The sequence below is a fragment of the Amblyomma maculatum genome, chromosome 1 (genome assembly GCF_055883805.1).
Source record: "Amblyomma maculatum isolate TAMU_Amacu chromosome 1, ASM5588380v1, whole genome shotgun sequence".
Lineage (NCBI taxonomy): Eukaryota > Metazoa > Arthropoda > Arachnida > Ixodida > Ixodidae > Amblyomma > Amblyomma maculatum.
Genome location: NC_139344.1, coordinates 309,901,799 through 310,023,694, shown reverse-complemented (window position 1 = coordinate 310,023,694; position 121,896 = coordinate 309,901,799). Strand labels below are relative to the sequence as shown.

At 45.5% G+C, this 121,896-nt stretch overlaps 1 protein-coding gene, 1 long non-coding RNA gene and 1 pseudogene across 4 annotated transcripts; 2 read left to right on the top strand and 1 right to left on the bottom strand.

The window, feature by feature from the left end:
• Positions 1–476: 476 nt before the first annotated feature.
• sp3 (phosphatidylinositide phosphatase spermathreecae) lies at positions 477–102,030 on the top strand. 2 transcript variants are annotated; one of them, XM_084595569.1, is made up of 17 exons: positions 479–829; positions 1,521–1,601; positions 8,453–8,589; positions 11,019–11,132; positions 59,459–59,689; positions 60,123–60,423; positions 61,818–62,010; positions 62,075–62,152; positions 64,477–64,597; positions 73,630–73,758; positions 74,984–75,054; positions 83,849–84,085; positions 86,852–86,923; positions 94,011–94,084; positions 94,141–94,622; positions 96,449–96,730; positions 98,539–102,030. In XM_084595569.1, exons 1-17 carry the CDS (start codon positions 715–717, stop codon positions 98,938–98,940), a joined length of 3,120 nt encoding a protein of 1,039 aa, XP_084451695.1. In that variant the 5' UTR covers positions 479–714; the 3' UTR covers positions 98,941–102,030. The 2 variants fall into 2 exon arrangements, with proteins under 2 accessions (XP_084451738.1, XP_084451695.1); XM_084595612.1 differs by lacking the exon at positions 73,630–73,758 and having other exon boundaries at positions 477–829.
• Positions 47,683–48,535, bottom strand: LOC146207059 (uncharacterized). The gene is made up of 2 exons (XR_014705229.1): positions 48,273–48,535; positions 47,683–47,825 (listed from the first exon to the last, which is right to left on the bottom strand). It is a non-coding gene; the product is annotated as an uncharacterized LOC146207059 (long non-coding RNA).
• Positions 102,031–102,510: 480 nt separating the features above from the next.
• LOC146207057 (uncharacterized) lies at positions 102,511–108,153 on the top strand (annotated as a pseudogene). The gene is made up of 2 exons (XR_014705198.1): positions 102,511–107,184; positions 107,373–108,153. The product of XR_014705198.1 is annotated as an uncharacterized LOC146207057 (transcript).
• Positions 108,154–121,896: the final 13,743 nt, after the last annotated feature.

Sequence of the window (121,896 nt, the reverse complement as noted above, 5' to 3'; positions counted from 1 at the left end):
CATGCACTCACATTAGGTAGCGCTATACCTGTTTAAAACATTCAAAGGCACATTGCATAGCCTGGCAAATTTATTTTTGTACAAAACTTAGGGGTAAAAAATGTTGGAGTGTACCCAAAGCTTCATTCGACCGTGCACGGCCGCACTGACGAAGGAGCGCGCGCGTGAGCAGATTGTTGACTGTATTTTATTCCTCGTACACGATAAATGTTCGATGTTTATTACGGACTTTGTATAAACCATAAGGGGCGAAATGTCAGGACCCGCTGGTTGCAACTGACGCGGGCGAAGCTAAAAGCGAGCGGGCGTCTCCCTTGCGCGTGAACGGCTGTAGCGGAGGAGCAGCAGTGGGGCGGTGGCGACCCTACCGAGGCGCGGCGGGCGGTGGAAACAGACCCTATTGGAGAAGCCGTAAGAGAAGAGAAGAGCTCTCTCCCTCGAGACCGGCCGTGGCACAGTATGCAGGCATGTTCTTTAGGAGGCATTGGGCAATCGGCTCTTCCGCGTTTTCACTGGCACTACTTACTCCGTCTGCTGTGGTAGTGCTAGGTAGGGCCGAGCCGAGCGGGCCGTGCTAGGGGTGGTTATGGGGCTCAGTTTCGCGATCGTCATAGTCGGCGACATGTGATGGAAAGTCTGAATTGCTAAACCGCAAAATCATGACAATCTGTGTTAGGATAAATTAATATTCGCCTTTGATCCCTCTTGTTGTGGATGGTTTTCGGCGCCACCATGGAAATTCTGATGACACCCGAGTATTACGTGATCGTCGATGGTGAAGAAACTTTGTGGTGCAGCCGTATTGATGGAAAGTTGGAACCGAGAAAACGTACGCCTTTGCATGGGTATTGGCTTCTGGCCGTGTGAAATGTGTGTTATATGTGTAATATTCTCAGTGGTCATTGCGTACAGCTTCGCAAAGGAACGGTTTAGATTTTACGGTTGTGCCGCCATACTTACAGTACCTAATGCTCGCAGAAAAGTTTGTTTCCTCGGTCAAACGTGGTATTAAAACCTTAGAGCACGTCTCGCCTATTCCCGTTCATTCCCGTTCTTATGAAGTCTGTTTTGAAAGTATCGATCGGCGAATTTGCAGACCATTGGAGCATGTCATTTCGTTTTGTGGCCGCCTTTATTTACTGCCTGCAGGTTTCAACCGGGAAAGTATCCATTTTTATGTATTATTTTACCTACGGTGCATTTTACGGCTACGCCAGCTAGTGCAACTAGTAGACAATATACATGTGCGAGAATTAAAGTTTTTGTATAGTTTCAGTTATCCAGTAGCACAGGAGCGTGTCATTTTGCTGCGGCTACAGCTCATACATTGACAATTTCAAACCAAGTTTTCCCGGTCTAGTCATTCTTATGGCAGATTTCAGTGAGCACTGTGTAATTGTAATAAATACAGCTTTGGAAACTCTCGCGTATACATTAGTTGACAGACGCTGCGCAAAATTCAGCCCAACTACAATATGAGCGAAGTGTCGTCACTTTCGGGGGCTTTTATTTCTCTGCAGGGTCTGCATTGGAGCAGCTTAGTGATGCCATTTGTTTGGGTGCAGTGTACGGAGTCATTGGAAAATTCCAGCCGCATCCAGGTTCGTTTGCCTGCAGTTTCTAATATCCGCTAAACGAACACAAGCAAGACAGTAATATTTGTGCATCATGTCAATTGTGTGCATGGTCATTGCAGTCATGATGAAAACGTGCCATTATCATCCCTAATTACATGCAGCTCTCTGAATTGATGTTGCAAAACTACGTCTACCGCATATATTTTGGTGACAGGCTGACATATGTTCTAATTTTGTTGACTAATGTGCCCATAAAATAGACTGTCATTTAACTAGAATGCATTTAAAAAAAAAATACAGACAGGACGAAATAAGGAGACAGACAAGGGACGAACGTTCGTCCCTTCATTCGTCCATTGTCTGTCTCCTTGTTTCATCCTGTCTGTATATTTTGTGCTGAGAAAATATGCATTCTACATATAAAGATCGACTAGCCTGTCTTTCTACGTTAAAATGTCAGTTAACGCTAAGAGGGCGTATATATTAGACTTCTCAATACATTGTCTTAGTTTGATAACTGAAGTTTCCTGCGATTGCCAATTCTCTTTATGTTAATTTTAAAGGCAAGTATATCCTTCAGTTTTCTTTCATGGGATCCTACTTTTAAACATTCTACCTTTAAAATCGACAGAAGTATATGTCCGTAAACTCATGAATATCATCCACACGACAGATAAAAGCAAGTGTCTCTCAGGTAGGTATTCTTAGTCCTTTTCTCTTTAACTTATACATTAATGATATTGTTCTCATCCAGCAAGAAGCAAAATTCATAAACTATGCAGATGATACCAGTATTTTCCTATTGTTAAATTCTTATATAGGCCTTATTAGCGCAGCAAACAATTCCATAAACCATCTCTCAAAATGGAGCCAGGATAATGATTTGAAGGTAAACTCCAAAAAGACAAGCTGTCATCTTCAAAACAAGAGGTACTTGTATCCCAATGACACATAATATAACTCGGAGAATACAGAAGTTGTCAGCTCAGTAAAAGTGCTTGGCATATACTTCACAGACACATAGCAATGAGACACTCACATGGATTTTATACTTCAGAAACTAAGTCGCGTAACAAGCATACTAATTCGAAACCACTGCATCTTACCAACGTCAGCTAAACTGATCATTTACGATTCACCCTTTGCATCACATGTAAACTACTCCCATCTTGTTTGGGGTACAACATCAGCCTCCAATCTGTCCTGCCTTACAACTCACACACTGAAAGCCTCTTCACCAGGGATGGTTTGCTGACGCACAGTCTTATTTTGTTTTCTCACTTGGTAAGCCTCGATGATTTCCCTGGTCATCTGGTCAGGGTGTCATACGTAGCATCAAATATACATAAGTCAAACGGGTCAGAGAACATCTCAACTCATTAGACTCTACCCACTTCACTAATCTAGTTGATCATTGCCAAAAGTGTCAATCCTGTTTTTATCAAGTACAACATTCCGAAAGTCGTCAGTTGTACAATCGAAATCTCTTACGTGCCTACTTTTTTTTTCCCTAAAACAATATGCAAATAATTTATTAACAAATATAGCAAGCTTATCCCCTTCATGAATCACTGCCTTGTCGCGGCGGAGGGGCTTGCGAAACTCGATGAAGTCGTGAGCTCTGCTCTGTAGGGCCACCCAAGATAGACAGGTCACGGCAGAGAGTTCTGACAAAATGTGATTCACTGGAGAAGGTAATGGCAACCCACTCCAGTATTTCCTGCCAAGAAAACCCTATGGCCAGTCACAATACCATTAATGATATGGCGCCGGAAGATGAGCCCCCCAGGTTGGAAGGCGTCCCACATGCTACTGAGGATGAACAAAGGGCAATTCCTAGTAGCTCCAGGACGAATGAAGCGGCTGGGCTAAAGCCAAAAGGACGCTCAGTTGTGGATGTGTCGGGAAGCGACCGGAAAGTCCGATGTTGTAAGGAGATATATCACATAGCAACATGGAATGTAAGGTCTATGACGCAAGGTAAACTGGTAAACTGGATGTCGGCAAGCGAGAAATGGACAGATTGAACATTGATATCTTGGGTATCAGCGAGCTCAAGTGGACCGGAATGGGAGAATTTAATTCCAGCAATCATTATGTCTTTTATTGTGGGCACGAATCCAGGAGAAGGAACGGGGTCGCTCTCATAGTAAACAGAAGAATGGGCAAAGCAGTGCTAGGGTACAACCCCAAAAACGACCGAATGATTTCACTTCGGATCCAAGGTCACCCTTTCAACATAACAGTTATCCAAGTCTATGCACCGACCACTACTGCTGAAGAAGCTGACGTTGAGAGATTTTATGCTGACCTGCAATGCCTTTTAGACCGCACTCTATCATCAGATGTCCTTTTTCTCATAGGAGGCTGGAATGCTAAGGTGGGGAGTGAAGAAATATCCGGAATTACAGGCAAGTTCGGTCTTGGTGAGCCAAATGAAGCTGGGCAGAGGCTAGTAGAGTTTTGTCAAGAAAACAACCTGACCATAGCGAATACTCATTTTCAACAGCACAAGAGGCGCCTGTACACATGGACTTCACCGGACGGTCTGTACAGGAATCAGATCGATTATATTCTTTGCCGGCAGAGATGGAGAAGAAGGCCTGGGGCCGATTGTGGCACCGATCATCAGCTTCTTGTTGCCAAAATTAAGCTTCGATTGAGGAAAACGCAGAAAACTAGAAGGCCTTTCAGGTATGATCTGGATCAAATTCCATTAGAATATGCTGTGGAAGTGAGGAATCGATTTCAAGAATTAGATCTAGAAGACAGAGAGCCTGAAGAGATGTGGACTGATGTTCGTGATATAATACAAGATGTTGCTACTAAGGTAGTTCCAAAGCAAAAGAAATTCAAGAAAGCAAACTGGTTATCTGAAGAGGCTTTGCAAATAGCTGAGGAAAGGAGGATGGCAAAAGTTATGGGGGAAAGAGAAAGATACAAGGTTCTCAATGCGGATTTTCAGAAACTAGCAAGTAGAGATAAGAATGCCTTCCTGAACATACAGTGCCAAGCAGTTGAGGACAACAGCCAATTAAGGAACACAAGAGCTCTGTATAAGACAATCAAAGATATCAAAGGAAGCTTCTGTGCTAAGCTGGGCGTGATAAAGGACAAACGAGGCAAGGACCTCACTGAAGCCTCAGAGATAAAGAAGAGGTGGCAGGAATACACAGAAGAACTGTACAAGAAGGACCCGAATGTGCAACCCCAACATAAGACGGTTGTGATTAGTGATCTCGAGCCGGGCATCCTGAAGAGTGAAGTTGAATGGGCCTTAGCCAGCCTTGCTAAGAACAAAGCTAGCGGAATTGATGGCATTCCAGCTGAGTTGCTTCAAAACCTCAACCATGACGACGCTGTTAACATTATGTATACATTATGTCAGCAAATTTGGACAACCCTGCAGTGGCCACAGGATTGGAGGAGGTCAGTTTACATCCCCATTCCAAAGAAAGGCAGTGCCAAAGATTGTTCCAACTACCGCACGATCGCGCTTATTTCGCATGCTAGCAAGGTGATGTTGAAAATCCTCCAAGGTAGGCTGCAGCAGTATGTGGCTCGGGAGCTTCCGGACGTGCAAGTTGGGTTTCGCAAGGGCAGAGGAACTAGAGACCAGATTGCCAACCTTCGCTGGATCATGGAAAAAGCAAGAGGGTTCCAGAAACCCATCTACTTCTGCTTTATTGATTATGCGAAAGCGTTTGACTGCGTAGATCACAGCAGATTGTGGCTAGCTCCCCAAGAGATGGGAGTTCCAATTCACCTCATCTGTCTCCTCAGGAACCTGTATGAAGGGCAAGAGGCCACAGTCAGAACTGAGCATGGTCTTACTGATTGGTTTTCGATTGAGAAAGGAGTGAGGCAAGGCTGCATACTGTTGCCCTGCCTATTTAACCTATATGCAGAGTGCATCATGAGGAAGGCCGGTCTGGACGAGTCTTCAGCTGGAATGAAGATTGCTGGAAAACGTATCAACAACCTCAGATATGCGGACGATACCACTTTAATGGCAGAAAGGGAAGTGGAACTCAAGAGACTTCTGATGAGCCTACAAGAGAAGAGTGAGAAAAAGACAAAGATCATGGCGTCTTGCCCTATTAATTCCTGGAGCATCAAGGGACAAGAAGTGGAAGCTGTGACAGATTTTCTCTTCTTGGGCTCCAAGATTACCCCGGAAGCAGACCGTAGCCATGAAATTAGGAGACGCCTGCTTCTGGGAAAGAGAGCCATGGCTAGCCTTGACCGCCTAGTAAAGAGCAGAGACATTACACTGCCAACCAAGATCCGTATAACTCGTGCTATGGTCTTTCCAATTGCGATGTATGGATGCGAGAGTTGGACTGTGAAGAAGACTGACCACTGAAGAATTGACGCGTTTGAATTGTGGTGCTGGCGGAGACTCTCGAGAGTTCCTTGGACGGCCAGAAGACCAAATTAGTCGATACTGTCGACCATAAACCCTGACTGCTGATTGGAGGGTCAAATTCTAAAGTTAAAGCTCAGCTACTTTGGTCATCTGATGAGAAGAGAGGAGTCGCTGGAGAAAGATTTGATGTTGGGAAAGGTTGAGGATCACCGGAGAAGAGGTAGGCAGCGAACGCGATGGTTAGATGGCATCCTCGAGGCGCTGCAGATGAAGTTATGTGATGTTAGGAAGATAGTGAGAGACCGGAAAGCGTGGCGTGATATGGTCCATAGGGTCACGAAGAGTCTGACACGACTGAACTGAGCAAGCTTATGTCAGACTACTCAAAATATAATACGCAAAGCCACGAAAAATGGTTCATCCCTGTTTTGAGGACCAATTACGGCCATAAAATGATTGCAAACACCTTACTGTGACTACTAAATTCCTACCTAGGGACCAGCATAGACATTTATACATTAATACCATAGGAGCTCATCTGCCTTGTGAAATCTATTGCTTAAATTTTAATGTTACAGTATAAATATGTCTTTCTTTTTTGTTTTGTCTAATTCGTTTTTCTGCTGTCTGTCCGCCAATTTGTAAAGGAAGCCAAGGATCCCTCAAGCTGTAGCTTTTACCTTGGCCCCCTCCATTTACTTGTAAATGGGCTCAAATAAATGAAAGGAAATGGTTAACAGTAGAATCGGTTGTCATGATTTTACAGAATCATTTCTAGCCCTGGTTAAAGCACAAGTTCTAGTGCTTTTCTCTGGCAAGGACGTGATTTTAAACTGATGCTAAGGGACTTGTAAACACGAATACTAATTGTGTAAATTTTGTGCCGGCTTCAGAACCAGCAATTTTAATGCATTGTAATTATTTTAACTTCACCTGTTCCTTAATGATTGGTGGACATGTTTGTTGCAGTGATACTCTTATTTTTCTTTACTTTTGTTTGCTTGTTGACTTACTTTCTTAATCTCCTAGCGGAATTGGACTAGCCAGGCTTGTCATAAGCATACTGTCATTTTTGGCTCGTGATGAGTCCAGCTCGTCGTGCGGGTTCTAGCACCCGGATTACAGTTTAAGATGAGTGATTGCAGACAGGGCAGATTGCTTCTGCTTGCCCCGACCGAAGAAACGGGTAACTGCAACTGCACAAATGAACATGACGGAGCAGCGATGCTTGAATGATACTCAAGACTGCAATTATATTCTTGAAGTGAGGACGAGGATAGCGAGGGCCTTGCTTGTAATGAAACAAAAAAACATGGTAGACTTGCACCTGCTGCAGGAGGTGCAAGAAAGCACTGTGTCAGATTCCATGCTTTGAACACTGAAACACTTGTGAAAGCCTTAAATAGGAAGGAAAATTGGAGTGATTTTGTGGGTGTGACAAAACTATTAGGCCTTTTTACGTACCTTCACATAGCCACATTCCTACACAGTACAAATAGACGTAATAAGGATTGCTGTGTAAAAAAAAAAAAAAAAAAAAAAGATACCTTAAGCGCTAACCGCGTGAGGCGGACGACGGGCTGAGGGCCGCCAAAGCATTGCCGCTCGTCGCTGTCGCTCAGTTTCTGGGTTTTTAGAAAACTTCGCATGTCGCCCGGAAGTTGCTCGCGAGGAAGCCAATCGCAGAAGGCTTTGCGGTGCTCAACTTCCGCTCTGGCTTTTTGTTTTGCTTTTGCGTGAGAAGTTTGTTTTCCTAGTCCGGTTTGGGCAAAGAACCTGGTGCCTGCACGCGCTCATTTTGTCTGATCCGTGTATATATGAGTGCATTGAGACAATTCAGTAAAAGCTTGGAACAGTAGTAAAAAAAAAAAAAGGCTAGTGTGGTTAGATATTGTTAATTTTCGAAAGGAGCAGGAAAAAGTCACTGCTTGCAATGCATGTCGGCATTGCAGTGTAGTAGCGCACTGCTGCGCTGTGACCCTTTAAAATGTGATGCGTTACAAAAAATTTCATCAGTGTTTTATCATACTTTTGTGCTGTTTAGTGTTAGAAACGGTATATATAGCGTAATTGCGCTCCCCTTGACCGAATGACGAGGCGGCACTAACAAAGCAACGCTGAAAACGCACCTCTGTCGCTGAGCCCCGTTGCTCCGTGTGGTATACATCCGCGACAATGACAGGCATTGGCGGCGGCGGCGTGCGATAGATCGCTAGGGCCTGCCGTCTCATGCGGTTACCGCTTTATGTTGGTTTTTAAACTGTAAGCCAACCAAAATACAATTTTCTTAAATAAAAGAAATGTGTCATTTAGGGGGTCACATATGACAATAAATATGCTGTATCACTTCTTTAATTAATCAGTCTCAGTATTGTTTGCTGGCACTGCATATTGTAGATTTTCAAATGCCTTCAGTGAGGGAAGCACATCTAAAGGCTGCCTCTTCTAAGCCTTAGTTTGTACAAGTTGGCTATTTCATAGTTTGTCAATGGCTGGCTAATTTCAGACTCAGACCAGCGGCTGGTGCTCGTACGGCAGATGAGTCTCATTGGGTCTATGCCTGGAAATCACCAAGTGTTTAAGGTTAACAAGGTTGTCTTGGTGCCGCTTTCAATTCACGATGCCCCAGAGCTGGAGATGGAGGCAAGTTCTGGCTTCATTATATTATTCTCACATTTGCTGCCAATTTAGTATGTAACTAGGTTGTCTGATGTCTAGTGCCTTTGTTGAGAAGCCTCAGGCATTTGTGTACATTAACAGAACTGTTGTTGGTATACGGCCGATGAAATAGCTAAGTGCTTTCTTCTTCATTGTAAATAGTGCTGAAAAGTGTAGCAACAATGTGTCCTGGTTTCGAAACTTTTTTGTAACTCTTGCCATTGTGGACAAGTCATAAATAATTTTGCATGCCTGGTCATTATGTATAATAATGATGTAGTTATCCTATGCTATATAAATCACATGATGACCATGGGAATGTGTGTTTACTGAAGTGGACTGGATATTGTAAATATTGAAAGTCAGTATTGCAAATAGTTGGTGGGTTTTTCTATTTTTGTCCTGATTGAAATTACACCAGTTGGAATTTGGAAAACTGAGATTTAGAGGACCGTGAAAACCTACCGACTAAGGGCAGAAAATGTGCGCAAACGTGTTGTCTAATGTGTTGTCTTAAGCTTACGCCGAATATATAGATCAGCAATGCTCCTGTTTTGCCCCCCTCAACTGAGCACCAGCTGGTGCTCAAGAACAGTCTCACTGTGGTGGTGAAGAGCGGTTTTTAAAAATTTCTTGTAAATTATGGGGACCATGCAGAGCCAAGTTTAACTCAAAAACTCAGAGATGTCACCTCTACAAAGCTGTTGCATTAGAATACGACCATAGTTACCTTTCCAGGGTTCTGTTTGGTGAGTATTCTGATTGAACAACAGCTTGGGACAAGCAGTAACATTTGAGAGGCTTTATTTGATTAAAACATTTGTAAGAGAGTAGATCTTGATGATTGTTGCAACACAAAAAAAGGGGGAGATGATAGCGTTAGAAGCTGTTTTTGCCTCAAGTTTTGTGCCATGGTTTGATGGTTGTGTTTGTGGAGATGTTTCACTAAAGATGTCTGTAGAGGTGAAAAATGGAGTTGTCACTTTCGGTCTGGTAACGTCATTTTTCTTTCAGCCAATCAATGGAACTCTCTCACATGGCACCACTGAAGTATCACTATGACGTGAAATTCTTCTCAACAAGTTTGCTTGCAGTTTTAACTTTTGTCAAAAAAAAAAAAAAGATGATTGTTTTAGTGGCCCCTTATGCGAGTTTATCTCATTACCTGTTACTGCTTTCTATTTCCAAGGTTACATGTGTCTGATATGAAGGTCAAATAGGCAAAAAAGCAATAAACTAGACATCACGTGATCATACTAAAGTGCACAGCAAACGTGAGTGCAGTGCTTCGACTGATAACCACACCTTTGATTCTTTATATATGTGTCAGTATATTGGCCATCCAAGTGGGACCACCCCCAGGACCACCGTTTGGGTAAAATTTGGACCTGTTTGACCCAGAATATTCAAGTTGGTGTCAAATGATTTAGCACCTTCTAAAGAATAAATTGCTAATTAAATGGAAGTCTAAAGTATGTGTAAGAGTCGCACTGATGACCCTTCTGCCTCGCAACCGTGAATATGACGGATCTTTGGGCGGCCTTACGGCCAAACTCTTTGTCACATAGTGTTTTGGATGGTGTCAAATGATTTCTCGTTGAGATGCACATGTTTATACGATGTGATATCTGATATAACAAATAAATGTTTCGGATATAGTGAATGAGTTTGTAAATCGCAGTATTAGTACTCAATCCACATAATATAGATGGTGCTGCATGTGTATTAGAAAGAGCATTTTCTGTTTGACTCAGTTTGCTTGAAGTGGTGTCAAATGACCTGGCATGTTCCAAAGCATAAATTTCTAACTCAGATAAAGCCCAAAATGTATGCGAGATTCGCACCGACGACCTTTCCGCCCTCAAACCGTGTAGTCCGAGGAGCTTCAGATGGCCATTACGGCTGAACCGTTTATCGCAGGGAGTTCTGGTCGATGTCAAATGATTTGTTGTGTTTTGATGCCAGCATATATGAAATTTAATAACTGATGTGACTAAGAAATGTACCAGATATAGCGAAGGTGGCTGTAATTCGCAATAGTAGTGCAAAATCTATGAACTGCTGCTTGAAGCTCCCGTAGCTGATGGTTTTAAGATCTTTCCCAAGTATGTACCAACCAGGCCGCCACATGGTCTGCACTGTCAGTGGCCATTCCCTTTTCACTGGTCCTTCCTAGGAAAAGGACAGAAGGACATGTGTACTGAGAGTATTTTGTATCGTTATCCTGCACAATGTGATACCATTTCTCGCTTGTTTTTGCAAGTGCAGTTTATTTTCACATGGAGCTTGACCATGCTATGTATGAAGTATAGTAGTGCTTCCAGTGTAATGTTATGCTTGGCATGAACATTGCAAAGTTTTAATCGAGTTATTGGTACAACTCATGCGTTGCCCCCTGGGATTTGCATCAGTAGCCATGCGCCAAACACCAATCCAGCTGGAGAAGACCTGAGCGGAGTCCTGCTTCAGAGCTGCAGAAAACATGGCAGACCATTAAAACTGCCACGGCTCAAGTCAAGCCACGCAGGGTATGTCTCGTCTGTTCATCCCACTGGTACTGTGAAACCTCGTTAATATGTACCCGCTTACCAAGTAGTTGCGATTAAAACGTAGTTGTGAAGATTCCCCGGCTGATCCGCTATTGAAACCCATGTATTGGTTGACCTCGTAAGGCGTAGTGGCTCGTGAAGTGCCTACCTATTAATACGCACTTTTCATTGCAATTCGGCTGATGCCGTGCTGCGACGCAAAACGTTTTCACCTTTCCAAAAAGCGTTATGAGCGTGCGGACTGCCGGTGATACAACTATAGTGTACTAGAAAGCATTCTAGAGAAAGTATGCAGTTATTTTGACCATGTTTCAAAGAACACTGTTCGCTGCGGTGATGTCCATGTCAATAGCAGCCCGTGAATTGTCGGCCGCTTCGATATCGTTGGAATTAATTGATTTATAGGAAGGGAAAGGCGCGGTAACTGTCTCACTTGTTTTCTATGGACACCTCAACCGCGCCGTAAGGGAAGGGAGGAAGGTGGGAGTGAAAGTGGAAAGAGCGAAAGAGGCACCGTGGTGCAAAGCTACAAATTAATTTCGACCACCTAGGGATCTTTAACATGCGCTGACATCGCACAGCCCACGGACGCCACTTCGTTTCGCCTCCATCGAAATGCAGCCGCCGAGGTCGGGTTCGAACGCGGGTACTCCGGCACTGTAGTCGGGCCTCTTACCACTGCACCACCCCAGCGGGGCACGATATCGTTGGCGGCCCTATTGCAGTAACTATCGCAGTCACCCCAACAAATCCCCTTGACTTGGTGCTACGCGTGCAGTTGTGTCATAGCCCATCTTCCTTATTTTCTTTGCTTTGTGGATGTGGTGCGCAACAGGTGCATTGTCTATATTGAGCTGTGGTGCTTTGCAAAGTGGTTGTTGCGTAAGTGTGTGTGTGAACAGGCGGCACTATGCCCCTCCCCAAAGCGATGAGGATATCGAGAATAAGGACAGCGGCGATGAATTGGAAAGAGCCAATTCAGGCCCTAACATGACAGAAGCCGCTCAGGCATTAACTGTTATGAGAGCGTTTGCTGAGAAGATGGGCCTTATGGACAAGCTTGCTCACGGTCTCGCTGATTTTGAGACTACTGTTGTCGCCGCGCGACTGCCACGGCGGCAACTGAAAATGACCGACTTCTGGTCAGCAGGACGGGAATAAAGTGCACGTAAGTATATTCACGGGAAATTTACAGCGCCTGGTTTTTTTTTAACTTTTGGAGGGTGAGTAATGGCAAATTTGTTGTAATTGGTTAAGGTGCACTGCCGGATAGTACATACTTTTGCCGTGTCCCTGCCAACTACGTATTAATGAGGTTTTACTGTATATCTAGAGCATGGTGTCTTGATATTCCAAGGCAGAACGTTTTGAGATGTGAAGCGGAAGTGTGAACTGAATAATGACCAACAGCACAGGTAGCTGCGCAGTGCTTTTCATCCAGTAAAATCTCACTGATTTAGCCTTGAGGAAAAATGTCTATTGAATAGCCCTAAAAACCATTTGCGTCACAGCAGTATTATTTATGGACGATTTTTCTGAGTGCTTTGTTTTGTGCTCACTGTCTGGGAAGAATTGCTCCATTGGTGCCTCATTACAAGCGTTGCATCCTACTTGAAACCACTGCTGAGATGCCATTGTCATCAGGGGCCTCCATTGCCAGGCTGGTTCTATTCAAGATTTACCCTCAAGCACAAAGTTTGTCTTTGCGTTGGTGTAGATAGAAGAAACATTTCATAAAAGAAATTTAACACGGCCAAATTTCAAAAAGAAACAAGTAGGGTTCCAGGAGTGCAACTAATCAAGCAGGGTCAAAATATATGAAATACAGTCGAACCCAAAGGGGATCGCGAAATAGTTCGATATATCGATAGTTCGATATACAGAAATCGGCTTGAGACGCTGCCTGCGATTGTGAAAAACCACACCAAATTTGTCGCGATTGAGCGAACTCAGTAACGAGTGTCAGCAACAGAGCAAAAATTTTCCAACTTGTTGGAACTGTGTTGCTCGAGCCAATGCGACAGTTTAAAAGTTTTTTGCTGCATCACGGCAGTAATTGCGAGCTTTTTCTCTTGCATGTCGTTGGCACATCTCTCTCTTTAGGCCCATTGCATCTGCAGCTTATTTATTGGCAGCGCGCCAAGATGCTGCGCAGCGATAACGTCATGGCGTGTTTATCTTTTGATAGCTTTTGCAGTGGCGGGGAGCAAATTTGGCAGAGTGCTCGTGATGGCTTTATTGCTCAAGCTTGGTTCGATTTATCACCCCACGCTTGGGATGGGCGCAGTCCACTGCCACAAAATGATTGGAAAGCGTGATAGCTGCCAATGCCGTTTGAAGCGAACAATGCTAAAAGCTGGTGTCATGATATCAGCTGACTGCATGCTTTCGTTGATTCATGAATGCAAGGATGGACGACTCTCGCAAAAAAAGAAAAAGGAAAAAAATCTGCCACTTCTTAATGTCGGCAGCTGCCATAGCTTACGCTACGCAGAACGTTCAGCACAATAAAAATGGATGCCTCTCGCAAAAAAAAAGAAAACCATTTGCCATTTCTTAACGTTCATAGCCGCCATAGCTTACGCACGTACAGCATGACGTCACGAGACGCGCACAGCACGTCTGCCGCCGCACGCAGAGGGCTCACAACACACGCTGGAGAAAGCGCTCAACGTTCTGTCTGCCATGGGCCGAGCTGGCTTGGTGCATGCGTAGCGTGTGCTGCTGCAAACGTAGACTGAGAAAGAGAGAGGAAGGAGAGAGAAAGCTCGACTCTCCAACGAACAATTCGACAAGGACTTTATGGAAGCGGAGATGTGGTACGCGATAGGACAACTCGGGACGAACTCGGCGGCGGGACCAGACGGCGTCTCAAACAAAATCCTCAGGAACCTAGACATCGGCTCAGTTTTGGCCCTAACTGATCTCATGAACACCTACTGGAGGAAAGGAGAGGTACCACAGGAATGGAAACTTGCCAAAGTGACATTCATACTGAAACCAGAACCTTCACATAGAAAACCTAAGACCCATTTCGTTAATGTCGTGTCTCAACAAACAGGCTGCAGGGTTATGTAGAGGACTATGACCTCGTCCCCTCAATCATGATAGGATTCAGACCCAACCTCTCCATGCAGGATGTCATGATCCAGCTGTCGAGGGATGTTTTGAATTGCAGGTACTGTCATGGAACGAGGGCAATACTGGGGCTTGATCTCCAGGGTGTCTAGCAATCTGGAAAACCGGGAATTAGCAGGGAAATTTCATGCACCGGGGAAAATCGGCGAAATATCAGGGAAACCATAAAAAATTTCGCCAAGTCAGGGAAATTGACACAATATATTTTGCAGTGCATTTTCATTTTAAGCTGGCGCACAGAAAGTATGTTATTTATGCAGATATTAATATTCTTTTTTTTTTGTGCTAAGCGCGCGACCTCCACTGCGGCCGCGCCGCAAGGCGAGGCGCGATTTATTAATTTGACGCCAGTGCATGCATGGCCGAGCTGCCACAATAGAAGAACCAATAAACCGAGTGTGGTTTACTGTTACAACTGGTTCCGGGCAGGGCACATGTGCAAATCTTGCCCTTTTGCTACTGCCGATGAAAGTGCGTCTGAAGGAAAAGTTACGTACCGATGCGGCCTCTGCAAATCGGAGATTACATCTCCAAGTTGTCCGACAAAGCAAAAGGCAACGCAGAAGGCTCGTCTTCAGAACGCTGAGTGTTGGCCAATAGAAGACATGACACCAGTGCAGACATGTAATCGCTTTGCAGCTCTCCAGTGGGATGATGACGAGTGGCCAGAGCTTCCTGAGCCCGCTTCGAATGCACCTCCAGCTAAGACAAAGTCTAACGATACGGTGCTCAAGAAACGCCGTCGACAGCAGCCAATACAGCAGCGTACTGATCTACCAGACGACGATATGGCTGTAGTGGATGAGCAAATCAATCTTCTCTTAGCAGAGGTCTCTAAGCTCCGACAACACCGCGAAATGCTTGCTCGATGTCGGCGAGCTGCAGAAGTAACCGCCAAATCTAATAATTGCCCAACACCGCCACCTTCATCCCGTGCAACAGGGCCATTTGCTGCCTCTTCCCAGTATACCACATTGCCCAATGATAACACTGCAACATTGCTGCTCCGCTATATGGTCAACCAATTGTCCAACCTGACATCTGTGATACTGCAGCGCTTGGACTAGCACACGAAAATGGTGAAATCCGGTCGTCCTGGTGTACTACAGTGGAACTGTAGAGGCATTTCCACGAAGGTGGCCAAGCTCAAGACCCGACTGCGATTTAACAAGCTTCGGGTGTGGGCTATGTTACTTCAGGAAACGAACGCCTTGTCATCAATTCCGGGCTTCAGCGGCTACGTGTCTCCTTCAATGACCGACCGTCGCGTGCAGACTGCTTCTCCCCCGGGAAAGGCGGTGGTATATGTTGAAACGCGTATTCCTCATGTGCGCCTTTCTCTCTCAAAAACTGGTGCACATCATACCAAGAGGTAGTAGCAGTTGCTGCGAAATTTCTGAAAGGAACCGTTGTTCTTGTTTCATTTTACGTTCAACCAGCTGGAGGCGCCTCTTCCCGTATTAACCTTGGTTGGTTATTAAGTATTCGTCGGCAATACCCCGGGTGTCCAATTTTAGTCGAAGGCGACTTTAACGCCCCTCACCCGGATTGGGGGTATCTGACTGCAAGCCCTCGTGGTAGGCGTGTGCGGGACGCCTTCACTGATGCCCTGTTTGTTCTGCTTAATCACCCTGGGATAGCAACACGGCCTATGCGTCACATACGTAGTGCTGCCTATGCTCCAGACTTGACGTGGTGGTTGGGCACGGGAACTCCCTCATGGCACATGGAGCCAGACTGCTGGGGAAGTGATCACCACCCTATCATTATTGGTCTCCATCCCTCCCGTCTCCGCCCTTTACGCCGCAAATGTTCTTTGATCAACCGGGACAGCTTTCGCTCATGTCTCGACAGTACGTCTTCAGATTCGCCGTTACCCCTTGTTGACCGCATACAGAGAGCACTAAACAGCGCTACGACTACTACCTGGATTGATGTAGGTCGATCGGCACCAGATCTCGGCCTGCTTAACTTGGGGGCAGCCCGCCGTCAAGCTGAGCTGGCTGCTATGCGAGGCCCTATTTCGGGGCAGGCACGTACACGACTGAATTATCTTACCGCGAAGGCTCGGAGATATGAACGCGATCTCTCGCGACGCCAGTGGCATGCATGGTGTGAACAATTTTCTGATAAATCATCAAATGCCTCACTCTGGCAAACGTTTCGTGCAATGGAACACAGTCGTCGTTCTACTGACGCAGCAGCAACAGCATGCTTTGCGGCTGTCGCTGGGCGATTTCGTCAAAGAAGCTGCTCGAAAATTTTTCCCAAAATACGATATACTGCCTCCTTCAGTGGTAAGTCTTAATTTGGCAGGTATCCCTGCAGACGCATGTAAACTACCATCTGCTGCCGACGCAGATGGAATTGCGAGCCCCTTTTCGATGCTGCTGGCTGCAATTGACGATGCGAAACGGAAAACAGCCTGGACAAAATTCAGTATGAGGTTTACAAGAACCTCAGTACTGCTGCACTTGCTCAACTACTAGACACCATAAACAAAGTGTGCCTTGATGGTGTTGTACCCGAGAGCTGGAAAACCGCTGTCGTGATCCCTATTCCCAAACCTGGGAAGCCTCCAACAGACCTCGCCAACTTACGACCAATCTCCTTAACATCAACGCTTTGCAAGCTTGCAGAGAAAATGCTAGCCACACGACTTTCTTGGTGGCTTGAACAGCACGGTTTTTATCACCCTGCTTAAATTGGATTTCGTCCATACATAGGTACAGAGGACGGGTTGGCTGTCTTGGCATCAGCAGTTCTATCATCTACCTGCAGCCGCAATGTACGTACCATATTAGCAATGGACGTTGAAAAGGCATATGACAACATCAGTCATGCTGCAATCCTGAATGCCATTGACATGCTTCATCTCCCTCCGAGAGTACGCACTTTTGTCGCATCATTTTTGGACGGAAGAAAATTTGCAATACGCCTCAGCGGTGACACTGTTAATTCATTCATTTCACTACGTGGCGTGCCCCAGGGATCAGCATTGTCTCCGACATTGTTCAATATTACTTTCATCCCATTGGCATGGCGCTTACATGATATCCCTGAAATCAAGTTTTTGCAATACGCAGATGATATCACGGTATGGAGCACTCACCATGATCTTCTCACTCAAGAGGCTGCCCTTCAGTCAGCATTAGACGTAACCTGATTATGCATCTTCCATTGGCCTTCAACTTTCTGTGTGTAAAACTTCATACACGTCAGTCGCCAACCGCTGGGGGCGGCATAAACTTACCGCAAATCCAATTCGTCTCTCTCTATCAGGCACCCCAATACAAGAAAGTTCGAGCCTGAAAATTCTGGGCTTAACAATTCACCAATCAGGATCAGCGACTGCTTGGCTTTCTCAGGCAAAAAAAGCAAGCACTTCAAACTATGAGTTTAAGAAGAATTGCACCTAAAACGGGTGGCGCTGGCTCGTCTGTTGCACGCCAGTTAGTGAGGGCGGTTCTGCAGCCACATATTGTTTATCAGGCCCAGTTTCAGCATCTGAGCACAATGGGATCACCTTGAAGCCGTAAATCGAGAAGCTATGAGAACTATAACATGCCTTCCACGACTCACACCGGTCGTAGCGTTACAGGAGAATGCGCAGCTCAACACCATCGATGAACTGGTGCAGCAGCGCCGTGATGCTCGCAGACTCAAGGCCACTTTGTCACATTCCATGCAAGCACTGAGGGCGTATGCAACGTCACACATTATTCTTCAGCCACCTGCGCCAGTTCTCCCTCCCTGGAAATTTATACAGTTAGGAGATAACAAGCCAACTGATATCCGCAGACCAATGTCGGCCAACTCGGCATCGTTGCTTCGCCAGAAATTTGAAGAGCAAGATACTCACCTGCCTCAAGATTCCATAGTAGCGTACATGGATGGAAGCCTGCAAGGTTGTGAAGCCAAAACGGCAATCTACTGTCCACGGAGACCTAGCCTGAATCGGACCACTACGTTTCAGCTTTCGGAACCACTTGCATCTTTCTGCTCTGAGCTCGTGGCAGTTCAGGAGGCACTCTGCTCCGTGGCTTCCATAACCATGCTCCCTACAGCCCACGTTGTCATCCGCACTGACGCACTTCAAGCAGTACGTCTGCTCCGATGCGTCAGCGGCTGCCCAAAAATTTGCCAAGACATCTACCAGCTTGCGGCGCGCATCCCACAATCAATACGCATTGAGTAGGTCCCACGGGATCTGCTGCCTTCCCAAAGTCAAGCTGATGTAGCAACCCGCCTCGTGAACCAAGACTCATCAATCCCACGGCTTCTCGAAGTGGACGACGCTATCCTCCCTTTGTCAAGAAAGGAGCACCTCCGGCGCCGCACACGTGCACTTATCCCTCTGTGTGCGATATCCCTTCCCCGCGGTCTCACCCGTGCAGAGGATGTTGCGCTTAGGAGGATCCGGATCGGTGTTGCCCTTACACCAGCTGTCACTAGGACGTGGTCATACTTCCAACACTTATATCCTCGCCCAGGATGCCCGATCTGTAAAAACGAAGATGTCGAGGCCGACATCCACCACTTGCTGTGGGACTGCCCAGCACTCAAACCAACACGAATCCAGCACCTGAGCATAGCTGGCCTTTCAGCAACCAATCCTGCCTCATACATCACTTGGACGCAGGGACCTCATCATCGCTCACTTCTGGACTTCATAAAATCAGCCAACCTTTTTCCATTCATTTAATCATTTATTCATCCTTCAACTCATACCCTACTGATGCCCTGTGGCAATAAATATCGACTAAAAAAAAAAAAAAAAGAGAACCAATACACACGTGAGTTGGATACTCAATAAATATGCCAAAGCGCTGCATGAGAGTAGTACACGACAAAAAGCAGGAATAATCGAGCTGGCAGCGGCCAGCGCGAAAGCGATCATCGAGCTGAGCTACAGATGAGGTCCGTTGTGACACTCGAGCGGTTGACCGTTCACGTCTTCGCGATCTCGCCGCAGGTTCCTCACTTCGTGTGCGCGATAAAACTGCTTAACACTTCCATGTCCAGAATCACGAACTCGGTACCAGCATCGCATTCCGCGCTAACGCCGAGGTGAAACTCGCGTTGGATCGCGGACTTTCTCGACAGTACGGACTTCCACCGTATAATAGTATGCGGCAGCGGCATCAACTCAGTGTACCGGGATTCAAGATGCAATTCGCGCTGTAATTTGAGCTCGTGGTGTCGTCATCGGGCAGCGTCGTTAATGTTACCTGCACATCTAAGAAGTCTGGCACCGGCTGCAACTCAGGTCCCGACGGCGCGCTTGTGGCTGGTGTCTTCTGGTTTTTGTTCCACGCCCGTTTCTTACAGCTTCCAAAGGCTCGTTGCGTGCACGGTTACAATCGACTGTTTCCCGGCATCTTGATCGCAAGGAAAAACTGCTAAAATCTGTGCTTCGAGAAACACTGGCGCCAACGGGACGTGCATGAAGTGGCGACCACGGCGGCGAACGCAAAACAGAAAAAAAGAAAAAAAAGACGTGCCCATTACGACTGCCAATGGGAGACGCGGAACGACACGCTTGAAAAGCGCGCCGCATGAAGAGTTAATCAAAGACTAAGCGGCCTTCAGAGAACCGGCGCGCGCATGCCCACAGCCAGTCCACTTGAGCGTAGCCATTTTTTCTGATAGCACAAATTGTGCACAAAGAAAACAGTTTTAAACCAAGCCCAAGATGGGTGGCGATCGGCCTGCTGCAACGCCTGTGGCGTGCTCGGGAATTTTGAACAAATTTTTCGAATTTCGAACACCGTTTTGAAAGCCGATTTTATCGCATTTCCTGACGGAATGCAGCGCTAATAATTTGAGTGCAGGTGCTCGAAAAGATATATGTTCCGAAAATGTGTTTTTCTCGAAATCGATTTTTTCCATTTTAGACCGTTCTAAGACTCGTATTTCCCCTTAATTAACTCTACGGCTGTAATATTTAAGAATTTTCACTACTGCAAGTCTTCAACTAATTTTATTTTCCAGTTGACTGCCCATTTATCAAAAATCTGAAAGTTTGCAACTTAGACGCAGTTTCCTTTAATGGCCGTGAGCGCCGCCACTATACACCTAAACATGGCCAGTATCGAGGGAGAGCGAGCTCTCCTTCGAGTCCGGTCGTGACCTAGGGTGCCTCGATGCGAGGCACCCTATATACACCCGAATTTTGACCACTCAAAAGCGGCCTAAGGAAATTTCGTAACTGGTAGTGTCAAAGAACTCTGCTTAGGCTGGCATCAGTGCGCTTTTAATTTTCAGCAAACTTGCGACATTTTTACCCGCCATTAACACTAATAACAGCCTTTCACTATTGTACATTAGAGAATATGAATAATAAGTAGATTTTTATTGGGAATTATTCATCTATGCTCATCAGCAGCTACATTTCTGAGCCTCTTCACTCATCAAGGATTTTGAAAATAGGGGTTTGCTAGACACCCTGATCTGAAAACCTTCGATAACGTCTCGCACGAGGCGATATTATAAAACCTCTCGCTTTTGAACCCCGGAGAAAGAGGCTTCGGGTATGTCCGGTCCTTCCTTTCGAACAGGACAGTCGAGCTCACTCTCAGCGCGATCAAATCAGACCCCATATCTCTGGGCGGAAAGGGAACAGGCTCTGTGATGTCGCCGTTCCTCTTCAACATTGCACTGATAACACTGCCCCCCAGACTCGCTGTCATCGAGGGGCTACAGCATACATTTTATGCGGACAGGTGAAGTGATGCCCAAATAAAAAGTGTGCTTCAGGAAGCTGTCGACACCATCGAGACTTATGCTCTAAGGGCGGGTCTTGAATGTTCACACTCTAAGTCCGAACTCCTTGTAGTCCGAGAAGGCCCCAATCAAAAGAGCAGACCCCCGCCTCCTGCAATCAGGTTAGAGCTCAAAGGACTACCAATCAAACAAGTAGACACCATCTGAATCCTATTGATGTTCATTCAGAGCAACCACAGAAATTTAGCAACATTAGATAAACTGACTACAACAGTCATCCAAACAGCTGGACTAATCAAGCGAATGGCGAACAAGAGGAGGGGCATGAAAGAATGCGACACCTGTCGACTCATTCAGGCTTTCGTCATCACCAGGCTAGTCTACACCCTGCCCTATCTGCACCTTTACCGAGACGAAAAGCTGAGTGTCTTATCCAGCAAGCTTACAAGACAGCACTAGGACTATCAAGAAACACCAATGGGCTTCTAGCTCTTGGAATGCACAACATACTTGATGAACTCAAGGAAGCGCATTTAATATCGCAGTACTCCAGACTGGCGTGCATCAAAGCCAGGAGGCTTGTCTTGCTGGGGCTAGGCATCAATGCCGAACCCATGGTGGACGATCCCAGGCAAATACCCACAGCAATCAGGTAGGAGCTTGTTATCAAGCCCCTCCCTAAGAATATTGACCCCATTCACCACGAAGGCAGGCGACTAGTTTGTGCACGTGCACTGCACACTAAATACAAAGGAAGCCAGTTGGTTGCTTACGTAGATGCGGCCGAATTTGAAGAGGCGGACCGAGGTTTCACGATTTGTGCGGTGACTAGGGCCCGTGAGTCCATGCCTTCCAAAATCTTAGCTTCAGCTGCTGTATGCACCAGAGCATCCGAGGCTGCAGAGGAAGCTACCATTGCACTTGCCGTCGCTTTTACCAAAGCAGATGTTATAGTCAGTGACTCCAAAACAGCCATACGAAATTTCGGGAGGGGCCGTCTGTCGGCTGCCGCCAGGAATATTCTTAAAAGGTACCGTCCAATCCCTGGCAGGACGATAGAACTGGTAGGGGTTCCGGCTCACTCGGGCAATCCCGAGAACGAGAAGGCTCATGAATATGCCCGAGGTTTCGTCGGCCGGGCAATGAGTACCTCGTTTCCCGCGGGCGTGAGGGAGGGCTTGCTCTCGTTCCATGATATAACTCGCCATTTTAGCCTGGGAAGGCGCATCTTTCCTCCCCTACATAATTCATTAAGCAAGGTCCAGGAGATACTCTGGCGCCAGCTACAAACACGCTCTTTCCCCTGCCCCAAAGTATATTCGTATACATTCAAAGAGCAGGTTAACCCAAAATGCAAAGAGTGTGGCGTCGACGTCACTTTAGAGTACATTACATGGAGGTGAGCGGCTTATCTGTGACCCTCCGATTTGCTGCCAGCTCCATCTCTGGAAGAGTGGGAGGTTGTGCTTCGCTGCTCGGACCCGGCCATCCAGGCTCGGGTCACTGAGTGGGCCGAAGAGATCGCCGACAGGACGCAACTGGCGGCCATCTGGCGCGGCCAACAATCAAACTGAACATTCACCTCTTAAAGCGATGAAAATAAATGTTTTCCCATCCATCCATTGGCAGAATAATTGGCACACCCTTGCTCTTCGCTCTATCGCATTTTTCCCCTCTGCCGAACACCATGGCAGCATTGATTCTCTCTCGTTCCTTCACGCACATGGCTTGGAAACGTCACGTGCTGGCACGCGGCAAACGATCACCGCAGATGCGCTCACATTTGGGGAAAGGGCGCGGTGCTGCTCTAGACGAGCCGTCGCCGAACTGTGCCCTCTCATTCCTTCCGCACGTGGCTTGAAAACGTCATGAGGCAAACGGCCGAGGGTGATGCGATTGTCTTTGGGGAAGGCACACTGTCCAATGCGTGGTGCGGATTTCGGTATATCAAACAACCAGTGAAATTGAGTTCGATATACTATGCAGCTTTCCTATACTTTTACATGGGAATTTCAAAAGGATATTGTGTAAGTTCGATATAACCAAAATTCGAATTATCCAGGTTCAATATGTCCGGGTTCGACTGTAGTCTGGAAGAAATCTCCTTGACAAAGGGATTGACAGAAAATCGGAAAAGGGAAAACCACAAGTGCTTCTCTGATAGCCAGAGCCAGTACAGGTCATGAAACAATTTAATATTAGAGTACCTTCCTGTGGATTTGAGCAGGGAAACTTTAGGGGCGGGGTGCCACATACAAATATTAAAAGATAATTTGTTTTAGGGGCTGCTTTTCGTAATGTGAAAGCTGCAGCCCCCCAACTCCCTACGTACCAGTTTTGTAGCATCTATTTATTATTTGTGACTAGAAAAACTATGGTAGTTACATTGGTACATGGCACATCAAATTGAAGCTATATATATACTCTTTGATAGCACGCATTACAAGTATCCGACAGTAATGTGAAATTTTATTTCTTAAATTCAACTTTGGTGAAAAATATGTATATGTTTTTGTAAGGTTAGATTTATAATGCAGAAAGAGACGTTTTCAAAATTCAGGAATATACTAACTTTGCTTGTTTTATTGCATAAGCATCTGAAAATTTCAGTGCTTTTACTGACAAATAACGTATGCAGAGACTTGGAATGAGAGCAGTTAGGGATAAGGGTAGATGGAGAATACAGTCGAACCTCGCTATAACGAACGTGGATATAGCGAATTATAGGATAAAACGAACTAAAATCGAAGTTTGGTTGGTCTATGATTTATTTTCTATAGGAGTTCTTTCTGTATAAACAAATTTCAAAATTGTGACACTAGATCTGTTATAACGAAGCAGATCTTTTTCATTAAAACGGCAAAAAATGCATAAAGGAGCCAGACAAAATGATAAAAAAACGCAATTTTTCAGTCAATCAAATCGCCCTCCGCAGAAGTGTGTTTAAATCGCCAGTGTGTTTGCGTACCGTGCCATTTAGCAGTGGCAACAAAAACTAGCACCAACGGCCCATGGCCTCCGAGATCTACACACGTGATCTCGGAGGTCATGAAAGGCCATGGCCAGACTTAAGCGTCGCCGCTGCTTGGGTCCGACCATGCAACAACTGACAGGCATGCCTCATCATGGCGTGAGCCCCTGCCATGTCTCTGTCACTGTGATCGACCCGTGCGCACACTCCCCCAGTTCATCCCTTCTTAGTATTCATTTTTGCTCTGCAACACGGAATGAAAAGGGAGATTTCATGTTTACACCAAGCTTTTAATTGAAAAGTTTGTGCATTTTCGCACCTTTGTGTTGTCCATATTAGTGCACATTTTGTTTGGTTTTAATAGCAAACTTATTTACAGCAATTTGAGTGCGCACTTTTATAACGAATATCGGATGCAACAAACAAATTTTTGCGCCCCTTACTACTTCGTTATAGTGAGGTTTGACTGTACCTCAGTAATCTGCGATTTGCTGATGACATTGCCTTGCTAAGTAACTCAGGGGATGAACTGCAAAGAATGATTGATGACCTGGGAATAGCAAAAAGGTAGGTTTGAAAATCAGTATGCAGAAGACTAAGGTAATGTTCAACAGTCTCGGGAAGGAACAGCAGTTTACGTTAGGTAGTGAAGCACTGGAAGTAGTAGGCGAATGTATATTCAGGACAGGTAGTAACCGCAGATCCGGACCATGAAAGGGAAATAACAAGGAGAATAAGATTGGGACGGAGCGCATTTGGCAAGTACTCGCAGATTATGACTAGCAGCTTACCGGTATCGCTCAAGAGGAAAGTGTACAACAGTTGCATCTTACCTGTGCTCACCTATAGGGCTGAGACGTGGAGGCTAATGGAGAGGGTTGTCCTTAAAGGTCCACTGAAATGGTTCACCAAGAAGGGTAAACAACGCCATAACACTGATAGATATTGAACCACCCATCATTCTCCCGCAGAAATTTTCAATCTAGCTACTGCAACACCGGAGATATCGACGATTAAAAATGACCCTTCCAATTTTTCCTCTCAACTCGTACGCCGAAGGGAGCCATAAAAAAATAAAGAATACAAGGAAGTTCAAAGCTCCGCCCAGAAATACGTCACTTCGACGAACATCCGGTTGCCGCGCGCTCGCTCGCTGGCATACTCGAGTCAACCCGTCCTCGCTCGCACGCAGTTCGCCAGTTCGCACAGCTACGGTTAGTGTAACCGCGAACCCGTGGTTAGCCCATGTTACACAGCGGACCAAACCATGGTTACACCATTAACCGTGGTTATAGCAAAACAAGCTTGGCGACCTCGGTTTGCGTCGTTAAAAGGGCACAGTGATGTGCGTAAGGCCATTAATTCCAGCCAATGTCTACGTTCTTTGCACCGTGCTGATGTCAGTAAAAAAGGAATTACAAAAATCGGCGCACGGAAACGAGAGTTATTTGGTTTATAAAATTCTAAATACAAGAGAAAAAAAACAGCGCGGCTGAGCTGGTGCTAGAGGGAGCCCCTCTCCAATTTCGCTCGCCCAGCGCTCGACTCGGGCGGAATCTATCAGAAATGTAGCTTTCTGCTGACGTATCGGAAGCTATCCACCATTGTTGCCTGTCCAACCTAACCTGCGGCCGCACTTTTTGGCAGTGTCGTTATCGTGGCCACAGCACTGCGAAGCACAGCTGTGAGCACCGGATTCTTCGTCTGCTCCCTTGGTCTGCTCAGTTAGCCTAGCCCAACAAATGCTGCTCCAAACCATCTTTGCCATCTAAGTGTAGTGCCCACATATCGTTCATGGTGCAATGCTGATAATAAATGTTTTTCAACCCAATTAAGGAGTGTCGACGAGGTGGACCCGACGGTCAGCAAATCTGCGTCGCCGTTTTAGTGTTCCGCCGGCGCCCATCACTGCTGCTGTCACAGATCACTCGAGCACTACTTGTGCGAAAATTTGAGAACGAATGCGAAAGGCAACGACGGGAAAATGGCTCACACGAGCTAAGGCGAAGCCTACCCTGTACCTGTACAGGGATAGGGAAGCGAACGTGCTTCTCGAACGATTTTGACACAACTAGCGCCATCGGGGGGGCGTCGGCAGAAACGATCAACCACGGGATTTTGGCTTGTCCAGCGATTTTGCCGACCTCCAAGATCCGAACGCTGTCAGTTGCCTTGGGTTTTGAGGAGCCTGTGGGAGTGATTTTGCTTGTGACCGTAGAGGCTGGACAGCGTATTGGCGGACTTTTTGTTTCTTTGTCTGTTCTTTTTGGCCTCCGCCGCGTCAGAAGGCAGCGGCGACCTGCTACGAAGGGCAAAGCCACCATCACCATCATCATAGCAAGCAGACGCTCCATTGCGCTTTTTGACAACACCGCTTTTTTCTGAGTTTACAGTCCCCATCTTTACAAACACTCCACTAACACACGCGGAATTAAAACACCATTTATTTGTTTTCTGTATAGTAGTTTGAAGAACACTCGAAGGTGAAATCTGAAGTGCGTGTCCAACCAATCAGCGAAGCAGCAGCCCAGAGAAGGAAACGTCATATCCGTAAACGCACTACGCCGTCGTGTGTCGCTCACATCGGTGCCAAAACGCTGATTACTGAAGCGGAATAAAATATTACGCGCTACGATTTGGCCGTTATGATTGGGCTTTGGGGCGTCGGGAAGGTGTAAAGAACTATAGCGGCCGGCTGGAATTAGTGGTCTGGCGAACGTCACGGCGCCCCTTTAACCGAGGTTATGGCGGCATCTGGTGACGGAGGCTACTCGTCGGCGCCCGAGTGCGCGAAACGTACGAGCGGGTCTGCTTCACAAAGTTATTCATTTGCCCACTGTATCACGTTTAAAGATCGATGTATAGAATATGGTGCCGCCCGACGTCTTCGATTACGGCCGACAGCGCAGCAACTGCGTGCTGATGCCTTGTCTTGCCTGCAGTATCGTTTGAACGGCTTGTTGCTGAGGAGAACGTCAAAAAATGCGCGGCCTTAGCTATGAAAGTACACGAGTTTGCAACGCTTGCAGCACTGGATGCCGCAAGCAGGCTGAGGTACGTTACACAATTACCGCGGGGGTGGGGCGCGTGACCGTCCCTAGTCGTCGCTAGGCCTAAATCGTTTCGCTTCGAAGCCGTGGCACTCGGCGCTTTGGAACTGATCAACGCTGTCGTAAACTGTCTACTTATAAAACTGGCTTATTGTGAGTCCTATCCTGCCATAGTAAAATAATTATAGGATTAACTCTGGCGACGCATTAATCGCAGAGCTGGTACGAGCAGATCGGATGAGCCGAATTGCAGCAGCGGCAGCTGGCTTGAGCAGAAACTTGCTTGTATCACGGCCACGATCATGCCTATCGCTCTTACCAGCGATCCTCACGAGGGCTTCATACTTGATATTCGGCTCAGTATTCCAGGCGCCAACAACTTTTAGCGCGCTTTATTTCGGAAATCGGTGCTAACGATCCACCCTGTCGTTCGCGCACGGTATGCGGGAAGAGGGGCCACAGCAGCGGTGTTTACGGCGGTCGAGGAGGTGCTGCCATCGTGCGGTGCTTTACCGTGCTGTTGACGCCTCGTCGGACGACACTCCGGTACTCCTGAAACCACGTTATAAAAATAAGATATTTGTAAATACAGGTTCGTTCCGCCGATCTTTGCATCGCTTCGGTTGTTGTACTTGATGGGCAATGGCCGCCTAACCGATAAGGGCAGCGAGTTGTGTAACAACAGCTCGCACAGAGTTCGAGCAGCGCACGAGCAGACGACTTTCGCAGCTACCAGAAGTGTGTTCGTGACGTCATGGCTGCAGTGGGCCGCGGCGAATGGCAGCTTCTTGCCAGTCAACTCACCCGTGACGTCACAGTTTAAGGAAATAGTTCCATGCGACACCGCCAAACGACGACCTCTCTGCCCGCGAACTTCAAAAAATGCTGTTTTTAAAAATTAATAATAAATTGCTGGCTTTGTTCCAAGGAGTTATACTTTGGGATAATGCTCAAAAGGATTTGTTCTACACACTGAACACGTTTATCAGTGGCTTCTTGGTGGCCGTTTCAGTGGACCTTTAAGTTGAGGACAGCCCAGAGGGCTATGGAACGAAAAATGGTAGGGGTAACATTAAGAGATAGAAAGCATGCAGAGTGGGTCAGAGAAATAACTCAAGTTACCGACATTCTAGTGGAAATTAAGAAGAAGAAATGGGCATGGGCAGGACATGTAGTGCAAAGAGAGGATAACCGATGGTCACTTAGGGTAACAAACTGGATTCCAAGGGAAGGAAAGCGTAGCAGGTGGCGGCAGAAAGCATATTTTCCGGTGTATAAAAAGAGGTTTTTCAACAAAAATTTCGGTATTGCGTCCTATACAACGGTACGTCTTATGTGCGTTTTTTTTTTTTTTTTTCGTTTTGTGCTATGTTTATAGGCGAACTTTATCATGAAACAGTAATGGTGGTGACACCTCGACTGCAATATTTACAGTCGTTATAGTGTTCTAGAAATGTACAGCTGTCTCACTGGCAGAATGCTAAAAGGTGGCGACGTCAGTGCTTCTCGCCCTTTCTACGCTGCCAAGACAAGCAAGATCGAGCCGACTCTCTTTTCCAGTTAAGATTTACAACATTGTTTGGTGGCTATTTCATGTGTTTTCTCCTCCTAGCATGTGCTTTGCCACGTGTGTTAGAGGGCTCGCGCGCAGCGACCATCAGCGCAGTGATTATGAGCACAAAAAGGACACCTGAGCGCTGTCGCGAGAAATCGTCAACCGCGTACCAAGATGAAGCCTTTCAAGGCTTTGAGTAATAATAAAATGTTCCTGCTCTCGCTGAGCGAGAGTTTTTTTTCACACAGAAGTGTAGCCTCTTGTTTTTTCTATCATTCGCACGTAACAAATTTTCTTTCAGGCACATAGCATGCGATGGTCGTTCAGGCATACAGTATACACGCGTGTAATGGCCGCACTTTTTTTTCGAGATTGGGGTGAAAATCATGGGGTGCGGCAATTACATGAGAAAAAAGAAGCGAAAAAAATTATTTGCGGTGGTACCTGCCTTTATTATTGTCAAAAAACTCCTCGTCCTCCTCCACTAAACTCGTCGGGATTTCAGGCTCGTCCCGTGTCCAAAACATCACTCCTCGTCGTCGTCCTCCTCCGAACTCATCGGGACTTCAGGCTCGTCCTTTTCCCAGATGAGGTCATCCTCCGTACTGTCCAGCCTGTTTGATATCCCTGTCACCTTGAAACTTTTTTCCACAGTCTCGAATGAAACCGTGGCCCACGCTTTGGGTATCCAGTGGCAAACGGTCACAAGCGATGCCCGTTTCATTCGGCTGGTTGGAGTCTTCTGGTGGAGGGCCGTCGCCATCCACTCACTGTACGCACGGCGAAATCCACACTTAAAAGGGCGGTTTACGGAGGAAAAAAGGGCGGTTATCGAGGAAAAAGAAAATCTTCAGTTCACAAGCGCAGAACAAATCAGGGCAGCGATGCATTCCGATTGCGAGATCGCACGTGATATGCTTCAGGCGATCGAGGAAATGGCTGTAAAACGGAGGAGCGAACAGACTTGGATTGGATTTGCTGGCCTCACCCTTTGTAACGGGCGGGCATCGCTGCGGCTAGGAGCACCCCCTTTGTAACGGAGGTGGTGGCCGCTGCCCCCATGCTCGACTTTTTTTTTCCTCAAATATTTTGTTCTTAATTCTTATTGGCAATTCTACTTCTAACCTTACGCTTCATTTTGGCTTTCACTTGATTTTTGGGCCCCACCTGGCGGCAGTAACCACAAAACGTTCCGTATTTCTTGCACCGCACAGTAGACGGCACTGCCCAACTTCCTGAAACTCGTGGTGCGGCTTTTACTCGGGAAATTTTTTAAAAGTTTTTTTTCCCAATTTTCTTTCTAAAGTTCGGGGTGCGGCCATTACACGCGTGTATACGGTATATAGTCAAGTCCTGCTGCCCTAACTTGAATAAATTGAGGTGCGTCTTATATACTAATTTTTTATTGAAAGCCTCTAAATAGGAGGGCTGTGTCTTATAAACCGGAAAATATGGTAGGTGGGCGGATGAGGTTAAGAGGTTTGCAGTGTTCAGGTGGACCGGGTTAATTAGAGGAATATGGGGGAATCTAGCTGCAAAAAGTTGTTTGCTGCCTTATAGAAAGCCACTTTTTTGGGGGGAGGTTGTTTTTGGAAGTTCCCAAAGCAACCAATGGGAGACGCCACAGTGAAGAGCTCTGGAAATTCTCTGACATGTACCGACAGCATTACTTTTAATTTTCGTCTCCATCGAAAAGCGGTGCCACATTCGATCCCGCATCCTTGGGCACAGCAGTCGAGTGCCCTAACCACCACCACGGCGGAGCAGTTAATTAGTAATTGCGATGATTTTCTAGATTTGACTTTAGGCAATAAATCTGATTTGAAAAGTTGGACAGCACCTTCAGAAATCCCCGTTCAGTCGTATGCAGTAAAGCCTGGCATTTATATATGCTTTTTTTTTTTTTTCGAGCTCCAAAGAAGGCCTCTGAAATGCAAAAAAAAGTCATTTGACTAGCCCATTATCGCGCCAGGATTGTGCTGCTCTCAGTTGTGGTTTGAGCAAACGAAATTGGCTGTAGCCGTGACTCGATGACCTTATTGCAGCGGTCAGCTGATACGCTGGCAATAGTTGCAGCGAACTTGCACTGTCATGTGCGCCAACTGGCTGACGTGAGTGACATCGCAGAGATATCAGCCTATCGCTGCAATGGGGCCGTCAAGTTGCGGCCGCAGCTGATTTTATTCGCTCATACTGCAGTTGACAGCAGCACAATCTTGGTGTATGAATGTGCTAGTCACATGATTCTTTTTGTATTTTGCAGGCTTTCGAATCTGGAAAAAAACACAATGGGATTTCCTTGACGCAAATAATGGTATGAGGGTTTCTGAAGGTGCTCTCCAACTTTGCAAATTGCACTTATTGTCTAAAGTCAATATTAATTGTTTAGAAAATTAACTTAATAAATTGTAAGGAAGACGAAGATCACTCAGCACCGTGGCATCTCGATTGTCATCCCTTGTCTCCGTCACCCTTCTCTCTTGCACTGTTCTGGTTCTCCTATCTGTCACCGACGCCACAGTACTCTGTTTGCCCTCTGTCTGCAGCCGCTGCCACTTACCTTGACATGCACAGTTGCACCACCACTCTTTTGGTGGCCTCTCTCGCTGTGTTGGTTCAAGGGGAGTCCTTGGCCACATCGTCTTATTCCCTGTTTACCAAGTTGCTGCTTTGGCTTCAGCCCGTGTGGCTTCCAATCTGCTGCAGCGGGACCTTTTTTGGCATTCTGTTGACAGCGCTCTAGAGCCGTGCTGCCGCGAGCAACTTCTTGACCTTCTACACTCGTTCCGCTCCTCGTTCAACACTGCACAATCTTTCTTGGGCATCGACTGTTTTCCACCTCATCAACACTGGCGCTCACCCACCTCCACCAGCGGCCGTATCATGTGTCCCCTACTGATCGCTGCTTTATCGCCGAGCAAGTCGACAACATGCTATGATGTGGTCTCATTTGAGAATCCTGTAATCCATGGTCGTCTTTGTGGCCCTAGTTAAGAAGAAGGATGGAACAATACGCTTTTGTGTTGACTATCATTGCCTCACGAAATTACTCGTTGAGATGTGTACCCCCTTCCATGAATTGACAATGCCTTAGATGCTTGAAAGGCGCAAAATTCTTTTCCTCCCTGGATTTGCGCTTTGGGTATTAGCAGGTAGCAATGGCTGTGGGCAATCGTGCGAAGACCACCTTTGTCACCCCGAACGGACTATCCGAATTCCATTCGGACTGTAACGCCACATTTGAAAGAATGATAGACACTCAGCCTCAAATGGAACATATTTCTGTACTATCTGGATGACATCGTCATCTTTTCAACCGACTTCCTCTCCCCACCTGACTCGCCTTTGCTTAGGTCCTCACCTGCCTCGTACGTGCCGGTGTGAGGAGCAAGCGCTACATAAATACGACGCCGAGGACGACAGAGAGGAGAAAGCAAGAAACACGTGGCGCATCGAGAAAGTGCCACGTGGAGCAAGCAGCAAGTGGAGACAGGAGCGCAGCCAGAGTTGGGATGAGGACACGGAAGAGAGCAGTCGGGACAGAAGTCTCTGGGCTACGCCTGTCTGCTGGCGCCCTAAGTGACCAGGCTTGGGCTTCCACCACAGATGTCCGGGATTGCGGACCCGGATATCGCCCTCAACAGTTGAAGATTCGGCTGGCGTCCCGAGTAACCAGGCTTGGGCTTCCGCCACAGACGTCCGGGGTTACAGACCTGGATTGACCCGATCCTGACTTGAGACGCATCTGCCTGAGCTACAGGCGCAGCGGTGCTTGGACCTTCCCAGCAGCTGTGATGGCCACTGGCAGGGGGGCCAAACGCAAGTGGACCGCATATCCACCAGATGCTGCTCTGGCCATATGAAGTACGCGTATGAGACACGTAACAGTTGGATCCAGGCTACAGCGTAGAGGCCTGTTGTAGAGCGGCCGTTCACCAGACTCGTCGATTCAGGACGCACCCAGAAACGTCGACTCCGCCGATGCCCAGCTGCTTCACTTCGTCGGATGCACCACCACTTCGAAGGACACGAACACTTATGTGCACCTTTCCTTTTCTTTTGTAGACTATTTTCCTCTTTGTTGCACGTGTTTCTTTGCCTTTTCTTGCTTGTATATGTTGTTTTTTCTTCATTGTTAAATCAATTTTTTTTTCAAGGGCCGCCGCCGTGTGTGTATTTTTTATCTCTATTCATAAAACCTCTTCACAAAAAATACCCCACGGCAGGACGAGGCTGGTGGTTATTGTAACGTAGGTGGGTGTTCCAAGGCAAGATGAGCGCGTCCAAACTGGTGGCGATAGGAGAGCGTATGGTGCTCCAAGATGCAGAGTTTCGCATATTGGGTGGAGGAGCAGCTTAGGAGAGCGCGAGATGAGAGGGCCGCTGAGCGCGAAGCAATGAAGGAAAAACTAGAGTTGGAGGCACGAATTTTAGAGTTAGGAGAGGCTTATGGAGAGCAGCGAGTGCAATGCAGATGCTAACTCGCGCGTTCTCATGGCCGAACTGCCTCGATCAATCAACCCTCATTGGCTCATTCTGGTTTTTGATGAAGGTCGCGATGATCTCGACGCGTACCTTAAGAGGTTTGAGCACGCTGGCACTGGTCGTGTTGGCCACTAGACAAGTGGGCGTTGAGCTTGTGCTTGGGAGGAGAGGCTCTTCAGGTGTTCAGAATATTATCCAAGAGTCACTAGATTACGAGAAGGCTAAATTAGCGCTCCTGCAACTGTTCCGCTTCACCGCGAAGGGGTACAGGGAAAAATTTCGGCATAGTAAACCCCACGACGGTGAGACCAGAAAGCAGTACGCTGCCAGACTTCTTAGTTTGCTTTACCAGTAGGTGGAGATGAGGGGATGAGGAAAATCATTCGTAGAGGTTCGTGACATGATTGTTGCCAAAGAGTTTCTGAAGAATTGTCACCCGCGGCTAGCAATATTCATTCGTGAGCACGACTGCAAGACAGTAGATGAAATTGCGGTGGCCGCAGACAATTTTATGGAGGCCTAGCGGCAAAATAACCTGTTAAACTTTCAAGGACAAGGAACTGGATGTCCCCAAACCAAAAGACAATACCCCCAGGCTGAAACTTCAGGGTCGTTGTTTTCTGTGTGACAAGTTTGGGCATAAGGCGTCAGACTGCTGCACCCGGCCAAAGCAACCTTATTGCACTTTACGACCCACAGTCTTGCAGGCTTAAGAATCCCGGTGATCGTGGGACTTCTACATGTTGTATGCATCCTGCCAATTCCCCTATTGAAGTGCAGCCAAGTCTTTGCAGACTGGATAAGGGTAATCAGGCAGCAAACGTCAGTTTCAGCATGCCGGTGAGGCAAGGGGAGTTGTTTGGACAGGCGGTTTCAGTTTTGCAAGATACAGGTAGCAACAGTGTTGTGGTGCGGGAGGACCTGGTTCACAAAGCCGCTCTCACCGTTAATAGAGCTACTCTGATTTTGGCTGATGCAGGGGTGGAAGCGCTGCTCCAATTGCCTCATTCTGCTTTAAACAGACAGCTTTCCCTGCTCTATCCTGCTCCGAAATGCAATATTGCTTCAAAACTGCTCCAAACTAGCTATTTTGATGTTCCGCCATCAAATTTAGCAGAAAACGGGAACAATGCCATTGCACCAGTGGCAAAGATATAACGCATCTTGCACTGGGCTTGATACAAATGAAATTTTTGCAAGGGAAGGAAGCATAGAGCATACAAAATGTTTGTTTGCAAGTAAATTTAGCTTGAGCCAACGGCGATTGGAGATCATTGTGAAAAAAAAAATGCACTGTGCATGAGACGTAGCACCCTCTCTCAGCCTTTAGAATTGCCAATGGAGAGAAGCGAGATCACCATGTGAAGCAGGTAGCTCAAACTACTGTGGACCATTAGGAAGAAAACTTGCCCCACTGCAAAAGCTGCATGAGTTATTCTAATGGTTCTGCTGTGAAAACAAGCAGTTTGTCATTCTTTGCTTGAGCAATGCTTGGGTTCATTTTTAATATTTTGGCGATAAACCCCGCATGCCTTTCCAACAATTTTGAAAAGGTTCCTACTGATTGGCACCTTTGGCGTACCAACCCATAACGCTTCAAGTATGGTTTTGTCTGCTGTAGGCCTGACAAGCTTGTTACTGAAAAAGAGGCTCGATGGTGAAGTACCTGAGCTGAGGGCTCCGGTATAATTTCGACCACCTGGGGTTCTTTTACATGCACTGACACCGCACGGTGCATGACGGCCTATTGTTTCGCCTCGATTGAAATGCCCCTGCTGTGGCTGGAACCAAATCTGCACCTTTCGGTTCAGCAGCCAAGCACTCTAACTACTGAGCCAGCACAACGGGGCCAAGTATCAAAATGCATTCCATTACATTTCCTTCTAGCCTGTGGTTTTCTTCACAGAACTAATGTATACAAGGAAAAGTAAATAGCAAGAAAACACTAGTTTTATTGCACATTATGTTCACATTTCAGCAAATATTCTCCAGGAAAAAATTTCTCATAATGTTTGCATGGAAACCATGAACATCTTACAAAAACAAAACAATGCACTTACTCCACTCCAATTATTAATGGGCAAGGTTGCATCTATGCTACTACACTGCACTTATCACAAAACCACGAGCCCCATCTGCTTTGGCCAATCACTTGATGAAACTAATGAAGACAGATGTCGCACACCACAGACTGGTCGTCTCGCAACATATCTCTGCATATGTTGCATTTCAATTTCATGCCTTTCCACTTAGCTTCAACTGTTGCCAGCATTACTAGTCACCCATCTTTTCTGAAGTTCCTTTTTACGCTGTTGGGATCAGCATCCTTGTTAACGATGGTCTCTGGAATTTTCGATGCTATCATTTTCACATCTTCTTCATCTGGAAGAACGAAGGAAATGACAAGCTTTGAGCAGAAAAAAAATTAGGGAGACTCCTAATCTCCACCTGTAAGGGTATGGTGTGCCAGCGTTAATGGTTCTTGTCTGCAGATCCCACTGTGGATTCCCGTTAATTTACATGCCCTTTGCTACAAACATAATTTCTAATTCCTTAATTCATGTCTCTGTTATCTCAGATTAGCATACGGTCGTAGGCTGCCCTGTTAGGTGATAGACAACCTGGCATAGACCTCTGTAAGCCTCAATCTTTCTTAATTGGAGCTGAAACCTCCCAGAACATATTTCAAATATAGCTTTGTAAGCTTGAGTTAACAGCTGCTGCCATGTCGTGTGGCCTCATGACATTTGGCTTGTGGCACTTTTGGCTTGTGCACAGGGGTCATCTGTTAAATACTGGTTAACATGCATGAAAAATACATTTTCACACAAACTGGTGGCAAATGGTCAAGTGGTGCGCTGCAGATTCTGAAATGTATACTTATATGCATGCAAGGATTGCATCATCACATAACATGATCAAGAGTTCTATCAGTACCTGTAGTTACATAGCATTTCAATGCCCATTAAAGGACCACCTCAGACAATGGTTGTTACCACAAGACCTGTTCTAACAGCGTACTGACACCATTCCACTGAGCGATGGACATGTATATGCATACCCTAGATAGCTCATGATTATGGATCTCATTTATTTCTATGACTTCCAAGGAGTTTCTGTCGTCAGAAACCCTACACTTTGTGAAATCGGGACAGTTGTCTTGAAAGGTGATGAAAAGAAATAACCAGGTTACCTTGACGCAATGCTAAATTACAGAGGGTGAATATGCTGCATGAAGATACCAAGAAGCTTGTACAAAGAAAAGTGAGAGTGAAATGGCAGGATTTTTGAAACATTGAAATCAGCTACAAACTATACTTGTCAAACCTGTCATTAAGGAATGGAAATCATGGAGTAATCAAAAACGCAACATGGAGGCCATTTTAAGTCATCTTCACAAAACACATACCCACACCTCACACACAGCTTCATACTTATGAAAGAGGACAAACCAATATGCAAGGAGTGTGGAGATGAACTAACAATAAACCATATCTTACATGTGCGCCAGAGTCGAGAAAATAAGAGGAAACATTTTGTACAATTTTGCAACAGATCCCTTTCCATCCCAGCATGATCCTAGGAGAGACGTGCAAATTTCCTGCATTTTTGGTTTCCTAAAATGTTCCTAAACAAGCTACATCCTAAAGAACATTTTAGTCATTACACACAAAATAAATACATGAAACCTTGTTCTTGGTGCATGGCAGCATTAGTCGCTTATGCACCATAAAAATCAACACAATGCTGTAAGGTATACCTTGGTTAGCTATGTTATATGAGACAAGCTTTCGGTCTGGTGTGGTCCTTATTCACGTGACAGCGCTATCATGAGGGTCTATGTTTCAGCGATCGGAAAGTGACCTATTCCAATAATTTTACAAACTGAAGGCGATTCTACAGATTTCTAAAGACTGGAGTGCTCAAATGTTTTATCAACGTCCGCCTGCTTCGACAGCCTGGTGTGAAACTGTTGAAGATAATACATTTTTGAACATTTAACGCGTTTCTGAAGGCGTTGCTTTCAATTACGGGGTCCACAAAAAGCAGCTGAATGTCAAACGCCGCCTAGGTAGGCTTTCTAGCAAGACAGCGGTGTAGCGTGGAAAATCGCTCCGCCGGTCCATCGCTGGCGCCGCTGACTTGACAGGCGAACTTCACACCTGAAACACTGAATTGCGTATGATCAAGGCAGAATTTCTCTAACACTGAGCACTGATAGCTATCGATTTCGCGCCCAATATTGTGAACATCTGTCCTCTCTTCGATCATTGATACGTCCACGGTTGAACATTTAAAGGGTGTTGCACAATTAGACGCGCGCTGTAGAATGCTTCTCCCAGCTAAACCGCGGAATCCTTGCAGTTCAGATTTCGCACAGAAATCACATTTTGTCGCTAGTATTTTTTAATACTAAATTTGTTTGGGGTACTTGCCTGATTCGATCAGAAGAAGTAAAATATTCCCATCGCCTGCGGCGGCGGCGACATGGCGGCGACGCCAGACGAACCGCTGCCCCAGCGATGGGACTGGTGGCGCCACCTCATGCTGCTTACAACAACTCAAACCTTCTGCCAGAAACGCTCGCCCCCTCTTTTCCTGCTACAGAGTTGTTGTTAGCAGCATGAGGTGGCGCCACCAGTCCCATCGCTGGGGCAGCGGTTCGTCTGGTGTAGCCGCCGCCGCAGGCGATGGGAATATTTTACTTCTTCTGATCGAATCAGGCAAGTACCACAAACAAATTTAGTATTAAAAAATACTAGCGACAAAATGTGATTTCTGTGCGAAATCTGAACTGCAAGGATTCCGCGGTTTAGCTGGGAGAAGCATTCTACAGCGCGCGTCTAATTGTGCAACACCTTGTATATGCGCCTCGGGGTAGGCCAGCCGTTGGAACATGGATGTGTGGTTGTAGCAACGATCACTTGCATGGCACACTCTGCAAAATTCCAAGAGTCAGCTTCTGCAACGAAATGTGCAGCGCACATTTTCTACCGCGTACCTAAGTCCGGCGATGCATGCATATCGACCCCATCGTTTCAAAGCTGCGCGGCCGTTCAGTCGGGTCACGCTAACCTCGAGCATGCGGGGGTTTAAACTACATGTACGCAAAATTCAACGACAAGAAAAAGATGCAGGCTAAGCACTTTAGTCTAGTCTTCCCCTAAATACCAAAGAACATTGCTGTTCACAGGGAATTCGGATCATTCGCGCTTCCGGCTGTGCACTGTTGCGGTGCGGTGCAGTAGGTCTTCGCCTCGACGAGTCGATGCGCAGCTCGCCGCAGTAGCAGCGCAGGCCTCTAGTAGATTCGGCATGTCTTCTGCCACGGCTCTGAGGTAGAATTTAAACGAATAATTTAGCTAGAAACATCCTGTTTCCTCGGTCTGCATGTGAGGAACGAGCATAATGCCATTTCACATACATACTTTGGACTGCCGAATGTTGTTCACGGCGAGGTGTGTTTGTGTGTTGTGCCGGCGCTAGATCTTCGGAGGTCGATGCAGGACCTAAGACAGCGTAAATGCTAGGAATAGCTCGCTCGCATTACGGGCAGATCGAGGTGATAGTTTAGTGCGAAGCGAAAGCTGCTCGTGAATGTGCGTACCTCGATGCCAGCTGGTGCAGTACGTAGCATCGCCTGCAGCTATATGCGTGACAGCGATGCTTTCCGTACACAACCCTAAGTGAAGACCGTGATTTACGTTAGAACGGATGCACTCTTCGTAGCACCTCATCGAGAGTCGCGGCTAGCTGATATCATAGAGGATAAGAGTCATTCACGCGTAGCAAGCGGATTGTGGCCGCGTTCGACGTGCCTATAGCCATGAGCCTGTATATCGACGTCCGCCGTATCTTTACGAAAATCGAATGGATACGTCGGACGTACCTTTAGACACTTCGTTTACCATTTCGAGATCGCCGTGATCATCGCTCGTTACGAATTCTGGTGGCGTGTTTTGAACGGTTATGTGCACTTTGTGGATTATTGCACGGTCGGCCACGACGCGCGCTAAGAAGTTCAAAACACTGCATACGTCGTCGTTCTGTGAATGCCGTCCAAATCGCGAAGTTAGCGAAAAGCGTTGCCAACGGGCGCAGAGACGCTTCTATTAGTGCTGCTTCTGCTACATCATTACTAGACCGACTGCGCTGCCACTTCCAACTGCGTATCTTTCGCGTCAACGTAAGGAGCCGGCGTTTGAAGCGTGCCTGCTGTATCGACCATATCAATTTCGGCCATCTCGGCCTCCCGTATCGCGTCTGTGGCAAGTCTGTGGGTGCGTTCCAATACTATAGTGCTCTAGAATATTGGGCAGTGTGTCGACCGCGCCGCGAAATGCATGGGAGCGAGGGGCCGCTTTTGCGATGACGGAGACGCCGCAGCGCAGAGGGCGCCACCAGCAACTGGTGTGTCAGGAGGAAATCGACCAAAAATGGGAATCATATCGACAAAAGAAACTTCAAGTGCAGGCCCTCGTGCAAAGTAAAATAAGACAGTCCACCGATCGCTGGATGGCTGATATACACGATGCCTCTAGAGGCGGAGCAAGAAAATTCTGGAACCATATAAGCTGGCTAGGGAAGAAGAATCAAAGAAAGCAAGATCGGATTCAAGATAACGAGGGAAATTGTTTAAAGGGAGAAAATGCAGTGAACTACATTACATCAGTTATAGCCGAGTCATTTAAGAACGACGATAGGGTAATCTCCGCAAATCAGGAAGCAACACAAGGTAGCAGAATACAAAGCAGCTTAGAACTGACCAATCTAAACTGGAAAAAGGCAGAAAAAAATATTCCTAAAAACACATCTACAGGAATAGATGGAATTCCGATCAAGCTGATTAATGAACTCGGTCCAAAAAGTAAGGAAACGTTGTTAAAAGCTTTGGAAACAGTCATAGCGAATAAGCAAATTCCGGACAGCTGGCGGCAGAGTAAAATGAATTTGATTTATAAAGGGAAAGGAGAAAGGATGCACATAAAATCCTACAGGCCGATTACCATAACATCTGTAATGTACAGGTTAGCCATGCAGACGGTGAAATTAAAGGTTCAAGCATGGGTTGAAAGTAACAAGATACTCGGAGAACTTCAGAACGGCTTTAGAAATGGTAGGCGCTTAGATGATTGCCTGTTCGTGCTTACCCAATGCATCGAAATATCTAGAGTGGAAAATAGACCTTTGTATTTGGCCTTCCTGGACATAAACGGGGCGTACGACAACGTAAGCAGGGAACTCCTGTGGAACATATTAAAAGAAGAAGGTATCGGTTATGAGATAATAGAGTTCCTACAGGAAATATACCGGGATAACAAAGTAGAAATTACGTGGGAAGGGATAAGAAGTACGGAGGATGTCAAAGTATGCAAAGGATTAAGACAAGGCTGTCCTCTATCACCGGTGCTGTTCATGCTTTATATGATAAACCTGGAACGGAGGATACAAGACAGTAACCTAGGTTTTAACCTGTCATACAGATTAGGTGGAAAGGCGGTAGAGCAGCGCCTCCCCGGTTTGATGTATGCAGACGATATTGTGCTGCTAGCTGAGAGTCTGGAAGAATTGCAAACTCTAGTTAAGTATTGCGGAGACGAAGGGGACGCTCTAGGCTTCAGTTTCAGCGCAGTTAAGTCGGGTCTGATGATTTTCAACGGCTCAACTGATCAGGGTCTTAAAATTCAAGGCCTTGAAATACCTAGAGTAGCAGAATATAAATATTTGGGGGTATGGGTAAACGAAGGATTGGCATACATTGGAAAACATGAGCAATCACTTAAGGCCAAAGGGCGAAGGAATGCCGGGATAATGAAGCATAAGGCATTGTGGGGATACAATAGGTATGAGGTACTGAGGGGTATTTGGAAAGGAATTATGGTGCCCGGACTTACTTTCGGAAATGCGGTTTTGTGCCTAAAATCAGAGGTACAGTCGACATTAGAAACAAATCAGAGATCCGTTGGACGATTAGCACTAGGTGCCCACGGCAAAACTACAAACGAGGCGGTACAGGGAGATATGGGCTGGGCATCTTTCGAAGTACGGGAAGCTCAGAGTAAAATATTATATGAGGAACGCCTGAGGAAATTGGACAGTAACAGATGGGCAGCTAAGGTATTTAAATACCTGTACCTAAAAAGCGTTGACTCACAATGGAGGAAAAGAACTAGGAAACTAACTAGTAAGTATGCTAGTAACAAGGACGGAGAAATAAAGAGCATTAAGCAACAGGTGAAAAACACAGAAGGTAAAAATTGGATAAATTCGATGGAAAAGAAACAGAGTGTGGAATTATACCGAAAGTGGAAAATGCAGATCAGGAAGGAAGATTTCTTTGATAACTCAAGAGGCAGTGCCCTACTTTTTGAAGCTAGATCAGGGTGCCTTAGAACACGCAGCTACAAAAAGAAATTTAACAATGGAGATGACGCATGTGCTGTATGTGGAAACTGCAGTGAAACAATTGACCATATTATACTCGAATGCAATGGTATCCATCCGGAAGTTGATGCAGGCGCAATCACTGTTCCTGAAGCTCTTGGCTTTAGAGATAACAGTGGCCGGGTGAATAAACTGGCGGTGGAAACTAGCAAAAAACGGCTGGAAGATTGGTGGCTTAAAAGCAGAGAAGTGACATAATGTTAGTAATGTAGGAGCAAAATTTAATAAATAGAATGGTGGTTTAGTTAACCATTCTAAATCAATAATTAAGATATAGGGAGAAAAATGAGCATGATAGCTACTGCTACCACCCCGATTCAAAGGGGACGCTCCTATATTCCATCCATTCCATCCATCCATCCGTGTCAGCCGTCCGAGCGCCCGCGTATGCGCGCTGTGCGGCGGGGCGGATACCGCGCGGACTGTACGTTCTTGTTTGCTTGTACGTCGTCTCAAGCTGTTCGCGACAAGATTTTACAAATATGCCGGTTAACGGTGCTCAGTACTGTTAGCAATCACCTAATTTATTTTCCATTTTGGCCGTCGGCAACACCTCGGGGAAATAACATGACAGGAGTTGGCTCCGAAGAAAACAGCTTGGAGAGGGCCGGCGTACGACTCGCACAGCACGCTTCACTCGCCGTACAGCTTGCTTTAGCATTCCTAAAGCACCTAATTCACGTCCAGGAATGTAGTCGTTTTGAAAAGAGGGCAGTTTGGAGGCAGGATGTATCAAGAAGTGAAACATACAACACGTGCGTTCGAGCGCTGACTAAAACTGGTCACAGTAACCCCATTATCAAAACAGTCCAAAATGGTATATTCCGTTGTTTCCCACGCCAACTATGCCGTCTACAGTACGTCACTGAAGCCACAAGAGAAGTCGGCATTCAGTTGGAATGAATTAAATGTGGCATGGAGGTAGAGATGACCTAATTATTCAAGAAAATGTTTCCATTCTAAGGTACGCAAGCCACCGGTAATATGCAAGTCATTGCCTCCAGAAAATCGCTCTAGTCCTGTTTTATGTACATAAAAAAAAAAAATGAATAGCTTTGAAAAAGAAATAACGACGGATAATAGAGGACGCAGAGGCTATAGGGTATACGCTTATTCGCTTCCGCTAGATCATCTTTCTGCGAAAGAGAGGTTGTGAGGCCGGCATGGTTTCTCACCACGAACAAAATAGCGTTATAGGTTCGAAGCTAGGTCGCAATTTACTCAAAAATTTGCCTCGATGCACGGTCCTTTTCGGCTGCTTTGCACTTCAGATTTCGAAAACTTCCTGTAAAATGTGAAGGTTCAAAAAGTTTACCTACTTGGAGCACCAGAAAAGCTCCCACTTGAAGCAAGAAAATTTATAGTGTTTTTGCGGCTTCGCTCTTTGCGAAGTAAGCGAATCACGACAAGAGTTCCCAAAAGGAAAATAATTAAATTCCCTTGGAAGTATTTCACGTGTAATATCAACCTTGTTAACAATTATAGTCTGGTTATAGTACTGCAAAGAGCACCCGCGGCAAGTAGCCCGATTATATATAGTCCGGTAAGCAGTAGTTGCAAGTATATCCAGTCGATTACTCATATTTCATACCACACACTCAAAGAATAAACATGTATTATGTCCGCATTTGATTTCGGCGTTATTTTAATTGCTTGCGTATTAGGTGTTCGTCATCTTCTTCGCATTTTTCCGCTTTCTCTCGGTGCGCGCCAAGAACTGCATCATACCTGCCAATTCGACGCGTAATTATCAGTGCTTTTATTTTTGTTTGTTTGCTCTGTACCATTTGATGCCAGTAAAGCGTCCGCACTCAAGTGCCCACTATGAACGTATTACGTGTGTGACAGGTTTAATTTTTGACATTTTATTTGAAGTAATGCCGTAGCTGTACTTGACTTTTTTTTTTTTCATCTAAACAGCTGGTTCACCCTTTGGTTAGTGGCACGCAAACAAATATCCGTGATATACGTATATGTTAATGAACATAGAATAAATCCTTGAGTCGCGTATACCTTGTTTATTTTTTTTTTGCCGGTAAATACCACAGTGCTTTAAATTAGTACGGTAGTGAATAAATGTGTTTTGCTCGCACACTGTATTTGTAATTCATATAAGCGGTGATTAGGGCACATAAAGAACACCGATTAAAGAGATATATTACAGATTAGTGACGATTTAAGATAAACGTTGTTATGTATTAATAAGCGCAAGCTGCAAAATGTAAGCAGGTGTTCGTAAATAAGGTTTGTAAAAAATAAGTGTTCCTAAGGAGGCATTACGAAGCCCCGATTCGCATGTACACTGTTTTTCTCCGCGTGTTAATAGCGCTCCTGGGCAGTAGCCTTTATTCCCTTACGGGAAACACGAATGCAAAACACCACGCTTCGTTGCAAACATTAAGTACAAATTGCTCATCTGGACGATTTGTAACTGTCCGCAGGAAGAAATATTGAGAGTTTCAGATGGCGATTCAAACATAGCGCGCTGCTCCGAAGGACTACCCAAGCGTGCCCAATGTCTCCAGAAAAAACGGCAGGGATCAGTTTAAGCCCCTGGAATAAGTCGCCTCTTTATTAATTATCACACTAATTGCGTAGCGTCTGAAAATCGCTACAAAGAGAACCGCACCCCTCCTCTGTACCCCCGCTATCCCGCGGCCGCTACGCGCCGAGCGGCGAACGTGGCACCCCTGTTGCACGTCGCGCCCTCTCGCGGAAGTCGGTTCTTGTCATCGCAAAAGCGGCCCGCTCTCCGGCGCAGGTCGTCACACTGCCCAATATTCTAGAGCACTATACCAATACCCCCTCGTAGACGTTCCAATACCCCCTCGCGAGCAGCCGCCATCATGGGACTCACGAAGACGGCTTCGCCGAAGTCAACATCGATGCAGACTACTTTGCTTTCTAAACATGGCGGACAGAGCGCGTTTCGCGCTGAGCGAGTCGTGCGTGCGGTTGTTGCAGTAGTTGTACTGTACGGTGGTCGTGCTCTTTGCGAACGCCGGAGTATATGCATATGAACGATCTTTCAAACGTGAGTTGTTACGTCAATGTATGCGCTAGCTAGAGGCTAATTTAGCTGTCTTTATGGTCGTGAGATTCATAGCACTGCGGATTGTTTTACCGCGCTTAAGAGGAAAGCGTGCGTTGGATGCTGTTGGTCTTCTTTTTTAACTTGACGAGTTTCTTCAGTCGTGCTGTTATCGACGAACTCGTCACTTTCTGGGCACCTCGCCGAGAGTCAGGACGGCTGCTGTACGGCGCACGTGTGTGTTTCTATCTTGCTGTAGTAGCCGTGGCAAACTTCCGCGGATTTTCAGTTAATCTCGGAAGAACGAACTCGCCTGACGATGCCGACTTGTTGCGCATTGATTTTTTTGTGCCTGTACATTATTAAAACGAGTTGTTTTCTTTGGTTTCCTCGTCTAGTGACTACAGACAACAGGTGTAACGGCACAGTTTTTCGTTTGCTGTAGCCGGTTATCACCTTTCGTCCGTAATCCCCTCAAGTTTACAGTATTTTGCATGTTTTCATTCTTACAGCTGTGTGAATAAGACATCTGAGAAGCATGTACACTTCAGCATTAGTAATAAAAAAGGAAAAACGGACAAACGTTCTCTTCCGTCAATTCGTGATGGGGCTCATGGTCTGCTACAAGTTAACCTATTAATAGTCTATCTACGTTGTGGCGATTACACATTTAATATTGTTGCTGCAAAAAATCGGCGAACCGTTAAAAACGTGATTTTTACCTGTATTGTCATAAATCTTTAAAGAAAACAGCGTTATAATAGTTGTTAAAACGGTTTAGTTCAACCTTTATGCCGCGAGGTGACGCTAGGCGTAAACAGGTAGACGCGTTCCAATACGCGAACCTGTAGACGTCTACGTAGACGTCTACGAAGCAGTCTTGCTAGACGTCTAAGAATTGGAACGCACCCTGTCATCGCAAGCGATAACGCGTCGTTAGAGTCCCTAGAAGTATTTGCTAGTCTGCCGTCCGAGCGGGGTTCCCTATGGAACCGGTTGGCCGCTTCCCGGATGAAAGCGCAGGGGGCGCTGTACGCATTCGGAGCGTGGTCGCGTTGTGTACGTGGTGCTGTGGCGGTTGTGCCGTACTGCGAATCTGCGCCGCGCTGATCCGATGGTGCCGTGACAAGGCTCGTGCACCACGTGCACTTTTTTTCGCTCGCGAGCCGGAATGCGCGCAAATTAGCTAGCATGTGTGCAAGTGTGCCTTTTTTATGGTTATGTGATCGCGTCATGTCCAGAAAACGGGGTAAGCGTGATAGCACGTGTTTCTTGCCCGGATGCAAGAGCGGGTAGCGCTCGTGCAAGGTGAAATGTTCTCTCTTCAGGACACCGAAAGACGCAGGGAAGAGGCTAGAGTGGGAGCGCAACATCAAGCGCGGTTGCAAAGGCAATAACATTGTTTATTGTCTCAGCTAGGAATATGCAAAACGAAAATTAAAAGGCCGAATAAATGAAAGAAAATAGACTGGCTGTGTTCTAATGAAATTCAAGAGAGAACGATGATAAGGCCCTTGCGTGCAAGCAATGTACGAAGATGGGTTGCTCGGTGAAAGGCCCACTGCCGTCAGGTGCCGATATTGTCGGCTTCAGTGGCGGGCAAACCCACAAGTGGTGAATATCTTCCTCATTATTTTGTGAGTTGCAGACAGGAAATCCTGGACGTTGATATAAATATCGGATGATCCGGATCGGGGTTGCCCTCACATTACTGTAACACGAATAAGCTAGTGTCGACGTTTGTGAGCGACACTTCAAACCCTGATTTATTGAGCGAAGTTTTAAGACAGGTAAAGGTAATTGAGATTCCACGGGATGTTACGCAACTCACGAAGGATGCCATCTCAATGCTGTTTCCTGACACTCCAAAATACTTGTTGAAACCCCTGCCTCTCAAGAGAAAGGAGCGCAACTTGTACGAGCAAAAACAGTCAGCAGGGAGACCTGCAGAGAAAGAAAAAAAGTGCACTGATCCTGAAGCATCAGTGGAGCCAGTTGAAGAATACAGCGGTGGTGGATCGTGTGACGTGAGCCTGCTCCAGGAATGCAGAAAGCTGCATGCCACCGCCACTGGGGACAAATGTCGATCTTTCTGATGTTGAACAATGAACATTCGCATAGTGCCACTCAAGCGAGGACGAATCTCGCGGAGGCAATTGCCATCAGCGAGTTCTGTTCCATCGCAGTGGTGAAGCTGCCATGAATGCTGCTGTTAGCATTCGAGGGAACAAAGTCAAGGAGATAGCTGTAAAGTCGACAGAAGAGGTAATTAATCTTATTCAGGACATTGCGAAACTCAGCTTGTGTCCTGGCAGCGGATTGAAGCCTATTACCAAGACCTTTCCCACCTACAATGGGCGTTGCTTAATTCGCGGCGAACTGTACCATTATTTCTGATGCAACATGCATATAGCCTGCAAATACTTGCGAAAGTTAACTCAGAACACCCTGTCAAGAAGAAGAAAAATTAAGAAACAGACTTCTATGTCTCGAGCAGTTTATCGTACGAAGGACAAGGTGGCAAAGCTGGTAAAAGCTCTCGGTGAAATGAAAAATGAAAATGAACACCTTCAAGGACAGAGTTTGAAAGAAGTGTTATTGCCCTTCCTCTCAACTAACAGCTGGCTGTTAAAATATGTTTTAGAGGTTGCAAAACGGAAGTCAACAAAAGTGATGGCATATTCTGATGAGTGGCTACTAGGCTTCCTAAGTACCAAAGAATGCATTCTTTGGTACTAGCAAAAAAATCCGATAGAAAACTAATAGCCTATCAGATTATTGATATTGGTTTTATAGGTCTGCCAGAGTATTGGTCTTATGGGTATCCTAGCCGATTGGTTTTACAGGTCTACTGGAGTATTGGTTTTATAGGTCAATTGTTTACTGGTCATATAGGCTATGGTTTTATCGGTCCTATGGCATCTGATAAACTGATAGGTCTGTAATGCTAGTACACCCATAGCTGTCAATAATCTGATAGACCTACAAAACCAGTAGGCTTCCTATTGGTTTTGTAGGCCCTATGGAATATTGGTCTCATCGAGTAGCTGCGGGTGTTTTACCTCTCCGGACACCTGAAAGGAGAGGGCAGCTATGTTCCATTTTCTAGGGATGAGTTACGCAGCAGGTGCATGTATACACATTTTAATCCACAATGACAGCGGCAACGCATACTGGCACATAATCCAAACATTGACTGCATCCAGGTAGCCCTCGATTCCAAGATTGCGGATTTCGGCCCGATGATGTAGTCTCTCGAATGCTAAGGCACCTGAAAGAAATAAAAAATTGCGTTACAGCTTGAAAAATAAGCGATTTCAAGAACGCGACACCACCATGACTTCAAAAAATCTGTCCACACATATACCGGCAACCGCGATTGCGCGCGTATTCATGCGGAGGCAGTTAGGAGAGGCGCCGCCATTACTGAACGCCGAGGTAGCTGCTGAACCAACATTCCGCCTTGCGCCTCACCACAGGTTCTGCCACTTAAACACAGTGCGCACGATATTCGAAAACAGATTAACGCTAAAAAGTTTCATCAATACTTTCAAGAAATCGTGCCGACAACTTTAAAACTCGACGCTGCGTTATATCACACCGCGCGATTCAAATTCCTTTGTTGGCGTGCAGGCAACGGCATTCTGCAACGCAAAGCCACATCATACACTGACAAAGTATAAACGTCAGCCCGAAGTTGCAAGTGATGCACACGCACCTGATCAAAAGCTGAACGTGCGCTGGAACGTTGATATCCTCGAGAAGCACCCCGAAAATCGGCGAAAACTTATAAACACAGGGCACCGACCGAACTGCCGCCCGATCAGCGATCGCGCCAGCGCCAATGCCTCTACGGAGCTGCGCATGCGCGCCCAGAGGAGAGGTGGAAAGGAGGATGAGAGAGGCCAGCACGGGAACGCTTGCGCGGGAGTGGGAGTGAGAGAAAGGAAACCTACCTCTCCGCTGCGAAGCGCCGCCGGCATCGCGCTACGGCGCTACCGCGTCGGCAGCTAGAGCCGTACTCGTCGCGTGCTCGATGTCGACTCCTCTCGCTTCGGCGGCGGTTGCAGCGTTGCAGTTGCTTGGACGCGCGCCTCTCAATCCATTTCACCGTCCTGCTCTGCACATGTAGGTGATTGTGACTGAGCTGGGCCCCGACAGAACCGTGCTATATCCGCGTGCTTTCCCATCTCCAGTCAGTGATCCAGTAGCAACAGCGTCGCGCGTCTTGCGGCTCCAACCGTACGTAGTTTGTTGAGACCGCGCGCAGCGTTCTCAATTGTTATTGCGGCTAATATTGTACGTTACGGCAACTCAATAAACGGGATGAATGTGTGAGTTTTGGGGATGTGTCCGAGATGGAAAAGGAAACAATGACAAAGACCTAAAATCTCCAACGTACTGATCCTGCATGCAAGACCCATAAACAAAGGCCTACTGATGTATCAGACACATGAACCAATATGTAGTAGTCTACAAGACAAGCATGTATCAGCCTATAAGATGTATGGGCTTTTTCTTATACAACCCACCGATAAACCTATGAAACCAATACTATTGCCTATAGGACAAATATGTACCAGTCTATAAGATTTATGAGTTTCTGAATAAGTCTCATAGAAATGCAGATAAAACACATAGAATACCTACAGAACCAATACCGATTCTTATAAAACCAATAACGCACCCTATTGGTCTTTTTTGCTAGGGATGCCTATCAGCAGTTTGCCTGAAGCGCGGTGCGATTTGAAGGGCTCGGGTTCCCATCTTGCGTGCTTTAATTGTGCATGCATCCGAAAGTTTCTAGTTCTACATACGTGTTATAACTTAGCTAAACGTCCGAAGAAGTTAAGATGAAACTATAGCGTGAATGAAAACGCCGGCGACAGCGCTCTGTTGCTCGCACACATGGTCCTTGGAGCCTAGAATGTGCGTCTAGTATAGTTCTCCATGCAAGCGCAATTGTTTGCACAAAATCCTCAGAAGTCTTCATTACAATACGGCACGGCGGTAGCTTCAGCAGGATAATAGGGTATAAAAAGCAGCTTCGTTTCTACATCGGCTCAGGGGCATGCGCGCAAAACTTCGCTCACGAAAAAAAAAAGGTCGCATCCGTGGTTATGCCAACAACTCGGCTGCGAATTCAATATTACGACTAAACTGAAATCAAAGACTAAAGAGCGGCATCGCATGTACAAGGCACCTGACAATGAGCATGCAGCGAATGCATTTCGAAGCGCACGGGCGCGCGCGTCGTCTGCTCCGTCAGCAGTGGCGCACTCCGGTTCACCGCAGCGCCACCGTGGCGATCATTCAGCGGCAGCCCCCGCCGCGGCCGGCGGACGACAGACTAGCAATATTTCTAGGGACCCTAGCGTCGTCAGCGTCGTCCGCTGTTCGCATGAAAATGCACTTTCCGAGGGAATCGGGGAGGTGGAGGCACAACGTGCTGCAGGGAAAAACCAACTTTAGAAAAATGCTGTTTTAAACTTCAAGGGCCATTTTCTCAGAATGAATTTTTTTCATGGTATGGTTGCTTATTCCCGCAGTATTTCTGGAACCGCTAATCGGATTCCCACCTGGTTTTTTTTATTGTGTGCCTGGATAAATTTCCCAGGGCAAGACAAGCTCATTTTTTCAAATTATTGAGTCTGGAATTTATAATAAACAATCAAAATTAGGCTAATGCAAGTCCAATTAGTGGCACTAACCTCAATGCACTGCTAAAATTTTTCGGCAGGGAAATTAAAAAAAAAGGGCTCTGTCTTGCCCTGTGGTACCTATTCAGGAACCTTCATAATGAATTTCATAGTGCCAACACATTTTGCAAGTTCACCAGGCATGGAACAAGGAACCCATGTGAACCATTCTGATATACTTCTCTAACTTGAGTACCAATGTGCGCAGCTCCATGAAACTTTGCAGTTATTCAAATGGCTGTGCCATGAGTCTACCCTGAAAATTTCATTCAATTATCTCAAGAAACAACAAAGTTGGTATTCAAAGGTAGCCTCCCCCCTTAATGAGATTCGACGATAATTTAGTGGAGTACCTTTGTTACCTGATTTATAGATGGCAATGACCTTTCCCACCTTCCAGTCGTCTGGTATGCATCCTGTAGAAAGTGACTGCGAGGACAATAAACACAAGTACACTGCGGAAAAGTCGTTAGTATTGCGCAATATTTTATAGGTAATTTCGTCTACGCCAGCTGATGACGAAATGCTGGCTTCCGAGAACGTCAGAGCAAACATAATGGACAAACGCAATAGTAGTCGGTGGGTGGGTCTCATTAATGAATACAGAGAAGAAGGCGTTGTTAAAGGTTATAGCATACTCACTTCATATTCTTTTATGACAGCAATGCTAAGTTTAGGGTGCTGATCGTTTACTATCTGCCAGAATTTTCTGGGATTGTCTATCAGAATTTTTGGATGATCGGCATGAAGAAAGGAATGTTTAGCATTGCGGACTGCAGTTAGATATGCGCGTTCTGCTGTATAGTATTTTTCCCGGGTGCGTCATTTTTTGTTTCGCAGCACAGAAAAGGCACCTAGTCTTTTTAATGTCCTATTATACCATGGCTTCTGTTGGTTTGCGTTAAAATGTATTTTCAGAATGTGTCTGTCAGCCAGTTCTTTCATGGTGTTTTTAAAGAGTAGCCAATTGTTTTGGATTGCCTGGTTATGAAAGGACGCCTCAAAGGTTGTGCGATATTGGCTCAGCTCAGGATGAATGGCTTCATAGTTACCTTTATCGTATAGACGAATGGTCTTACTGTAAGTGTGACGCAGTGTTGGATGAAATTCAAAAGTCGTGTGGATAACGTTATGATCACATCTCGCGAAGGTACGTGATCGAAGAGAGGGCATCTGGGTAGGTTGTTAGGATTAGATCTAGGGTGCTTGCCACATCCTCCTGCAATCCGGGTAGGTTCAGTCACCAATTGTGTTAAGCTGAAATTCAAGCATACGTAAATGAAATCAACCGCTTCCCTATTGCCGACTGCTGTCTGCTTTCACCAGCCAATGTCTGGAAAGTTGAAGTTTCCAAAGAGAGCTGTATGGGCATTGGGGTATTTTGTGGTTAATTGGTGGTTAAAGTTTCCAGGAAAAATGACAGTTGTTTGGTGGTCTGTAAAAGACTCCTAGAAGGATGGTATGGGGCACAGCACGACAAGTTAATCACAGCATCTCGAGACGAAATATCGATATTTTTGCACTGCAGCTGCTTGCTAACGGCAACGAGGACACCTCCGCCTCTTGCGGATGGACAACCTTTATGGAACAGATTGAAGTTGAGCAAGTCTGCAAGAACTTGAGCTTCAGTGACATCGTTAGTAAGCCATATTTCAGTAAGTATCAGAAGATTGTTGAGACACACAAGATTGGAGATGCACTTCAGAATGAGACTACGTATATTAGTGTGGAGGGTTGTGAGCAATGTAGCAACCGCTACGCGAGTTCTTTCACAGATTGCGATGTTTCATCGAAAGCGTATCGTCGTGTGCCTTGTAACGCAAATGAGCAGTTTTGTTTTTGGTGAAGGCGACAAGGTGCTTGCACGCGACGACGAGAGATGACTAACTATTCTAAGTCATGTAGTTTCTAAGGACGGCATTCTTCCCAAACTTCATGCAGTTGCCCAATTTCCACGGCCAAAATCAGTGAAGCAGCACCGCAGCTTCATCGGCCTGTGCTCCCACTTTTGCCGCTTCACCTTGAATTTCGCCTCTATAATTGCCCCTCTCACCCAGCAACAGCAGCTCCGACCTATCCACCTGGATGCCTGTTTGCGATGACGCCTTCGACACTTTACTCCACCTCCTCCCATCCTTCGCCAACTGAGATTCACAGCCGGTAGTATTGGTGCCGTTCTCACCAAATGCAAACCTGGTTTTTGCGAACATGTCATGGTGTACGCCAGCCGGACCTTTACGAAAGCGGAATCCAACTATTCCGGAAAGAGGATGCTTGGCCATTATTTGTGCAATTGGAAAATTTCGTCCCTATGTGTATGTCCAACCATTTTATGTGGTCACCACTGTTTATGCTGGCTGACGTCTCTCAAGGACACATCCGGCCGCCTTGCTCGCTGAGCTCTTCGCCTGTATGACATTCGTGTCGTCTATTGCTCAGGCCTCAAGCGTACTGACGTAGACACTCTTTGGCACTCGCCACTGCCTCGCTCTTCATCGTCTGATCACATCTGTCTTTGGTTGCCAGTGTCGACATGGCCACAGAACAGTGGCACAGCCCGTGGATAGCTACACTTCTGGATTTTCTTTCAAGTCCCTTTTCCGGTCATTCATCCAGAGCACTCATTTACCAAGCCCACCATTTTTCCATTCGTGATGGCCTGTTGCCGCAATTATCTTCTCAACGGAAGAAAATGGCTTTTTGCCATGCCCCGTCATCTCCGCGCTGACATTTGTGTTGCTTTCCATGCTGACCTCCGGTGTGCCCATGGTGGACTGTTGAAAACCTAGACGCGCTTGTGTCTGTGCTTTTACTGGCGTGGAATGTACCGCTTTGTCTGCCATTTTGTGCGCTCCTGCCCGTCTTGGCAACGCCGAAAAACTCCTCACAAGTCCCCTGCTTCGTTGCAGCCCTGTTCTGCCCATCCGTTTGATCGCGTCAGCATCAATCTCTATGGTCCTTTTTCTATCACAACCGCTGGATTATTGTGGCAGTAGATCATCTGACCCGATAAACTGAGACATCACTGTTACCCTCTGATTCCTCACGGGACGTCGCTGTCTTTTCTTCGCCATGGTGCCCCTCGCAAACTGCTCAGCAACTGCAGACGTGTTTTCCTACTTGACGTTCTTGAGGCCCTCCGGAAGGAATGCTGTATCATATGCCGCACTGCTACGTCATACCACCCTCAGACGAATGGCTTGACATAATATTTTAACCGTACTCAGTGACATGCTGGCTATGTATGTGAACGCTGACCATTCCAATTGGGACCAGGTTCTACCTTTCGTTACCTATGCATATAACGCCACGACACAGACCACCACTGGATTCTCTCCTTTCTTTCTCCTTTACGGGCGCGAGCCACCCTGCACTATGGACACACTTCTTCCTTACCGCTCTGATGTTTCTGAGTTGACACCACTCTCCGACGCCGTCACGTACACAGAAGAATGCCGTCAGCTGGCCCGCTCCCTTACGACAGAAAATCAGTGGCAACAAAAACACCACCATGACACCAGCGAGGCTTCATATCTCCCGAACTCTTTGCTGTGGCTCTGGATGTCTTCCACTACCCATGGCCTTTCAAATCTTGCTCAGTAACACGGCCCTCCTTCAGCAAACACCTGCAGTCAACTACATAGTTGAGCCCATCACGCCCTCTTCGGACTTGCGTCATCAACTGACTTAAGCCCTACTACGACTCCTCTGTGCTTTCCGCATCATAAGTCGCCAGGATGGCTCTTTTTCTACCAGAGGGGAAAATGTACCTTACTAATCGTCATCTTCAGCCACCGACATGCACCAGTGTGTTGGTGCGATGAAGAAGTATGCCGAGCTCTCCGCTGCAAGGTCCTCCTGACCATATGAGCTACATCAATAAACGCAGTATTACAGTATATAAATATTCCATGCACGTAGCTTATCTAGAGTAGATTGTTTTCTTGCCAGTATAACTTTGGCACATTCTATCCAACAATTCAGTAGGAACGTTAAGCATAAATTAACGTAAATTAAACATAGACTGAACTTGATTCACAGAATCGCCATGAGTAATTCCAGCTTCATTTTTTACAGATGTCTGTTTTTGTGAAGTTAACAAAAGAGAACATGAGCTCTGCATCCACATTAAAAATTGATCAGTGCTCCTTGCGCCAGGTGTGGAAAAGGGCATTCGCCACAAGTGTCCTTGTAAGATGTCAAGCCAAACATGATGATCCACTGCTGTTAGCAGCTGTCAGAACATCGAAAAGAATGCAGCGGTAGCTTAATTATGCATTCTTGATGGAGTTCTCCCCAGCTAGTGAAACCGTGCAGCATCGCATACATGGTGCATAGAGCCACCACGTATATACAATTACAAAAACATGGCTGGTAAACGCACCAAAATAGAACTTCCAAAACGCAGCCAGGAAAATTTTCACTGCCAGATGAGGTCATAAACTAGCCAATTTGGCAACCCTGGCGATGATCATCAGCCTCCACGGGCACTCGAAATAAACATCGCAGTTCTTTACAGGAGTGGTATCCATTTTTGCAATTTGGTACGAAACACATCTCGCTTGCTGAGTGTTATTTCCACCATCCTCTTCATATTACTTTTCGAAGAACATGAACGCACAAAATGCAGCAAACTCGGCATAGTCTAAAAGAGCAGTGCCTGCGCAGTGGCAGAATGTGATTCCCCCTCCATGCGGAGAGTATCTTAAGAACGGAATGGGGAAGAAAGAGCGCTCAGTGAGCAAGAAATGAGGCGGACTAGAACAGACACGTGTTTTCCTGCTTGCATCATAGTACGACAGCGAAGCAGCGCAGAGCAAACACCCCGCACATTTGTACGATGGACAGTGTCGTCTACGCTTTTCATCGCTCCCATTGTCGTGCACTGAAGATGGCACACTTTTAAATTCTAGGACACGATACCATGATTTAAGCACACATCGGCTGGGCAAACACAACCAAAAGACAGAGGCGGTTTACCGGAAGCGTCCTTGCAGGAAGCTCACCAGCTTGCTGATACTAATGGCAATGTAGTTGGCCATGGTTTCGGGTTTTGAGATTCATTTTGGGTTTTGAGATTTTTCAGTTTTGAGTCTGAATGTAACGCGCATCTATTTTTAATGCTTATTTTCAGGAAAAAAGGTGCACGTTAAAATCGTTCAACTATGGTATTTGTCATTGGCAATATATGGTAATTTTTACACATGCATGGTGTGAGGGTCGTCAATATACTGACTTTATTCCTTATGGCCCATAGTCAAGCTCAGTGTTGCATCTTCCAACAGCTACAGCTTCAACTCCCCGACTTGTGTAGCACCGCTTTGAGCAATTCTGAGATTCACGGGACGAATATTTGCATCAGTAGTGAATACTCATAGGGGCATTGGATTCGTATTGAATTTGGTACAGAAGCTATACCCGCGGTTTTTCTGGCTATGGAGCCAAGGCTACGGGGGCAGAGCTTTTGTCATGTTCGCAGTTAATGAATATCATGCGCAACGTACGAAAGCGCACAGAAACCGACGGGTAAATGCAGCAGCCGACGTACGCTTTGGGAGATTCCCGGCAGATGGCGTGGCCATCCCGTTTGCACTAAGGCTCCTCCATTTTTTTAAAGGTAGCGACAACTACACGAGCGCCCTCTCGAGGGGTCCATGGGGCAGTGCGCTAGCAGACGACGCGCCGCACTCTTCCGTGCATACCGCGTACTCATGAAGCCGTGCTCGGTGCACTCAAACTGTTTAATTCAACAGATTTGTGTCCTATCCTGCTCAAAAAGTTTCGAAAGACAGGAATAATAACTTAAACATGCGTGTGCAGCATAAACGTAAAAAAAAAAAAAAGAAATGCGTGCGTTAAACGAGCCAGCTCATTCTTCTGAACCGTTCGCCTCAGTAAAGCGATTAGGAAACTGTTCATTAATTATGCTTTGAAATTAGCAGCGAACTTAAAGTAGAAACAATATTTCACTAAACGTATTGGGCTCGGTTCTTTACTAAAAAATTAAGTAGACTGCGAGTTTTCTGCAACTTTTGGGAACGTTGTTGCGCATAGAGCTCTAATGCAATATGGACGTCATTGCGTTTGTAGCCGTTCGGGTGTACTCCGTTTTACACACTTTTTTGGCTCGAGTTTATTTCATTTACAAAGCATTTCAATACCTTTATTTTGGAGAAAAGGTCAGTTTCTCTACAGCTGTGCATTGCCAACGCATGTATATCTTCCAACAACTACAAAAAAAGAAAAATCGGGTATGTTGCGATACAAAGCTCACGGATAATGTTTTCTCACTTTTATATTCTTTATTTGCTTTATATTGTTTTTCTTATAGCCTACCGGGCAATAATGTCACCAGTAATCTTGGATGCCGCCTCTTGAAACTTGACGAGTCGCTGTGCGCGTTCAGTGGAACTTGTTTGCATTCGCCGTGAGACTCCTCCGTTAAAAGAACAGCACAGTAGCGTTTCACGCACACGGGTATTAACGCGGTAGCGTTAAGGAGCTCGTGTCGCAGAAAAGCCGGTGTCGTCGGCGTCCAGTGAGCGATAAATCCCGGCATGCACTTCATAAATAAGCATGCACTTCATAAATAAAAAGCAAGTTCCAAGATTGGCTGGGTGGGAATCGAACCAGGGTCTCCGGAGTGTGAGACGGAGACGCTACCACTCAGCCACGAGTTCGATGCTTGAAAGCGGTACAAAAGCGCTTCTAGTGAATGCGGTGTTGCCTTAGAAACATGCCGTAGAACGTTATACTGCAGTGTATATCGGTAATTATGAGCATGTTACTTACATAAGTCGCAGTTACACGAGTAGCGAAGTACGTTTCCGCTACATTTCTTCTGCGCTCTGCGCACATGCAGAGCCATCTTGCGGCAAACACAGAAGAACCCCTCCTCGCAATGTGCGGCGCTGCCCCGACACGTGGCGCGCCACTCGCCCCTGACGTTTCACCGTGCACCCTCACAGGTTGTAGAAGCAAGCGTCTTTCCTTTCTTTAGATCACTATCTTCGCTCACCCGCTTCTCCCTTTCGGGCCACGCGGGTACCGGTGCGAGGATGCCCCAATACCCTTGCGTTTAGTAAGTTTTCGCGACGAGGTGCAATAACGCTATCGCGTTCCACTCTTGAAGGCGAAGCTTAAGCGTCCTCCAAATTTTTTTTACTCTTTTTATTGTACAAATTTTTGTTTTTGGTTGTTTTTTTTTTTACTTTTATACACCAATATTTAGCATAGGCAAAATTTTGACTTTCCATTTCGATCATTTTGACACATTTGCACTCTCCTCTTTTTCCAATGTTTCATTTTCCATTTCAATAAACTGATCAATTGTTCACAATAAATTTTCATAATAAGCATTATCAAGCATTACCTTCTCATTCTGAGCATTTTGACACCATTGATTCCACGCTTTATATTGCGGTTCTGATCTGTTCGGGGAAAGTAAGGGGGCGCTAAACGGCAGTGAGTTTTCACTAGACATCCAAGTACAAGTAATGGCTACGTAGTCATAGCGTCCTTGATATTTTGCTGATGAAATAGCATATGCCCAAACAAAGATCCCCCCCGCCGGGGTGGCGCAGTGGTTACGGCGCTTGACTACTGTGCCCAAGGACGTGGGATCAAATCCCGGCCCCGGCGGCCGCTTTTCGATGGAGGCGAAAAGCAAGGCGCCCATGTACTGTGCGATGTCAGTGCACGTTAAAGAACCCCAGGTGGTCGAAATTTCCAGAGTCCTCCACTACGGCGTCTCTCATAGCCTCAGTCGCTTCGGGACGTTAAACCCGACAAATCAAGCCAAACCAAACAAAGGTCCTCCCAGGCAAGCGAACGGCTTTTTAAGCAGCCAGAAATCACTTCTCATAGTCGGGTGTTTTCTGTAGCCATGAAAATCTTACGCCCGATCCTATGAGGCCATAGCTTCCTTCTGTTGCTATTATCGTCACCGCGAGGAATAGAATATGACTTTTTCGCGTCTTCCGCACGGTTTTGGCAGCCAAAAGCACAGCAGCCCGGTGCAGCCGCATGTCACGCGTGTGCTTCAAAATTTGAGTCCAGAGTTAACTAATCGGCAAATGTCACGCTGACAAGCGCAGATCGCAATGCATTTCAGCGGCGCAGCGAGCACCGCTGGACCCTTTGGGCAGAGCTTGGCGGCGAAGAGGTTACGTGCAGCCAAACGGCCTATCGCAGGGAGGGCGGCTGGATCAAGACCTGTCGCTACCTTTAAAAAAGTGTGCTGAATTTAAAATGCACTACACTAACGTTGTATTGTAGTACAATCTTGATGTAATAACAACATAGGCATTTGTGTAATGATATAACGATTCACATAGTTTGTATTCTGCTGCGCAGTGAGCCGATGCGTTTTGGCTCTATAGCTTTGGCCGCATAGCCACAAAAACTTGTACAGGAGTATACACCATATATATTTGATTTGGCCGAAAAAAAGCATTATTCGCATATCCCTGCATAAATGTGAATTAGGTGTGTAGCCAGGTTTTCTTTCTCTTTCTTTTTTTTTTTTTTTCAGGTGATGCCAAAGGTAACCTTTCTTAAAAATTCAAAAAGGAGGATTCAGGCTTCTTGGCCGGGTTCCTAATGTGAAAACTGATGGGCACACATGTGTGACTGGAGCACATATGGTGCTTTTTGTGAGAGCGAACATTTTTTGGAATGACCTATATGAAGCCACCTAGCCGCACACCTAAATGTGGAGGTGCGCCTAACCAAGCTAGACCGTTCTAAGTTTGACATCATTCCCTGCTCTGTTTCTTTATGCATTGGTGCTACTAGAAACAATTTTTGCAAGTAACTTGTGATATGGATGCAAATACAGATTTTTGAAATGAGTGTATAATTTTTGAATAATTTGGACATTTTCAGTGAGTGGTCACATTCCGACACTATGAACATTACTTGAAAATACCAAGTATTAAAAAAAAGTGAAATAATGGTCATTATCAGGAAAGCCATGTATAGTGGCTGGAAGGTGAATAACTTTGGATTAATGTTTATGTTGCCTGCGTCTGGAATGAGGTGTTACTTCCACAGTTGGGCTTGTAATGAGAGTCAGTGATTGTCAAAAAGCCCCAGAGTTGCTCTTTAAATGGTCTAGCATTTGCAGTTGTTCCATATACACACATTCTGTTTATCTTCATCAGTTAAGCTGCACAGTCTAAATTTGTGTTTTCTTCTTACCCAGACCGTGCAGAATCGTGAGCGGGACAGATATGAGCGGCGACTGCTGGACGAGCTGCTCAAGATGTTCAATGACACCGACTCGTTCTATTTCTCTCCAACGGGAGATCTGACCAACACAATGCAGCGTCAGGTGGAGCAGCCACCCCTCTCTGCAGGCTCACCACACTGGGAGAGACTGGACAAACGATTCTTTTGGAACTGTGAAATGCTGCGTGACCTGACAGAAATTGAGGTGACTGGTTTTATATTTCAAGTTTAAGGTGCCATCTGTGAGCAGTAAGTACTAGGGAGGAACTAATTTTGGCAGAAGTGTAAAACATTAACAAGTTTGGACATTTGCTTGTCATTTATTACAGTAAAATCTCACAAAGAAATGGTGAAAGAAAACAAAGCCTTGTAATCTTTACTGGCAGCCTCATCAGCAAGGAACGATCTTATATTCTTTGTTTATTTGCGCTCCGAGACGCAGCTTTGTTGTTGCTCAAGATGCAAATGATTGCGGCCACGTCTCTTTCTATAATGTTTGAGGTTTCATGGCTTTGTCTAGATATTTCTTTCTAGATGAGCAGGCTTTCTTCTATCACCACCTGCGCAAGTCAGCCCAGTAAAGAAGTCTCTTCGCATTCAACATTGTCATGACCAAAGTGTCAATTATCATTGTGCAGGGTGGCGAGCACTGGGTCTTGCCTGTCATCCAGGGATTTGTGCAAGTGGAGCACTGCCAGCTGGGTGATGCCAAGGAGTTCACCATGAGCCTGGTGTCGCGCAGGAGTCGTTACCGTGCAGGGACTCGCTACAAGCGGCGAGGTGTGGATGAGATGGGCAAGTGTGCCAACTATGTGGAAACGGAGCAGATATTTGAGCATGCAGCCCATGTGGTGTCATTTGTGCAAGTGCGAGGGTCGGTGCCTGTCTTCTGGAGCCAGCCTGGCTACAAGTATCGTCCACCACCACGCCTTGACAGAGGTGGGCACTGATTTTGGGTTAGTTGGTGCACGTTAAAGGACAACCTCAGTTAAAACCACAGTTCTCTGGTAGTACATCAGGAGAGAATGCTAGAAACAAAATGTTTTGTGAATCGCAGAAATGTTCGTTCTTCCAACAGAAACATTGATGTATCCAAATCTGAAAGAATCATCGATATCAGAAATCACATTCAATTAGCCTATCATGTACCCATTCTGGTGACATGCTGCCATGATTTGCTAGTGATTGCTAGGGTTAGCATAGAAACCTATAATAAGATGTCACTTTCTGTTGATGCTCATTAAATTTGGCCTTTTCTACCAAAGCACACTGCTTAATGGTTAGCATCATCACATGACAACAGTGATGTGGCATAGAAAATGAGCATTCATTCCACCTAAAAGCAGCAGGCAACTCCCTTTCGTACATGGAGGTGATCTGAGGGCAGCACCATTAAGTTCGATATACTGACCAACAGGTGAAATTGTAGTTAGGCAAACTTTTGAAGCGGAAGCTTCACTACGGCAGGTAGTTCGAGCCTTCAGCGTAGCGCCGGTTTTTACCTTGATGGATACTGTGCCTTTCCTTTCTTATAAACCAATTTACAGTTAGGTACAGTTAGGTTAGACATCACGCTAGGTAGAGCCGGTCTTCGCGTGGCGCTAAATTTGACCTTCAAATGACTCTGACCTAATAAGGTGTGGGTGTCCACGATTCCGTGATGTCCACCTGAAGTGCCCTCCTTTCCCCAGAAAGGCGTCAAGAGAAGGCAGTCATGGTCACCATGGGTGACTACAACAAAGACCCAAAGCATGAAACGTCTTTTGTGCCAATAGCAGAAGAGAGGTTTGGAGTTGCACCAATGCCGACCAAAGACCCAATGGGGTGCCAGTTTAGACTTGGTTCTTCAATGCAAGACCATGTATCTAAACAAGATAGAAACCAAGTCTTCACAGACCATCGCAGCATATTCGTTGACGTAAATAAACTACCATGTGAACCAGTGCTTAACCACGTGTTTAATCACAAGCTCGTCCACAGGCATAGCCATGCAAATAAAGCTTCCGCTTCCTTCCAATTTTAACCAGAGCTAAATCACAGAATTTTTTTTTTTTTATTTCTATACTTGTGTCTTCAAGCAGTGTGTTCAATATAGCCAATAATTAAAAATATCTGGGTTTGATATATCCGTTTGTGCGGTTTTTCCAGTAAACATGGATTTAGTCTTACTGATAACTTTTTTCAAATGCACAACCTTTGGTGGCTGCAGTAAGCAAATCCAATGCCTCGTATAATTGTAATATTGCTTCTTAGTTATGAACCTGATAATGACATTTCGTGAAATGGAACTCCTGCATTTATATGCAACTTTTATTATCCTGATTTATTCACAGGTGAGGAAGAGACTAAACAAGCCTTCGCCAGGCACTTTGCAGAACAGATAGCACTCTATGGCAGCCAAGTCATAGTCAGCCTTGTGGAACAGACAGGGAAAGAGAAGCTTCTTGCAGATGCATATCTGAATCACGTTTTGCACCTGGACTCCCCTGACCTGACCTATGTCAGCTTTGACTTTCATGAGTATTGGTAGGTAATGACAGTTGACCTTGTGACGACAAGTTTTCCTGAAAACCTTGTGTATTTTTTGCAGCCGAGGGATGCGCTTTGAGAATGTTTCAGTTCTCATTGATGGTATTAAGGACCTGATTCGTGACATGCGCTATTGTTGGTAAGAATATTTTATTTTCATCTGCTGCAAGATAGTCAAAGTAGCCGAGGAGTTCTATACAGATCTCTACAGTAGCCCAAGTAGTCAGGAGCGTAATGAGATTGGCGGTAGGGAAAAACAGTCAGACGTTCAACGAGTGACAAAGGACGAGGTCAAGAAAGCATTAGAAACTATGAAAAGCGGGAAATCAGCTGGAGACGATCACATAACTACAGATTTGTTAAAGGACGGGGGGGGGGATATCGAGCTAGAAAAACTGGCCACCCTGTATACGCAGTGCCTGGTGTCACCGACGGTACGGGAACCATGGAAGAATGCAAACATTATCCTCATTCATAAGAAAGCGGGCTCTAAGAACCTTAAAAATTACAGACCAATCAGCTTACTGTCTGTTACGTATAAGGTATTTACTAAGGTAATCGCTAATAGAATCAGGACAACCTTAGACTGCAATCAAGCAAAGGATCAAGCAGGTTTTCGGAAATGGTACTCTACTATCGATCATATCCATACCATTAACTGGGTGATAGACAAATGCTCAGAATATAACCAGCCTTTATACATAGCATTCATTGATTACGAAAAAGCATTTGACTCAGTAGAAACCTCGGCGGTGATGCAGGCATTGCGAAATCAGGGGGTAGACGAGCCGTACGTGAAAGTGCTGGAAGATATATATAGTGGCTGCAGAGCAACCATAGTTCTGCATAAAGAAAGTAACAATATTCCCATAAAGAAAGGTGTTAGGCAAGGAGACACGATATCCCCAGTACTATTCACAGCTTGCTTAGAGGAAGTATTCAGAGACTTTGAATGGTAGCAGGAAGCTGCTGTAGGAATAAGGGTAGATGGAGAATACCTCAGTAATCTGTGATTTGCTGATGACATTGCCTTGCTAAGTAACTCGGGGGATGAACTGCAAATAATGATTGATGACCTAGACAGGAAAAGTAGAAAGGTAGGCTTAAAAATCAATATGCAGAAGACTGAGGTAATGTTCAACAGCCTCGGGAAGGAACAGCAGTTTACATTAGGTAGCGAAATACTGGAAGTAATAGGCGAATATGTCTACTTAGGACAGGTAGTAACCGCAGATCCGGACCATGAAAAGGAAATAACAAGAAGAATAAGATTGGGATGGAGCCCATTTGGTAAGCACTCGCAGATTATGACTAGCAGTTTACCGGTATCGCTCAACAGGAAAGTATACAACAGTTGCATCTTACCTGTACTCACCTATGGTGCTGAAACGTGGAAGCTAACCAAGAGGGTTCTACTTAAGTTGAGGACAACTCAGAGGGCTATGGAACGAAAAATGGTAGGGGTAACATTAAGAGATAGGAAGTGTGCAGAGTGGGTCAGAGAAATAACTCAAGTTACTGACATTCTAGTGGAAATTAAGAAGAAGAAATGGGCATGGGCAGGACATGTAGTGCAAAGAGAGGATAACCGATGGTCGCTTAGGGTAACAAACTGGATTCCAAGGGAACGAAAGCGTAGCAGGGGGCGGCAGAAAGTTAGATGGGCGGATGAGGTTAAGAAGTTCGCAGGGGTCAAGTGTATGCAGCTAGCACAGAACCGGGTTAATTGGAGATATAGGGGGGAGGCCTTCGCCCTGCAGTGGGTGTAGTCAGGCTGATGATGATGATGATGATGATGGATGCTTGTTTGTGGAGTTGTCGAAGGATTTATATAAAGGGTGTCTCACATTTCATCATCATCATCATCAGCCTGATTATACCCACTGCAGGGCGAAGGCCTCTCCCATATTTCTCCACTTAACCCGGTCCTGTGCTAGCTGCATCCACTTGACCCCTGCGAACTTCTTAATCTCATCCGCCCACCTAACTTTCTGCCGCCCCCTGCTACGCTTTCCTTCCCTTGGAATCCAGTTTGTTACCCTCAGCGACCATCGGTTATCCTCTCTTCGCACTACATGTCCTGCCCATGTCCATTTCTTCTTCCTAATTTCCACTAGAATGTCGGTAACTTGAGTTATTTCTCTGACCCACATTGTCTCACATTTATTTATTGTCAAAAATGTCCAGCCCAAATTACATTGGCTGCTTTGTAGCGGAGCCTGTCGAATCGCAGCCAACTGAAGCCGGTTATGGCCAAAGTTAATTCACTTATCAAAAAATGGTAATTTGAGTGGGAGAATATTTTGCAACCCTGTATGCGCCATAGTACTTTACTGTGAAGTGCTGTAGTCTACTACCTGTGGTGAAAATGAATTTTCACACCTCTTTTACTTTGTTGCAGTCAAGATTAACTTGTTTTATAGCTTGAGATTAACTCTGACTTTTGTGTGCAACTTTTCTTAGGCTAGATCAGCAAGGACTCATTTGTGGTCAGCGAGGTGTCTTTCGAGTCAACTGCATTGATTGCTTAGATCGGACAAATATTGTGCAAACAGCAATTGCAAAGACTGCTATGGACACTCAGGTTAGTAACTCACTGTTTGTCCTCTTGGGGCATTCATTTACTGCTGTCCTTTTAAAGGTATTTGTGCACAGGTTTATCACTGCATTAGGTAGACTGTTGAAAGTATAATGTTTTTATACATACCGTATCTAGCTTTTTGCTGGTGTCAACCCATTACTCCTTTGAGCATTTGAAATTGATGGGGGATGGAGCCGACCAAGTGGCATCATGCCTCTGCTAGGGTCGATGTGAAACAACTGATTAATTCGTATCCCAGTGGGAGGCACGTCTCAGATTATGTACTGCTCCAAAACCACACACAGGGTTTTCTGTTGTAATCTGGCCCTTAGAACATCACACAGTGAAATTTAACAGCTTTATTTTAAAAATGTTGCAATATTTGCCTAGCTGAACGGTATTTGAGAGGAGAAAATTGTCACTAAAATGCAGCGCTTTGTGTAATTCCTCTGCACTCAGCTTCCTGCCCATGTCGGTGGTCTCTTTGCTGTTTACAACTTTTGCATCACGATTGAGCATTTCTTAGTTTGTTGGGTCTCTGCTAACCTGATTTCACACTGATAAGAGCGGCTGCAGTTCTTACAACACAACCAGCATAGCACTGGGCCCATGGACACTTCCTAGGTGCCTGATTTATTTGATACCCCTGGGCATTGTCCTTTGGTAGATCATTCCAGTCTCATGGTCTTGCAAATGTTATTCAAGGTTTTGAAAACCAAGCATTCGCATCATACTTTACTCTACTGAATCGTCCAAATTATCAAATATCCGCAAATGGAGGTTATACAGTAGAATTCGGTTGATAAGAATTTCCTGTTGATCCCCAGCCAGAGTGCATTGTGTGCTGGATGCCACTATGGATAATAAGAACACATTGTTAACTGCATGGCGGTACGGTGAGAAGCCATTCTCTTCAGGATCGCTAGTAGCAGTTTTTGGTGATGGCTGCTCATTTTACTTTGATGGGCCCTCACACACCACGATCGCTAGTATAATGCATAGGGAGCAGTGGCCGGGTGCATCCAGGGGACGTCACGATCAGTCCAATGTGGGCTGTGCATAGCCTGTTGTATTATACCCAAGTAGTAGCTTTGGCTGCATAGCCACCAAGTATATGTCCTTCAGAGTAACCATAGTAGGAAATTGTAAAACATAGGGGGTATGGGTCGGGTGTGCGACCCGTACTCAATTATTCTTCCAGGGTTGTCAAAAGTTAGTGAGTGCTTTGAAGAAAAGTATGCACTTCACAGTCAACCTGTTTTACAAATGCCCCGATAAATGTGTGTTATCAAGTTGGACTTACCTCTGCTGTGCAGGCTACATTCCGTCGTAAATACTGGCTCACACAACAAACAGACAAGTCCCGTACGTGTGCAGCTGAATAGTCATCTGCACACCATTCTCTTCCGTCATTTGAGAAGCCTAGGTTGTTTAGTTTGAACGATGGTTTTAATAGGCTACACGAGAATCATATGCAGAGAAACACCCATAGTGAGCCTTTCAGCAGAATATGTGGCTTCACAATACACATTAAAAATTAATTGTCTCTGAAATGACCTAGCATGTTTTGTCACACGTTTCTTCAAGACCAACATTTAATTACCTCTATTGCTGTTCTGTGAAACAAGACTTTGATGTACAGTCAAACCTCTGTGTAATGAACCTCCATGTAGCCAATTCCTTGATATTACCAAGTTTTTCAATTCCTCAATGATGCCCCCATTGAAGTGTGTGTATTTGAAAACTCCATGTAACAAACATGTAACAGCAGCTGACCTCCATATAACCAACTTGTGGTGCCGACTATCTCGTGGCTGATTTTCTAAAAACATTGCAGAATCGCTGAACCCCTCAAGTTTCGTGACAATAAAGCACAAACTGACTTGTGAGGAACATCTGGAATTGTTTTCTTACTCAAAGGCAGTCAAAAATAGCAGGACAAAGAAAAAATACACAAGCTTTGTGAGCTGATTGCCGTCACACGGTTCCGGCACCGATAGTTCTTACGCGTCAGTAGTGTGATCGGCAAGCCACGATGGTGGGTGAGAGGGAACGCCTCTTCTCTCTTTGCCCCTCTGCAAGACACATTGTATGAACCGTGGCGAAGGCTGCTGCCGCAGTGGCGCCCACAGTGCGTGGAAAATACTTTATCCATTCTGCATTGTCATTTTGAGCCTTCTCGTGAAATTCCTTATAACCAGGTCTAACTGTATTTCTATGGGCAGCGTTTTCAGCTTGTGCCGTCATATATCCCCCAGTGCCGTGTGAAGGCAGATAACAGCTTCAAAAACATTAACTCAATTTAACCAAGTTGAGGGATTTCATTATGTTGAGATCTTAATTAACTGAGTGAGGCAGTCACTTAATTGGATACATTCAATTATATGATGTAGCGGCATCAATTCGACAAAACGTAATTGTGCCGAAAATCAAATTGCAGCTCATGGAAACAACTGACAGCACTAGCGCATATGAAAAGAAACAACAAAAATCATTACCTCAATAACAAGAGCTCTAGCACAGAAGTCAGCTTATGTGCTCTCAAGTCTAAAGTGCATCATGTACCACTTGACGTGCCATTTGGTGAATTCAGTTGAAAATTATGCCGTTTTGCACGGTGCAGTTTTGGTATGTTGGTTGGAAAATCAATAAATTTACAAAAGATACCAAAAATTAACAGTACTATGGGCATTTCAGGGGGAGACATATTTTTGCAGACATGCGAGTCGCAGCAGCAAAAGTTGAGAAGGTGTCAAAGAGGTGCATATTAAGCATGCAGTCTTTATTTGCCTCGATATTTATTCCAGAGGCTTGTTACGGCAAGTTTTGTTATTTAGTATTCGGTATTGGGCAAGTGTTTGACTCTATGAGCAGTTGTCACCAAGTGGATGGCGTTATCTGTGACCTGCTTCTCATGAAGCTGCACCTTTGGAACTATCCTAAATGTGGGGTGTTTAACCCTTTGAGGGTCGAATTTGTTTTGAAGAAAACTTTCCCACGTGATCAAATTACTTTACTGCGGATTTTTAAAGTTCAATATGAGTAAAGTCAAGGAAATGTAGAAAAATATTGGGAACCTTATTTTGGAGTCAACATTGCTCGACACTGCAAACTCAGGAACCTCGGGAAACTCGGTAAACAAGAAGCGCAGGAATACCTCATGAGCGTTGATGATAAACAAGCTACATATATCGAATTTCGGTTATATCGAACTCACGAAATATCCCCTTGAAGATCCCATGTAAAAGTATAGGAAAGCCGCGTCATATATCGAACTCAATTTCACCGGTCGTTCGATATATCGAACTCCGCACCACGCACTGGAAAATGTGCCTTTCCCAAAGACGATCGCATCACCCTCGGCCGTTTGCCGCGTGACGTTTTCAAGCCGCACGCGGAAGTAATGAGAGGGGACAGTTCGGCTAGGGCAGCGCCGCGGCCATTCCCTAAAGTGCGCGTGCATTTGCGGTTATCGTTTCCGGCGCGGCAGCACGTGACGTTTGCAAGCCATGTGCGTGAATGAACCAGAGAGAACCGGTGGGAACGAGAGGGGAAAAACGCTACAGAGCGAAGCGCAAGGGTGTGCCCATTCTTTTGCCGAGCTGTCTCTCTCCTTCCTCTTTCCCGACCTTCGTTCGCAGTAGCACGCGCTACGCATGCGCCAAGCCAGCTCAGCCTGTTTTCAGACAAAATGTCGGACGCTTTCCCCAGCGTGTGTTGCGAACCCTCTGCGCGCAGCGGCTGATGTGGCTATAGCGCCTGCGGAAGTTAACAAGCGCCAGATCTATCTTTTTTTTTTTTTTTCTTTCCCTGAGAGTCGTCTATTTTTATCGTTGTGCTGTACGCGCGGCGTAGCGTAAGATATGGCATTACGAAGCGGTTTCTTTTTTTCTTTTTTTTTTTTCTTTTTTTGCGGGAGTCGTTTATTCTTGCATGTATAAATTAACGAAAGCACGCGGTCAGCTGCGATCATGACACCGGCTTTTAGCATTTTTCGCTTCAAACAGCATTTGCAGCTACTGTATCACCCTTTCCAATATTTGGTGGCAGCGGACTACGCCCGCCCAAGCGCGGCGTGATAAATCGAACCAGGCTAGCCATCACGGGCACTCTGCCAAGTTCGCTCCCCGCCACCGCAGGAGCTATCAAAAGATAAAAGCGCCCCGACGTTATCGCTGCGCAGCATCTTGGCACGCTGCCAAGAAATGAGCTGTGGATGAGACGACCGAAACGGAGTGACGCGCGCCATCGACAAGCAAGCAAATACGCTCGCTATTTTTTTATTTCTGCCGCGGCGACACAGAAACCTTATTTTGAGCTGCCGCGGTGGCTCGAGCGGCGAGAGGGACGCAGTTCCAAGTTTGAAAATTTTCGCTCTGTCGCTGCCACATCGTCGCTGAGATCGCTCAATCGCTCGCATGTGAGCGAGCTGGCCTTGATGGATGGATGGATGGATGGATGGATGGATGGATGGATGGATGGATGGATGGATGGATGGATGGATGGATGGATGGATGGATGGATGGATGGATGGATGGATGGATGGATGGATGGATGGATGGATGGATGGATGGATGGATGGATGGATGGATGGATGGATGGATGGATGGATGGATGGATGGATGGATGGATGGATGGATGGATGGATGGATGGATGGATGGATGGATGGATGGATGGATGGATGGATGGATGGATGGATGGATGGATGGATGGATGGATGGATGGATGGATGGATGGATGGATGGATGGATGGATGGATGGATGGATGGATGGATGGATGGATGGATGGATGGATGGATGGATGGATGGATGGATGGATGGATGGATGGATGGATGGATGGATGGATGGATGGATGGATGGATGGATGGATGGATGGATGGATGGATGGATGGATGGATGGATGGATGGATGGATGGATGGATGGATGGATGGATGGATGGATGGATGGATGGATGGATGGATGGATGGATGGATGGATGGATGGATGGATGGATGGATGGATGGATGGATGGATGGATGGATGGATGGATGGATGGATGGATGGATGGATGGATGGATGGATGGATGGATGGATGGATGGATGGATGGATGGATGGATGGATGGATGGATGGATGGATGGATGGATGGATGGATGGATGGATGGATGGATGGATGGATGGATGGATGGATGGATGGATGGATGGATGGATGGATGGATGGATGGATGGATGGATGGATGGATGGATGGATGGATGGATGGATGGATGGATGGATGGATGGATGGATGGATGGATGGATGGATGGATGGATGGATGGATGGATGGATGGATGGATGGATGGATGGATGGATGGATGGATGGATGGATGGATGGATGGATGGATGGATGGATGGATGGATGGATGGATGGATGGATGGATGGATGGATGGATGGATGGATGGATGGATGGATGGATGGATGGATGGATGGATGGATGGATGGATGGATGGATGGATGGATGGATGGATGGATGGATGGATGGATGGATGGATGGATGGATGGATGGATGGATGGATGGATGGATGGATGGATGGATGGATGGATGGATGGATGGATGGATGGATGGATGGATGGATGGATGGATGGATGGATGGATGGATGGATGGATGGATGGATGGATGGATGGATGGATGGATGGATGGATGGATGGATGGATGGATGGATGGATGGATGGATGGATGGATGGATGGATGGATGGATGGATGGATGGATGGATGGATGGATGGATGGATGGATGGATGGATGGATGGATGGATGGATGGATGGATGGATGGATGGATGGATGGATGGATGGATGGATGGATGGATGGATGGATGGATGGATGGATGGATGGATGGATGGATGGATGGATGGATGGATGGATGGATGGATGGATGGATGGATGGATGGATGGATGGATGGATGGATGGATGGATGGATGGATGGATGGATGGATGGATGGATGGATGGATGGATGGATGGATGGATGGATGGATGGATGGATGGATGGATGGATGGATGGATGGATGGATGGATGGATGGATGGATGGATGGATGGATGGATGGATGGATGGATGGATGGATGGATGGATGGATGGATGGATGGATGGATGGATGGATGGATGGATGGATGGATGGATGGATGGATGGATGGATGGATGGATGGATGGATGGATGGATGGATGGATGGATGGATGGATGGATGGATGGATGGATGGATGGATGGATGGATGGATGGATGGATGGATGGATGGATGGATGGATGGATGGATGGATGGATGGATGGATGGATGGATGGATGGATGGATGGATGGATGGATGGATGGATGGATGGATGGATGGATGGATGGATGGATGGATGGATGGATGGATGGATGGATGGATGGATGGATGGATGGATGGATGGATGGATGGATGGATGGATGGATGGATGGATGGATGGATGGAATATAGGAGCGTCCCCTTTGGAACGGGGTGGTAGCAGTAGCTATCATGCTCATTTTCCGTCCTTGCAGGACGGAAAAGCGCCGCTGTACATTTACGGCAAAAACTCTCATAGGGTTAAAATTGACCTTTTGCACCCTGTGTGCCCCAACTAACTGAATGCTCTGTGCACACTGTGAGTATATCCAAGTAGTGCAGGGATAATGGGTGCCAATATATACAGCACTCGTGTGTCATCGGAAGGGAGCACACAACCAAAAAGCAGAGTTGCCATGATAGGGCAATCAGTGACGCCTTGTGGAATCGTAATGCATTGTTTATGTTTGTCTTTTAACAGCCTTTCATAATACATCATGTTAAACAGTAAAGCATCATTTATTTGGCCCACCTCATTTCAGATTAGGGGTTAACCCTGAATTTCATGAAACAGTGATGTTTTGTGCACTATGGCAGAATGATCCCCCATTGTTGATGCCATTTAGTTAAAGGTCCCCTGAAAAGGGTCACAAAGAAGGGTAAACAACGCCATAACACTGATAGTTATTGAACCACCCATCATTCTCCCGCAAAAATTTTCGATCTAGCTTCTGCAACACCAGAGATATCGGCGATTAAAAATGACCCTTCCAATTTTCCCTCTCAACTCGTACGCCGAAGGGAGCCATAAAAAAAACAGAATACAAGCAAGTTCAAAGCTCCGCCCAGACATACGTCACTTCGACGAACTTCCGGTTGCCGCGCGCTCGCTCGCTGGCGTACTCGCGTCAACCCGTCCTCGCTCGCACACGCCTGAGGAGTTCGCCAGTTTGCGCAGCGACGGTTAGTGTAACCGCGAACCCGTGGTTATCCTATGTTACACGGCGCACCAAACCATGGTTGCACCACAAACCACGGTTACCGCAAACCGAGCTTGACGACCTCGGTTTGCGTCGTTAACCGAGGTTATGACGGCGTCTGTTGACGGAAGCTACTCGTCGGCGCCCGAGTGCGCGAAACGTACGAGCGGGTCTGCTCCACAAAGTTATTCATTTGCCCACTGTATCACGTTTAAAGATCGATGTATCGATTATGGTGCCGCCCGACGTCTTCGATTACGGCCGACAGCGCAGCAACTGCGTACTGAAGCCTTGTCTTGCCTACAGTATCGTTTGAACGGCTTGTTGCTGAGCAGAACGTCAAAAAATATGAGGCCTTAGCTATGAAAGTACACGAGTTTGCAACGCTTGCAGCACGGGATGCCGCGAGCAGGCTGAGGTACGTTACACAATTACCGCGGGGGTGGAACGTGCGAGCGCGGTGAACGCCGGCGCCGTGCGGGACCGTCCCTAGTCGTCGCTAGGCCTACATTGTTTCGCTTCGAAGCCGCGGCGGTCGACGCTTTGGAACATGATCAACGCTGTCGTAAATCGTCTACTTATAAAACTGCCTTATAGTGATTCCTATCCTGCCATAGTAAAATAATTATAGGATTAACTCTGGCGACGCATTAATCGTAGAGCTAGTACGAGCAGATCGGATCAGCCGAAATGCACCAGCGGCAGCTGGCTTGAGCAGAAACTAGCTTGTATCACGGCTATCGCTCTTACCAGCGATCCTCACGAGGGCTTCATACTTGATATTCGGCTCAGTATTCCAGACGCCAACAAATTTTAGCACGCTTTATTTCGGACATCGGTGCTAACGATCCGTCGTGTCGTTCGCGAACGGTATGCGGGAGGAGGGGCCACAGCGGCGGTGCTTACGGCGGTCGAGGAGGTGCTGCCATCGTGCGGTGCTTGACCGTGCTGTTGACGCCGCGTCGGACGACACTCCGATACTCCTGAAACCAGGTTATATAAATAAGACATTTACAAATGCAGCTTCGTTCTGCCGATCCCTGCGTCGCTTCGGTTGTTGTACTTAATGGGCAATGGCCACCTAACCGATAAGGGCGGCGAGCTGTGTAACAGCCCGCACAGAGTTCGAGCAGCGCACGAGCAGACGACTTTCGCAGCTACCGGAAGTGTGTCCGTGACGTCATGGTTGCAGTGACCGCAGCGAATGGCAGCTTCTAGCAAGCCTTGCCAGTCAACCGACCCGTGACGTCATGAGACTAGGAAATAGTTCCATGCGACACCGCCAAGCGACATTCTCTCTGCCCGCAAATTTCAAAAAACGCTGTTTTTAAAAATTAATAATAAATCGCTGGCTTTGTTCCAAAGAGTTATACTTTGCGTTAATGCTCAAAAGGATGTGTTCTACACACTGAACACGTTTATCAGTGGTTTCTTGGGGGCCGTTTCCGTGGACCTTTAAGGATTGTGATGCCTAATTTCTTTAGTGTGTAGGCCTTGGCACAGTGCTTCTTGTGCAGCGCTGCCTCCAAGTTTTTGAAAAAAGGGGTAAAAAGTTGGTTTCTTGAGAAGGCTATCATGTAAGGAAGTAAAATGGGGCATGACTATTGTGTAAAATTTTCTATTTATGGATACCCTCGTCGCAGCCAACTCAAATGAGGATTATTGCTTTGTGACAAGCAGCTAGTAGTTTTCGATGCTGACTGCATTTGATTGTTATTTGTGTGCTATTTATTCATGTCAACTTTTCATTCTTAGTTTGTTCGTCTTGGACTGCTTCCTCCGGAAGGGATGTTACCAACAGCTTGCCGGCGCATCTTCCAAATGTTGTGGGCCAACAATGGAGACATTATTAGCCGCCAGTATGCGGGCACTGTAGCTCTCAAGGTGCTGTACATTATATTCAACTGGAATTTGGCTTAATTTCACTTGCAAGGTTGTCAAAAAAGGATCTTGTATTCTGCCATTTGATTGATCTTTTCAGATGACCTGATAGTGTCAGTACCATAGCTTGAGTGTGTCTTTTGTAATCATAATTTGTAGTGCTTAAAAAAACAAAAGATGCAGGGGAGACCCTTTTCTTAGGCTATACGATGTCAGTGCATGTTAAAGAACTATGGTGTCTCTTTGAGATGCTAAACCAAATCTTCTTTTAATGCCAGGCAGTTCCGACTATCTTGTTTATTCAACCCCCATTAATTTGAAAATGTGGATTGCAACATCAGGTGGGTCCAGGTGCAAGTAATCATGCTGCGTTGAGCATATAACAGACAACTTGAGAATAGTCCACCATGACATTCCTCTTGCTGTTTTTCCAGGGTCCCAAAACTGCGTGGACATTTGCTGTTTTGGCGATGAAGCCTTCTCACACGTGTTGGACTGTTCTCATCACCAAATAAATTTATTGTTTCTGATCCTTTGAAATTTCAGTTTTTTTTTTTTTAGTGTATTTGGTTGAAGCAGCCTGGAAAATGTTAATGCTAAAGCACGAGTTATAAATAGTCCCTGTCATTTTCTTTTTTAAGAATACCTGAAAAAGTGCACAAAGCTCAAGACATGATTCTGGCATGGCCCAAGTCAGAGAAGCATGTTTTAAATGTGGCAGGCTGTATCAAGTGATGTCCATTTAAATTGGTTGCTGAAATGTGGCCTTGTGTACATGCGACAAAATAATGAATGATAAAATATCTGATTTTTATGAAATTAGTGAGCACAAAAACAAACGCTGAATGTGCAGTAATAAAAGAACAAAAATACATACATTGTGCAGCTATTTTCTGTATTCACCAATTTATACCCAATTTTTTTGCCCTCAGATAGGGAGAACAGGGGAAACCCAAAAATTGAGGGCCATACTTATATGTTGGAAAAAAAAAAAAGTATTATTAAAACCATAGTTGGTCATGGGTATACAACCTCCCTGGCTTTAATAAAAGTTGTCAGGATATGTCATTTCTTACTTGAGGCCTAATGCCACTCTCATGTATTCTATACACTGGAAAATTAAATTGGGTCACTTTGAGACTATTTAACGTACCTCTTGTCTGGCTTATTTAGTTGATTTGGTCCTGTTCTGTTGCACCTAATGTTTGATGTGTGCTCTTTCATACAGGGAGACTTCACAAGGACGGGCTCTCGACGCCTGGCAGGTATGATGAAAGATGGTTACAACTCTGCTAACAGGTGTGTGCCAATGGATTGATACAGTGGCATAGCAATGAATGCTGAACCATTAATTAATGCTAGAACGACATGTAGCTTGTCTGCAGGCAGAACAGGTTGCATACTTCTAGGTGATTAGCATCTGTATGCAGTATTCCTGATCAAAATTCAAGATGTAATGACCCTGGGTTAACCCAGAGTTGTCCGATAGTTGTGAGCCCTACAAATTATATGGAATGCTAAAAGTTCGTAAGCTGTATACAAGCAGGATATGTTTTGCAAGTTTTTCACTAATACCAAATAGATTTTTCAACAAAATGCCAGGAAAAAAGTGCCAACGCTTAAAGGAAGAACCTTATAATAAAGCCGCGAGCTCGAACCAGGTGCGGATATCGGAGATTGAGCTGTCTGATACCGGATTTATTCAACTGCTATCTAATGATTCAGGATCTATTAACCAACTCCTGTTTGCTAAAAAATGTTAAGGAAATATTGAAGGAATTATTCTTAGAGGAATAATACCGCTTTAGAACTGATGTTTCTGTTTTCAAGCGCCAAATGTTATGTCCTGTATATGTATTTCTGCTTAGATGTTTTTTATTTATTTATTTATTTATTTATTAATTAATTTTCAGTACTCTCAAGGTCCGGAGGCATTACAGAGAGGAGAGGCATACAAAATCAGCCGTAGTCTTCTTAAAATTTTCGACATCGGTGATGGCAGCGATGATAGATCCCAATGTCGAGTGTTTAGCTGTGTCACTGTCCGATATCATTGTGGTTGTGATATACAGACCTCCTGCTGGAAAAAAACTGCATTTTTTAAAGTTTCTTGAAAGTTTACTGCTCTATCTCGCCAATTTCCGGTTGCCTTTTGTAATAATGGGTGATGTTAATATTAATCTAATGCATGATGATTGTAACACACATGAATTCAATAACATTATAGCATCTTATGGTTGTATAAATGCTATATCTATACCAACTAGAGTAACCGTTGATACAGCTTCTCTTTTGGATGTTTGTGTCACAAATACGATGTCTCCTCAAACGGAGGCTGGCCTGTTATCTTCTGAAATTAGCGACCACATCCCGATTTTTTGTTTTCTTCCTATGAACCACAATAAAATTGTATCCAAAAGCGCCGAGAAGGTAACTAGGGATATTAGTGAGACAAACCTTTTTAAATTTCGAACTCTAATCGAAAACACTAGTTGGGACAATATATATTACATATCTGATGTCAACTTGTCATATACTACATTTCTTGCAAAGTTCACTGAATGTTATAATGCTGCATTTCCTTTAATTCAAGTTAAGCAAAGCTTTCGAAAGTCCAGAAAGCCATGGGTCAATAAGCAGTTATATAAACGAATACAGGTTAAAAATAAAATGTACCGTAACTTTGTATGCGCTCGTGATGCAAACCTTTTTACTGAGTTCAAGAAATTCCGAAATAAATTAAACAAAGACCTCAAGGCAGCAAAAACAGCTTACTATATAGAACGCTTCTCGAGAATATATAACGACCGCAAGAAAGTTTGGCATGAGATAAACGAATTACTAAACAAGCAGAAGTGCAGAGATAACGCAGAAATTCTTATATCTGATTCCAAGACCAGTGGAACTGATATAGTAAACACCATAAACCACTTTTTCATTGAAGCTGGTAAACCCACTTTTGATCAATCTTTATCAAACCCCTCCATGCGTGACCTCATTGAACCTTTATCTAATTCTATTGTGCTGTTGCCTGGGGTTCCACAAGAAGTAGCTCTTTATATTGATAAAATAAAAAACAATGTTTCCGCCGGCCATGACGGCATCAAAGCCATACCGTTAAAGTATGTATCGGTATCAATTTGCGACGTTCTAGCTTATATTATAAATCTAACTTTCACCAGCGGTGTGTTTCCAGATGAACTAAAAATAGCCCGGGTGTGCCCAGTATATAAAGGAGGAAATAGAAATGATGTTACGAATTATCGACCAATTTCCGTATTATCTGTATTTTCTAAGATATTCGAAGGAGCCATTCACAGCAGAATGGAAAAGTTCTTCAGTGCTCATAATATAATTAACCCGTCCCAGTATGGTTTCTTAAAGAATAGATCGACCGAACAAGCCTTACTTGCTGTTAAAGAGAAAGTTATTGACAACATTGAGTCCCGAGCATATACACTTGGTTTGTTCTTGGACCTCCGAAAGGCTTTTGATTGCGTGCAGCATGAAATTCTTTTAGGCAAACTAACTAGATATGGAATACGAGGTACTTCCTTGAGCCTGCTTAGAAGTTACTTGAGCAACAGACCTCAATATGTCAAATGCAATAATTTTGTTTCAGATTTCTTGTGTGTTACTCAAGGTGTGCCGCAGGGATCTATTTTAGGCCCACTTTTATTTTTAGTTTACATAAATGATGTTTGTAACATACCTGATTCACCTGATTTGGTCATGTATGCTGATGATACGAATATATTTTTCACAGCCCGAACTCTGCCAGATTTAGAAACTACTGTAAATGACTACATGGTAAAATTGCACGCTTGGATGCAGGCAAATCAATTTAGCTTAAACTTGTCCAAGACTAGTTATATTATTTTCAGACCTATCAACGCCCCAATCCATTACTCACTTGATATAAGGTATGCTAACAAACAAATACAGCAGGTAACCACTCAGAAGTTTCTCGGTGTCTGGTTCAATGAACACCTATCCTGGAATACACATATTTCTAAACTTGCCACAGATCTTAGCAGAACTGTTGGCTGTCTCTACAGGACCAGTGACCTTTTACCTGTTTCATTAAAAGTATCTATGTATTATGCTCTATTTTTTTCTAAGTTATCTTATTGTGCACTGGTGTGGGGCACCACAACAAATAGCAATTATCACAAGCTTTTGATTCTGCAAAAAAAGGCACTCCGGGCTATTGAGGGTTATCATGGAAGACCGGAACACTTACCAACATCACCTCTATACCAAAAACATAATCTACTTCAAGCTGACCGAGTCTACACATACCGCTTGTTACAACATATCCATAGCAATAGGCTTTTCTCCGTCTCTCCTAATCGATTTCCTACTAAATACCCTCTCAGACAACACAGAAACCTCGTCCCAAAAACAAGGACAAATTACGGTAAACAGAAGCTTAATTACCAGATTCCAACTATTCTCAAAAACCCATCCCTATGTTCAATGTTCAATCTCTCTAAACGCAGATTTAAAAGAGAAATAAAAAAGCAGTTGATACTCTCCGAAGTGGAATAATTGTTTAGTCTGGTTTTGTATTTGACAAATGCAAATTTTCATCATGTTATGTTACTGTACAATTTTTTTTTCCTTTCCGTGTTTTGTGTGCCATATGCTGTTGTTTCTTTTTGAGTGTACAGTGTACACTGTTCCTTTTTTTTAGGTTTTACTCCAGTATGATTAATTACCACGTTTGCTGTATTGTTCTGTTATCGTTTGTTTTCCGTGTTGCGCGCCGCTGTGAACTGTATGGGGAACTGTGACCCCGTCAGGCCTAACCGCCTTTTGTCGCAGTTCCTTCTTTCATTTTTTGAAAGAGAAATAAAGAATATCTAAAAATATCTAAAGAAAGCAGGGAGGTGGTTCCAGTCATCGAGGAATAAATGAATTCAAACAAAGTGTGGTTCGGCAGTGCGGGATCCCTACCTTGAGGCTGTGATCAATGCGTGAGGATATATAAGAAGGAGGAAGAATTAACTGATCTTTGAGAATAGGATTAGTATAATAAATTCGGTGAAAAAGACATAAGCGAAAATATTTACGACACAGAGAAAGCACAGGAAGACCAAGGGTTGATTTTATTGCAGATACGCTTGCAGTTCGTGAAAAATTAGAAACAATAAAGCGGGCGGTGCGGTTCTGAACGGACTTTAAACTGTTAATTGAAGTTACTTGATTAGGATCCCAAATAGGGCATGCATATTCTAGTTTGGGTCTTATTAACGTCAGATACAAATGAAGCTTAACGGAACTGTCTGCAGCTGTGAAATGGCAGCGTAAGAAGCCTAGTGTGCAGCTAGCCTGGTTAGATATCTAGTTGACGTGCATTTTCCAAGAGAGATTATGTGTTATGTGAACGCCGAGATATTTGTATGATGAAACAGGTGATAACGGAGTGGAATTAAGAAGATAGCGAGTGGTGTTATCATGAGTTCGGTTAGAAACACGCATGTATTTGCATTTAGTAGTGTTAAACTTCATAAGCCAGTCGCTGCACCATGAAGAAATTGTATCCAAGTCTGACTGCAAACATGTTTCATCAAGGGGATTAGTAATGATACGGTAAAGAACACAGTCATCTGCAAAAAGTTTAATGTGGGAAGAAACATTGTTAGGAAGATCGTTAATATAAATGAGAAACAAGAGAGAACCTAACACAAAACCTTGAGGTACTCCAGAAGTTAAAGTAATTAGAGGCGAGTCATAACCATTGACTGTGACATATTGGCTTCGGTTAGAAAGAAAACACTTAATCCAGCCCAATACCTGATTGTCAATATTCAGAGCACTGACCTTAATTAGTAGCAAGTCATGCGAAACAGAGTCAAAAGCTTAGCAAAATTTTAAAAAATACAGTCCACAACAAAGTTAGCATCCAGAGCTCGAAAAAGATCATTAGTGAAAGAGAGAAGTTGCGTTTCACACGAGAAAAGTCTTCGGAAGCCATGTTGGTATGAACTAAAAAAGTTGTTAGATTCGAGGAAAGAAACAAGGTGAGCGTAAATTATGTGCTCAAGAAGTTTTCAGGGTACGCTGGTTAGTGAAATGGGCCTATAGTTTAGTGCTGAAACAGTGTTACCTGATTTATGTAAAGGAACCACCTTCCCCATCTTCCAATCATTGGGCATGGATCAACTCTGCAACGACTGCATAAATATTTCACAAAGAATCAAAGATGAGCATGTAGCAGTACTTTTCAAAAACTTTGATGTTATTGCATCCACACCCGAGGAAGCTGAAACCTTCTGTCTTTCAATTAAACATGATACACCAACAGAATCAGTGGTTATTGGATCCATAGGTAAAAAGTCAGATGTACGAAAATTGGGTAAACAGTTCAGAGATGTGGACGAGAAACATGAAGCAAAATATTCGTTCAACACTTTGCAGCATTCACTCTCGGGTATTGATGTGTTGCTATCATCGGACAGATCTACTATATTCGACTTATTCCCGCTGACCACATTCCAAAATTTGTTGGGGTTTTCTTTCAGAAGAGATGGGAGGGTGTGCTGGTAAAATTGATTTTTTGTTTCAGATGCAACTTTCTTGTATTCAGTATTAGTGGCAGCATGGGCGTGCCAACGTTCAGCCGTTTGTGCTGCCTTGGCCCGCCAAAATAACCTTTTCTTCTTGTTCAGTAGGCGTCGCAAGCACGCGTTAAACCATGGGGCACGGGAGTTGGACGTAATGCGTTTCTGAGGGACGAATTTATTAATTAAAAATTTCACTTTTTCTTTGTACAAATCCCAGTTGTCTCAACACTGCGGGTGTGAAAACTTGGAATGTAGTCAGCGACGAAATTCATTATTTCAAGATTTATAGAGTCAAAGTCTGCGTTTTTGTAGTCAGAAATAACCTTTTGCCTTTTCATAGTGGGAACAGAAGTTCGCAGTTCGAAATAAATTAGGCAGTGATCACTTAGACCAGGCATGCATCTTAAACAGGAAACCAGCTCAGATGTGGTAGTAAGGATGAGGTCAAGGTTGTTAGAAGACTGCTGTGTTGATCGCGTAGGCTGGAGAACAAGTTGTTTAAAGTTAAAATCCAGGCAAAGGTTTATGAAGAAAGAGCACTCAGATGAACCATCTGTTGTAGGAAGAGAGTCATGCCAATTAATTGCTGGATAATTAAAATCTCCAAGAAGAAAAAGCGGACTTGGAGGAAACTGCACACGTAACTCGTTTAATACATCATGTAGATCACAACAAAATGTCATGGATGAAGTGGGTGGACGATAACACATGCAAAAAATAAAATCACGATAGCCGGGGCTAATACTGCACACACAATTTCTAATAGCCATGCATTTTTTGTTTTTGTGTGAAACTTGTATATATTCTATTTTTATTGCGTGAAGAAACTTGTGCGCAGCTGCCCAAGGTGGCATGACGTCTTTTCATCCCCTGAGGCTCCTTTGACATAATATGTGAACTGCAAGGGCAGCAACCTTGTTGAGATATCGCTGTGTTGTGGGGGCTCCCCACATTCTGTGACAAGGTGTTGAAAATACACAATGGCTCAAGAGACTGCTGCGTTGGTCCTTCTTGAGTCCGAGGAGGATATTAGCTTAAACCGGGACTCCTGACCGTCTGTCGTTTTCAGCTACCTCCTCCACACTCTCTGAAAGGCCATCCTACTCCAAGATCAGTGCATTTTATACACATTATCATTCAGCACCTACTGCATCACACTCCCATGCTTCACCGTGACAAATTTGACGATGTCCATACTGGCGGCACACTACAAATCGTCTGTGAATGTGATTGCCGTGCAAGCTGCTGGAGTGACAGCTGATGAGTGTGGTTTGGGAGGCTCGTAGACGACATGATCAGCGACCAGCTGGTGGAGAAGACCACTAGTCGCCATTGCGTGAATGCCTTGGTGTGAGCAAGCTTCCTGCCTATCTGAAGATGTTGCTCCAGGACCCCTTGAAGACGTGCTACTGCTTCTGCTCACCTGGCAAACAATCCCGCACAAAGTGTCATTCTGTCTGCAAGTCGTCCAATCGCTCAGGTCAAGTGTGCTGTCAACGCCAAATTACTCGAGCAGTGCAGCTATCGTACAGGTCTTGTTGGCTTCCCATACAGGCCTTGGAATTGACATCGTGGCTCCTAGTGGCTGTCGTTTTGCAATAACACTCATTCACTATTACAGTAAGTGGCTGGAGGCTTCTTTCACAAATAGCATCACAACACAATTTCTTTTAGGTATCTTCCCTCAAGAGATGTTTGGATATGCAAACGTTTCTTCAAGAATTGTAAACAATTTAGTAGTTTATATATTTGGCTGGCTGTGTGTGACTTATGTACTCCTATTGTTGATGTACATGCATGGCAGATCCTACAAAAGTGACAGAAAGCAGAAGCAAGCCAAGTGCCTTTCAGGTTGAAGTTTAACTGTACCTTGAAAGCTACGTGGATGGGCGAACGACACTCACCCCAACTTTCGGCTGTTAGTCAAAAAGTGGCTCAGCGGCAATCGCCATCCTTGGGCTCTTTTCGCTGACATTCGCCGCCCACTGACTGCACCCAACCAGCCTAGTTCATCTTGTGACTTGCCTTCAACCTTGCCTCAATACCGCTCTTGGCTTCTTCACCTGATTCAGATCTGACAGAAACTCCTTAACCCTCAACAGCAGCATAAAGACTGTTTTATCTGCAGCATTCTTTTTTAGTGCGTAGCACTACTAGCCGCAATCACAGATTGTGCCGATGTCTGTCCAAAGCCGCTCACTCTCTCTCTTTTCGTGAACTTGAAGTGGAGATAGAGCAGGTGGCTACGCGCGCGTCACTCTGCTCAGCATTGAGGGTGCAGAGTGGCTGCACAGCTGCAGCAGAAGCCGCGTTCTCTTTCTCTTTGTTCATCCGTTTCTCCGTGAACTTGAAGAGGAGTAAGGGAAAGTGGCAACTTAACACTGAGGGGGCGGAGCAGCCGCATAGATGTGCCTAGTTGAGAGAGTAAGACAGTGGGAGAGGGGCGTGTCTGTTGCGGGCCTGGCGGCCGTCACTGGGCAACGTTTCACAAACGTGTGTTACTCCGGAGTGAGCTGTCGTGTATCGCTCGCGCATCCTCAACTTCGGCATCTCTTCCCTCGCATCAGTCACTCCTCAGCCTTCACGGACAGCAGTCATTCACACGTTGTGCTCCCTGGATCTCGGCTCCAAGCTGCTCGCCGCGTCGTGAAGCAGCTTGTGCTCACTTCCACGCCTTAACTGGCACTCGCCTTCAAATGCGTTTTCCCTTTTTTTCCCCTTATGATCCCACCCCAGACCTTTCGGCTGCAGAGCAGTGCATTGTAAAGAGGTATATGGGGCCTGTTTTCGTTCATTTCTGAAGATGGTGTAAGGAAAGCTGAGGATGCGACTGCGCGTTTTCTTTGCGTCACAATGGATTAAGCCGTGTGGCACAGCGGCGCAGGTTCGCCGTGCTCTACGTGCTGAAGTACAACAGTTACGAAGGCAGCGGGATCGTGAGTCTACTGATTCTGATATTGCAGCTAAACGGTGCAAGATTCTAGAAGCACAAAGAATGAGCAAGTGTGCCAAGCATGCTCAGGAAATGGCGCAAGACACTGAGTGTCACCGTGAAATGAATGCCGAGGCGAAGAGGAACAGATGTGCGGTAGAAACTCCGGGACAACGGGCTGCGCGACTGCAAGCGATGGAAAGGTATAGCAGGGATAAGCAGTGCTACGCAGGGATAAGCAGTGCATACTTCGCATTTGATTAACTGTGCAAATCGGCCGTAATTTTTTTTTAATGAGGTAGAAATGTGATGGAGGCTAAGTGTTGTGCGCACGTCAGCAGGATATAGAATGAGAAATCACACAACAGCTCGTGAGAAGTCGTCTTGAGTCCCATTAACGAGAACTGGGTGCTATTTGAGGAGCTGTGCTTATGGAAAACTAAGGATATCATTTATTGTTGTCCACTGCCCCTTTTAATTTTTGCTACTTAACAATAAACTGGGTTTAATCAAGATACCTGTTTTGATTTAATTACTTACTCTACCAGATGTGCAGGTTTTGAGAAAGTGAGAAATTGGTGCTTTGTTGCAGATACTATGTGAACCGGTTTAAGGATGCGTATCGGCAAGCTACGATTGACCTGATGCTGGGAAACCCCATCACAGAGGACTTGATGGCCATCATCAGCCCGGAGCAGGACGATGAGCCTGTGCTTGAAATGCAAGACCAGGAGCATGTGAAGCAGCTGATTGAACACTGCAAAAAGATGCTCATTCCTGAGAGCGAGGTGGTGCTGGGTGGCTGGGCTCTCATTGATGCTGATCCAGTGTGAGTTCTGCAATATCTGGCCACATTGCCTCTTGACAGGTGATAAGTAAAACAAAAAAGCATTTGTGTTTACCTGGATTCATGTTCTAATCTAATAAAAATTATTTGATTAAATTTGCAACCAGTTTTTATTATTCATATTCTCTTCACAGCAAAATAATTGATATTCATGCACCTCTAGTTAGTGCATCATAATTGCTTGTTATCAGCAGTCAAAATTGAATGCATTCAATTTCTTTCATTGCGACATAGTTATATGGTTGAGATACATCCAGGGGCAGATTTATAGCCTCTGGCATTTGTTAAACTTTCTTTGTTGAAAAAATTCAAAACATTTCTTCCTTGAATCTTCCCATGGTTGCAGCACCTTAAAAAGAAAAAATATTGCCCACAATTACGTTACTTCCTAATGCGAAATTTAAGCGCAGCTCATCAGCTGTTTCACCTTTTCGATAAATTGAGGCAAAGATTTCGAGCAAAACACGTATTTACAATTACAGACTTTTTTTTTTTTAGTTTTTCACACGTATTCCTTCAAAAAACACTCCACTAACAGTTCTTGGCTGTCATGAAAGAAGCTTTGTGGTCGGAGAAATGAAGAGAGCAATTGAGTTATCGGGAGGTTGCGGGAAGCGGCGCGTGGGCCCATAGGAATGTTGCGCGACGAACAGATAGCAGCGACTGACGGCTGCCACTGACGCCGCTAGCTAGTGAAGCGAGTGAGAACGGGATGCACACACCATGATCCGCCGAGCCGGCGTTTCAGCAACCGGAAAGCACCCTCGCCACCACTCAGGAAGAAGGAGGGGGCGGGGGCTCCTCCTCTTTCTGCATGACGGCGTTCTACGCAGCACGTTGTCTTGACTCGCCAGCGGCATCAGTCAGTCGCTGCTAGTGCTGCCTCCGGCGACCCGCCTCCGGCGACCCTCCCCTGTCTCCTTTCCTCGTGTTTTCCGGTTGCTGCGCGCGCCCCCATCGTTCGCCGCTGGGTGTACCCCCCCCCCCCCCCCTCTTCCTGCGAGGCTCCGGTTGCCGAAGCGCTGGCTCGAACTGGGGGGCTGAAAGGGAGGCGTAACTGGTTACGAGGCTGACGACGCCGCCGCCGCCGCCGCGAAACACAGGAACGGGCGCCAAAGAGCTGCGCTCTAAAAGCAAGGCCTCACCTTGTCGGGACCCTTCTGTACTATCATGCTCAGTATGAGCAATACCTGAGTGCATTTCCAAGTTAGTTTGGCTTGCACTCTTTCTTGTTCTCAGTTCCAAAACTATATGCTCGGGTTGATTACAAGCGGCTTGGATATTTTAGGCATGGAAATATTAAAAAATTTCTAATGAGAATCGAACGCTTGTATGGGAAAAAAATATCTTTGAACGGGAAGAAATGGCAGTCAGTGCTCGTCTTGTCTCTTTCAGAATTGATGCGGTATTTCCAAATAAAATTAAACTAGAATTTCACACAAGTGTATACCCTACTGAAAAATAAAGTGCCAATTTTATACAGGATTTTGTATACTGGTTTTTTTTTTTTACAGAAACGACCTGCATGAAAATGGGTGTCCTGCTGGATACAGTAAACTCTTGTTAATTGACCAGAAAAATGTCCGAAGTATTGAATGGGCCTGAATTGTCAAAACCTGATATACACCTAGATGAAACCCTAGTGAGTTGTTGTTGGGATGGTCCCTCCTTCAGGTTGCTTCACTACACAGTCGGGGCGCAGCAGTCTTCAAGTTATGGGCTACTTTCACACTTACAGTGTGTTCTATATATTTGCATAAAAGTTAGTAGGATTTATAGAATGGCCAAAAACAGTGACTTTATCTGATGCATGACAGCCTTTGAGATGAAAAGGACAGTTTTTTTCCTGTAGTGCTTTGCTCGCCTCTGCACAAATTTTAAGGACGCACAGTCACACACTGTAGATGCACAGCATGAAGCCATCAGGCGAATCCAAAACTCTGATTCAACTTTAGCGTAAGAATGTGCAGGGGATATAGTGAACCTGCCATAGACTTACATGGCAGACTCCCAGTTCATATTATTCGAAATTAACGGGGCCTTTATGTAAGTCCAAAACTGCATTAAAATTGATTCTGTATCCCATTGACCAGAATTATTTAGGAGTGCAATGATTTTAAAGATTTTTGCATGAAAGAGATATAGAAATCGAGTGAACCAAAATTTTATGCATGTGGATGCATTCTTTTGTATTTGGTTCAAGCTATTCATTGGAAGGATCATCTCTTTCCTGTGATCGTTTCCTTGCACCGTTCCAATAAATTATTTTTGTAACGAGCGCCCAATGTTGCTCGTGCAACAGTTATACTCGGCTAAATTTGGTGTTGTATACTTGTGGTGATCAGTTTTCGCGTAAATTGGCACAGAATGGCGCAGCACTTCTATCCCAGCACAGCAATTGAGCACTGCAGTGAACTGGAAAATTTTAAGATGTTTGGCAAATTCAGAATATCTGCTTTTCAAATAATATATTTTATCCGTATTCGAAATCTTAGACAGTCCTTTAGGTTCGGGCTTCATGACCACCTACGGTCTCTAAACCTCCTTGTAAAGTAGATCCTAACAGGACCTCTCGCTTCGGCTGAGTCTAAAACAGCAAGGAGGGACATTGTTCAGTAAAGTCTACTGAGGGAAGGCCACAGGAGGAGTTGGGTGTTGTAATGCAATTTTCTGCAGTCAATTTGATATGTATGGTGGTTGTGTGCAGAAGCCAAGTCTTGAGGAATTAATGTCACTATGCACATGCAGCACTGGGGATCCTGGACAGGCAGACATGGACACTATACTGGTGCTGACCAAAGATTCATACTATGTGGCCGAGTAAGTAGCATCTATATCTATGTTGCACCATATTCTAATGCAACTGATCCACTTGGAAGTGCTGTCATCCGGTTAACAATGTCGCCTGATGCAATGACACCATTTTCATTCAGGTTTTGAGTTCAGTTGACATACCCCATCTGTTCAGCACTGGCTTACACAGTGCTGCCAACACTGGCAATAATTTGTTTCGCTTATGTGGTAAAATCCTCTACTGTTGTCCTTTGCCAATTAACTTAGTTTACCTCGCTTTTCTTAACCGGCACAAAGCGTTCAGTGCTTTGTTGTCATCTATTCTCTACCACAACAAACCTTCCTGCCTTGTCAGCCTGCAAAAGGTGTAAACTGTTCTGGACATTGTCATTCCTGATTTGGGTGGATCCTTTGGGGGCCATGCTTTCCATACCTTCAAGAAGGTAGCGCTCACTTCGCCTTGGATGCCGCACATCTGTTGATTGCTACCAATTCGTGGGGTGACATGTTTTTAAAGCGCAGAAGGTGAAAAAAGTTTTTAGGTAGTTTTCAAGTTTGGCCCTTTCTACCAGAATTTGATTAATTTTGTTTTGAATGATTTTAAGCAACATAGGCAAGGTCTACCTTTTACTCGCAAGTTACCCCACAGAAGTGTTTCGCAGGACCTTAAGTGTCAGGTCTTTGAATGCCATGTTTGCTGGGAATACCAACCACGTGCAGAAAAAGAACCAAGTCTGCACACTCAAAAAGAGTAAATAGGGGAATAGTGTCTTCATGCATGCCCTCAGTGTATAAAATTTTTCACAATCAGTTGCACAGCAGGTTGTCGCTGCTGTTGGCCTTGATAAGGTTTCGTCTCAAGGTCCCTCTGGCGTTTTCTGCTTCCAAGCTATGCTCTCGCAGTGGTGTATATTCTCCCACTTTCCTGTGACCACTGTAAATATTAAGGTGTTCGTGTCTCATATCCTTGCTTGCAAATGTCATTTGATAAGACGTTGATGAACACACGTGGTTGGCACTTTCATATCAAGAAAAAAGTTCAATACTGCATTAGCGACACTTCCATTTCTCCGTACAAATATAAGTTCCTGTGCTCGCGACGTTGTTAACCTGGATCGGATGACATGTCGTTTTCTTGCAGAAGGGTAGCCTGAGATATGCGTTGTTGCCAAGAAGAATAAGGTGGTCGTTAGTGTATTGCCTGTCCTTCTGCGTGGATCATTTGCGCTCATGAACTAAAATTTTATTGCACATCCTAATCAAACACATAGCACAGAGAGTGCAATATAAATGAGACAGCAAGCAGAGGTATCTCATTTTTTGTGTTTATTTTAATGAAGCATGTTGAAACATGCCTTACTGAAACCTCTTGCTCTAGGGCACGGAGCTTGTTCATATTAACCTTGTTGCATGCACTTAGGTGTAAGTGGTGAGTTGATGTCCCCTTGTGATTCACAGAAAATGATCGTAGGTCATCAAGAGGCGTACTGAAATAAACAAGTCTGACTGGCTCATATAGAGTGAAAGCTCATTAATTCAAACCTTGATAATTCAAACTAGACTACTTTGTCTGGCCAAGGTCCATAGAAATCTGTGTACAAAAAAGCCTCTTAATTCCAACACGAGTCAGTTCTGCTACGGATGATTCCAACTCTGCGCCGCTGTGTCTGGGTGGCCTGGCACCCATCACATGATCGATATAATGCAATAGGACGGCACGTCCGGGGCCATGACCGGTGCGGCAGCCGATGGCGGGAGGTCATGGCAATAGCTGCTCGCTCTCTGTTCTGCATGACCTCCGGGACTTGAAACTAAATACTGGTTAATATGAATCATTTGTCCGGTAAAACGGATAAATATTTGTCGGCGCAGTCCCAGCCAGCACTCATCTAAGGCTATGGCATCAGATAGGGGCTACGATCTCACACCGGTTAGGCCATGATTGCATGGCACTGCAGGTCAAAATAGCACTCCTCAAACCTGAACTGCATGTTGCCCAGTTTATCGTGCACGTGCATGCAACGGCAAGTATGATCAAACACAATCTCCAATAATAAGGTTTTGCTTTTATTAGCTTTGTGCCGTCCACACCAGGACGCAGCAATGGCGGTCATTGGCCGCACATCTGCCAGCAACTAATTGCAGTTGCGTTTCGGATGGCGGTTTTTTACGCGCCTCCATCGTTCTTCTGCTGCTCCCAAAATTTGCACTCATAAAGCGCCCTTCAGCACGTCGTGAAGCAGGCTGCTTGAGCCACTGCTGCTATTGCACCGCATAGTGAAGGATGCCGGGTGGGCTAGTGAGTGGCACAATGTTCTAGTCTGAAAAGCAGGTGACCATTACCCAATTTTCCGCCAAACACCATTATTTACTCGTGTAATGAACCCACTTTTTTTTTTCCAAGAAAAATGATATCACTTTTGAGGAAGGGGGAAGAAAATTGACATTTTTTTTTTTTTCATTTTTTCGCAAGAGTCGTCTATCCTTCTACCCACCCATGCATCAGGCGTCAGCGGAAGCATGTGGGCAGCCGTGATCATGACACTGGCTTTGAGCATCATTCGTTTCAAAAGGGACTTGCTGCTATTACAATGATTTTGTGGATGGTCCCAGTTGCAGCATGATAAAGCGAACATACTGAAAACCAGGCAGCCAGACGAACCGAGCAAGCCACTGCTGGCACTGCCCCTGGTACTCTGCCAAGTCCCCCCAACCCCTACCGCTAGAGCTAATATCAAAAGATAAATACACCATGATGGTATCACTGCACAGCATCTTGGCACACTGCCAAGACATGCGCTGTGGGCTGCGACGGCGTGAAACAGAGGGGTGCACTGACCAATGTTGTCTCTTTTAATTCTCAGCAACAAATTTGGGGGTGGGCTCCTTATGCGAGTGGGTTCATTATATGAGTAAGTATGGCAAGTTTACCTAAATTTACTGTAATGCAAATGGTTCTTGTCAGTTTTTTCGAGGCCATTCAATAATTCGAACATCGGTAATTCGGACTTTTTCCCCGGTCCCGTGAAATTCGAATAAACCAACTTTTACTGTACATTCAAATTTATTTATTTACAATACTGCCAGTTAAGACCATGAAAGCATTGCGCAGTGCTCTAGTGCAAATTGTATGGCCCCTGTTAAAAAAGTATAGTGGTGGCGCTCTACTGCTGTACCCAAGGATGTGGGATCGAATCCCTTTTCGATGGAGGAGGTATGCTGTGTGATGTTAGTGCACGTTAAAGAACGCCAGGTATTTAGTTTCCGGAGCCCTTTACTACGTCATCTTTCATAGCCTGAGTCGCTTTAGGCCTTTGAACCCCATGAACAAACAAGCCCAATTGGGAAATCAGTATTGAAACTTGCCTATTTGCACCTGTTATGGCTCGTGTTGTAACCGATGCATGGCGTGACTGGCAATTGCAGCGATCGTGTGTAGTGCTCTAGGCTGCGATTCGCTTCCAAAATTCTGCACCCGGCCAAGGAATTTTATGAATTTGTGTCATTCCGAAATTCACCAAGATTTTTTATGTGGCTATATTGGGTGTACCAGTTATGTCAAACTAAACTCACTATGTTAGAGAGGAGTGCTTTCATTCGGAATTTGACCTGACAATTATGTGTCCCTTTGGAATCGGCTCAAATGGTTCCAGTTGGGAAGTCCAGTTTTACTCGATTGATTTTGACCGTCATACTTGTCATAACTAATTTCCCAATTGATCTTAGGTGAATACAGTTAATTTCATTTGGAATTAAGGGCCTTTTTAGTCAGGTGGTCATGATAGACAAAATATGGCAAGACTGTCTATGAGTCATTATAGAATAACTATGCCTTTCTTGCATTTACTCTATACACTATATATGAGATAGATTTCTCCTTTGATACCTGTATTTGATTTTCATGCATACATAGACACTGCTCTTGCTAAGCATTGTTTGTAAGTAGAGTGTCCATATGCACTGCAGTTACCTCCACCATTTTGCAGTTATAATTAAGTGCATCTTTGAACTAAGCTCAGTAGCTCGTAAAATGGAGGTGTGGGCTGCTGTTGCCCCCACGCTTGAAGAGCAACCCCCTATGCACAAAGCTTACTCTATTACCTCTTGTGTCTACAGTGATAATTACAGTTTTGTTACCATCATCATCATCATCAGCCTGATTATACCCACTGCAGGGCGAAGGCCTCTCCCATATTTCTCCACTTAACCCGGTACTGTACTAGTTGCATCCACTTGACCCCTGCGAGCTTCTTAATCTCATCCGCCCACCTAACTTTCTGCCGCCCCCTGCTACGCTTTCCTTCCCTTGGAATCTAGTTTGTTACCCTCAGCGACCATCGGTTATCCTCTCTTCGCACTACATGTCCTGCCCATGTTCATTTCTTATTCTTAATTTCCACTAGAATGTCGGTAACTTGAGTTATATCTCTGACCCACTCTGCACGCTTTCTGTCTCTTAATGTTACCCCTACCATTTTTCGTTCCATAGCTCTCTGGGTTGTCCTCAACTTAAGTAGAACTCTCTTGGTTAGCCTCCACGTTTCAGCCCCATAGGTGAGTACAGGCAAGATGCAACTGTTGTATACTTTCCTCTTGAGCGATACCGGTAAGCTGCTAGTCATAATCTGCGAGTGCTTGCCAAATGCGCTCCATCCCAATCTTATTCTTCTTGTTATTTCTTTTCCATGGTCCGGATCTGCGGTTACTACCTGTCCTAAGTAGACATATTCGCCTACTACTTCCAGTATTTCGCTAGCTAATGTAAACTGCTGTTCCTTCCCGAGGCTGTTGAACATTACCTTAGTCTTCTGCATATTGATTTTCAAGCCTACCTTTCTACTTTTTCTGTCCAGGTCATCAATCATTATTTGCAGTTCACCCCCCAGTTGCTTAGCAAGGCAATGTCATCAGCAAATCGCAGATTACTGAGGTATTCTCCATCTACCCTTATCCCTAACTGCTCCCATTCCAAGTCTCTGAATACTCCCTCTAAACAAGCTGTAAATAGTACTGGGGAGATTATGTCTCCTTGCCTAACACCTTTCTTTATGGGAATTTTGTTGCTTTCTTTATGCAGAACTATGGTTGCTGTGCAGCCACTATATATATCTTCCAGCACATTCACGTACGGCTCGTCTACCCCCTGATTTCGCAATGCCTGCATCACCGCCGAGGTTTCAACTGAGTCAAATGCTTTTTCGTAATCAATGAATGCTATGTATAAGGGCTGGTTATATTTCGAGCATTTTTCTATCACCTGATTGATGGTATGGATATGATCGATAGTAGAGTACCGTTTCCGAAAACCTGCTTGATCCTTTGCTTGATTGCAGTCTAAGGTTGTCCTGATTCTATTAGCGATTACCTTAGTCAATACCTTATACGTAACAGACAGTAAGCTGATTGGTCTGTAATTTTTAAGGCCCTTAGAGTCCCCTTTCTTGTGAATGAGGATGATGTTTGCATTCTTCCATGGTTCCGGTATCGTCGATGACACCAGGCACTGCGTATACAGGGTGGCCAGTTTTTCTAGCACGATATCCCCCCCCGTCCTTCAGCAAATCTGTAGTTATCTGATCCTCTCCAGCTGATTTTCCCCTTTTCATAGTTTCTAGTGCTTTCTTGACCTCGTCCTTCGTCACCATGCCACTATGAAAACTCAAAGTTCAAATTTCGCACCACCAGCGCCGTAAAGGACTTGCTGTGCCATCTAGTTTGTACTTGAGACACTATATTTTTTTCCGCATGCGGCTATATTTCAAACGCCTTTGAAATTGAGGTTGCGGCGCGGAACGCTCCAACATGGCAACGTTGGGAACAGCACTCGCTCGAAAAAAAAAAAAAAAAATTTCAGGCAATTTGTTGCCTCTGAAGCAGAGTTATTGGACACTATCAGTACCAGCAGCTCAGAAGACGATGTTGCATCCTCGGATTTCGATTCCAATATTGAAACTCAGCAGCAAGAGCCCAGCCCATTGGTGGCTGTGCACGCTTATGTTTCGGTTTCATCCTATCATTTGTTTGTTCTTCCTTGGAGTTCGTTCACTCGAGGGAAATATGTCATGGTTGACATTTTTGTCATCTGTAGTGCTGCGACAACAAATGGGGAGATGTCGTTCTGACATCGCAAAGAAGGGTTTTGTTTTGGCTGAGTCCGGACATTGAGCTTAGTCACCAACTAGCCCATTTAGAAACCCTTTTGATAGAGCTTACATTGACACTCCGCAGCAGGGCTGCTAGGGAGCATCGGTATAAGGTTTGTCAAAGTAGCTCTAAATGCCATATGCCTGATTAGTCAGAATCGCTATTTGAGGACACTTCACTGCATAAAACGCAGCAACCTGCATTTGCACTTTTATGTCTGTCATGCTTTGTGAATAGGCTTTTGGAAAAATTTCTGCATATTCTAATTTTATTATCGTCACAACTGTTAAGGCGGCTATACTTTTGGTCCTGTAATTTTTTCCAGCGTTCTTAAAAGCAAGCCTAGTTGAAACGGAAAGTGGCTCAAATCACTATTATCAACATTTACTTAAGTGAAAAAATTGTGCTTTTAATATTTTTTTATTACAGAGTAAAATTTATTTCAAATCGAAGGCTGAAATTAGCCATTTGCAGATAGTATGAGGAAAAAACTTGTCTCAAAATGCATTTGTGTTATAATTTTAATACTTTGCTGGCAAGTTTCAAGAAAGATTTAAAACATTTTGTATGTTCTAGAACTTATTTCCTTCAGGAGCTATCATCTTGTTAATTCAAAATGGTTATTCACATCCAATTAATTTTGTGCTTCCCAAATTTTTTTCCCAATATTTGCACTGAGCATTTGCATTAAGGGATACGTTTTTGGAATGCGCATTCTATTTTCATCCTTGGTAATAATTGTACCTATTTTTATGTCTCATATAATTTGCAGCAAAAACATTTGTCAGAAACCTATGAAAAACAGCCACTTTCCCCATGGTAATGAAAGAGTTAAACACATGCGTTAAAAGTGCATTAAACAGAAATGATCTCAACCCGATCATTGCGGCGATTATTCAAACATGTTCTACCATTGTGAACAAGGCCCCCATGCTGGGAGCTGAAACGTCAAATCTGTTATGTTTCACAGGTATGATGATCAGACAGATCGTATTACCAAATACCAAAGAGTGTTTCTGGAAGACCTTGAGAAAATGGAATTGGGTAAGTAACTTTTGACATGGTGGTGCCTGTGTCACATGATATTCTTGACGTTGCAGGTCCTGAGCCATCTCTGTTCAAGTCTAGACACTACTGCATCCGTTTCCATTATCTGGTCAATGGACAGAGTGGCTATTTCCACATGTTTCGGTCGACAGGGACACGCTTCTTCAACAATGTGGCGGTGCCCATTAGTGGTGAAGAGGAGACCATTGAGTCATTGAAAGCCATCTGCGAGTCCTTCAAAGTGGCCCTGAGCGTCAAGTCGCTGAGCGTGCCCCTGTTCGAGGGCAAGCTGGAGCGACGCCGGAGCAAGCTGCCCTTTGTGCAGGGCGAGCGGCCCGGCAGCCTGAGCTTGGCCCCACTGGGAGCCATGGCACGCAACGAGGGTCAGCTCATGGCCTTCGTCAGCGTGGGCTCACGCGCTCTGAGCAATGTCACTTCGCAGTTTGCTCGGCTCAACCCCATGCGCAGCGTACGCGGCCTTGCCAGGCGCCCCACTCCCCACACCCTGGGTGCACTCACCGAGGGCTCCTTCCAGGTAATCCTGTTATAAACACAATTTTTGTGCACCCCTTAGTCCTAATTATTAACCCATGGGACAACAACATTGAAATTTTGGGGTTTACTGAGGAGCATGCCAGTAAGTGTCTGATTTCATAAAGTCAGAACATTGCAACTTCGGCCCCTTTTTTTTTACCTTGCCGCACAGAGTAAGTTAGTTTCAGTCAGTTGTTTGCTGCTCTGCCATTGGCAGAGAAATCTTGTGGACAACGCGCTTGCATCATTTGCTTGTTGTTTTGGTGACATGCTCTGCGAACCACAAATGTGTCTGTCAAAATGTTATTTGCATCATAACTAGAAACACCACTTTGGGTGTCATTACCACTTTAATGGCAGAAAGTGAAGTGGAACTCAAGAGACTTCTGATGCGCGTACAAGAAGAGAGTGGGAAGTTTGGGCTTAAACTGAACATTAAAAAGACGAAGATCATGGCGTCTTGCCCTATCAAGTCCTGGAGCATCAATGGACAAGAAGTGGAAGCTGTGACAGATTTTCTGTTCTTGGGCGCCAAGATTACCTCGGAAGGAGACTGCAGCCATGAAATTAGGAGACGCCTGCTTCTGGGAAAGAGAGCAATGGTTAGCCTTGACCGCCTAGTAAAGAGCAGAGACATTAGTCTACCAACCAAGATCCGTATAACCCGTGCTATGGTCTTTCCAGTTGTGATGTATGGATGCGAGAGTTGGACTGTGAAAAAGGCTGACCGCCGAAGAATTGACGCGTTTGAATTGTGGTGCTGGCGAAGACTCTTAAGAGTTCCTTGGACTGCCAGAAGATCAAATCAGTCGATATTGTCGACCATAAACCCTGACTGCTCATTGGAGGGTCAAATTCTAAAGTTAAAGCTCAGCTACTTTGGTCATCTGATGAGAAGAGAGGAGTCGCTGGAGAAAGATTTGATGTTGGGAAAGGTTGAGGGTCGCCGGAGAAGGGGTAGGCAGCGAACGCGATGGTTAGATGGCATTCTCGAGGCATTGCAGATGAAGCTATGTGATGTTAAGAAGATAGTGAGAGACCGGAAAGCGTGGCGTGACATGGTCCATAGGGTCACGAAGAGTCGGACACGACTGAACGCCTGAACTGAACTGACAGATTTTATTGGCTGCTGCATAGTGATGATGTTGAGTCTCGCGAAAGCAAAGAGTATTTTTATTGCTGTAGGCTTAATTTCCACCTATGTTGCCTGCGACTAAAACTATTCATTCACGGAAACGAAGAAAAGAAAATAGACGCGAAATTTTGCACAACGCTCTTTAGTGCACCTTTAAGAAGTAGAGCATCTGCCTTGCGTGCAGATGCACCCTGGTTTGGATGCCAGTCCTGTGGTGATTCGTCATTGGATAAGAAAAATTATTTTATTATTGATGGAATTTAATAATTATGTGTGGCCTGATTCCATTGACCAGAGGTGACCCCCTCTCACCTGAACAGGATTTAACCATCATCAATCAGTGGCTGCAAAGCAACTGGTCAGTCAAACAGGTATGCAGGGCAGGAAATGTCATAGAGATTGATGACATCCTCTCAAGGGATGCGTTGCGACCTAGAGTAGACTGAAGCGTAAGGGACAGAGGAATGGAGGATCGGTAACGTGCACTGATGTCTAGCCTCCATTGAAATGCTGGTTGGGGTCGCACCCGGGAATTTCCAAGCATCTTAACCGGCCTACGCGAAAGCCTTAGTAATTTCTTATAGTGCCTAAATTTCTGTGCACTTTAACATTAAGTGCCTGAAAGGGATAGTGGTGTGCGAATTATTCATAGATACCAAAGAATGCCACCCTTGGAACATTTACAATGCCAGGTGGACAGCTCATCAGACTCGGAGGAAGACTCGGCTCGTTGGCTGCGGCAGCCAGTGACTGAGCTCAGCTCGGACTACTCGAGTGACTCGGACGAGCCGGGCCATGATGCCTTGCTTGAGAGCTGTGGCATTCTGGCCACCAGCCCACGCTTGGCACACTGTGAGCCGCGGCCACCGGCCCACCAGTCCCTGGACATCGACGACTTTGTTCTGGATGCCATGCACCGGGCCTCACTGCGGCAGCACAGTGCCCCGGCCACTGCTCTGGCACCACAGATCCAGGTAGCATGCTTTTGATTACTCTAGAGGGTGGCATACACTTTTCATGCGACTCTTGGGCCAAATCATGCGTCGCAGTACGTACGGTGCGTGGAACGGAGGTGGTGGCGAGCCCTGATGAGGGAGACAGAAAATCTTTGTAGAAATACAGCCGGGAAAGAAACACAGGTAGGGAGATATGCCCGTTTGAATTGGAAAAATTGCCCACGATTATGTTACTTCCTAATGCGAAATTTGAGCGCAGCTCATCAGCTGTTTCACCTTTTCGATAGATTGAGGCAAAGATTTCGAACAAGATACGTAAGTACAATTACAGACAACTTTTTCTAATTTTTCACACGTATTCCTTCAAGAAACACTCCACTACCAGTTCTTGGCTGTCATGAAAGAAGCTTTGTGGTCAGAGAAATAGTTATCGAGAGGTTGCTGGAGGCAGCGCGTGCGCCCATGGGAACGTTGCGCGATGAACAGATAGCAGCGACTGACTGATGCCGCTGACGCCGCTAGCGAGTGAAGCGAGTGAGAATGGGAGGCACACACCGTGATCCGCTGATAGCGAGCCGCGGCATTTCAGCAACCGGAGAGCACCCTCGCCGCCATGCAGGAAGAGAGGAGGACCCTCTCCTCCTCATTCTGCATGGCGGCGACGGTGTTCTACGCAGTCAGGTTGTCTTGACTCGCTAGCGGCGTCAGCGTCACCAGTCAGTCGTTTTTATCAACGCCCCCCCCCCCCCCCCCCCCCCCCCCCCCCGTCTTCTTTCCTCATGTTCTCCGGTTGCTGCGCGTGCTCCTGCCCCCATCGTTCGCTGCTGAGTGTACCCCACCCCCCCTCTTCCTGCGAGGCTCCGGTTGCCGAAGCGCCGGCTCGAACTGCAAAGGGGGGGGAGGGGGGGAGGGGGGGGTGGCTGACAGGGGGGGCGGAGCTGGTTACGACGCGAAACCCAGGAACGGCGCCAAAGAGCTGTGCTCTAAAACGGTACTAACACATGAAACGAAATGCCTGCACAGGATGGTGGCATGCTGAGACAGCGAATTGAGCTGTGTGCTCTCTACTGGGCAAAATAACTGATATTCGAGAGACGGTAAGCCCGTTCTTGCCCACTCACGAGCATTCTCCACTTGGGAACATGCCACTAAACTGCTGAATCCAGTTCCTCGTTTGCGATCGACTGCACAAGAAATACTATCAACCATAGTCCGCGCAGAAAATGACTTGTGCAGTACATGCTGCGTGTAGTAAAACACAGTACATTTAGCAGACGAAATGATTGATACGAAAATATTGCAAATACACCTTTACCAGCCTTTAGATGACTCAAATTTTAGAAACAAAAAAATCTGCAATGCTAAAACATTGTTTTTCCTAGTCTTTAATGTTGTATGGGTTTAGTCGAGTAAAGTGAAAATGATGAGCTAAATTTGCACCCATGGGAGTAGCAAGATGGTGCTACTCAAGTGTACCACAGCCTCCTCACCATGCTTTATTCTACTGACTATGGCACTTTGTGTTATGCGATTTTCCTCTGACTGAAAATATTATTTGAAGAAACACTAGGACTCTTGTTATACATTTTTTGTACATGAAGAAGGAGCCTGAAAATAATGCAGCACAGGCACCAATTGTAAGCTGAGATCGTAGTAGCAGTGTAACTGTTGTGGTACCCGGGCACCTTTTTTGTAATGCATGGTTTTAAATGTCCTGCTGTTGATGATAAAAAGCCCCCTTCTAAGAGAGTGCTAACAGATGCCTTAAACCAGTCTCCCAGTTAATTTTTGCTTGCCATGGTGGAAAGAGCATTTTTCTCCTGCAGGTGAGTGGTGAAAGTCCTGCCGAAGCACCTTCTGGAGGCCGTCTGCGCCAGCTGTCCAAATCATCCGAGGAGCTGGAAAGCCGACCTGCGGGCATGTCGCCCGGTAACCGGCTCTTTGTGCTCGAGGAAGGCCCCCGTGAGCCAGCCAAAATGAAAATGTCGCATAGCGAGAGTGCCATCCAGGATTTCTCGCTGCCAGGTCCCAGCCCCGTGTCTTCGCCTATTGTCATCAAGAAAGATTTGGTCCTGTCTCCTCTCTCACGTATCGCCAAGGGCGTGCAAACGTTAGGCTTGAACCTGCGGCCCACAGCAATAGTGGGCCACCGTGCACCACTGCCCGTGGAGAGCGAAGCTTTGCGGCAGCGCAAGCGGGCCTGCCGCTCGCACATCTTGGAGCTGTGAGCTGCTCCATGGGATCTGTTAGTTTGCATCTAGTGTGCTTTAGAGCCAGGCTTGATTGATGGTCCCCCAACATGTCTAAAGCTCAAATATCTGTGCCCCACTAGTCTGTGTATTCCTTCCTGCCCAAGTGATAGCCATAACTAACTGCCTTGGATTGCATGCTTGGCAGCTTTCAATAGGCATTTGTAACTGGCATGTACATATTTGTTGCAGAGTTTGTATAAAAGTGTATTTGTACCATGCATGTTCTCGTCACATACAGTTGGTGTACCTTGGCCTCTAGCTGAGAGCCATTTATTACTGGAAACATTCCGCGCACTATTTGTCACATGTGGCATTAGCCTTGGACCAAGTAACTAGCAGCAGAATTGACTGCACAGCCTCCAAATTGTCACAGTCATGCTCTGCTCCCCTTATCACTTCCCTTTCACAGACAAGTCTCTCTTCTTCAGGACATTTTATGCAGAGCACCTAGATCATGCTAGTTAGGGTTAATGGTGAATGGGATGTTTTCCCCCCAGACAAGGATGAGGCAATCCAGGTCATCGCATCAGACCTAGAGAGCTCCAGCTGCTTCCCCTGTTGATAACCTGACTTGGGAGCAAGGATCAGGTGTGAGCAGCACGCTCTCCCATTTATTACTAATGAATGGGAAACTCTGCATAGGAAAGCAACTACCACATACACCGTATTATAGGTCGAACCCCCTTACCGTGAAGTGAAAATAAGAAAAACAAAAAAAAAGTGGAGAAGTGCATACATCGGCTGTGTCCCTGCATCACCGGAGTTACGATCCCACTCCAAACTTTCAGCAGCGTTGTCTGAAGACTCGCCACCTCCCAGAGTGTGTCGTTCTATCAAGCATGTTGCTTACGCAGAATTTTTTTAAAGGTTGCATGCGAACAGCTGATCTTGTCCATGGCACCGCACGCTATTTTCTGAAACGCCGAAATGACGCTGAGAGAGCGGCTATGTTGCTATTGGCTTCAGCGAACATCACTTTTTTCTGGAAAGCCACTGTAAACTGCCTCCACATGCCGTTCATTATTCATTGCTAAAGAGGCATTTTATACTCTCATAGGTCGAACGAAAGAGTGCACGCGCAGATAAATGCGCTTGGGATGGAAAAAAAAACCACCAGCAAATGCAGGATGTCGATGCAGTTTTGGATGTCCGTTCACGAGCAAGCAAGCCACTTGTTGACAGACTGTGCCTGAAATTCTGCTAAAACTGCTATATAAGACGAAGGGCGACTTAAGCTTGCTTTTTTTAGAGAAAATCTCGACCTATATTCCGGATTATACGGTGGTTCTGGTAGCCATATTTCAGTTCATTATAGACAGTGCCACCATCTAGAAGTGGCCAATAAAAGATGTCGCCCATTGTTGCTGTTATCTCCTGAAAAGTCTCCTTATCCTTTTTTGCTTCTTTTCCATCTTGATTGATTTGTTGGACCATTATAGTATCGTAATTTTGATAACTTGAACTAGGAGCATGGTCCCAACTAACACCTCACTTAGAAGTCTATATGACGTCGAACAACCATTAGTTTCGGGATTGATGGGCTTGCACCAGTTAATACAGATGGAAAGTCACATTGCGGTACGACCTGTCATGCTGGAAATTGTCCAAATAGACCTCCCCGACTGTGAATTGCATGGAACAGTAGTGCTGCACCTCAGGCATGTGCGCTATGGCAGGTGTGAAGACGATCAAGTCCCACATTATCAAAATATAGCCCAGCAGTATAGTTTCTTCCGCTTCCCTTAATTCACGCCATCCCACCACTCCACTGCCATTAGGTGCACGCATCGGCCATTCATGCAGTTCTGAACCTAACTAAGAAATCAACCGAGGCCCTGCATAGGCCCAATCTAGGTCAAATTAGGGTTTAGGTTGTGTTTGTTTTGGTCTTAAACTGTTTGACCTAGTAGGCCCCATGTTAGCCCTTTGTAGGCCCACTGTTGGCATGCAGCCTCGTCGACCTAAGTCCAGGTGTGGCTGTCAAAGTTGGGCTGAGGTTGGCTACGAGGCTAAGCTTGCTGACAGTGACCACCCTAGCAGTGCTGAACATTGCCTGAATAGTTTCAAATATCAGTTTGCACCATTGCCAGTTACAAAACACGCGCATTCTTCATAAAAAAAATTAGTGACCTACAGATTATTCTGAAAATTTGAAACAAATACAGTGACTTTTTAAAGGGGTAGAGACAGCAAATTACGAGGTCGTGCTTCCTTTGTGTGTGAAGACCATCAAGTATTAAACGCAAGGGAGGCATAGCAAATATTAAAGTTTATGTAAATGCATGCTGTCATATTCTGGACCCATCACATCACATTCTGGATGCAGTGCATAGACTGTGATGTAGATTCACTGAAAAATATTTGATCAGATATTCCAAGTTTTCTGACGTCCAAGCAACCTTGCTGTTGCTAGTTGGCTCCTTTCGGCTTTCATTGCACCCATGTACCAGCGTGGCAGCATTCTAACCGTTCTAATACACCAACGGCATGACTATACTTGATGGCCATTTTCATTCACTAAAGCTTGCGAAGGCTGCCGCGGACGGTGCGGTGATGGTCAGCGGATGGTTTCGTCGGTCACCGGAGCTGAGACCGGAGTGGTCGGGTGGCGCAGCAGTGTAGCGCTCCTTAGCTTCGTACCAGAAAGACAGATGTTATCAGAACTGCCTGCTATACTCATGCAGCAGCAGCATGCCTGCACAAATACGTAGGTTTCGGCAACGGTGCCTCCTCCTTCCATAGATACAAAAGGTGACAAACTGCACTGCTCTCTGCCTGCCCTACTCTTTGCTAGACCTAATCGGTTATGCCGGACGGCACTTTGGAACGGGTCAGTGCTCTAATAAAGGTTCGCTTTCGTCACCGCTTTACTATAGGAAGAGATGTGTGTTTGGTGACCATACTCAATAGCCTCAATTTGCTCTCCACAAGTAGCGCCGACAACTGTTGCAGGCCACTTATAGCATTGTTTGGCACACCGGGTTACACCGGCGCTTAGTGGTGATTGTACACACGGCTTGCGATGTAAGCAATTGTCGATTAAAGTTCACTGTTGCAAAAACTATACCCGATGCCCATTTTCATTAGCTAAATTTTGTGAATTTTCTCTTACAATCACCAGTTTCGCATACATGAAAGTGGTGCAAAGATTTAGGCAAAGATTTCGAGCAAGACACGTATGTACAATTAGACTTTTCTTTTTTTAATTTTTCACACATATTCTTACAAGAAGCACTCCACTAACAGTCCTTGGCTGTCATGAAAGAAGCTTCGTAGTCGGAGAAATGAAGAGAGCAATTGAGTTATCAGGAGGTTGTGGAAGGCAGCGCGTGGGTCCACAGGAACGTTGCGCGACGAACAGATAGCAGCGACTGACTGATGCCTTTGACGCCGCTATCGAATGAGAACGGGATGCACGCACCGTGATCGGCTTAGCGAGCCAGCGTTTCGGCAACTGGAAAGCACCCTCGCCGCCACTCAGGAAGGGGGGGGGGGGGGGGGGGCTTCTTCCTTTTTCTGCATGGCGACGACGCTGTTCTACCGCGCTCCTGCCCCCATCGTTCGCCGCTGAGTGTACCCCCCCCCCCCTCTTCCTGCGAGGCTCCGGTTGCCGAAGCGCCAGCTCGAACTGGGGGGGGGGCTGAAAGAGGGGCGGAACTGGTTACGAGGCCGACGCCGCTGCGAAACCCAGAAATGGGCGCCAAAGAGCTGTGCTCAAAAATATAATCGACTTGTTGAGGCCACAGCAAGTGTTACATTACAGATAGTGGTGACCTGGGGGGGAATTCTGTAACGCTCTCAATACAAAACCAGTCTCAAACCACTCAACTTGCCCCACTCCTATTGGTTGGCTGCCATATTGAAGTTATGCGTCATCATTGATCTCACTGGTGACAGCGGTTACGTCATGGTTAAGTCTAAAGTGGTGATGTTGCCCATGCGCTGAAAAATGAGGTAACCCCAAAACCAGTCAGCTTGAGTAGAGCAAAAATTGTGGTTGTTTTTTTTGCGATGCGCTGGCTGTGTGACAGTTGTGTCGGTGCGATCCACGGCGTAGGAGGGAGCACAAAGACGCATTTGACGTACCGGACTAGTTGTTCCGACTCTGTTCAACTCGGAAACCAGCAGAAAGTGGAGTGACTGTGCGGCGATTGCCGACGAACATCGATGAACGGGGGCTCACGCAGCTCACGGACGAGTGCGCAGCCACTGCGGCTGCATGCGCACCGCGTTTTTTTGCTATCGGGGGCTGCCAGCTTGCGTCGGGAACGTAACATCGTTTGCATCGCATAGGCATCGATCAGCAGGTGCGTGCGCCGATAGCGGAAGCCATCGGGCGGAACGCTGATTGTCGTCAAGGCGCCGCGGTGCGATATGGAAAGAAGTCGCTAGGCAAGGGGTTGGTTCTACATTGTGAACATCACAGTAGTGAGTAAATTTTGGTTTTGACTGTGTGTGTGTTTGGCTACAAGCTCGAAACGTCATTGTAAACTTGTATTGTGCCTATTTTATTACAGATCTGCGACGCGAACATACGCACTTTTGACTCTCGCTGCCCCGCCGGACCAAGGCCTCCAAACGATGTGTTCGTCTAGTGGTACTCCTGTGCGCCGAAAGGTGAACGAAGGCCTGCTGAACGCCTGCGACTTTTTCTTGGGTAAGCTGTAACAAACCCGCGTCGGTCATCGAACGATCTTGATTATATGCATTAATATGTGCAATCGACCATTTGCTGTAAACTGGCTTCTCTGCAAGTCTTGTTTTCCAACCAAAAGGACTCGTTCCCACTCTCGCAATGTTAAGAAACGAACAGAGGAAAGTTCTCTTTTCTTTCCAGTTGTTGTCTTCAAGATTACCCAGCGAGACCTGACGAAAGTTCAATAGCTGTATATACCTCCCCTTTATATGTAAAATACAGGACGAAGGGACTAGGGATTGTAGTGCCTTGCCCCCATTCGTTACGCTCCCTCCCTACGACACGTTCGCTACTCGAAAGTGTGAGTACGCTGCAAAAAGCGCCTGCTTCTTTTCGTTGCAGCAAGAACTAGAAGAGTGTTGTGTGATAACGAGACCTTTTGGTTGGAATACGAGCCTTGCAGAGAAGCTGACTTGCATTCCAGCGAGTGATCGATTGTCTGAATTCGCTGAAGCTGCATGCATAAGACGGGCTAGTTATGCATATGAATGCATGTTAAAGTACAAATTTAGTGTTATGGCAGCAGCAACCAAATATTCAATGTTTGAAATCTCTTTACTGCCTAAGAAACTGTAGTGCTTGTGCACAACCCCTGACCTCACTTACCGTTCTGGTCCTATATCACCTCAGTGGTCAGCCACTGCCGATACCCGTCTTAGTGACCACTATATTATTTTCATCTCTGTCCCTCTTCGGGGACCCGCCCGCAAACAGCGCTTCGACATACTGACTGGCAGGCCTTTCGCTGTCTCCTCTCCTCTGCCTCCTTCACGTCCTATGAGGAGTGGACTAAAGCCCTTCTCCAAGCGGCTTCATCCTCTACTCGCACAGAGACCGCTGCATATCCCACTTCTGACCCCGACCCCCATCTCATCAGGCTATGGAAGCGTCACAAAAAGCTTCTCCAAACAGCCAGACTGCAATCCCGCAACATCCAACTGCAGACCACGCTTTCAAAGTTGCGAGACGATATCGTGACATATTGTGCTACGCTTGAGGATTCTCGTTGAAATACCCTATGCAACAATCTTGACACGGCGCTCCATAAAAAATCAACCTGGACTCTTTTTCGAACCCTCCTTGGTGCCACCCCTGCACCGACTCTTGCTAAAGCCCTAGCCACAAAGTCTCCCGGTGAAGTTTTCGCAACCCTTGCAGACCTTTATCTCCCACCCCCTTTGTCCCCCTTTTACCCTGAATACACAGGCTGTGCAAGCAATAACCTCGATGCCCCTTTTTACACTACGCGAGCTTGAAGCTGAACTTCTTGCTAACGCCACTCGGTCGACTCCCGGTGAAGATGGGATCACTTACTCCGCTCTTCGCAATCTCCCGATAATGCAAAAGAGCACCTTCTCAACCTCTATAACACGGCCTGAGAAGAAGGCTCTCTGCCATCGTTTTGGAGTTCCTCACTTATTTCTCTCATTCCTAAACCTCCGGCCCATTTCTCTGACCTCCTGTATCGACAAGGCGATGGAAAGAATGGCGCTAACTAGGCTTAGTAGGCATTTGGAGGTTTCGAACTCGCTCCCTCATTGGTTTTCATTCCCGCGTATCTGCACAGGACCATTTCCTCATACTTCAGCATACTTTCTTCACCTGTGCTAGCTCTCAGCTTCACGCCCTGGTCACAGTCGATGTCCGCAAGGCATTCGATTGTGTCTCCCATGACCATATTCTTACCTGCCTTTCCAGCACCGACTGCGGCTCCCGCAGGTATATCTACATTTGAGCTTTTCTTTCTAATTGAGAGGCCCGTTTTAGAGCATTGAACTTCACTTCTACACCCCACCGTCTCACCCGCGGTACCCCGCAGGGTGCCGTTCTTTCACCCGCCCTTTTTACTATCGCCATGGCTCCTCTCGTGGTTCAGTTATCGTCTATTCCCGATCTTTAGCACTTTTTTTACGTCGACGACATCATACTCTGGTGCTCGCGCGGATCTTCTGGTCACGTTCAAGACACCATTCAGCAGGGATTGGATATCGTTTCTTGCTTTCTTGACCATGCAGGTCTGTCCCCCGCGACCGAGAAGCCAGAACTCCTACTTTTGACTCACTCTGCTCATCAACGAGCTCACAACTCGGTGATCTCCCTTACCTTGGGCGGCTCCCCAATCCCCAAAGTTTCTCAATGTTGCGTTTTTGGCATGCCTCTGCATGACGCCAAAAATGTCCCCCATTTACTTCGTCGAGTTGTGAGACGGTCTTCTGGCCTGAGGGAAGCTCACGCCTCTCGACTGGCTCCCACGCTGGCTCTTAACAAATTCCTTTACTTTATACCATATCTTTCATTCACTCAGGGCCAACTAGACACACTTGCAACAGCTCTTCACGGCCTTTATAAAGCTGCTCTTTGTCTTCCCATAACCACTTCCACCAATAAGCTTTATGCCACCGGGCGTTTTGATCCTCTTCGCAGTCTCCTTTCCTTTCACCGTGACCGACAGGTAGCTCACCTCTCCGGCACAGTTCATGGACACTGGCTTCTCAACCAGGCTAACATTTCCCCCATCCAGTCAGTCCCTCTGCCAACGCCTTCCCCTCCAGAGGCCACAAACCTCCGTATACTTCCTCTTCCAGCGAATATGTCGCCGGTCCTGCATGCTGGCCGCCGACATGCTGCTGCCTCTCATCATAGTCCGCCCTTCAATACCCATGGAGTCGCTTACACGGATGCCTCTTATGTGGCTCCTCGCAGGTCTGGAAGCCAGGTCCTCTTTCATCCTCGTCTATCTACCCGTCACACACACCAGCGGCCCCTTTCTCCACCCTCCAGATATTATCTCTATATTATCTCCAGGTCCTCTCCATCATTCATTGCAATTCAAAGTTTCCATTCTCTCCCACCTGTGCCTCAGTATATTATATACACTGACTCCCAGGCTGCTATCCGTGCCATTCAATCTAAAAGTCTAACACATCATCTGTCCACGGAGCTCGAGGCTGCACTTGTGGCGCTGCAGCCCTGTCGCGTCTTCCTCCAATGGATCCCTGGACACTTGGGGATTGACGGCAATGAGCTGGCGAACCATCTCGCCCGTGAAACTCGTAACCGGGCACCGTTCATCCCCTGGCCAAGATCCTTGGAGGGCGGGTCGAGACTGTCTCTTCGCGCCATCATCAGCGAATATTACAATGCTGCTCGCTTAGACCGCAAGCTCTACCCCGACCCTCATCCTAATCTTGTCGTTCGGGAGGCTCATATCCTTTGGCAAATACAGTTGAATACACTCATGACCCCTGCACGGATATATATCTACAAATTCCGTCGTGATCCATCATGCCCCAACTGCCCTTCCCCTTATGCCAACCTTTCACACTGCCTATTTTCATGTCCGGTTGCATTGCAATCGGGATTCTTTTCCACCTCCTCCCATACTATCTGGACCTGGGTGGACTGGCCTGGTGCTGAGGGTGAAGAAGAACTGCGCCTGCTCGTCCAGCAGGCCATTGATGCATTAGGCGCCTAAGTGTTGCGCCTCAATAAAGTCTTCTACTACTATTGCTACTACTATGCAGGTAATCTTAACATTTTTATATCACTGTGAAGCTATAAGGCTGTCCTACTTGAACAGCCCTGTGACACGTTGCCAGCATTCCTGTGAATGTTTACCACCTCACTGTGGGCTAGTTGGTATGGATCTTTGATTGTATACTAAAACATGCAAAAGGCAGACTTAAGTGGATGTCATTGTTTGGTTATGCAGGAGACAGTGACTACCCACTGGAGTCATGGCTGCTTACACCAATGCCAAGTCATCCCAGACCCAACTTGCTGTCCCTTCTCTGCTATCACCTTGCAGCCTGGCACAGTTGGCTGTGGTCACTAGTTGTGTGGTAAACGTGCTTGAATCAAAAAGCGTAGCATTACAGCAAGGTATTAAATATCCATGACGCTTATTGGAATCGGAAAATGGCACCAAAGATTTTTTCCTGCTACATATATACAGTAGAAACATTTTTATTTCTTGGCCGCTGCATTTCATTCGAGTGTTTTTATTGAGAAAGAGACATCATACATACCAGCACACTTACCTTGATGTACAATGACCATACAACATTGACATGTATATTGCAGAATAATTATTGGGCTCAAAGAAGCCGTTCTCTTTCAACATATTGAAGCTACCTATACAAATAGGTACTGTATGCAGAGTGCAAAAAGCTCACATATCAGAGATAAAAACGCCAGCTGGATGATATACTACTAGAGATCTTGCTCAGTGCTAAATACTGCAACAGCTGCTAGAAGAATGGTGTACAAATCCTAGGCTGCAGTGCCCACAATGATTGCTGAATGATTACAAAATTCTAGTGACAGTAAAATAGCTAAGCATCACACATGCATTATTAAGGCAATGTGTGAATAGATGTTATGTACACTAATAAAACGTGTAAAACTGCAAGGGGAATGCTGAACAGCTTGAAGACAGTAGAGGCAGCTAAAACATGAGCATTCAAAAATATTTTACACCATAAACATTATAGAACGAGAGAAATATGATGGCTACTCAATACAAAAGAGCACTGAACACGTGTTGAGGAGGAACCTTGGTTTGCAAGCCAAAATTGAAATGTTGACTCGGCTTGCAAACTGAGGCTCCCCTCAACCCTTGTTCAGCGCTCTTTCATACACCATAAACATGTGATAAGTACACCTTTACATAATTATGACCTACTTTTGACCTTGAAATTTATTTTCCAAGTCATTTTTAACAAATAATCAGAAAGCATCTTCTGTGCAAACTGGCCTTTCAATTGAAATGGTTTGTACATAATGCACAGAACATGGAAAGGTAATTGAATGAGGAATGTGTGTAAAATGAACATCTTTTTGAAGCACTACACAGACTCCATGATGGCACTTCAAAACTAGCACACATTCCTCGCCTTCGAGGTCATCTGCACACCTCCCTGGTGGGCCCCTTGCTTATAATAAGGTGTTTTATGCACGGTGGAAGAAAGAGAGGTGCTCTGACGGCGCCGCGAGGAGCAGCCGCTTAATGCGACTTTTACGCATGACGCGGCCGCCAGGGGCAACACTGGTACTGGGGGCCTGTCTCGTCGCTCGTTTCGCTGGCGTTTCTATGGGTGCGCCTAGGACGGGCGCTTGTTTTTGACACACAGGGGCTTTCGCCTGCTTGAAACAATTTTTTTTTTTTTGTTGGAAGTATGTACCTTTATATTTCTGCCCATTTTCTAGGTTTTAATTCGACGCAGGGCCACATGAATGATTTCTTAACCCTTTCACTGCCACTCTCTAGATAACTCGTGTGTCCACACATGCACACTCCCTGCTTCTCCCGAGTATACTCGTTTTGGCTTTTTAACGCGCTCCCTGCCGCTCCCGATTATACTCGTGTAAACAAAAACAATGCAAGCATGTCGCGCCATCTATGGAGAAGACACATAAATTCATAAAACATGTATAAATTTTAAGCAACAGATGGGGCGCATTTGTTTAGATGCGTCTCTTGGTCTTGGCCTCTGCAGAGCAGCCATGGCGAGGCAGCGTTCCGCGTGCGTCCGCGGTTTGACAGACGAAGAAATTCAGGAATTGCTTATGAATTCGGACTCCGATGATAGCGGTGCCTGTGTGGTGCCTTGTTTTGAAGAGTACCACATCAAAAAAGTTTTCTAAACACCTTGACATCCTAATTAGGAAATAATTGTTTTGTTAATTAGTTGTCATTTTTTGTATTCAGTGCAATATCTATAAGGTTATTTTGAATAACAGTGTTTACATGTACTGCAGAGCATCGCAGTGCGTTACTAACATAAAATTTTCACGAAACTAAGATGAAAAAAAAAAAAAAACGGCAGGGGGAGTGCAGCGACGAGAAAAAAACCCGGCAGTGAAAGGGTTAATTAATATGCAGCTCTGCGGTTTACGACAAAACACGAGTACTACAATATTTCTTTAAAGCACACCTGTGAGCGACACGTAAAAAGCATCCAAAGGAGTGCAAGATGACTATGTGAGCCTTCACAGCTGCTCATAATTAAAATAGTTTAAGGCGCAAAAACAGACAAACACAAAGGTAAGTGACGGGACGAAGCGCCAACTCCCAACTGATTTTATTGCATGCAAGAAAACGTACTTAAATAGTTTTGTAGTCACATGCGTAGGTGTCACCTAAAGCTCAGGAACGACCTGATAAGGCGCGCTCCAGGAATATCTTTTCACAGTTATATAATAAAATTGATGTGTCGCTTACGCACATGTCGCCTTTCTTTTTGATATAAAACGCTTCTATCAACTCCCTGGCATTCTTATCTTTGCTTTTGCCCAGAATGCGCACATCAGTGAAGCATGGCTCACAATTGCGGGACGGGTAAACATTAATGTGCTTAGTTATATGGGTGCCTTCCTTGTTGTGTTGTACGTTTCTCTCGTGTTCCCTCGTCCGCTTATTCAGGCACCTGCCTGTCTGACCTATGTAGGAATGGCCGCAAGACGGGGATTTCATAGACAACCCCTCCAGCACATTTCATGAACGGTCTCCTGTGCTTCGTTCCGCAGCCTCGTTCCTGTGTGTTTTCTTTATCGGTACGGGAGCAAAGACCACCTAGCTTTCTCGGTGCAGAAAAGGCGAGCCGCACACCATGGCGGCTGGCAACATTTTTCAAATTATGGGCCACACGATGCACGTATGGCACCACCACTGGTGTTACCTCTTCTCGAGGGACCTCCGGCCTAGCTCTACCAGTACCCTTCTTTGTCTTGTTTAGGAGACATTCAATCACCGCGGTCACGAGCGAACGGGGGAACCCGGCTGCAAAAAGCCTAGCCAATTGGTGATTAAAACTGTCCCGCATTTTGTGAAGGCATGACTTTTTGAGTGCCGATTCTAGGCAAAGCGAAGCAATCCCGCGTTTCACCAGTTTAGAATGGCAGGAGTCAAAGGGTAACAGCTGCTTCTTTGCACGTGGGGAATATATGACCAACAGACCCGATCACAACAGAACTCAAGCTCCAAATCTAAAAACTGTAATGAATTGTCATGGTCAGGTAGTTCGTGTGTGAATTCCATACCTTTTTCATGCTCTTTAAAGACAGATAAAACACTGTCCACTGTTTCCTTAAGGTTGTAAAGACCCTCTTTAGTTAAAACAATCATAAAATCATCTACTTACCTAAAAACTTTAAAAACCTTGTCAATGGGTAAAACTTGCTGCAAAGCTTGGTCAATATGAGATAAAAAGATGTGACATAGCACCGGTGCCACACAGGAGCCAATGCATATGCCAGACTTCTGCAGAAAAAACTGCTGGTCAAAAGTGATACAAGTAGATTCCAGGTAAAACTGTAATAAGGTTAAAAAGTCATCTATGGAAATACTAGCGGAGTTCTGAAAAGCAATCGGGTCATTTTCTTCAATGCACTCCCTAATGGCTGAGAACAAGGGGCCATGAGGGACTGAATAGAATAGATCTACAACGTCCACTGAAAAAGCACTTCCAACATCAGGGTTGTTTTCAAAAAGGTCACAAATTTCATTTGACCGTTTCGTCAAAAACGGATCATTGACATGCAGTTTTGACAAGTGCTTAGCCAAAATTCGTCGGTTGATGGCTAGTAGATTTTGAGACGGCACTTTTGGCTCCACTTCGTACTTCAGTCCCTTTTCTAAAACAGATTTCATCTCTGGCAGATGTACATCCCCCATTATCACCAATCCTTCACCACCTTTCTCTTTCTTGTCCTTTTTTACTTCCCTCAGCAAACAGTTGAGCATGCACGTCCACTGTTGCTCAGTCATCTTTGAGGCCAACTTGGTGATGGACCGAAAGGTGTTCTCAGCGACACCTGCAGGACTTCGAGCAAAGCAGGCAACACGCAGAAGGTCATATAAAAGGCGATTCTGGCGCCAAAACTCAGATCTGAGGATCTTGCTGATTCTCTTTATGTGACCCCATGAAGGACGCACAGGGCGGAACAGCGCACTTACTTCAACAGGGACCAGGCCGTTCTTGATGCAAAAGGCGACTGTCCTAGCACGACAGGTGTTGGTGACGACACATGTGACAATTGTGAGCCATGCTTCACTGATGTGCGCATTCTGGGCAAAAGCAAAGATAAGAATGCCAGGGAGTTTATAGAAGCGTTTTATATCAAAAAGAAAGGCGACATGTGCGTAAGCGACATATCAATTTTATTATATGACTGTGCAAAGATATTCCTGGAGCGCGCCTTATCAGGTCGTTCCTGAGCTTTAGGTGACACCTACGCATGTGACTACAAAGCTATTTAAGTACGTTTTCTAGCATGCAATAAAATCAGTTGGGAGTTGGCGCTTCGTCTCGTCACTTACCTTTGTGTTTGTCTGTTTTTTGCGCCTTAAACTATTTTAATTATGAACCGAAACCAACTGGCCCAGCAGCAAGTGCTTTTAGACTATAATTCTAGTACAGTGGGCTCTTCCTTTTGTGTGTCATCACCACGTCTCATTGATGATTGTGTCACATGTGTCGTCGCCAACACCTGTCGTACTAGGACAGTCGCCTTTTGCATCAAGAACAGCCTGGTCCCTGTTGAAGTAAGTGCGCTGTTCCGCCCTGTGCTTCCTTCCTGGGGTCACGTAAAGAGAATCAGCAAGATCCTCAGATCTGAGCTTTGGCGCCAGAATCGCCTTTTATATGACCTTCTGCGTGTTGCCTGCTTTGCTCAAAGTCCTGCATGTGTCGCTGAGAACACCTTTCGGTCCATCACCAAGTTGGCCTCAAAGATGACTGAGCAACAGTGGACGTGCATGCTCAACTGTTTGCTGAGGGAAGTAAAAAAGGACAAGAAAAAGAAAGGTGGTGAAGGATTGGTGATAATGGGGGATGTACATTTGCCAGAGAAGATGAAATCTGTTTTGGAAAAGGGACCGAAGTATGCAGTGAAGCCAAAAGTGCCGTCTCAAAATCTACTAGCCATCAGCCGACGAATTTCAAGAAAAGCCACATCAGAGGAGCGAGAAAAATGCCTGCTGAAGCCATTGTGTCGTACTGCAGACAGAATGAACTGCGTCTACTACAAGCCGATAAGGAGGGAGGATTTGTGGTCCTCTCGGATGACAACTTCTCAGAGAGAGCAGCTCAGGCAGTTAGAAAGAATTTTGTTTCAATTTCTAAAAAATCCACAAAAGTAAAATCGGCTGCGATGGCCTTATGTGATCGTCTGGGGTTGAGCACCCTTACTAACCAGATTAGAGATAGTAAAAAGAGCGCGCTCAAAGTTTTCTTTTCTGTCAAAACACACAAGCAAAGCATGCCGTTTAGAACTATTGTAACTGAAAAAGGCACGTGGCAGAAACATCTTAGCATGTATTTGGCTAAGCACTTGTCAAAACTGCATGTCAATGATCCGTTTTTGACGAAACGGTCAAATGAAATTTGTGACCTTTTTGAAAACAACCCTGATGTTGGAAGTGCTTTTTCAGTGGACGTTGTAGATCTATTCTATTCAGTCCCTCATGGCCCCTTGTTCTCAGCCGTTAGGGAGTGCATTGAAGAAAATGACCCGATTGCTTTTCAGAACTCCGCTGGTATTTCCATAGATGACTTTTTAACCTTATTACAGTTTTACCTGGAATCTACTTTTATCACTTTTGACCAGCAGTTCTTTCTGCAGAAGCCTGGCATATGCATTGGCTCCTGTGTGGCACCGGTGCTATGTCACATCTTTTTATCTCATATTAACCAAGCTTTGCAGCAAGTTTTACCCATTGACAAGGTTTTTAAAGTTTTTAGGTATGTAGATGATTTTATGATTGTTTTAACTAAAGAAGGTCTTTACAACCTTAAGGAAACAGTGGACAGTGTTTTATCTGCCTTTAAAGAGCATGGAAAAGGTATGGAATTCACACACGAACTACGTGACCATGACAATTCATTACAGTTTTTAGATTTGGAGCTTGAGTTCTGTTGTGATCGGCTCTGTTGGACATATATTCCCCACGTGCAAAGAAGCAGATGTTACCCTTTGACTCCTGCCATTCCAAACTGGTGAAACGCGGGATTGCTTCGCTTTGCCTAGAATCGGCACTCAAAAAGTCATGCCTTCACAAAATGCGGGACAGTTTTAATCACCAATTGGCTAGGCTTTTTGCAGCCGGGTTCCCCCGTTCGCTCGTGACCGCTGTGGTTGAATGTCTCCTAAACAAGACAAAGAAGGGTACTGGTAGAGCTAGGCCGGAGGACCCTCGAGAAGTGGTGGTGCCATACGTGCATCGTGTGGCCCATAGTTTAAAAAATGTTGCCAGCCGCCATGGTGTGCGGCTCGCCTTTTCTGCACCGAGAAAGCTAGGTGGTCTTTGCTCCCGTACCGATAAAGAAAACACCAAGGAACGAGGCTGCGGAACGAAGCACAGGAGACCGTTCATGAAATGTGCTGAAGGGGTTGTCTATGAAATCCCCCTGTCTTGCGGCCATTCCTACATAGGTCAGACAGGCAGGTGCCTGAATGAGCGGACGAGGGAACACGAGAGAAACGTACAACAGAACAAGGAAGGCACCCATATAACTAAGCACATTAATGATTGGCTGTGGCTAAAGGTACGTCGGACGGACCCGATCAATGGTCTTAAAGGTACAGCCGCCCTGATTTTTAACAATATAGCGCGAGCGTCGACCAAACTGCTGCTCAGCGCCTTATAACGGCGATAAGCGTGCAACACGGCGAGAGTTCGCGCACGCGCACGAAGAGAGAGCGTTTTCTGCTACGCTGTTCGGATCACAAAGACACACGCCCTGCCACAATATCTGTTTGCGACGTTCCACATTCTTGCGCATGCACGAAATCTTGCCGTGTTGCACGCTTATCGCCGTTGTAAGGTGCTGACCAACAGTTTGGTCGATGCTCGCGCTATATTGTTAAAAATCAGGGCGGCTGTACGTCCGACGGACCCGGTGCGTTTTTCTTCGGGATGCGACGGACGGATCCGGGAAATATTTTTCAGAGGTACGGCGGGCGGACCCGATCGGTAGGGTTCTTCCGACGGACCCAACGCATTTTTCTCCGATATGGGCCTTGGGATCCGCCGGGAAAGCCGGACGGATCCGAGATCCCCAGATGTGGTTGTAGCAACAACATGGTAGCCTTATGTAGCCAAATCGAAGTTGGTATGAGGTGTGTACGTGTGAGGTGCAAGAAGTATGTGCTACATACTGCATGCGTGAAATGTGAAATTACAAAGAATAGTACAGTGGCAAGAATAGTGCCTGGAATGGGTGATATACTACGTGATGGCATGATAATAGGTTTACGTGAGCTGCACCGCGGCAGTGTGGCAAGCACGACCAGAGCGCAAGCGCATGTAATCGCGGTGTTGACGGCCAGCCCGCACGCCCGCTCATTTGGTCCTCGTTATCATGTGGATTAACGTCTACGACGGTCGTTATGTAGTTTTGATTCTTTAAAGTTTCGTCACTTCCATCTGTGATGAGATGCGTCACGTAACGCATCGCTTTCTGCTCGCATTGAGGTTTGGTGCTGCAAGTTCTACGTAGTACATATATAAGCGGCGCTGAAAAAGCTGGGTGCCGCCGGCGTGTCTCTAGCCCAAGCATCGCGTCATTCGTGTTTGTTGGAGGTGTGGTTTGTGCTTACCGTGAGATGCTGTGATGTACGGATTACGTCCTACTAGAGTGCTGTGTGAGACTACGATGAGTGCGCCGATGTCCGGACGGACATCAGTGTGTCCGTTTATGATCGGCGATGTTGCACGTGCATGTCAGTGTTTATTAGGTGCAGTGGTAATTTATTTACACGCGCTGTGCAACAATCAGACGAAAATAAGTCATCGACAATTTGTTAGCCTGCACTACAGAGCTCAAAACTCGGAAAATGGGAATGCACATGATGCAGTTTTCGCATGTTGGAGTGGACCGAAAAATAAGTGCCCAGCCCACACCGCCGGGATGCGCATTACTACAGGTGAAATAGTTCAGGTTTCTGTAAAATAGCTGCCTGGCACAGCACCTTCCTAAATGTTCAGGCTTTGTACTATTGTTGAAGGCCACTTTATCATTAATAAAGGAACGAATATGCTTTATGTGTTAATGACTAGTGCTTCTTCAATATATTATGTTCATTTTTTTTTTTTCGTTTTTCCTTAGTTTCCTTTGTTTTTCATGCTAGACAAACACAAATGGTACACTTTTAAACTTGTCAGTCCAAAGCTGAACATGAATATCTGCCATGCATGTGACAGCTTTAATGCTAGAAAGGTTGACATGTGTAGCATGTACGTAGACGCTGCGACATTTTAGTGGCACTTTCGGCTACTTGCCCCAAGGTCGTGATGTTTAATGCCAGTGATGGCAGTTGCACTTTGGTGCAGGTGAAATGCAAATGCTTCTGTTTCCTGCAAGATGCCAACGCAAAGTACAAAGCCCGGGCAGTCAAATTAGTCTGGAGCTCTCCACTACGGTATTCTTTATAGCTACATATGTCACTTTAGGATGTGAAACCCTACATGCCACAGGTAGGCTGCATTGTTGTTTTTTAGATTTTGTAACCTCTCATCTATGTTTTGCAACATTTGGCTAATTTTAGTTCTCAAACAGTTGTTAAAGATGAAACCGAAGCAGTTTTTGGCATGGTTTCCTGCTTGGATTAATTTGCTAATTGCAGTTCTTTGAAACTTGCATCAATGCTGGACAGTTCAAATAGCAGGCAGTTGAATTACAGAAATGATGTGGATCGTGCATTGCAGTTCTGACAAATGGAAAGTAACGGTCCCCTCCTTGCATGCATAGGGGCCCTTAGACAAATACATACTCGGGTGTGTGATTGTGATGCATATCAAGGGTCAACAGAAGGCCATGTGGAGCCAGTGTGATATTCTTCATGAAGGCTAAAGTAAAATTCTACAACAGCTGCTGTACCATGCAGAAAAAAGTAGATCATTTAGTGTATGATTAACTGACTATGAATAGCATCTTACTCAGAGTATTTCATTTATTTATTGATTTATTGATCCCTTAAAGGCCCGAAGGCATTACATAAGGGGGGGCTTATTGGTTTACAACGGCGATGATGGGAACGTGCAAAACAATAAAAAGAACAAATATATATATCTGGTTTAGCATCCCAAATTAACTACGGCTATGAGGAACACAATAGTTGAGGGCTCCGGTATAATTTCGACCACCTGGGGTTCTTTTACATGTACTGACACCGCACGGTGCATGACGGCCTATTGTTTCGCCTCTAATGAAATGCCCCTGCTGTGGCTGGAACCAAATCTGCATCTTTCGGTTCAGCAGCCAAGCACTCTAACTACTGAGCCAGCACAACGGGGCCAAGTATCAAAATGCATGCCATTACATTTCCTTCTAGCCTGTGGTTTTCTTCACATAACTAATGTATACAAGGAAAAGTAAATAGCAAGAAAACACTAGTTTTATTGCACATTATATTCACATTTCAGCAAACATTCTCTAGGAAAAATATTTCTCATAATGTTTGCATGGAAACCATGAACATCTTACAAAAACAAAACAATGCACTTACTCCACTCCAATTATTAATGGGCAAGGTTGCATCTATGCTACTACACTGCACTTATCACAAAACCACAAGCCCCATCTGCTTTGGCCAGTCACTTGATGAAACTAACGGAGACAGATGTCGCACACCACAGACTGGTCGTCTCGCAACATATCTCTGCATATGTTGCATTTCAATTTCATGCCTTTCCACTTAGCTTCAACTGTTGCCAGCATTACTAGTCACCCATCTTTTCTGAAATTCCTTTTTACGCTGTTGGGATCAGCATCCTTGTTAACGATGGTCTCTGGAATTTTCGATGCTATCATTTTCACATCTTCCTCCTCTAGAAGAACGAAGGAAATGACAAGCTTTGAGCAGAAAAAAAATTAGAGAGACTCCTAATCTCCACCTGTAAGGGTATGGTGTGCCAGCGTTAGTGGTTCTTGTCTGCAGATCCCACTGTGGATTCCCGTTAATTTACATGCCCTTTGCTACAAACATAATTACTAATTCCTTAATTCATGTCTCTGTTATCTCAGATTAGCATACGGTCGTAGGCTGCCCTGTTAGGTGATAGACAACCTGGCATAGACCTCTGTAAGCCTCAACCTTTCTTAATTGGAGCTGAAACGTCCCAGAACATATTTCAAATATAACTTTGTAAGCTTGACTTAACAGCTCCTGCCATGTCGTGTGGCCTCGTGACATTTGGCTCGTGGCACTTTTGGCTTGTGCACAGGGGTCATCTGTTAAATACTGGTTAACATGCATGAAAAATACATTTTCACACAAACTAGTGGCAAATGGTCAAGTGGTGCACTGCAGATTCTGAAATGTATACCTATATGCATGCAAGGATCGCATCATCACATAACATGATCAAGAGTTCTATCAGTACCTGTAGTTACATAGCATTTCAATGCCCATTAAAGGACCACCTCAGACAATGGTTGTTACCACAAGACCTGTTCTAACAGCGTACTGACACCATTCCACTGAGCGATGGACATGTATATGCATACCCTAGGTAGCTCATGATTGTGGATCTCATTTATTTCTATGACTTCCAAGGAGTTCCTGTCGTCAGAAACACTACACTTTATGAAATCGGGACAGTTGTCTTGAAAGGTGATGAAAAGAAATAACCAGGTTACCTTGACGCAATGCTAAATTACAGAGGGTGAATATGCTGCATGAAGATACCAAGAAGCTTGTACAAAGAAAAGGAGAGTGAAATGGCAGGATTTTTTAAACATTGAAATAAACTACAAACTATACTTGTCAAACCTGTCATTAAGGAATGGAAATCATGCTGTACAGTCGCCGACCGTTTTTTCGGACTTGAAGGGACCCGAAAAATGGTCCGAATAATCGAACAGTCCGAAAAATCCGTGAAGCACAAAAAATCACTTTATTCAGAGGAAATCGGCTTAAAAAAGTCCCCGATTTTACCTTGCGGCAAATTTCTTTTGCTGGCGACGATTTGCTATTTGATATTAATACCGGTACAATCATTGTAAATGCTGTACAAGAACTTCAGCCAGCAGATTTTTCTTCGGGCTGCTAAAGTCTTCCATCCAATACGGTCGCGAAGTTCAGAGCTCTTGATACGAAAATGATAACTGCCAGTTAATTAAATAACGCCGCTGAAGAACTGAAACAAAATTTAAAAAAAAAAACAAATGGCGGTAATTTAGAAATTTTCCCAATGCTTCAGTGCATGCTAATCAATTATAGAATGAAATTTCGCTGTGCAGCAGAGGTGTTTCTTCTTGTCTCACAGACCAAGCAAAATCAGTAGCGAAGCAAGACAGTAACTGCAAAAACAAAATTACTACTATCTCTAAGTGATTCTTCAGCTGCTCACCTATCTATTCGAAAAACAACAAAATTTACGGTGAAAAAAAAAACGAAGTGTCTAAAGGTACGTCCGACGTATCCATTCGATTCTCGTAAAGATACGGCGGACGTCGATATACAGGCTCATGGTTATATGCACGTCGAACGCGGCCACATTCCGCTTGCTACGCGTGAATGAATCTTATCCTCTATGATATCAGTTAGCCGCGACTCTCGATGAGGTGCTACGAAGAGTGCATCCGTTCTAACATAGATCACGGTCTTCACTTAGGGTTGTGTACGGCAAGCATCGCTGTCACGCACATAGCTGCAGGCGATGCTACGTAACTGCACCAGCTCCACCAGCTGGCATCGAGATACGCACATTCACGAGCAGCTTTCGCTTCGCACTAAACTATTACCTCGATCTGCCCGTAATGTAAGCGAGTTACTCCTAGCATTTACGCTGTCTTAGGTCCTGCATCGACCTCCGAAGATCTAGCGCCGGCACAACATATACACACCTCGCCGTGCAGAACATTCGGCAGTTCAAAGTATGTATGTATGTGAAATGGCATTATGCTCGTTCCTCACATGCAGACCGAGGAAACAGGATGTTTCTAGCTAAATTCTTCGTTTAAATTCTACCTCAGAGCCGTGGCAGAAGACATGCCGAATCTACTAGAGGCCTGCGCTGCTACTGCGGCGAGCTGCACTGCACATAGACTCGTCGAGGCGAAGACCTACTGCACCGCACCGCAAGAGTGCACAACCGGAAAGCCGGAAGCGCGAATGATCCGAATTCCCTGTGAACAGCAATGCTTTTTTGGTATTTAGGGGAAGACTAGACTAAAGTGCTTAGCCTGCATCTTTTTCTTGTCGTTGAATTTTGCGTACATGTAGTTTAAACACCCGCATGCTCGAGGTTAGCATGACCCGACTGAACGGCCGCGCAGCTTTGAAACGATCGGGATCGATATGCATGCATCGCCGGACTTGGGTACGCGGTAGAAAATGTGCGCTGCACATTTCGTTGCAGAAGCTGCTGGCTCTTGGAATTTTGCAGAGTGCGCCATGCAAGTGATCATTGCTACAACCACGCATCCATGTTCCAACGGCTGGCCTACCCCGAGGCGCATAAATGTTCAACCGTGGACGTATCAATGATCGAAGAGAGGACAGAGTTTCACAGTATTGGGCGCGAAATCGATAGCTACCAGTGCTCAGTGTTAGAGAAATTCTGCCTTGATCATGCGCAATTCAGTGTTTCAGGTGTGGTCAGTAGCTGTAAGTTTGAACAGTTCGCTTGTCAAGTCTGCGGCGCCAGCGATGGACCGGCGGAGCGATTTTCCACGCTACACTGCTGTCTTGCTAGAAAGCCTACCTAGGCGGCGTTTGTCATACAGCTGCTTTTTGTGGGCCCCGTAATTGAAAGCAACGCCTCCAGAAACGCGTTAAATGTTCAAAAATGTATTCTCTTCAACAGTTTCACTCCAGGCTGTCGAAGCAGGCGGACGTTGATAAAACAGTTGAGCACTCCAGTCTTTAGAAATCTGTAGAATCGCCTTCAGTTTGTAAAATTATTGGAATAGGTCACTTTCCGATCGCTGGGACATAGACCCTCATGACAGCGCTTTCACGTGAATAAGGACCACACCAGACCGAAAGCTTGTCTCATATAACATAGCTAACCAAGGTATACATTACAGCATTGTGTTGATTTTTATGGTGCATAAGCGACTAATGCTGCCATGCACCAAGAACAAGGTTTAATGTATTTATTTGTGTGTAATGACTAAAATGTTCTTTAGGATGTAGCTTGTTTAGGAAAATTTTAAGAAACCAAAAATGCAGGAAATTTGCACGTCTCTCCTAGGATTACAGTTCAGAAGAGCGTGTTGTCGGGCTAGTTGGCCTAGGATCATGCTGGGATGGAAAGGGATCTGTTGCAAAATTGTACAAAATGTTTCCTCTTATTTTCTCGACTCTGACGCACGTGTAAAATATGGTTTATTGTTAGTTCATCTTCACATTCCTTGCATATTGGTTTGTCCTCTTTCATAAGTATGAAGCTGTGTATGAGGTGTGGGTATGTGTTTTGTGAAGATGACCTAAAATGGCCTCCATGTTGTGTTTTTGATTACTGCATGATTTCCATTCCTTAATGACAGGTTTGACAGGTATAGTTTGTAGTTTATTTCAATGTTTCAAAAATCCTGCCATTTCACTCTCACTTTTCTTTGTACAAGCGTCTTGGTATCTTCATGCAGCATATTCACCCTCTGTAATTTAGCATTGCATCAAGGTAACCTGGTTATTTCTTTTCATCACCTTTCAAGACAACTGTCCCGATTTCATAAAGTGTAGGGTTTCTGACGACAGGAACTCCTTGGAAGTAATAGAAATAAATGAGATCCACAATCATGAGCTATCTAGGGTATGCATATACATGTCCATCGCTCAGTGGAATGGTGTCAGTACGCTGTTAGAACAGGTCTTGTGGTAACAACAACCATTGTCTGAGGTGGTCCTTTAATGGGCATTGAAATGCTATGTAACTACAGGTACTGATAGAACTCTTGATCATGTTATGTGATGATGCGATCCTTGCATGTATCATCATCATCATCAGCCTGATTATGCCCACTGCAGGGCGAAGGCCTCTCCCATATTTCTCCACTTAACCCGGTTCTGTGCTAGCTGCATCCACTTGACCCCTGCGAACTGCTTAACCTCATCCGCCCACCTAACTTTCTGCCGCCCCCTGCTACGCTTTCCTTCCCTTGGAATCCAATTTGTTACCCTCAGCGACCATCGGTTATCCTCTCTTCGCACTACATGTCCTGCCCATGTCCATTTCTTCTTCTTAATTTCCACTAGAATGTCGGTAACTTGAGTTATTTCTCTGA

Excerpts from the sequence above, each read along its gene's own strand:
- sp3 (XM_084595569.1), top strand. The coding sequence starts at position 715 with ATGGTTTTCGGCGCCACCATGGAAATTCTGATGACACCCGAGTATTAC. Across the intron at positions 73,759-74,983 it reads CGGGCACTGTAGCTCTCAAG|GGAGACTTCACAAGGACGGG; the intron begins GTGCTGTACATT and ends TCTTTCATACAG. Across the intron at positions 94,085-94,140 it reads CCTTGAGAAAATGGAATTGG|GTCCTGAGCCATCTCTGTTC; the intron begins GTAAGTAACTTT and ends TTGACGTTGCAG.